Here is a 144179-nt window from a genome sequence, read left to right on the forward strand (position 1 = left end):
GGCGGCAGCCGCAGCCTATGACTGGGCAAAAGCACTGGGGCATATATTGTAAAAGATTGTGTTGGCCTATGCTACGTCAAATTTTTGTTGTAAGTTAAGATTATTTGCTGGGGAAGAGGAGTTTGAACCCTGGTTGGAGTATACCACTGAAATGCTGCAGGAGTGGGCCGTACCCGATGTAGAAAAGCGAAGATGTCTAATAGAGAGCCTTAGTGGCCCAGCATTAGATGTAATTTGCACCCTGACACTCATTGACCCTGGGGTCAGTGTGAAGGACTGCCTAGAGGCCCTTGATAATACCTTTGGGAGCGTAGAGGGCCCTGAAGACAGTTACTGTAAATTCCTTAATTCCCGACAGCAAAGGGGTGAGAAAATTTCAACCTATATACAGAGGCTGGAGAAACTGCTTCAGAGAGCTGTTATGAAGGGAGCAGTGACTACTGAGCAGATGGATCAGACCAGACTGGCTCAAGTTGTAAGAGGGACTCAGTATCAGAACCCGATCCTACTTCATCTCCGACTAAGAGAATGGCAGGAACATCCCCCAAGTTACTCCCAGCTGATAAAGGAGGTCAGGGAAGAGGAAGAAAGGCAGGCTGCCAGCAAGTGTTGGGACGCCCAAACATTGGAACCAGCCAGCACAACGCCACTGCAAATGGCCAGTGTACTGATGGTGAGCACCACAGAGGAACTTGCCCAACAAATGCAGGTCCTGACGGAATGGATAGCTGAGCTGCAAAGCACCATTGACCGAGCTAAGATTTCCAGGAATAAGGAGCCTCAGATTGTGACGATAGAGAAGTCAGTATCTAGAGCCACCGTCCCACGCTGGCGAAGGGGGAAAGGACAATTATTTTGCTACCGGTGTGGTTCAGGATGGGCACAGTGCTGCTAACTGTCATAAGGAAGAGAACCCCTCCTTAGTGTATGAAAAGCTGAGGATCAGTTGGGAGAGATCCAGTAGCTGCCAGAAGGTCCAGGGACGGAGACCACCTAGGCCTACAGGATTTGAAGATTCCCCCAGAAGAGACCGTCCAGCTGGGATCCCTGCAGAACTGATAGGGCCTTGAGCGGAGGTCATGGTGAGGATTGAAGGGGTGGAGTGTAAAGCCGTGCTTGACACTGGATATCAAGTGACTATTATATTTCAGTCATTCTACCAACAGATGCTTCAGCACCTGCCTATACAGCCACTGACTGGCATTGGTCTGTGTGGCCTTGGCATGGATGAATATCCCTTTCAAGGGTATGTCATAGTGCACCTGGAATTCCCAGAGGAGGTTGCTGGGATAAGGGAAGAGGTAGACACAGCTGCCTTAATATGCCCTGACCCTAAAGGGACCTCTGATGTGTCTGTGCTGATAGGGACCAACTCCAGTCTCTTCAAGGTGCTCGCGGATTACTGCAGATGGGCTGGGGACCAGTACCTGAGTACCCTGATGATCCATACACTTTGTGCTGAAGCCTATAGGAAGATTGAGAGCGCTAAAAAGGAGACATCTGAGCTACCGATTAGGGCACTGAAGTACATGGGCACAACCCCCTTAGTAGTGCCTGCAAGGACGGAGCAAGAAGTACTTGTCATGAGTACCAGGCTGAAAGGCAGTAAAGGGGCATTAGCAATGATAGAGCAGCCGACTGAAGGAGAGCTCCCGGAAGGAGTGCTGGTCCCCAGTGGAGTCATAACCCTACCTGCTGAAGCCCAGGAAAAGGTGACTATACTGATTGCTAATGAAACATGTAGAGATATTGTTGTGAAGCAAGGACAAAAGATAGCAGACCTCTTCGAGCCTGAATCAATTGTAAAACCCCAGTGTGAGACTCAAGTTCTGACAATAGACCCAGCAAAGTTTGACTTTGGAGATTCACCATTGTCCGAGGACTGGAAAGATCGCCTGAGGAGGAAACTTTGTGAAAGATACAAGGTGTTCTCATTGTATGAGTGGGATGTGGGATGTGCAAAAGGAGTAGAGCACATCAGACTACATGACTCTCAACCTTTCAGAGAGAGATCTAGGAGGCTTGCTCTCTCCGAGATGGAAGATGTGCGACAACTTCTTCAAGAGCTGGCTGCAAGTGGCATCATTACAGAGTCCCGCAGCTCATACGCCTCGCCCATTGTGGTGGTCCGTAAAAAGCATGGGAAAATCCGGATGTGTATTGACTACCGCACCTGACCAGTACACAATGCCTCGAGTCCAAGATGCCTTAGACTGTTCGCTGGGAAACCAGTGGTTCTCTGTGTTGGATCTTCAGAGCGGATACTACCAGATCCCTCTGGGTGAAGAAGATAAGGAGAAGAGAGCCTTCACCTGCCCATTAGGGTTTTATCAGTTCGAATGCATGCCCCAAGGGATTTCTGGAGCACCTGCCACATTTCAACATCTTATGGAGAAAGTTGTGGGAGACATAAATTTACTGCAAGTGTTAGTTTATTTGGATGACCTGATTGTATTTGGAAGAACTTTGGAGGAGCATGAAGAAAGACTTCTTAAAGTGCTTGATAGGTTGGAGGATTATGGTTTGAAGCTTTCAATTGACAAATGCCAGTTCTGTAGGACCTCGGTGAAGTATGTGGGTCACATCATGTCCCAAGAGGGTGTGAGTACTGATCCTGATAAAATAGAAGCACTCACTACATGGCCAAGTCCAAGCAACTACAGAGAACTCAAGACCCTCCTTGGGTTTAGTGGCTACTACCACAGATTTGTGAAAAACTATGTTACAATTGTAAAACCCCTCAATGATCTTACCAGGGGATATCAGTCCAGCAAGAACAAATCTAAGACCAAGAATAAGGGGTCTTCCGTGCAGAGACACTATGGCCTCTTCGAACCCTTTGGGCCATGGTGGGATGAGAAATGTGAAAGGGCTTTTCGAGAAATCGTAACTTGCCTAACTCATGCCCCAGTCCTAGTCTTTGCTAACCCAAGCAAGCCATTTATCCTGCATACTGATGTCAGTTTGGAGTGTCTGGGAGCAGTACTGTACCAGGAGGTAGAAGGCAAGCGTAAACCTGTAGACTTTGCCAGCCGAGGACTGTCTGATAGTGAAACCCGCTATCCCACCCACAAGCTGGAGTTCTTGGCCTTGAAATGGGCCATCACTGAGAAATTTCGAGACTACTTGTATGGGTCTCAGTTCCAGGTGTGGACAGACAACAACCCACTGACTTATGTGTTAACATGTGCTAAACTGGATGCTACAGGACAAAGATGGGTGGCTGCTTTGGCTAGCTATGACTTCAGCATTCAATACCGATCAGGGAGAAGCAATGTAGATGCAGATGCATTGTCCAGGTGTCCACAGGCACCAGGAGTTGCTGTGATACCCACAGATGGAGTGAGAGCGATTTGCAGTGTGAGTCGCCGAGAGGCGGAGGCCCATGAGAGCCTTCATGGATGTGTTGTTGAAGCTTTGGGCCTGCCCCCTGAATGCATGCCTTCTGCTTCAGTGAACTATATTGCTTTGGACCAATCTCCCTTGCCCATGCTTAATGCGGCTGACTGGCAGGAAGCCCAGCTGCAAGATATTGACATTCGTGATACACTACTTGCCAAAAGGGAGGGGCGAGGCCCAGTTGCAGTTGTCCCACCTACCCCAGAGGGCAACTACTATTGAGAGAATGGACCAAACTAAAACTGATTCAGGGAGTGCTACACCGCATGACCACAGATCCTCTACAAAAGCAACAGAATCAACTAGTGCTGCCAAAAGAGTACAGAGCCCTGGCCATGAGGGCCCTGCATGATGACTTTGGACATTTAGGGATGGAGAGGACCCTGGAACTTATCCCTAGTAGGTTCTATTGGCCCCGGATGGTTGAAGATGTTCGCAGGAAATGTGAGACCTGCGCTCGATGTGTTCAAAGGAAAACTCTGCCCACGAGGGCTGCATATCTGAAGAACACCAGCAGCAACAAACCTCTGGAGCTGGTTTGCATTGATTTCTTGTCTTTAGAAGTGGACAAGAGGAATACTGAGAACATTCTGGTAGTGACCGACCATTATACGCGATATGCGCAGGCATATCCCACACGTGATCAGAGGGCCACCACTGTCGCTCGAGTACTGTGGGAAAAATATTTCTCCGTTTATGGATTCCCAGCCCGGATACACTCAGATCAGGGACGAGACTTTGAGAGTCACCTTCTGAAGGAGGTGCTGAGGATAGCAGGAATTAAAAAGTCAAGGACAACGCCTTATCACCCGCAAGGCGACCCTCAGCCAGAGAGGTTCAACCGAACCCTATTAGATATGTTAAGGACTTTGCAGCCAGAGCAGAAGGCAATCTGGAGCCAACATGTTGCATTTCTAGTGCATGCCTACAACGCCACAAAGAACGATGCTACGGGAGTCACCCCATATCTCTTGATGTTTGGGCGAGAACCAAGATTACCCATAGACCTGTGCTTTGGTGTATCTGAGGATGGCGATAGCTATGCAACCCATCAGCAATATGTATCCCGACTACGAGAAAAGCTGTGGGATGCTTATCACTTAGCTACATCTGCAGCTCGGAGTAACGCAGACCGCAACAAACATTGATATGAGACTAGGGTAGGTCTGCAAGAGCTCCAGCCAGGGAACAGAGTCCTGCTGTGAAATTTGGGTATCGCTGGCAAACATAAGATAGCTGACAGATGGAAGGCAATACCTTACTTGGTGATGGAAAAGCTAGGAGACCTGCCGGTCTACAAGATCAAACCAGAAGAGGGTCCAGGGCAGACAAAGACTGTGCATAGAAACCTTTTGCTTCCTGTGGGGGAATTGGTAGGCACCCCTTATAAGATGGGCCGCAACTGGGCAGAACGAAGGTGCTGTACCAAAGCCGCCTTCCAACATGGACAGCCGGCCTCCTGCAGCTAACTTACCCCGATTCAGCACATCTGAGAGTGAGTCTGAGGAGGAAGACGCAACCATGGTATATCCTGGGATGAAGACAGGATTTCAGTCTTGATCAGCTGAATCAAAAGAGAGCACCTCCTCTTCTGCCCTAAACCCTATGGCAGAAGTATTTAGGCCCATTCCTGACACTCCTGAGCCACTGGTGGAACCCTCGTGTGATGACATACACAGGTTATTGGACAGCGGCAACATACAGATGGAGGATGTCCTGAGCACCTTCGACCTTCCACTGTCAGAACTAGAAATGCAGGGGCCTATGCCAGTATCCGAGGGGAACTCACAGGAAACCTCCCCATCCGTTACTCAAGAGGATGTCCCCCCTACCACAGCAACAGAGATTCTCAATAGGCAAGACAGGGTAATAAGACCAGTGAAACGTTAACTTACGATGCACCTGGGGTGACTATTGAGGAGTCAGTACATTTAGCACACAGGTTTGTGGAAGCTAAAGTGGGCTATCTGAGGCCCTTTGGAGGGGCCAGTGAGTTGGTGTAGTAGGGAATGTGATTTTTCGGGACGACAAATTCTCGGCTGGGGGGAGGATGTAAGCAGAGTCAGGATGAGCTCTACCCTGACATCTGGTGGTGAATTATGGGAAGTGTGGAAAGAATTTCAGGGTGTGGAAAGGAATCTCAGGTATTTGCACTGGCACACCCACCTGACCTAGCATAGCCCACGGCAGCCTGGGATGGTTATTTTGACAGCTCTGGGATCCCCAGTTTCTTTGTTATTGGAGCAGGAGGAATAAAGTGTTGTCACCCTGATTATGTGAATGAGGAACTATGCGACTGCTTTATGACAGAAATGACTTGACCTCAATTAAGTAGTACTTGCTAGACAAGGGACATGGGTTCCAAAACCCAGTGAATTGAGAGAGGATGGGGACTGCTGTGTGTACCTGATGGTATGGGGCCCTTCTGAGGGCCTGGAACACCAATTGCACATCCTCCCCTCTCCACTGTTAAAGAGTAGAGCTAATTTTGATTCCATTAGGAGTCCATCTAAAGGCTGCTGAGCTGAATTCATGTTGGGCCAATGGTATACCAGCACCAGGGCTTCCCTACTACAAGCTGAAATTGCTAAGAGCTGAAATCACTAAAAGAGCTGAGCTGAGATCACTGAGTGCTGTGTTAACTAGTGGGGGAGCCTGAAGACCTATCGCTAAGCGGCTGGCAGAGCGGAGCAGTTTGCAGCATGTTGGAGCAGCCCATGGAACAGTGAGCGGAGTGGAGCGGTGTGCGGGGACGGCTGGAGGAGCGGCACAACTGGTGTAGTGGAGCTGGTCGTGGTGAAGGCTGCAGCAGAACTCCACGGAGAGGTGGAGCAGTTGGCCTTGGACCACGTAAGGTGCCCCTTACCACCCTGTGTGGCCACCCCCCATTTCCACCCAGGCCGAGGGGGGTAAAACTCTGCAGATAAACTTTTGAACTCTGGGGTGGCACTGACCAGAAACTTTTGGGTTGTTGGACTTCGGGGTGATTGGACTTAAGACCCTAAGGGGGAAAGGACAGTGCCAAACGTACTTGGAGGTGGGTTTTTTTTCCTTATGGTTTGTGTTATAATCCTGTTTGTAGTGATTCTCCAGTGTGATGCAGCATTGTTTCCCTCTTTTATTAAAAGGATTTTGCTACACTCAGACTCCGTGCTTGCGAGAGGGGAAGTATTGCCTCCTAGAGGTGCCCGGGGGTGTGTGGTATATAAGTTTCCCAGGTCACTGGGTGGGGGCTCGAGCCGGTTATGCATTGTGTTATTGAAACGGAACCCCTGGATACTGAACCCGGCCCTTGTTGCTGCCAACTCAGAGGGGCAGAAGGGTTACAGATGTAATTAAAGCAGCTTTCAACATAAGTCGACTTAACGGTGTAGCATAGATATGGCCTTAGTCTTCACAGTTCCTCATTTCCCCTCAGCCTCCTCCACAATCCCTCAGCTTCTCTACCCAGGTTTCTTATACCTCCTTCTCTTCCCTCAGTTCTCCTCCTAATACTTCATTCCTAGATCTGGCTAACCTCCAGCTTCTAGTTAGGGAGTCTAGCTTTCTAGCCTGGGAGTCTAGCTTTCTAGCCTTACCTCTGATTACATTTTTTGGGAACTGGTCAAGATGGGCAGGGCATCTTGCTGAAACTCCCTCACTGCTGCTTCCTCCTTGACTTCGACTCTTCCTCCTTCTTCAGTGAGAGTGCCGAAGGGAGCACTGATCAGCAGGGGAAGAGGAAGCAGGTTAAGAAGCAGCAGCAATAACAGAAGCAAAGGATGAGATCCATGAGAGGACTCAGGCATTGCAATGCTGAGCATCATGATGCCTAACTTTCAGGGACCTAGCAAATCACAGGAACAACATTCCAATCCACAAAGCCTAGGCTCCTATACAATGAATAGGGAGAGAGAGAGAGGCATTAGATTAGGATCCACAAAACCAGCACATTAAGCAGGGAGCTGCCTAAACTAGTCAATGGGTGCTGCTGACAATAAAGGTGTGTCCTAAGCCTTGTCTCTCTCTGTTCTGGAAATTGGTGCCTAAATCCAGGCTGCAAGAAGATGCCTATCTCTGCTTGCAATCCATAAGTGGGGGGAAACATAGACACCCCTCAGCCTAACTCGCATGTGGGGCCCAATACAAAACAACAGAGGAAGTCACAAGTTGACACAGCCTCAAGCTGGGGGACTCTAGAATTGGAGGATATATTAATAACTGGAATCTCTAGAAACATGTTGTGATTAGGCAATGTTCATGGGATATGGTTGTTGCCTATTTAAGGACATTACTTTTTGGAGGATCACTCGCAACTTGCTTACATGAGTGAAGTGCAGGCAGGTGGATTGAACATCAAAGCTTCTGAACTGATCACCACAGGTCAGTGAGCTACAACTATCATGGCTCACACACACATACGCACACACTGCTTCCTTGAACCCCAAATGTATTGCAAATTTTATATTTGGTGTTTTTTCTTAAATCCCAGTTCCTGGAGTCATGTGATTATGTGGGAATCCAAGCTTTCATTTAAAAAAACCTGGAGTTTATAATTGTTATTGTTGCAGAGGACAGCTTGTGACCTGAGTGCACCCTAAAGAATCAAAAACCAAAAGGCAGAGAAAAAGGAACTGAAAATGTATTATTTTCAAAAATTTCAAGCCAATATCATTATTTTAGGTGGCCTGTTTGATTTCTGAATGCTTGAGATTGCCAATATTGTATCAAATGGCTGCATCACAGCCTTTGCTGTTCTGAGCATGAAAGATATCCTGAGCAGACTGAACCAGAGGGAGGAAACCAGATGACATTACCTTTATTGGATTGTGCTGAAACTTGAACACACTTCAGATGTGCACCTGCCTGCTATTACCCACTTCACAGTGTGCCACTTCTCATTTCTTACCTTTTCTTCTGTCCTCTCTTCCTCTTTTTTGCCTTCTGTCAAATACAAGTTTGTCTGAGCGAGCCACCTTCTGTAACACTTACCTGACAAACTGTGAAAAGAAAGCTGAAAGTAATCCCTTAGCTCAACATTAATAAAAGGTTGTCAGGTTTCAGGGAGAATATTCACTAGGAAAAAGGATGTCTTCTTAACTAAAGTTAGCTAACACCTGGTAAAATCTAGTGAAGCCAAGACAGTTCCTAGTTTTAACACGTGTTAGCAGGTTGAGTTAAATAATAGAGGCCAGGGGCACCTAGGGTTTACTTAGATGATCTGCTAACTCACGTAAAAACTAACAAACAATCTAATTTGTCTTCACTAGGATTTTACTATACATTGAGTTAAGTCCTCTAATGAATGTTGAATGGCTGTTCAGGTTTATGTGCTGCGTCTGTAATTTCCTAGCAGCTACTTCGCAAGACAAAAGCTGCGATCTTTTTGCCTTAAAGAGAACAGGATCAGCCTTTCACCACAACAGCATCAGTGAAAACAACCACCTAAGGAAACATGTTTCCCAGCCCATACGGACAGATCATCTCTGCTAGCCTCACCTACAAGTCAGAGAGAAGGGAATTTTTTTGCTTTACTTTGTATGTTGCAAGCGCGGCCACTGTTTTCCAACTCTGCTAGACTGGAAACCAGCCACTCTTTAATGTTGCAGCAATTAACCAGGCTTCTGAACGCACCACGCTGGGTGCTGAGACACACTCTGAGCGCCATGCAAATGCCCTCGTGTCTTACTGCCCCTGCCACGGCTCCTTTTCTTCCAGCGTCCCCCTTGTACCTCCCCGTCACCACCTCGCCCTGGTTGGCGCCACCGCGGGGCGCTCCCGCTTTCCCCCATTTGCCCCCTCCCCCGGCACCTGGCTCCTCCCAGCCCCGCCCCCACCCCACAGAGGACGCTGCTGCCTCAGCGCTGCGGTGGCCCCAACGCGGGGCTCGCGCTGCCGGCTGGGTCCCGGCCGCCCGGGCAGGATGCGGCGCTACGTGCGGATGGCGCTGCTGTGCCTGGGCTGTGGCTTGTGCTCGCTGCTCTACGGCTCCAGCCAGCTGGCCCTGGAGCAGGAGCCTGGCTGGGGGAAGCCGCAGGCCCGAGACCCCGCCGCTCCCGTCCGGAGACAGCGCGCTGGCGGCGGGAGGGCGGCGGCGGGAAGCGCAGGCCGCGGGGAGCCGGAGCTGCCAGACAGGTAGGGACTGGCCCCTTCCTCTCCGCCGGGGAGGGGCCGGGCTCAAGGGCTGGTGCTGTCGGGGCTCGTGTGGAAGAGCCCCCGGGTGTGTGGGGCTCCGTGCGGCCGGGCTCGGGCCGTCCCCTCTTCCCTTACACCGTAGCGGGGTGAAAGGACCCGCGCTGGGACTCCAGGGTCTCTCCAAAGCTGTGCGGCTCCAGCCCGGCATGGGCGGCGCTCTCCTGCCCGGCGGGGCCCGCTGGGAGCCCGAGCGCGGTGCTCAGGGGACGCCGCCAGCTGAGATCGAGCCGCTTTTCCGGCCCCCGCCAGCCTGGAGATGAAACAATCCCGCCGTGCTGCGGCTTGGCTCGTCTCCTCGTGGCAGGGCGGGAAAGCCCCCCACAGTGAGGGGAGCTATTAGCCAAGGTCTCTGCCCCGCACGGAGCTGCCCCCCTGTGGAGCAGCTTGCGGGACTGGTACCCAGCTGGACACCCAGGAGAAACGGCGACAGTATCTCTGTACAGACTGCTGTCAAAGGAACAGGGGGAGGGTGTCAGTAGCTTCTCTCCCCTCACAGTTATAGCAGCAGTTCCCAAACTGTGGGTTGGGACCCCAGGGCTGGTGTTAGACTTGCTGGGGCTGAAGCCCAATCCCTGCCCCGGAGACCTGGATGACAGGGTTCAGGTTACAGGCCCCCCCCCCGCCCCTGGGGCTGAAAGCCTTGGGCTTCAGCTTCCCCACCCAGGGGGGTGCGGTTCACACTTTGGCTTGTGTCCCCTCAACCTAGTGTGGCAGGGCTCAGGCTCCGGTCCCTTGTCCTGAGGTTGTGTAGTAATTTTTATTGTCAGAAGGGGTTTATGGCGCAATGAAGTTTGAGAACCGCTGAGCTATAGTAATTTTATAGGGTGTAGGATGGAAGGGATAAAGTTAGTTTAGCTTGGATAGAAAAATAGGTGTGCTTTGTAGCTTGTGTAGGTGGTTAAGCAAATTAGTAAGGCCTTGAAAAGTAGCAGGCTCATGAGGTAAGAGGAAGGTGGCATCTAGTAAGACAAGTTTTCGGAGATGCTGAGCTTGTTATATGGCTAATAAAACAAAAAGAAGGCTTCTGGGTAAAGGGATTGTAAATTATAGAAGACTGTTTATAAACTTATTCTAACAGACAAAGAGAAGTGTTTTTTAAATGTGATAACACAGACCTATGTTATCTTACAATATGGGCCTTTGTGGGAAGATAAAATGCGAGGTGCAGCTAGTTTTAAGATCCATACATTTAAGATAATTTAAGAGAGTCCCAGCTACCATATGTTGTTTTAGCCAAGGCGAAGAAAGGGGTCATACCCAAACAGGCCAAAACATGTGTTTTTTAAGCTAAGCTAATAATGGTCAGTATGGCATCACTTGTTTTAGCACTGTATAAAGGAGCAAGGCTTGTTGGGGTATTTATCCAATCCTATCTGAACATGTTGGAGCAAGCCAGGATGAGAGGGTTATCCCCTGGGACTGATCGTTTCATGAGTATTCTGATCAAATGCTTATGAATGTTTGTTACTTTATGAATGTACTAATTGCTTATTATTTAGACATTTAGAGCAATTGTATAAATACTATTTGTCCTTTTTATTTAATAAAGGAATTCATGGTTAAATTACTGTCTGGTGGTACCTGTATTAATAAAATTAATAATAATTTCAACATCTTGGTGACCACAAAAGAATACCACTGACATTAATTTCAGTTGCTCTAAACGCTGCCCCACTTCTCCCCCCAACAGAGTAGTGACCTATCTTCTGGGGCAACTATACAGTTTTCTCCTAGAGCAATTTAGTAACATTAAGGGAAATAAGGGTGTACTTTAGGTTCCTCTGTAGAAGAATTCTTGGCAAAGCACTCTGCAGGTGCATTGAATACCCTAAGTAAATTCCTGGCACAGAGGTGAAGGTCTGTTGAATGCCATTGATGATTTAAATGAATTTATGATTGAAATGGTTTAGGTGGTGTACATCCATGGTGTGATGAATCACTGTCACAGACTTAAAGTCAACTGGAAAGTGAGGAAGAAGTGCAGTGATGACCTGAGTGATGCCTGGCATTAATCTCCACTGAAGGTATCCAGGCTTGTGGGTGGCTTGAATAAGTAAGGCAAGAAGCATTCTTCTTGCAGGGTTTGGGTAATCAGTTGGCAGTTAGTCTTGATTTCAGCAAGGATGGGAGCATTGGTTTTCTTCAAGGTCAGTTGAGGCACAATAGTGTAAGACTCAGGAAATCATATAGTCTTCTTCACAGGTCCTGCAGTTTCACAGTCTAGGGTGGGAATTCCATGGACAACTCCCTCCACTTGAGTACTGCAATGCTGAAAAAGTAATATCCCAATTCTGTGGAAGGAGTTTGTTGCTGGGTGGAGCTGGAATTATGGACTATGTTGTGTATGCCACAGTAGCGAACAGACCACCACAAAGCTTTAGAGAACAGACTACATTTTTATCTTCAGTGTTGGCATGCACTGTTTGCCGTGCTAGTAGAAATGGTTAACACTTTGTCATAGGAGATGGACAATCAAAGTTTAAAAAATGTATCTACTAGCTCGCTTTTTCGTGTCTCTGCATGAAGCATCAAACGAATGCAGATTGTAAAGTGGTGGTCCCCACATTTTTGAGGGTCATCCCTCCATCTCCCTGGGGCCAGGAGTGGGGCCACGGCTTCAAGGGAGAGGGGGCGATGTGGACAAGGGTAAGGCCCCTGGCTGCAGCCCCAGACCCACCACCAGCTGTGGCCCCAGCCTCGGCTGGGAGCCGGCCTGGGCCTGTGGCCAGGTGCGGCTCCACTGCCAGCCTTGGCCCCAGACTAGGAATGGAGCAGCAGCTGAGGGTTGGCGTGGGATCAGGAGCAGAGCTGTGTCGAGGCTGGCGATGGGGCCAGACGCGGGGCTGGGATACAGGACGTGGCTGGGGGCAGGACCGGAGCAGAGCTGGTTGGTACTCCCTGCCCCAGTGGGGGCTGGCCCGGGCCCCACCATGGCCCCCGCATGTTCCTCCATGCCCCCTTAGGGGGTACTCCCCATACTTTGGGGACCTCTGTTGTAAAGGCATTTCTTGAGCATTGTTGTGGTACAAACTTTTTGTTCCTTCACAGTGATGGATGTTGCTATTGTACTGTAACTGTTGTGCCAAAGTAAGGGTAGCTGGATGAATGGAAACTTGTTCTGAATTCTAATGTTTTTGGACCATCCAATACCTTGGACATTGGCACCTGCAGTGACTTGGGCGTAGCTTTTGCTTAGCATCCTGTGTCAGATGATCCAGTAAACTGTCTTGCTTTGAATCATGTCTCTCTGAATAATTTTAGCTGTTTAGGACAGGTGAAGTGCTTCTTTATCACAGTCCTTCTCATATGCTTTTTGTAGGGCATGTCCAATATCCTGTTTGAAGGCAAGGAACACATCATGTCTTCCTTTGTGTGCTTGAAAATCTGGAATGTGTGAAAGACTATGGGATTTTAGTTCAGTGCTGTGAATGTGCCCAGCCAGTATCATCCCCAGTTGTTCTAATCTAGCTATGTAGAGCCTTATGAGATCTGCTGATTTAAATACTAAAGCCATGCCTTTATTCAGTCTTGTCTCTTCAGTGTACGTGGTCAGTTAAGTATCAGAGGGGTAGCCGTGTTAGTCTGGATCTGTAAAAGCAGCAAAGAATCCTGTGGCACCTTATAGACTAACAGACGTTTTGGAGCATGAGCTTTCGTGGGTGAATACCCACTTCGTCAGATACACGCATCTGACGAAGTGGGTATTCACCCACGAAAGCTCATGCTCCAAAACGTCTGTTAGTCTATAAGGTGCCACAGGATTCTTTGCTGCGTGGTCAGTTAGTTCACCAAAGGGAATTCCATGTAATATCATCTTTGTTTCTCTGTCAGTGTTCTTCTTCATGACTTTGTTTGTAGAGAGATATCAAACATCTTACACGATTGTCATAAACAGATAGCTAAGGGTTAATGTCTCTTTCACCTGAAACACCTGACCAGAGAACCAATCAGGAAACCGGATGTTTTCAACTTTGGGTGGAGGGAATTGTGTGTCTGAGGTCTTTGTTTTCTGGCTGTCTGCTTTCTCTGAGCTTTGGAGAAGTAGTTCTGTTTTCTAATCTTTTGTTTCTAAGTGTAAGGACCAAGAGATCAGATAGTAAGTTATATGGTTTCTTTTCTTTGGTATTTGCATGAATATAAGTGCTGGAGTGCTTTGATTCGTATTCTTTTTGAATAAGGCTGTTTATTCAATATTCTTTTAAGCAATTAGCCCTGTATTGTATCATCTTAATACAGAGAGACGATTTGTATTTTTTCTTTCTTTTTATATAAAGCTTTCTTTTAAGACCTGTTGGAGTTTTTCTTTACTTCAGGGAAATTGAGTCTGTACTCACCAGGGAATTGGTGGGAGGAAGAGATCGGGGAGATCTGTGTGTGGGTTGGATTTGCTAGCCTGATTTTGCATTTCCTCTGGGTGAAGAGGAAAGTGCTTTTGTTTCCAGGATTGGGAACAGAGAGGGGGAGTCCCTCTGTTTGGATTCACAGAGCTTGTGTCTGTGTATCTCTCCAGGAGCACCTGGAGGGGGGAAGGGAAAAAGGATTATTTCCCTTTGTTGTGAGACTCAAGGGATTTGAGTCTTGGGGTCCCCAGGGAAGGTTTTTCAGGGGGACCAGAGTGCCCCAAAACACTCTAATTTTTTGGGTGGTGGCAGCAAGTACCAGGTCCAAGCTAAGCTTGGAGGTTTTCATGCTAACCCCCATATTTTGGACGCTAAGGTCCAGATCTGGGAATAAGGTTATAACATGAGTGGCAGCCGGTGGGATATAGATAGAATCCAGAAGCCAGTAGGAATATTATATTTTTCTTTTCTCTGCTAAGGGCTTTTTAGCAGAGAGAAACAGTTTGGTTTTAAAAGGAAACCAGAGAGAAATTTTTTTTTTCTGCTCTCTCTGGCAGTTTGTGGCTTGCATGTTAAGCAGAAGTCGTTAAGGACTATTAACAGTCTTTTGTCACACAATAGCACTCCCATTGAGAGTCATACCAGCACTATATGAATGCAAATAAAGTGGTTTTTCGGGTTTACTTGACATTGAAGGTTAGCTAAAGGCACTGTTGCTAGGCAGACTTCAGGAGGCAACAGAGAACCTGCAGTTCAGAGGATAAACACCGGAGGGCACCCCAACACAAGAAAACAGGAATCATGACTTCTAAGGCAAAAATTAAGGCCGAAGAGCAATTCAAAGAAGCTGAACACAGGCGACAAATGGAGATGAAAGAAAGAGAAGAACAAATCAAAGAGGCAGCACACAAAAGAAAACTAGAAGAAGAAGAGGTGGCCCACCGAAGGAAACAAGCAGAAGAAGAGGCGGCCCACAGAAGACAGATAGAACTCCAGAGGGAAGCCCACCAACAGGCCATGGAATTAGAAAAGGCTAAGCAACAGACTCCAGCCAATCCTAACAACCCATCGCCCATTGTTGCTCCACAGCACAGGAAATTTCCCACCTACAAGGCAGGTGATGACACCGAGGACTTCTTGGAAAATTTTGAAAGAGCCTGTCTTGGGTACAGCATCCCCGAAGACCAGTACATGGTAGAATTAAGGCCACACCTCAGTGGACCTTTAGCAGAGGTGGCAGCTGAAATGCCTGAGCAGCAAATGAATGACTATAAACTTTTTCAAACCAAGGCCAGATACAGGATGGGGATAACCCCAGATCATGCCCGTCGGCGCTTCAGAACCCAAAAGTGGAAACCAGAGGTGTCATTTCCCAAACACGCCTACTACATTGCAAAAAACTATGAGGCCTGGCTAACAGGAAACAACATTCAAACCTTGGAAGAACTGAACCTCCTCATACAAATGGAGCAGTTCTTGGATGGTGTTCCTGAAGACATCACACGGTACATACAAGATGGAAAACCCAAAGATCTCGCTGAGGCGGGGGAGATTGGAGCCAAATGGATGGAACTGGCAGAAAGCAAGAAAGCTACTGTCAAGGGGAACGATTACCACAGGGGGCACACAGACCATAAACCCTACAACCGAGGACAGCCAAAGACCCTCCATACCACCCAAGTAAAGCCACAGATACCCTACCCTTCAACCTCACCAGTCTCCTGTAACTCACCTCGGCCCAGTGACCCATCAGATGGAAGATGCTTTAAGTGTAATGAACTGGGACATATCAAGGCCAGCTGTCCAAAGAACACCATGCGTGTGCAATTCATTACACCACCATCACCCCAAAGATCCCCAGGCCCGGATGCCTCTCAAATACCCTTGGAGCGAAGGGAAAATTTGAGAGTGGGCGGAAAGAAGGTTACCGCGTGGAGAGACACGGGGGCACAAGTGTCAGCTATCCACCAATCCTTCGTAGACCCCAAATTCATCAACCCAAAGGCCAAAGTTACAATTTACCCCTTCATGTCACAAGCTGTAGACTTGCCTACAGCTGAACTGCCTGTCCAGTACAAAGGCTGGTCAGGAATGTGGACTTTTGCAGTCTATGACAATTATCCTATCCCCATGCTACTGGGGGAAGACTTGGCCAACCAGGTGAGGCGGGCCAAGAGAGTGGGAATGGTTACCCGTAGCCAAACCAGGCAAGCTTCCAGACCCATTCCTGTTCCTGAGCCGTCCACAGAGGCCCCGTCTGTGTTACCAGAGACCCAGACAGAGGTAGTGGACCCGGATTCCATGCCTACCACTGAAACAGCCACAGCATCTCCAGTCCCAAGCCCGGAACTGGAACAGCAACCAGCACCAGCAAGTGCAACCACATCTTCAAACTCAACGCCAGAGGGCGCCAGCGAGCCAGAACTGGCTGAAGCAAAAGACAGCCATACCCAAAAGGCTCAGCCAGAGCCTGAAATACCCTCAGGTGCACCAGCGGAGAGCGGTTCACCAGCAACGGAAACAACCCCATCACCTACATCGCTTCCAGAGGGACCAAGCCCAAGTCCACAGTCTGAGGAAGAACTGGTGACCCCAGCCTCAAGGGAACAGTTCCAGGCTGAGCAGGAAGCAGATGACAGCCTTCAGAAAGCTTGGGCGGCGGCACGGAGCACCCCATCACCTCTCAGCTCTTCTAATCGATCCCGGTTTGTTATAGACCAAGGACTTTTATACAAGGAGATTCTTTCTGGTGGACACCGGGAAGAATGGCAGCCGCAAAAACAGTTGGTGGTTCCAACTAAGTACCGGGGGAAGTTCTTAAGCTTAGCCCATGATCATCCCAGTGGCCATGCTGGGGTGAACAGAACCAAGGACCGGTTGGGGAAGTCCTTCCACTGGGAGGGGATGGGCAAGGATGTTGCCAAGTATGTCCGGTCTTGTGAGGTATGCCAAAGGGTGGGTAAGCCTCAAGACCAGGTCAAGGCCCCTCTCCAGCCACTCCCCATAATTGAGGTCCCATTTCAGCAAGTAGCTGTGGATATTCTGGGCCCTTTCCCAAAAAAGACGCCCAGAGGAAAGCAGTACGTACTGACTTTAGTGGACTTTGCTACCCGATGGCCAGAAGCAGTAGCTCTAGGCAACACCAGGGCTAACACTGTGTGCCTGGCCCTAACAGACATCTTTGCCAGGGTAGGTTGGCCCTCCGACATCCTTACAGATTCAGGGTCTAATTTCCTGGCAGGGACCATGGAAAAACTGTGGGAAACTCATGGGGTGAATCACTTGGTTGCCACCCCGTACCACCCTCAAACCAATGGCCTGGTGGAAAGGTTCAATGGAACTTTGGGGGCCATGATACGAAAATTCATCAACGAATTCTCCAATAATTGGGACCTAGTGTTGCAGCAGTTGCTGTTTGCCTACAGGGCTGTACCACATCCCAGTTTAGGGTTTTCACCATTTGAACTTGTGTATGGTCACGAGGTTAAGGGGCCATTACAGTTGGTGAAGCAGCAATGGGAGGGGTTTACGCCTTCTCCAGGAACTAACATTCTGGACTTTGTAAGCAATCTACAAAGCACCCTCCAACACTCTTTAGCCCTTGCTAGAGAGAACCTAAAGGATGCTCAAGAAGAGCAAAAGGCCTGGTATGACAGACATGCCAGAGAACGTTCCTTCAAGGTAGGAGACCAGGTTATGGTCTTGAAGGCGCAACAGGCCCATAAGATGGAAGCATCATGGGAAGGGCCATTCACGGTCCAAGAGCGCCTGGGAGCTGTAAACTACCTCATAGCATTTCCCAATTCCTCACTAAAGCCTAAAGTGTACCATGTTAATTCTCTCAAGCCTTTCTATTCCAGAGACTTACAGATTTGTCAGTTTACAGTCCAGGGAGATGATGCTGAGTGGCCTGACGGTGTCTACTACGACGGAAAAAAAGACGGTGGCATGGAAGAGGTGAACCTCTCAACCACCCTGGAACGTCTGCAGCGGCAACAAATTAAGGAGCTGTGCACTAGCTTCGCCCCATTGTTCTCAGCCACCCCAGGACGGACTGAACGGGCATACCACTCCATTGATACAGGTAATGCTCACCCAATCAGAACCCCACCCTACCAGGTGTCTCCTCATGCCCAAGCTGTTATAGAACGGGAGATCCAGAACATGCTACAGATGGGTATAATCCGCTCATCTACCAGTGCATGGGCATCTCCAGTGGTTCTGGTACCCAAACCAGATGGGGAAATACGCTTTTGCGTGGACTACCGTAAGCTAAGTGCTGTAACTCGTCCGGACAACTATCCAATGCCACGCACCGATGAGCTATTGGAGAAGTTGGGACGTGCCCAGTTCATCTCTACAATAGACTTAACCAAGGGGTACTGGCAAGTACCGCTAGATGAACCTGCCAAGGAGAGGTCAGCATTCGTCACCCATGCGGGGGTGTATGAATTCAATGTCCTTCCTTTCGGCCTTCGAAATGCACCCGCCACCTTCCAGAGGCTGGTAGATGGTCTACTAGCTGGACTGGGAGAATTTGCAGTTGCCTACCTCGATGATGTGGCCATTTTTTCAGACTCCTGGCCCGAACACCTACTCCACCTGGAAAAGGTCTTTGAGCGCATCAGGCAGGCAGGACTAACTGTTAAGGCCAAAAAGTGTCAAATAGGCCAAAACAGAGTGACTTACCTGGGGCACCAGGTGGGTCGAGGAACCATAAACCCCCTACAGGCCAAGGTGGATGCTATCCAAAAGTGGCCTGTCCCACGGTCCAAGAAGCAGGTCCAATCCTTCTTAGGCTTGGCCGGATACTACAGGCGATTTGTACCACACTACAGCCAAATCGCTGCCCCACTGACCGACCTGACCAAAAAGACCCAGCCAAATGCAGTTAAGTGGACTGATGAGTGTCAAAAGGCCTTTACCCAACTTAAGGCAATGCTCATGTCTGACCCTGTGCTCAGGGCCCCGGATTTTGACAAACCATTCCTAGTAACCACAGATGTATCTGAGCGTGGTATAGGAGCAGTGCTCATGCAGGAAGCAACAGTTCACAACTTCCATCCTGTCGTGTTTCTCAGCAAGAAACTGTCTGAGAGGGAAAGTCACTGGTCAGTCAGTGAAAAGGAATGCTAGCCATTGTGTACGCCCTGGAAAAGCTACGCCCATATGTTTGGGGACGGCGGTTCCAACTACAAACTGACCATGCTGCACTAAAGTGGCTTCATACTGCCAAGGGGAACAGCAAGAAACTTCTTCATTGGAGTTTAGCTCTCCAAGATTTTGATTTTGAAATTCAACACATCACAGGAGCTTCTAACAAAGTTGCTGATGCACTCTCCCGTGAGAGTTTCCCAGAATCCAGTAGTTAAAAAGTGTTCTTAAAATGTAAAAGTCTGTTAGTTATATACTTAGTAGTATATGTAAAGGTGCATGTGTTGTAGTAATCTGTTTATTTTAAAGTTCTAGAAGGAAATTGCCGCCAGTGAGCTTCCCCACTGTCTGCAATTTGGGGGGCGTGTCATAAACAGATAGCTAAGGGTTAATGTCTCTTTCACCTGAAGCACCTGACCAGAGGACCAATCAGGAAACCGGATTTTTTCAACTTTGGGTGGAGGGAAGTTTGTGTCTGAGTCTTTGTTTTCTGCCTGCCTGCTTTCTCTGAGCTTTGGAGAAGTAGTTCTGTTTTCTAATCTTCTGTTTCTAAGTGTAAGGACAAAGAGATCAGATAGTAAGTTATATGGTTTCTTTTCTTTGGTATTTGCATGAATATAAGTGCTGGAGTGCTTTGATTTGTATTCTTTTTGAATAAGGCTGTTTATTCAATATTCTTTTAAGCAATTGACCCTGTATTGTGTCACCTTAATACAGAGAGACCATTTGTATGTATTTTTCTTTCTTTTTATATAAAGCTTTCTTTTAAGACCTGTTGAAGTTTTCTTTACTGGGAAATTTCAGGGAAATTGAGTCTGTACTCACCAGGGAATTGGTGGGAGGAAGAAATCAGGGGGGGAGATCTGTGTGTGTTGGATTTGCTAGCCTGATTTTGCATTCCCTCTGGGTGAAGGGAAAGTACTTTGTTTCCAGGACTGGGAACAGAGAGGGGGAGTCACTCTGTGTAGTTTCACAGAGCTTGTGTCTGTGTATCTCTCCAGGAGCACCTGGAGGGGGGAAGGGAAAAAGGATTATTTCCCTTTGTTGTGAGACTCAAGGGATTTGGGTCTCGGGGTCCCCAGGGAAGGTTTTTCAGGGGGACCAGAGTGCCCCAAAACACTATAATTTTTTGGGTGGTGGCAGCAAGTACCAGGTCCAAGCTGGTAACTAAGCTTGGAGGTTTTCATGCTAACCCCCATATTTTGGACGCTAAGGTCCAAATCTGGGACTAAGGTTATGACTGGATGGTTAAAGGAATAGGTTTCTAGTGTGCCTTGGAGTTCCTTAGAAATATCATAGAAGAAGATTCTTGACGTTATGCTGTACATTCCTCCCTCCCACCTCCCCCGAAATGTACAAGTATACTACCAATCAAAATGTGATCAAGTTAATGCTACAGTCCCTAGAATTGGTTGTAAAATGAAAGAGACACAGATAATGAGTGACAGGAAGATTTTCATGACAACGCTGTACCCAAATCTATGTATTCCACAGATTGGTTCAGGAGAATGGTGGTTGTCTAATTTTTATTTCCAGTAGGTTTATGCTGCTGTTTGTCCCCTTGAAATTTCAGAATATAAGAATGAGGTCAGACCAATGGTCCATCTAGCCCAGTATCTTGTCTTCTGACAGTGGCCTCTGACAGATGCTTCACAGGAAATGAACAGAACAGGGCAATTTTGAATGATCCATGCCCTGTTATACAGTCCCAGATTCTGAAAGTTGAAAGTTTAATGACACCCAGAGCACGGGTTCTGTCCATGACCATCTTGGCTAGTTGCAACTGATGGACCTATCCTCCATTAACTGCTCATTCTTTTTTGAACCCAGTTATAATTTTGGCCATCACAGTATCCCATGGTGATGAGTTCCAAAGGTTGACTGTGTTGCATGAAGAAATATTTCCTTATGTTTGTTTTAAACCTGATGTCTGTTAATTTCATTGGGTAACCCCTGGTTTTTGTGTTTATGTGAGGTGGGTAAATAACACTTTCTTATTCAGCTTCTCCACACCATTCTTGGTTTTTTTAATCTCCCCACTTATTCACCTCTTTTCTAAGATGAGAAGTCCCAGTCTCTTTAATCTCTGCTCATATGGAAGCTGTTCTATACCTGTATTAATTTTTGTGGCCTTTTTCTGTACTTTTTCCAGTTCTAATATCTTTTTTGAGATGGGGTGATCAGACTTGCATGCAGTATTCAAAGTGTTGGTGTACCATGAATTTAGATAGTGACACGATATTTTTTAACTAGCCCTTCCCCAATATTCTGTTAGCTTTTTTGGCTGCTGCTGCACATTGAACAGATATTTTCAGAGAACTATCCATGATGCCTCCAAGATCTCATTCTTGAGTAGCAACAGCTAATTTAGATGCCATCATTTTTTACATATAGTTGGGATTATGTTTTTCAATGTGCACTACTTTGCGTTTATCAACAGTGAATTTCATCTGCCATTTTGTTGGCCAGTCACTTAATTTAGTGAGATTCCATTGTAACTCTTCACAGTCAGCTTTGACTTAACTATCTTAAGTCATTTTGTATCGTCTACAGACTTTGCCACCTCATTGTTTACCCCTTTTTCCAGTTCATTTATGAATATGATGAATAGCACAGGTCCTTGGCAGATCCCGCTATTTACCTCTCTCCACTGTGAAAACTAACTGTTTATTTCTACCCTTTGTTTCCTATCTTTCAGTCAGTTACTGATCCAGCAGAGGACCGTCCCTCTTATCTGGTGATTGCTTAGTTTGTTTAAGAGCCTGGGGTGAGGGACCTTTTCAAAGTCAAATTACACTGTATTCACTGAGTCACCTTTGTCACATGTTTGTTGACCTCCTCAGAGAATTCTAATAGATTGTCGAGGCGTGATTTCCCTTTACAAAAGCTGTGCTGACTCTTCCCCAATATATCATATTCTATCATGTGTCTGGTAATTCTGTTCTTTACTAGGGTTTCAACCAGTTTGCTTGTTACTGAAGTTAGGCTTATTGGCCTGTAATTGCCAAAATAATCTCTGGAGCCTTTTAAAAAAAAACAGCATAACATTACGTATCTGATTGTCATCTGGTATGCAAGCTGCTTTAAGTGATAGGTTACATACCACAGTTAGTAGAGCTGCAGTTTCATCTCTCGAGTTCCTTCAGAACTCATGGGTGAATACCCTCTGGTCCTGGTGACTTATTACTGTTTAATTTATCAATTTGTTTTGAAACTTCCTCTATTGACTTCTAAATCTGGGGCAATTCCTTTGATTTGTCACCTAAAAAGAATGACTCAGATGTGGGAATCTCCCTCACATCCTCTGCAGTGAAGACCAATGGAAAGAATTCATTTAACTTCTTGTCTTCCTTGAGTGCTCCTCTAACCTTGATCATGTCCAGTGGCCTCACTGATGTTTGGAAGAATTCCTGCTTCTGATATACTAAAAATGTTTTGTGCTGTTAGTTTTTGTGTCCTTTTCTAGGACTTTATAGTCTTTTCTAGTCTTTTACATTTGGCTTGTCAGTCTGTCTTTTCTCTTTTCCTTAGTACCTGATGACTTCCAATTTTTAAAAGATGTCTTTGTCTCTAACCACCTCTTTTACTCTGTTACTTTAGCCATGGTGGCATTTTTTGGATCTCTTACAGTTTTTAATTTGAGGTATACCTATAGTTTGAGCCTCTATTATGGCTTTTAAAGAACATTTCAGGGTACCAGCTTGTGGTGTTCTGCCAACATGTGAGTAGTAGTATGCCTGAAAAAGTAAGGAGGTAGGAGAGGCAATTCTCTAAATTACACAACCATCCAGTTGGGCAGCCTATTTAGCTTCAAAATTAGAGCTCGTGTAAGAGAAACTCAGGCCTTGTCGACAAAAAGTAAGGTTTCTTTGACAAAACAGTGGAGGTGTACATATTGCAATGCTGCTTCTACCACAAAACTTTCCTGCTTTGGTGACAAAATGTGGCAAAGTTATATTGACAAAGTATTAGTGTAGACACCACGCTTCGTTATGTCGCTGTAAATGGCTTCCAGGAGGTATCTCACAATGCCCATCCTGACCACTCCAGTCAGCAATTTGAACTTCGCTGCCCTGCATCCAGATACACAGGCATCCGGCCTTCCCCCTTTCAAGGCCCGGGAATTTTTGAAATTCCACTTCCTGTGTGCTCGGTGCAGAGAGCTCACATTGCATCTTCCCGGCTGACCATAGCAGCTCCGCACAGGAAATGCTTTTCTGCTTGAGTCATTAGATCTGTTGGCATTGTGGGAAGAGGAGGCTGAATTGTTGGATCTGTTGACATGGTGGGGAAAGGGGGCTCTGCTTCAGCTGTAGAAATTTTGATGCCTACAGTCTGATTTCTCGTGGCATATTGGATAAGAGCTATGAATGGGGCATGCTCCCTTACACACCGAGTGCTGTGCAAAGATAAAGGAGCTGAGGTGGGAAAACCAGAAGATAAGGGAGGCAAACTGTCGCTCTGGTGCTGGGCCAAAGACCTGCCACTTCTCTAAGGAGCTGGACATCATCCTTGTTGGTGACCCCACCTCCACCGCCAGAGCCTGGTGGATACTTTGGCATGACTGGAGATAGTGGACAGTGGACGAGAAGCTCAAGTTGGAGGATGAGGTGGAGCACATGGCAGAGTCGTCCGGTGGTATGGCAAGTCAGGATCTCTTTTCCACTCCGGAGGGATCTAGCTAGTCCCAGCAGTCTGTCTCTGGCAAACGTGATGCAGGAGAGGAGAGCTCTGGTAAGTGATCTGTTTGAGTTGATTCTGCTTGGTTATATGAGGTAGAGCAGTCCCTAGCTCTGTATATTCTAGAAGTGGGTGAAGTGATAGAAATGTAGAAGAATAGCTGTGTTTGCATGTGTTCCACATTCCCCTTTGCAGCTAAGCAGTGTGGCGTAACAGTATTTTAATGCACACCAAGATTTCATGGGAAGCCTCCAGCGGGATCTCTAGGAAACTTTCCTGGAGGTACTTGCCAATCCTCTGCTGAAGGTTCCTTGGCAGAGCTGCTTTTGTTACTTTCCCATTCCAATCAGGAATCATTTGTGCAGGGACCAAAGCGGCACACAGGTGCACAGCATAGGGACCAGGTGTGAAGCTGCATGCATGCAGAAGATGCACCCTTGCATTCTTACCCTCAGGAATGAGATATTGGCTTCAGTGACACCCCTCGCATGTGGAAGATGGTGGCAGAATTTACAATATTATCTCTAGTTTCCCACAGCGATCCCCTTAAAAAGCCACCTAGAACCTTTGCCCCATCTTGTGCCCCCACCCTGGGCCAAACTCACCATGTTTAGGGTGTTTGCCGAGATGTGTGCTTGCCAAGGGACACTGAGAAACTGATTCATATGTAAAAAGAGGGGTATTTTACAATAATGATTTGATAATGTGCATGAACTAACAATCATGCTTCTGTTTATTGTTGCTTGTGCTTTTGCAGATGTGGCCTTCTGTGGACCCCCTTACACACTGGCGGAATGCCTCTGCCAGATAAGGAAGAGCCCAAAGAGGCCATGTTGCAAGAGGTGCTCCAATCCTCAGATGCCAAAAAACAGGAACACAAGAAGTGGAGAGAGATTTTGAAGGAAAAAATTAATATAGACAGGCAGTACAGAAAGGGGAGCGAGAAGTGAATTTTAATGGGCCAGGAGCGGATGATAAGTGTTGGAGGAGCAAACAGAGATGCTGAAGTCCCTAAATCATGCTCCAGGCAGAACACGTGCTTGTTTCCTCCACCTCCCTCTGCAGAATTACTTTCTGTGCCCTCCCCAAACTCCTCCCACACATTCCTTGCAACTTCCTGGAACATCTCGGTACCCTGTTCAATCCACTGCTTCGAACAGCTTTCAAAATGATAGTTAGACCTACACACAGCCAGGAGAGCCTACATTGCCCTGCACTGTTATCTCCCTTCCCACCAAGCCTTTTATGTGATCTAACTGGTATTTAATAAAAACAAACTCTCTGAAAGATAAGCAATTTCTATTTGTCTTCTATATGTGGTTGTTGCTGCTGGAATTAATACTCAATGGCAATATGATCATTTGCTGACTACAAATCACAGTCAGGAATCATCAAAATTTTCATGCAAGGTGGCAAATTAAAACATGGCAGAGTGCTATATAGAAAGACACATTACTGGTGCTCATTGTCAAAATGTTGCCTCAAAGCCTGATAGCTCCCTGTTGTGCCCCTCCAATAGCCCTGGCATCTGGCTGCTCAAAATCAACTGCTCGGCAATTGGTGTCTGCGCTTCACCCCGGAGGAAACTTTTCACTCTTAGCCTCACAAATATTATGGAGCGTGCAGGAGGCTGCTGTGACCATGTGAATATTTTCCTCATATAGGCCTAAACTGCAGTAAAGGAAGTACCAGTGTGCTTTTAATCTGCCAAAGGCATATTCTATGGTCATTCTGCACCTGCTCAGTCTACTGTTGAAATGCTCCTTGCTGCTGTCCAGGGTTCCTGTGTAAGGCTTCATGTGGTATGGGAGTAAGGGGTACACTGGGTCTCCCAGGATCCTATAAGCATTTCAGCATCCTCCACTGGAATCTTCTGGTCTGGAAAGAGAGTCCATGCTTCGAGCTTTCTGTACAGGCCAGTGTTCCTGAAGAGGCGTGCCTCATGCACCTTCCTGGGCCACCTACATTGATGTCAGTAATCCACAAGTGCCTGCAATACCATAGAGAAATAGCCCTTTCTGGTGATGTTGCAGGATGGTCGGGGACAAAATTGGGATATGTGTGCCATCTATCGCCCCACCGCAGTTAGGAAATCCCATTGCTGTAAAGCCATCCACTATTTCACACACATTGTCAAGAGTCAGTCCTTCATAACAGGATGTGATTAATGGCTCTGCACACTTGTTTTAATGCAGCCCCAACGGTGGACTTCTCAATTCCAAACTGATTCGCAACTGACTGGTAGAAGTCTGGAGTTGACAGCATCCACGTACCAATTGCCATGCGCTTCTTCACTGAGAGGGCAGCTCTCATTCTGGTGTACTTGAGCCGCAGTGCTGGGTCAAGCTCCGTGCACGGTTCCAGAAAGGTGGCTTTCTGCATCCAAAAGTTCTGCAGTCACTGTTTGTCATCCCAGACCTGCGTAACAATGCAATCCCTCCACTCAGTGCTTGTTTCTCGAGCCCCAAACAATGGTCCACTGTTTGCAGCTGCTGCGTGAATTCCAAAAGTAATCTGGTGGTTTTTTTCCCATGGGACGCAGGAAGTCAGGCAACTCTGATTGCTGTTCAGATTGGGAGTTCGTGATATACTGCATGACCATCTGCAATGTGTCATAACAGTGACCACAACATTAGAGAGCAGGGCGGAATCCATTCTTTCAGACAGGTGACCTGCAGACAGTAAACAGGAGTCATTGAAAAATGTCATGAAATGCAGTTGGAAGCCAATGGGAATGATAGGACGGAAAAAATTGCATCATGGGACGTTGAGCCTGCACCCATGATGCATTGAGATCCACTCTTCCTTCCCACAACTTGTAGCTGCAGAAAGTAGTGAGTAGCACAGTGGGATAGCTACCCACAGTGCACTGTTCTCACTGTCGGTGCTAGAGCACCAACTTTGTATGCACTCTGCCGACAGAAGGAGCGTTGTGTGAATGTGCACAAGCGATATAATTATACTGGTTTTTGATTGTTGGTGTAACTTGCATCTACAAAACTATGTGGTGTAGATAAGGCCTCGGTGTAACAATGGCCTGATTTTTGCAGCAGGATTGCTCATCAGAGGAGTGAAATCTGACAGCCCTGTTAAATACATCTCAGCTCAAATGATTAAAACAATTGTGATTAATCACAAGATTTAAAAAAGTTGCAATTAAACACCATTTTAAGTCCACTGTTAAACAATAGAATACCATTTATTTAAACATTGGATGTTATCTACATTTTCAAATATATTGATTTAAATTATAAGACAGAATAGAAAGTGTACAGTGCTCACTTTATATTTTGACTAAATATTTGCACTGTAAAAAATACTATTTTTCTTTTCACCTCATACAAGTACTGTAGTGCTATCTCTTTATTGTGAACGTACAACTTAAAAATGTAGAATTTTTTTTGCATAACTGCATTCAAAAAATAAAACCATGTAAAACTTTAGCGCCTACAAGTCCACTTGGTCCAACTGTTCAGCCAATCACTAAGATAAACAAGTATGTTTACATTTATGGGAGATAACATTGCCTGCTTTTTATTTACAATGGCACCTGAAAATGAGACTGGGCATTTGAGTGACACTGTTGTAGCTGGCATTGCAAAGTATTTACATACCAGGTATGCTAAACATTCGTATGTCCCTTCATGATTCGATCACCATTCCAGAGAACATGCTTCCAAGATGATGATGGGTTCTGCTTGATAATGATGCAAAGCAGTGTGGACCAGCAAACACTCATTTTCATCCTTTAAGTATGATATCCCCCACAGAAGGTGTGTGTATTTTTGTCTTTTGGGATGGGTCACATACTCTACTTTCCACATTGGGGTGTTGCTCTTTTAAGATTTTGGAAGGCAGATTCTGATTCTTAAACCTTGGGTTGAGTGCTGTATCTATCTTTACAAATCTCATTTTAGTACCGCCTTTGTGTTTGGTCAAATGTGCAGTGAAAGTGTTCTTAAGTCGAACAACACATGCTGGGTCATCATCCGAGACTGCCATAACACGAAATATATGGCAGAATGCAAGTAAAACTACGGAGCAGGAGACAATCTTCTCCCCCAAGGAGTTCAGTTACAGATCTGCAGGGCTCAAGTAGTGTTTCTAGCTTTTGACAGTTTTTTCAAAATTCTTGTTACTGATCGATTGTGCTTTTGAGGAGCTAAGGTGGCCTTGGTAGTGACTTTATTGCAAAGCAAGTGCTGAACCATACTCAATGCAGAGTTCCATCTGGTTGAAATATCTTGTAGAGGAGGTTCTTGTTTCTATCCATTTGCAGCTTGTTGTATTCCTAGCTCTGTGTTTGAAATGGCCCACAAGTATTCTATATTTTGTCAACACATTTTTAAAACCACCATCACCGAGCACCACTGTAATGCATCACTGCAGACTGTGAGCGATGCATGCCATGTGTTCAAAAGGCAAATGACTGTCTGCTGCTATCAATTACATGCCCTGTCTTTCAGTACGAAGTGTTACCTTTACCTGAATATTCCATTCTTTTGCAATATCTAAGAAACACTTGGCACATGCTTCTGCATAATGTCTCTCTTCTTTATATATATTACTCATAAAGCAAATGACTGCAGTGTCCATGCAATAATCAATCAACTCCAAGATAGCTGTGATTGCTCAAGGATGTCCAGTGATCACCAGTCAAAGCAACAACTAGTTTATTTTTAAGAAACTCCAACTTTATAGTATTCTCGTTGTGATATAGGTCATGTATTCCTCTGCAGGGCAAAGTATATGACTGATTTGGAAGATGCAATTTGAATATCATCTCTTAGTCCTCTGTCGTTTACAGTGTTGAGTCGGCTGCAGTACATAGCTATCCACTTTGCAATAGCGTTGGTTAAGCTACTGTACTTTATTTGATCTATGGGCTTGTAGCATTGTAGCATTCTGAAACTCTGTAAGCATACTCTATTGTGGCTGTTGGGGTTCATTTGCTGTCGGTGAGTTTTCTGTAGCACAAAACCTTAAGACGAAAGCATGTTTAGCACATAGTTGGTACTGCAGACTTGAAGTACTTAGATGGTATTGGAACTCAGCATTGCAATAGCTACAGATAAGTCCTTTTTTTTTTTTTAATCCAGATAACCATCCAGAAGTTTTTAAAAAATTAAACTTCCCCTTCAAAAGACCTGAACTCTTACTACATTGCTCCATTAACTTTTTCTGATGATCACTCTAGATCATGAGAACACAGTAGAACTGTGCTAGTGTCCACCAAGCGATTAAATACAGTAAGTGAAGTGGGTCAAAAGACAGGTGTGCCATTTAATGCTTGTTGAAAAAAGTGTTAATTTGTTTTGTGTTAATTGCTTGTGTTAACTACGATTAATTGATAGCCCTAGTATTTAACCGTCTGATAAGTCAGGAATCAGCAATCTCTGGTGGGCCGGGCCAGTTTGTTTACCTGCCACATCCACAAGTTTGGCTGATCGCGGCTCCCACTGGCCGCGATTTGCTGTCCCAGGCCAATGGGGGCTGCAGGAAGCGGCGCAGGCCAAAGGATGTGCTTGTTGCCACTTCCTGCCACCCCAATTGGCCTGGAGCAGCGAATCACGGCCATTGGGAGCCGCGATCGGCCGAATCTGTGGATGTGGCAGGTAAACAAACTGGCCCAGCTGGCCAGGGTGCTTACCCTTTTGGGTCGCGGGCCAGAGGTTGCTGATCCCTGTGATAAGTAAATGGAGACATCACCTAGTAGACTCACTTCTTTTGGCAAATGAGAGGGCATCCATATAATCTTCTCATGTTGTTTTCAGCAGCCTATCCACAAATGCCTCTTGTTGAGAAGATGAAGATAATATATGTGTAATACTAATCACTCCATGTTGAGTGAAGAAGCAAAGCTATTCCAATAACATAGTTGGCTCTCCTGATTAAGGAAGAACCTATTATACTGGGACCCAGTTCTACCTCAAGAGCTATCTGTCAAACTGGTTGAAATAAATTATATAGATTCTGTGTTGGTGCTTTAATCTTCAGGAAGGACTCAAAATCAAAGATACAGTACTGCAGACAATATAGAATTGCTGGTGCATCAAGGGGAGAATCTTAGCTTTTGAAGCATACCCTTACAAAGCGCCTTTTTATAACAATGTATCTGTCTGCACAAGCATTTTAGGCAGTGAAGCAGTATCCTGGAAGAAACTGAATATTGGACTTACATGAGTATTGAACCATACTGGAAATATTCTGTCCTCTTTGTGTTTCACCCAAGGTTCGGAGACAACAAGATTGCTGGAATCAGATGTGTAAAGAAATGTTCTTGTCTTTCAAGAAAAATGATTCATCACTTCCTCAGGGAACTAAAGCCAATTCCATGAAGGCTTTGATGATCACGGCACAGAGCATCAGTGGAAGAAATGTGTAAAATAAGTACTTCATTGCAGTATAGAAAAAGCTTTTAAAATGCCTATTCAAAAGTCATAGTGCAAGTACAGGTTGAATATACTGATCTGGTCTCCTCTGGCTTTCTGAAGACCATATCTGCAAGCTCTAGGCAATGGTCGACAATAAAAAGCAAAAATATAGGACTATTTAATCTTGTCTAAATGCTGTCTGCCTCCAATTTATTTTACTTTCAGAAACTTCCTTATGGTGATGATTGGACATCCTTTTGATATGACATGAGATTATTTGTGTTTCCTTTTTCTAGTTAATGCATGTCTGCCAATTTGGTACACTCATTATAGTAGGTAGATGTGTGTTTAAAAAAAGATTTTGCTATCCTTCAGACCTGAGAGCTCATGCTTACGTTAGCCTAATTTTGGTTGTCATGGTTACATTCATTTTATGTGGTATGTCAATTGAATAAACTTTGAAATAATTCTGTCAGGAACACTGGATGAACAGGCCTTCCTCTGTCTCTTCTGAGATTTACAGTTTTGTTGCAATTTCTGTTGGTATATATGAGAAGGGGAGGTGGAATTATTGGTCTGACTGGCAAACAATTTCTTCTCAGATAAAAAGTAACAGGTAAGACATGTTCTCCTGCATATTGTATGTAGCTTCTTTACATTTGAATATGTGCAGTAATTGACTAAGATACAAAGATGATTTTGTAGTGTTTAACTTTGCACTAACAATTTTAAGGCATTTAAAGCACAGTTTATAGTCAGAAAAATAGAATAGAATCATCATAGAATATCAGGGTTGGAAGGGACTTCAGGAGGTCATCTAGTCCAACCTCCTGCTCAAAGCAGGACCAGTCCCCAATTTTTGCCCCAGATCCCTAAATGGCCCCCTCAAGGATTGAACTCAACCCTGGGGTTAGCAGGGCAATGCTCTAACCATTGAGCTATCCCTCTCTGGTCTTCATATGTATTAGGAGTCGTCTGCTTTGACAAAAGCTTCTGCTACAAATACTAAAAGAAGCTTAATGGTGATAAAATGATTTTTGTCCTCTGCCTTCGGTATCAACAGAATTTGTTTAAGTCCTATTGAAAAAGCTGTAGTGCTTACGAAGTACAAGCAGGAAAGAACACAACTTCAGATTCAAGCTGGAAAATGAAAATTTAGTCTTATAGCCTAGAAGTCCTTGAGTCTGTAAGCAAGAAAACAAACCCCAAATCACTGTAGTAATCAAAATAATGCAAGTATTAGTAGTACTATAACACTATGCGATTTTCTTCTTTTTCACTTACTCAAAAACATACTTTCTCTCCCCCTGCTCCTTCTCCCAAAGTGTTCTTCATCCATAGAGCTCAAAGGAGGGTAGGTATTGTTATCATCACATTCCAGTTAGGAAAGCTCAGAGCTGAAGCTAAGCATTTTAGTGCCCAGGGTGAGCAGTCATATTTGCGCTCTCTAGAGGCAACGTGTGTGTTTGTGGGTGTGGGGTAGGGGGGATGAAATGATATCATGTGCCCCCTCCCCAGATTTCTGCCTCCTATTTAGCACAGAGGTTTTTAAACTGCAAGGTGTACCTCCCTAGGGAAATGCACCCCTCAGTTAGAAAACCGTCGTCTCCTGCCAGGAACCAGAAGATGGGAAGCTGGTGGGAGCCACTTGGGCCCGTGGCTCTCTGTGCTCTTCTGCACAGCTGGGCACTCCCCAGGCAGTGTGGGCAGCACAGCTCCAAGCTGTGCCCCGACATGCTCTTGCGTCCGCCATGAAGGAGCTTGGTGCTGACTTGTGACATCTCCTGGAGCCAGCCCCTGCCCGTGGAGTCTGGCTGCCATGAGATGCTCCCCTTGGACACCTGCCTCTCAGCAGCCTAGTCACACTCCGGTTGCCATCTGGGGACCTGCCACTGCAGCCGGGTCACTCTGCCCTGCTCCCTGTGCATACAGCAGATCAGCCTCTTGCTCTCCTTTGTTGCCCCGCCCCAGCCCCATGGCTGCTGTGCTCGCAGTCACACAGCCTGAGCTCTGAACTCAGCCATCTGAGCCCAGTGCTGAGCCCAGGAACTCATTCATGGACTCATTCCTGCCAGCTCTGGAAAGCAAGGCTGTGAGCATATTGCAACCCCTGTGGTTACACCCTGTCTCCCTTGCCCTGCTTCCTCCCTCTGTGGGCACTTATGGTTGTACAGAAAACAGGATGGAGGCCAAATAGGGAGCCCAGCACATGTAGAAGGCACTAGGATTTAGGAGATGGCATCCAGCTGCAGCGGTACCATTGCCAGGAGAAGCAGCTTCATGCCGGCCGCTCCTGGCCCATGCCTCTATTTATGGGGAGGAGCAATGCCACACCCCAACCCAAACTATGTCTTGGACTCCGGCCAATGTTGTTGAGCCCAATCCTGCACTGCTCCATTTTTGTGCCCCTGCCAGCTCTGTGTCCTAGAAATCTGCTCATCTTGTGCCATCCTAATTATGGCCCTGGGAAAATGGGGCATAGGAGGTCACTTCAGAGTATATCTGCACTTTAGATTCCTCAAATTTATCCTTTTAAAATGTGTCTTTAAGTGAAATTTGGAGGTTGGTTTGCTCACATAGGCCTTTGAACATGCATTTTAAAAGTTTTCCCTAATCATTACTTGCCTACTACTGTGTAAAAGTGGGTAGGGCAGCAGTAGAACCTGCTATTTCAGTTCTTAATCTAGTAGAGGTCATTATTGCACGTCAATATGAATGAGGAAAACTTGCCAAGGATGGTTATTATGACACTGCACAGCACTGTAAATGTGACTACAAAGAAATATGGTTCTGCCACATCATATCTTACCATTGTCTATGAAAATAACTTTGTGTAGACCTGTTAGATTCTAATATTAAATGAAGATTTTTGGGTGGACGGGAATGACATTTAAACAGACAAAATGTTATTTAAAAAAGATTACATTTAAAAAGCTGTTATAATTTAGGACTGATTTAGGCTGTCTAGAGGAAAAAACACTTATTTTTTAAAAAGTTGAAGAGCTAGCATATGTTATGGTGAAATACTCGTGGCCCCATCTACACTAGGGCTTTGAAGCCTGTTGGTTTAGTGAACAGGTTTTTTGTATAGAAAGCATTTATTTTTCTAGACTAGACAAGGCCTTGGAAAAAGAAAATTTGTGAGAATACTTAAATGGAAGTTCACCTTGCTCCTTGGGTCACAAGAGAACCGTATTTACAAGGTACCCTCTGATTCTAATAAAAATATCCCTGTAATGTAGATAGTGGTTTGCCACTTGCCCATGGCAAATTAAAAGCTTGCTCTGGACCATGAGGAAACCTATACCATAAATTTCTGCAACATTTAAGTTTTCATTTAAAAAAATCTAGTTCTTGGGGTGGCAAAAACTACTACTAAACCTATGTATTGTATTCCTCACTTATCCATAGCAAACAATTCTGCTGCTCACAGCTTTGGTAAGCAGTATGAAATTAGACTGGTCAGTTTCACTGCTGTTACTGAAAACTCTGTGGGCAGCAATGAAAATGTCATGCTTCTGTTGCTTTATAAAGAACTGAGGAACAGTAAAAGCAAGCACTGGAAATAATACCAGGGAAAAAAATCCAGTAAATAGTATGTGCATGTAGAGAGGACATATGCAGTCACAGAAATCCTCCCTCCTTACAAGAGTAGAAAGTATTTAAAGGTGGGGTGAAATAACAGAAAGCTCCTCCTTGCCAGCCTTTACAGGTGAAGCATTTCAGAAGTATGATGCCTATAAACTAAAGGCTAATATCCAAAGAGAGTCCCAAGAAGAGGCTAAGGCAGAAGCGTGGTAAAAAGCCCAGCCTCCTTTACCTTCCTGGCATCTGGAGGTAATGGTGGGGTGGGGGAAAGGGCGAGCAAGAGTGGGGACTGGACTTCTCATAATAGAATTGTTCTTGGGCATTGCTGATGGTGCCCAATACTTACTTTCTTATAGATGTACCTCTATGGGGTCCCCAATGTGTGGGATGTGCCCCCTTAGGAAGGCACAAAGGAATATTTGGGGTGGGGCATGGCTGGGCGTGGGATAGACCCCACGGGGGGCAGGGAGGGAGTGCCACCATGCTCCGCTCCTGCTCCTGGCCCTAGTTGCCAGTCCCCCCCACCAAGGGTCCCAGCTGCAGCCCTGCACCTGAGGCTTTGCTCCCGGCTGCTGGCCCGTGCACAGGGCTCCACTCCTGGTCCCGCGCTCAAGGTTCCAGCTGCTGGCCCAGTGTCTGGAGCTTTGCATCTGCCCCCAGCTGAATCCCCAGCATTGACCTCCTTACCTCTGTCTGTGTCCCCTGCTCTGGGGGGCAGTGGAGAGGCACAGACAGGGATAAGAGGGGTGCAAGGTGAAAAGCTTGGGGACCGCTACTCTAGCTAATATGTTTAGTGTTTGGGCTAGTAGGTATCTGGTTTATTATCTAAGCCTTGATACAATATAACAGGTAAGCAACCTATGGCACGGCACGCGAGTTGATTTTCAGTGGCACTCACATTGCCCAGGTCCTGGCCACCAGTCCGGAGGGCTCTGCATTTTAATTTAATTTTAAATGAACCTTCTTAAACATTTAAAAAACCTTATTTAATTTACATACAACAATAGTTTAGTTATATATTATAGACTTATGAAAAGAGACCTTCTAAAAACAATAAAATGTATAACTGACACGCGAGACCTTAAATTAGAGTGAATAAATGAAGACTCGGCACACTACTTCTGAAAGGTTTATGACCCCTGCAATATAAGCTAGTGGTCTTTATGGAACTGCATAGAATAACAGTTCTGATGTTGAGCTGAAAATAATACATTTCATTTTGATGTAACACCAATAACTTTCTTATAGGATTGTTATTTCTGTCTTATCCTGTTAGGTGTAAGAATTTGTCTATATCTTACTGGAATTCCTATTGGATGCTGCCCTCTGATGTTTGTGGAATGAACTGCTTTTGGGAAGCTGCTTTTAGGTAGGCTCTATATTAAATAGAAACTTATTACTGGCAGCTAGTATCGGTTATATAACAAACTGGCAAATTAAGCACACTTTAAGAATTACTTCAAATGTGTTTTCTTTTGCTTATAGTGCAATTGTCTTCTTAAACTGGACTTTTATGCCCCTTTAATGACACTTTGTGCATTATCATTTATCCTGAGAAGTTTAATATCAAGAAGAAATCCAGAGAATATTTACCAGTTTTCTTAATTGCATTATTTCTTTTCTTTTTATTACTACTTATTTAGGAATTATTAACAGGCTTACAAATCCTTGTCATGTAAATATAAAAAACAAAAGAATAATTGTTAAAACAGTGATCTTTTGTTTCAAGAGACGTGGGAATATAGTCATTAGCTCTCTCTGTTTAACCGGGTGCTATGATATTACAGAATGAGCCTCATTAGAACGCTGACATCATTTCTAGTGATTTTATGAAATTGAATGAAATCTCTATTTACTCATATTTAACAGATGAGCATGTCTATTAAATCTAATATTCAACACTATTTTTTTCTAACTGAGACACTTACCATTCTTCTAGCGTAACGTAACGAAAAACTATTTGTGGGTCACAGTTGTTAACGAACTGATAAGATTTGTTGCAGTGAACTGGAAACCTGCAGATTAATTCAGTATAGATAGAACAAGTACACATTTTGCAATTGCTCCTTTCCAGTGCTTAGATTTATTATTTGAAGCCAGGAGTTCCTAATTAACTTTTTTCCTAGGATCTCATGACTAGCTGAGAGCACTAGCCAAACGATTCTGAGCTTATTACTTTACAGCATGCTGTAAGTAGCCTGAAACAATAGTTGTACAGTACATTGAAGCGATACCATGACCTCAAAGTTTCATCTTTAATTAGTAGTTTACACATAATACAGCTGTAATGCAAATTTGTTTTCAAATGATGCAAATAGTTTGTCGGAAAAGTAACATTGCACATCTGGCATGCTTCAGAACTACTTGACAAAGACACGGTCCCCAAGCAACATAGTGCTTTTCAGTGTACATCTAATATGGCAAGTTTACTTATCTTCTGTTAAAATCTGATTAGGTCATCTTATAGATACACTGCACAAAGATATCTGACTATCTCTGAGGAAATAAAACAAAAGTATATGAATGGTCTTCATTTTTAGTAATTTTACATTTTTTGGTAGGCTTCATATTTGTAAAAAGAAAGTATATTATTTTATATAAGCATAGCAAGATAATGGGTTATGAAACCATGAAGAGGAACTGATAAATAAGCACACCATTTCTGGGCAAACCATGTCGCTTCAAGGAGTGTCCCTAGATGCTCTACTTCAGGTGTTGGTGTGTCCTAGCACCTTTTATTGGAGAATTTCAGCAGCAGTGTTTGAGTGCGCATGCGTCTCCCCATCTTGCACCCTTGTCAGCGCCTATCTAGTGCTGCGCGACCAGATCCCCCCTCAGTTCTTTCTCAACCATGCTTGACCTGAGACAGAGCCCCCAGCAGTATTAGGACTGATAGCTATACTTAGTGCTTTCTCCCTGTGTATTTTCTTTTTTCTCCATTTGAGTACCCCTTAGCTTAGTTAGGGTTTACCATTAGGATTGAACTGCTATATCTCGAGCCAGGCCTGGTTCACCGGGCTTTAAGCACCGCCTTTTCTGCTGAGAGGCGATCCCCGTCTGACAAGCACTCTGTGTGTCCCATGCCTCTTGGAGAAGAGTTCATTGCACCCACCTAAAGGCTTGCACCAGAAAGGACAGAGACCTATGTCTCAAACTTCTATTAATGGAAAAGTCTGCACCCAGCATCCTGTCAGGATCTGAAGACCTGCCCTGGTCAACGGCTTCCGGTGTCTTCACCAGAAGGGTAGTGAGGAAAAGGGCTTTGACTTCTCTCAAGGAGCCACCAAAAAAGAAGCAGTCTCTGGCCCAATCCTCATTCTCAGTATCAACAGCACCATGGCTGAGTACTTCTGAGGCAGTGGGATCCTCTGGTACCACGTGTGCTGTTAAAGCCATTTGGAGTTGGCAGGTTTGGAGTTGAGGAGCAAACAGAAACCTATTTCCTCCACTACGGCACCGACAGAGCCTCCTAAAGGTTACAGCACTAGGAGGTTATGACGCCACCTTCTGTCCTAGTAGTGCAGAATGCTCCGAGGCAAGCACCAATAGCCATGACTACAACAGCGCCATCTGCACCGATTACCTCGGTACTGAAACCATCGGCACTGCACCTTTTCCTACATTATGCGGACCTGCGTGTCTCAAATCTGGAATCACCTCTCTTTGGCAACAGTGTTTCTCTGGCACACACAGCACCGTGTCATCCTACTTCCCCTCTGGCCCCTCCATTCTCTAGCAAGGAATAAGATACTGAGGGGAAGGGTGCATTCTCATCTCACCATTCCTCTCCCATTCAATCTACTGAAGTGTTGGGTCCCCCTGTGCAGCCTAAAGTTCATCACAGGGCTGACACCCAGACCTGGTATAGCCCCCCCATGGATGCCACCGCCTATGCCATTCTCCACACAGTGGCCCTACTGGGACCCCTGGGGAGCATACAGGAAACAGTACCTCAGAGCCCATATGGGGATAGACTTAGATCTCCCCCACCATCCTCAGTTACTGCACCTTCAGAGCCCCCTGAGGAAAGCATTGAAGAACAGGAGGAGGCCTGGGACCAGGCCACAACACCACCAGCAAACGTTCTTCCTTGTCCCCAGATGAGGCCATAATGCCACTGCCACCCACAGCGGCAGACTATTTTAAACATTTTCAAGAACTCTTTAAAAGAATGGCTGATACCTTAGAGATCTCTTGAGAGGAGGTCCCAGTGTTCCAGCACATATTGCTAGACATTCTCCATACATTCTCATCAAAAATTGTGCTTCCTATAAATGATGTACTCATGGAGCCGGTCAAAAAACATATCTCAGATCCTTGCTGTGATACTGCCCACCCTCAAGAGATTAGTACTACATTCCCTGTGAGGACTGGACTCCTTATTTTTTCACCCACACCAAACTCCCTAATGGTCGATGCTGTCAACCAATGAGGCAGATAACTCAGATCCACCTCGTACGACAGAGTCGAAACAGTTAGATCTCTTTGGCTGTAAGGCCTATTAATCCACCACTCTTCAATTCTGGATTGTCAGTTACGCTGCTCTAATGGAGAAATACGACCACGCAAAGTATTCCAAGCATGCAGAATTTATTGACATCCTACTGGAAGACAAAAGAGACAAATTCAAGTCCATCATTTTGGAGGGCCAGCTGCTATGTGGAACCGCCTTACAGGCATCGTTAGATGTGGCTGATACAGCGGCATGCTCCAAGGCCACTGCCATAGTTTTATGCTTGGCTTTGTGGCTCCACCAGTTCAACTTCCCAAAGGAGGTACAATCCACCACGGAGGATCACCCGTTTTATGGCCAGAAGCGGTTTGTGGCAAAAACCAGTGAGTCTTTTCATACCATGAAAGACTCAAGGCTGATGCTTCACTCCCTGGGTGTATACACATCTGCGTCAAAAAGAAAATGGTAAATTTTATCCTACTCAACATACAAGGTCTGTCCTGTACATCTCACAACAGAGGCACAATGACATACAAAGGCAAAGATAAAGGCCTCCAAAGCATCTCCAGTCTCCTAACTCAGTCATCAACATCCCACCAGCCCTGTGCAAAACAACAATTTTGAGGGTCTGGTTGAGGACCCGAAAGATCTCCCACATTATTCAGTGCTGACACCATCACTAACCATCCCCCATGTTGGATACTGGTTGACCCTTTTATAACCAGCGTGGCAATCCATCACCACAGACAACTGGGTTCTGGAAATAATCCATTCAGACTATATGATACCATTCATCTCTCCATCCCTCTTCAGGGGCCTCTCTCACAAACACCTTGTACAGAAAGAAGTAAACCACCTCCTACATTTGGGCACTGTGGAACAGGTCATATCACAGCACAGAGGGAAGGGTTTTTACTCCCACTCCTTCTTAGCCCAGAAGAAGAATAGAGGATGAATGCCTATTTTATACCTCCGAGAACTCAACAACTTCATAAGGATCCAAAGGTTCAGGATGGACACATTAGCAACAATAATACCAGCACTGAAATGGGGGGACTGGTTTTCAGCCCTTGGCCTCCAAGATACCTTCTTTCATAGAACCATACATTCCGTGCACAGGAGGTTCCTCACATTTATTCTGGGGACAGAACATTATTAATACAAGGTTCTGCTCTTTGGCCTTTCAGCAGCACTTCAGGTGTTTTCCAAAGTGCTCGCGCAGTGGTGGCACAGCTCTACAAATACAAAATGACAATTTTTCCCTATCTGGACGAATGCCTTTTAGAAGCACCCACCTGGGCAGATGCCATAGACACTACACACATGACAATCATCTTTTTGCAACTGGGACTACAGCTCAACATACAAAAATCAACACTGATACCCATGCAGAAACTGGACTTCATCAGGAAGCATCTCAATGCAAAAGAGGCCAAAGCGTCATTACCACTGACCAGATTCCTCACTATAGTCGATCGGATCTCCACCCTACTGAACAGCCCACAGATATCGGCAAAGATCTGCCTCCAACTGTTAGGCCAGATGGCAGCAACCACATTCATGGTACGACCAGTGTTCCCTCTAATTTTTTGTGGAATGAATTTTGTTATGTGCACCAATATGGAAGTGATGTGTGACACATCCCCTTGATATTGGTGCACATAACAAAATTCATGTGATGGGGATGGGGTCGAGGGGTTCGGAGTGTGGGAGGGAGCTTAGGGCTGGGGCAGCGAGTTGGTAGGCTGGGGAGCCCATATATAGCACCACACAATTCAGAGTAGGTGGTCTCCCACCAAGACACTGTTGCACATAAATCTCCTGGAATTGCGCACAGTTTTCAATGCATGCTTGCACTTCCTGCCATTGATCAGGAGTGAGACTATATGGGTAATGACGGACAACATTGCCTGCATGATTTATATAAACTGAAAGGGAGGAGAAAGGTCATGCTCCCTATGCACCAAAGTCATGAAACTATGGAATTGGTGAATCTGACTGTTAAAATGTCAGCCTCATATCTCCCAGGATGTCAAAACAGCACAGCGGATACGTTGGGCACGGAATTCTGGCAGGACCAGAAGTGAGAGCTAAACAAAGCAGTCGTGCAGAGCATATTGAAACACTGGTGTCACCCATCTATAGACCTCTTCGCGACCTCCCAGAATTGCAAATGTCTGCAATTCTGCTCAAGAGCAGGGTTCGGCTCCCTTTTTCTTCAAATGGGATACATTTCTGCTGTACGTTTTTCCACCAATCCCCCTGCTATTGAGGGTACTACACAAAATAAGAGACAAGACCAAAGTCATCCTGATAGCCCTCACATGGCCCAGACAAACTTGGAATGCATACCTATTGAGAATAGCGGTATGTGCACTGTACACTCTTGCTGAATCTTCTCTTGCAAGATGCTGGCAGGTTTACCATCAAAACCTCGAGAGATTTCACCTGAGAGCATGGCTTCTACATGGCTCCAGCACCACAAACTGACCTGTTCTGCACAGGTGAAAGACATATTAGGAAATAGTAGGAGGACAACCACACAGAATACTTACCTGCATAAATGGAAGATATTTGCCATCGGTGTCAAAACAAATGAACCCAACCTGTTACCGCCCCCTTACCAGTGATTTTAGAATACGTGCTAGAACTAAAGAGCTCCAGCCTGTTCCTTGTCTGTCTTAGAGTACACCTCACCACTATTACTGCTTTTTGCTACAAAGTGGACAGGATATCAGTGTTTGCTCATCCTACCACCAAACACTTTCTTAGGGGTATCAGAAACGTGTACCCTGAAATGCAAGTACCTAACCCACCTTGGGACTTGAACTTGGTGCTACTAAGGCCTTACCTGGGCCCCATTCAAACCATTAGCAACATGTTCTCTAACACATCTGTCAATGAAGGTGACATTCTTAGTGGCTATCACGTCCACCTGACGAGTGGTAGAGTTAGGAGCCCTCATGGCGCACCACCATATACCGTCTTTTTCAAAGATAAGGTCACCTTAAGATTTCACCCTGAATTTTTACCTAAAGTACCCTCCTCTTTCCACTTGAACTAACCAATCCATCTTCCTTCATTCTTCCCTAAACCTCATGGGAGCAAACAGGACTCAATATTACACACCCTGGACATCAGACACACACTAGTGTCCTACCTTGAGATAACCAAGACCTTCAGAAAGTCAGAGACTTTTTATTTCAACTTCAGAATGATCTAAAAGTTCCACCATTTACAAGCAGACACTGTCCAAGTGGATTTCTGGATGCCTCCAAACCCATTCTACCAGGTCATTATCAACCTCAGTAGCTTTTCTCAACAATATAGCTATGTAAAGTAGCCACCTGGGTGTCCACATACATGTTTACAAAACACTTTGCAGTAGATCAGAGCTCAAGATCAGATGCATTGGTAGAACTTACTGTACATCAGTTACCCATGCAACTCCGAAGTCCCTTCCATCGACTGAGGGGCACTGCTTGACGGTCACCTAAAATGGGGCACCTACAGAGATACTCCTTGAAGAGAAGGTTACTCACCCTGTGCAGTAACTGAAGTTCTTCAAAATGGTGTCCTGTGGGTGCTCTGTAACCCATTCTTTTCCCCTTCTATTTCAGAAATTAATCTATGGACTTGGTGGTGGAGAAGGAACTGAGGGGAGTCTGAGACAGGGAGAGTGCATGCATGACCTAGACAAGCACTGCTGCTGAAATTCTCTGATCAAAGGCACGCTGATGCACCAAAACCAGAAGTGGAGCACCCACAGAGAAACTGCTACCTCACAGGGTAAGTAACCTTTTTTTTTTTTTTGTATTAGTTCCAACACTTTTAAGCTTTGAATGCCCTTCTGCAGTTGTCAGTCAGCAACCTTAGAGTGTATATTACTGTCTGCCTCTTCCCTTCAACAGAGGACCTCCTCTGTCAAGACCCTATGTCACAGCAACCATTCTTGGCCACAGAGGGCTGGACAGACTTTGTTCAAATCCTGTTAACGTAATGTCTATATCATAGAGCTTATTCTAGAGCAACACAACACATTTCCCCCTAAAGCCTGCTGTGTTGAAGTGTGCAAGACTGGATACAGGTTTTTATTTATATTTGATTGAAAAATTTCCCCCCAAATCAGGGGAGAACAATAGACCCGTGATCAAAAGATACGGGAATGAGAAGGAGGAGGTGTCATAAACAGTTAGTTAAGGGTTAATGTCTCTTTTACCTGTAAAGGGTTAACAAACAGGGAACCAAACACCTGACCAGAGGGCCAGTCAGGAGACAAGATACTTTCAAATCTCGATGGAGGGAAGCTTTTGCTTGTGCTTTTTGTGTTTGGCTTTGTTCTCTCTGGGTCCTGGAAGGGACTAGACGTGCAACCAGGTTTCTTGCCAATCTCTGTGCTACAGTCTTTTATATATTCAGAATAGTGAGTATTTTAGTAAGAGAAGCGGTTATAGTCTTTTGATTGTTTTTCTGTATTTGCAAATGTGTATTTTGCTGGAAGTATTTTAAATTCTATTTCTGCTGGAGGAGGCTTTTTCTCCAGTTTCTATAAGCTGACAGACCCTGTAACTTTTACCATCTAAATTGCAGAGATAGCTTTTACTCTTTTTCTTTCTTTTTATTAAAAGTTTTGCTTTTTAAGACCTGTTTGATTTTTTCCCCCTTGTTGAGGCTCAAGGGAATTGAGTCTGCACTTAACAGGGAGGGAGGGGAAAAGGAGGAATCCCTTTGTTTTAGATTCACGGAGCTTGAATCTGTTTTGGCTCTGGGTGAGGGAGAAAGCGGAAGGGGGGAAGGGACATTCCTCCCTGTTTTAAGATTCAAGGAGTTTGAATAACGGTACTCTTCCAGGGTAATCCAGGGAGGGAAATCCTAGGAGAGGCATGGGTGAGGGAAAGAGTTTACTTTCCTTGTGTTAAGATCCAGGGGGTCTGGGTCTTGGGGGTCTCCAGGGAAGGTTTTGGGGGGACCAGAGTGTATCAGGCACTGGAATTTCTGATTGGTGGCAGCTTATCAGATCTAAGTAGGTAATTAAGCTTAGCGGAATTCATGCTGGTACCCCAACTTTTGGACTCTAAGGTTCAGATTGGGGAAAGATACTATGACAGGAGGGAAAGGAGACAAAGTGGGGATAGGAAGGGAAAAGGAGAGAACATCTCTTCTGTCTGGTAGGAATTAATGAAAGGGTTCTAAAAAATAGGATTAAATCTTTTCAAATTTGTCTGTGGTGTCGTCTCTGAAACATTATCTGTTGTTTAGCTGCTAGATTAGGTGAGTTGCTGTGACAAACGTCTGTCCCTGGGGGGCAATGTGCTCTTTCATCTAAGCAAGTCTTTTGGTTATAAGCAGTACTATAGAGAACCAAGCTCTCTGGGAACTGGAGAGTTTCCAGGATGATGGGATGTATCCCAAAATACAGGTCTGGGAAGTAACTTTTAATCCTGTAAAGCCTCCTATCTACTTTTAATCAAACGGATTATGTCTTGGAATAGTCCCAAGACATGTGACCCAGTGTGGCTGGATCCAAGTTTTGTAGCTGTGTCAAGTTCTTTTACAGGGGCACTCGGCCAATCCAGTTTTCTTTTATTAGAAAACATTTATAATAGGGAAACCTTGCTGTACCTGATTAATTGAACATTAAAACTTGTAACCATAGAGACACTCTCCATCTCTGAACCATAAATATTATGCAAACATGTAAAACTTCTATACTGATCAGGTTCCTGATTTGTTGCTGCTTAGATCTGTATAGTGCAAAGCCGTTATACGAGACTGTGTTCTCTTGTGAGAGAGGGTAGGAAGTCATAGAAAAGAATATGGACTTTGAGGAACATTACAATTTTAGATTTATAAAAAATGTTTTTAGCGCATATCTATTGATTAAAAGGGTAGCCAATTGCTTGGTAACCCATGTGTTTCATTACAGTAATTCCTCACTTAACGTCCTCCCGCTTAATGTTGTTTCGAAGTTACGTCACTGCTCCATTAGGGAACTTACACGTTTAAAGTTGCGCAATGCTCTCTTATAACGTTGTTTGGCTGACTGTACAAGGGAGCATTGCACAAGTTCTTCTCCGCCTCCTCCCTCTCCCTCTTTCCCTCCCAGCTCTTCCCCCACCGCCAAACAGCTGTTTGACGGCACTTAGGACTTTGAGAGGGAGGGAAGGAGCTAGCGAGGAAGCTGCCTTCCCTTCCCCCCACAGCAGGCAGGGCCACCTGGAACACAGGGGCTTTAGGGGCTCTAGGGCCCTGGCCTGCAGCTCTAAAGCCCTTTCGGAATGCGGCCCTGCCAGCACAGGCCGGAGGACTCAGGAGGAGCAGGGGCACCACACAGCCAGTGGCCGAAGAGAAGCGGTGCTTTCCCCTTCAGAGCGCCGCTTCTCTCCGACCAGCTTTGAAGGGGAGAGCGCCACTTCTTTCCAGCTGCTGGCTGTGCGGCTGCCCCTGCTCCTCCACGGGCATTCTGAAAGGGGCTTTAGAGCTGCAGGCCAGGACCCCCCTTAGCCCAGGGCCCTGCAGCCCCTAAAGCCCCTGCGTTTTGAGTGGTCCTGCCTGCTGTGGGGGGAGGGGGCAGCTCCCAGAATTGCGGCCATGGAGCAGTGCTGTGCTGCGCAGAGCCACCTGCACACCCCCTGCACCAAACAGGAGCTGCCACAGGTAAGTGCTCTGTACCTCCTGCCTGCCCCAGCCCTGAGCCTCCTCCCTCACCCCTACCCTGAGCGCCCTCCTGCACCCTAACTCCCTCCCAGACCCCACACCCAACCCTGAGCGCCATCCCGCACTCTAACTCCTAGACCCTGCACCCCAAGCCCTGAGCCCCAGGGGTAAGCCAGTGGCACCTCTCCACCACAGTACAGTACTGTACAGTATATAATGCCTTTTGTCTGCCCCCCAGAAATTTCCTTGGAACCTAACCCCCCGCATTTACATTAAATCTTATGGGAAAATTGGATTTGTTGAACATTGTTTCACTTAAAGTTGCATTTTTCAGGAACATAACTACAACATTAAGTGAGGTGTTACTGTATTAAGAATGTTTGAGGCCAGTTAACTAAGTTCAGGCAAATTTTTTACCTAAAGACAAAACAGTACAATACAAAAAAGAGACATACATACGTACCCTCCTTCTGGGAAACAATTCTTCTCGCTGTGTATTCACCTTACTCAGAAGGTTTGCTTCAGAGATACATCCTCAAACCCATATTGTGGATTGTTCCTGTTGTGGTTGTTTACTAGCTAAAAGCCCTATATGTTACTCAGAGTTTTAAGTTTAACCCACTAGTTTGTGCCCGCTTTGACCTTTGTATTTTCCTATATTTTCTCTGTCTTGTTTTAAAACTACATTCCAGTGTTGATGAACCATGAAAGTACTCGCTAATTGTTGCAGGTACTAGTCCAGGAAGGTGGTACTCCAACTTGTATCCGGGCAGAACATTAATATATTTTTGGTTTGATAAGTTTCTTATTTCTAATGCCAAAGCTGACTTAGCATAAGTGACCAGAATTATAGAAAGACATAGGCCAATTCAGGCCATGTAACTTCTAGAAAGATATATACAATATAATATTATATTAATATTGTGTCTAATGCATATTAGTATATGTGGTGTGAATAATACATATTGATGTATACAATAGCCAAGCATAATTTAGTCAACATTGTACTTGTTACAAAGTATTCATGCATCTTGGCTTAGACAGATTTCCTATTTTCAAATGCCAAAGCTGACTTCAGCTTTGCAAAGTGTTGTGGGATACTTGACATGGATAGAAAGACTTGTGGAAAGAGCATATGTGTTCAATTAACATAACATCCCTATATATGATGTCCATCTGTCTTTGCTCTGTCCATGCAGGTCATTGTGGTTCTCTGGCAGACAACTAGAGTGTCTATGGTACAGAACTTGCTAAATGACAACCCAAGCTATCTATATGGACCCTTATCCATCATGGGAATAGTGTCATTCTTACTCTCTCTGAACCAGTGACCGACCATTCAAGTATTTGATACAAAGTGGTACAGTTTCAACAGGAGAGAATAAAAGAGATCCACAGCAGAATATACCTGGTGATTAGGTAGGTCACTCACCTGGGGGAGGAGAGACCTGGATTCAAGTCCCTGAACTAGAGCAGGGATTCAAATCTGAGTCTCTCACATTCCAGGTGAGTGCCCTGGATATTGAGTATAAAAGAGTGGGTAAAGAGAATAGTGCCTAAATCCCCTTTTGAATGTAGCTTGAAAACAAAGTTTTGATGATGTCAATATGGTTCAGTGTGATATTTTGGAAATGCTTTCTTTTTGCATTTCAACTGAAACAATTTGCAAAATTGACAGATGTTCATGGAAATGTTTCTCTCTCCAGATCTGCAGATTTTAGGGAAAAGTTTCATCCGAAATATTTCGTCCAGCTCTAGTCCAGTTATCATCCCTTGAATCTTATCATAAGAACTCTCTCTTGTTGAGAGAAAAGCATGTTCCACACCCAGTTATTAAGCTTAATTAACTTTAAGCTTTATTGGTGAAAATTTTAGGATTTAGAAGATTTTATCACCATTTTTATTAAGCAAAAAGCATGATTTAAAGCGGAGTAGGACAGAGTAGTGTTCAGTTGTTTCAAAGGCTAGAAGTTCACCAGTTTCTTTTAGTATGAATTCTTTTTATTGTGAGTAATGTATTTCATTTTATAGGACTTGGAACTGTACATATTAATGTGTTTTGGCCTGATTGTAAAAAGTTAACATATTTACAAAGCAGCTTTTGATAACTTGAAGGCACCTTTGTGCGTAACTCTTTAATTAAATACATGTCTTAATGGCATAGACTGGATTAAAGATTAAGCACTAAAGATCATGTTGTTTTTCATTTTGAAATGTAGCACTCTTTTTGGGAGGATTGGTGAGAATGGATAATACGGTAGACAGATTCTTTGTGTTTTCCTCTGTATTTATTGCTGACAAAATTAAAACAATTGAATTTATGCATCTAAAATATATTTCTAATGCTATTTTCCCATGTATGTAATTTCTGTAGCAGCTGCGGCTAGTTATGTGCTGGGGCAGGGGGATGGAAAGGAAGAGGAGCTAGGGGAGCAACTGACACTTATGGAGGTAGGGCTCCAAGCTGGGAAGGGGCATTCTGGCAGTTCCTATTTCTGTTCCTCATTGGCTGGTGCTTGGTGCACCGTGTTCCCCAGAGGCTGGTGCACATCTCCTCACCCTCGGATGGGCTGGGTGACTCTGTCAGAACCCACAATTACTGGAAGCTAGGGAGAGATCTGTTCATGTCTTCTTTCCAGGGGGCTGGCCTAATCTCGTGCACTGTGATGATTGCTTAAGCCCCTTCTCCAGGTCTTGTTCTGGCCTTTGCAAGATATTGTGGTGGAAGAAACATACATCAGGTGCCCCAGTAAGCATTTGTCCTGTCCCTCCAGTTCTGCTGTCCCTAGTTATGATATCACAAATGGGAAGGGACCAGGTCTGTATGGTGGAATGAGGCTAGCAGGAGGTGCTCAGTTGTGAATGGGAGATGCTTTACAAATGTCTAATGAAATCTGGCTTTTAGATAAAGTTTGAGAACACCTGAGAGATCCTTTAATCAGATGTTATGTATGGTCTCAAACACTATGGTGAGAGAGAGACAGTGAATTTTGATTTGCTCTAGTGGAATCAGTAATTTAGTTGCCTTCACAGGGCCTCTAGATACTTTTCACCTCAGTCCACATTTAATATTGCATACTGTCCTCTGTTGGTTAGCTAGTTAGAATAAGTTTGGAAGCATTCTAAGTCAAAAGTTAAAAAATTAAAAAAAAAATTCCTTTTGTCAAATAATTATTTGTGAATGGTTAAAATTTATCCCTGAGCAGTGTTTTGGTTTTTTCTTTTGTTACCCTGTGGGGGGAAGGAAACTTGGGAGTGGGAATAAAAACTGTAATAGACCCAGGCCAGTGGGGTACAGCAGAGTAGTAGAAGGCAGATATACTGGCCACTGGATAAGCAGTTTCCTGGTTCCTGACTGACCAGAGCAGGGGCTGCTCCAGACTAGGGTGGATACATGACTCCAATTAGCCTGCAAAGAGTCAGTTGAAGCCCTTAAGCTAATATGAACACCTGACTCTAAGGCTTCTCTGATACTATAAAAGGGCTCACTCCAATGAGACTGAGGGAAGCCAGGAAGCCAGAAGAGAGGAAGTGCGGCTGAAATGCTGGGTAATGAAGACACCCTCAAGCCACTGGAAAGAGAGTCCTGAGGTAAAGGTGGAGAAGGCTTTGAGAGAGAGAAGCGGGAGAGCTGTGGGGAAGTGGCCCAGGGAAATGTCGCAACTCTGGCAGTGAAAGGTTGGCTGACAACGGCTGCTACCATTAGGGTCCGTGGGCCGGAATCCAGAGTAGGGGGCGGGCCTGGGTCCCCCCAACTCTCCACTACAGAAACACCTCCTGGGAGAGGAAGACAGGCCCCTATCAGGACAGGAGGCTAAACTGTTCGGGAATAAGCCTGTAGGGACAACAGAGACTGTGGGAGTTCGCTCACCAATCTCCTTGCTGGCTTATGATGAAAAGGGCTCAGTAGGCTGTGACCCTCTCCTCTAAGGGGAGAAGGGCTACGTAGAGAGTCACAGTGAGCCTCTGAGGCTAGTATAATCGTCCAGGAAGCACGGGACCCACTGAGACAAGGTCAGAGCTCTGCCACAGAACTTAAATTTGAGTTAAGGTTTCAGGGCTACATATCCCACTAATGCAAACCATAAAGAGCATTCAGTTAAGCAGCTAAGTCTTTCAACACCCCGTCTACATTCTACTCAGCAGTTTTTTCACAATATCAACTACCTCCCTTCCACCACCCATAATTCATATACTTCCGCTCTCTTCTTAAACAGCATGCAGCCTTAACTGTGGCCAGAAATGTAATATATTAATGTGCTTGCTTATAATTATGTAATTTGTATGAAAAAAAATTACTACAAAATTCAGAAAAATCTCTTAAAACAGATGATCCATTCACAAAACTTTAGTAAGCATTGCAGAAAAAATCTCTGACACCATTTGCAATATAACATATCTAATTTACTTAGATCAGTACAAAACCAGATGAAGAACTATGCTGAACATTATTTATGAAAGTCTTCCACCAGCCCTCTATTATGGGGACACCTGTGGCTCCATAGTTAAGGTTGAATTGAGGGTTTTTTTGCACTTAGGTAGGATCCTGTGAGAAAGGAATATAATGAGCATATAACTAAGAAATATTTTGTAAAATATGTACATAAGATATAAGGTTGCGCTCTCAACCTTAATCGTGGCATTTTTGACTTCATGACACTTGTAACTCTGTAATCCATATTCTGTTAATATAATGTAAAGTTTCCAATAATGTGGATATTTCCTTTTGTGAGTGTTGCTAACATTTTGTATTGTAATTTTGTGGCTATAAAGCTGGGTCAGACTAAACTTTAATCTAGACAAAATGTAACTCAGTACTATTTTTTCTTTCCTGTTCCAAGTTATCTTTTGTTAAAGAAATACCATTCTTACTTCCTAACTTCAGTTTAGATCAAGAATATTTTGTTAATCAGATTATGCACTTAAGAAGATATAACTTTTTATATCTGTTCTTGGAAAATGCAATTTAATTTGTACTATTTTTCATTAGATATGATTTTATGAAAACTCAGCCTGCTGAGAAGATGCACCTAGCAGTGGTTGCCTGTGGTGAAAGGCTGGAGGAGACTGTTACTATGTTGAAATCAGCCATTATTTTCAGCATCCAACCTCTACAGTTTCATATTTTTGCAGAGGGCCAACTGCACAACAGCTTCAAAGGCATAGTAAGTATCCAAGTCACGCACTGAATCAGTTCGTAGCTTAGTGGAGGTATGTGTGACTTTCTCTTAGACATCTACCACTGGGTATTGTTCAATTAAATGTAGTTGCAATGATTCAGGTGTGTTAGGAAGTCCTTATGTTCTCTGTTGCTGAAACCATTGCACGACACTTCAAGCCCATTTCACTTGGTCATTTTTTCTTTTTTTTTTTTTTCTCAGCTGCAGTGTGTCTCTCTTGCCCACTTAATCCCCGGGGGTGGAGTGGGAAAGGCAGCACAGGTAGTGTTCCAGAGCCCAGTCTAGGATGTGGGACTTGGGGATCCTTCCTTGCTTAGTACTAATCCAAATAAACCTTGAGCACTGGGGAAAGAAGCTATGTAAAAACTGTCCTGCAGCATACTGCATGAGTGTGATCTGACAGACTTCCTTTTTAGTGTTTCTCAACAAGCTTTGCACAGAAATGGTAGTGCTGTTCAAACTTTTATTACTGGTTCTGTTCCCTGTTTCCATTGTAGGGCTACTGAAGGATGGCTATCAGAGCTTATGTAAAAGTTAGTAGAATGAGTAAAAAGTGCCCTTCGAGTAGGAGGGGATCCACAACAGGTACTGTGGCAGATTTTCTTTGCAGTGGTGCTTTCTCTTCAACCTCAGGCCAAGGGTTACCCTCTGTTTCATTGGGGTTGCTTATGGCTCCTCTCTAAACCTAATCATCATTGTGGCTCCAAGCTCAAGTTTCATTCATCTGACCTATTAGTCTCTGGTTCAATCTCTGGTTCCCTCCTTCAGTGATACATTTTCAACTGTCTTGGACTCAAAGTCCAATTCTCCTCTGGGACCCACACTTTTCAACCAGTCAGGTGTTTGTTCTTCTAAACTTATTCTGTTTTCATAGCAACACACAACCCCATTTAAGATGTCTATGATACAGAATTACTGTTCTTTCTAAGACACTTTTCCCCATTCCCCAATTTCTTCCGAGTTTATTTCCCTTAACCCCTCTACATCTTCATCTGCCAGGTCTTTTTTTGGCAGTGTAGACATCTCTTTAGTGCCCTGTCAATCTCTGAATCCTGGTCACAGAGATCATCATGGGAGAAGAGCATGGAAGGCTCCAAAGAGGAGGTGATCTAGATCGCCTAACAGAGCCTCTGTCATAAACAGATAGTTAAGGGTTAATAGAACAGGAGTACTTCATGTCTCTTTTGCCTGTAAAGGGTCAACAAGTTCAGTGAGCCTGGCTGTCACCTGACCAGAGGACCAATCGGGACAGAATACTTTCAAATCTTGAGGGGGGGGGGGAGTTTTTGTGTGTGCTATTAGTGTTTGGTGGTTGTTCTCTCTGGGTTCTGAGAGCGACCAGACGTGCAACCAGGTTTCTCTCCAATCTCTCTGATACAGGCTCTTTTGTGCTCAGAATAGTGAGTACTAGGTAGATAAGGCGAGTTAGGCTTATGTTTGTTTTCTTTATTTGCAAATGTGTATTTTGCTGGAAGGATTTTAATTTGTACTTGTATACTGTACAAAGTACAAGTACAGGCTGGGAGGGTATTCCCAGTGTCTGTAGCTGAAAGACCCTGTAACATATTCCATCTTAAATTTACAAAGATAATTTTTACTGTTTTTTCTTTCTTTAATTAAAAGTTTTTCTTGTTTAAGAACCTGATTGGTTTTTTTAATTCTGGTTTATTTATTTTTATTTATTTATTATTGGTGGGGAGAAAGGAGGGAAAGGGGAGAGAGAGGTTAATTTTCTCTCTGTGTTAGGATTACTTTCTCTCTCAGGGAGAGTCTGGGGGGGGGGGGAAGGTGAATTTTCCTCTCTGTTTTAAGATTCAAGGAGTTTGAATCACAGTAATCTTCCAGAGTAACCCAGGGAGGGGAAGCCTGGGAGAGACAACGGTGAGGGAAAGGGTTTACTTTCCTTGTGTTAAGATCGAGAGGGACTGGGTCTTGGGGGTCCCTGGGCAAGGATTTGGGGGGACCAGAGTGTACCAGGCACTGGAATTCCTGGTTGGTGGCAGCGCTACAAGTACTAAGCTGGTAATTGAGCTTAGAGCAATTCATGCTAGTACCCCATCTTTTCAACGCTAAGGTTCAGAGTGGGGAATTATACCATGACAGCCTCCTTCAAAGAGAAATTGATCACTTCAGAGACAGTTCTGGAGAGCTCAGTTCCCAAGGGGAGTCACCTTTGAGGCTCCAAGCTTCTCTAGTACCAAGAGTTCAAGACTTTAATTCTTTAAAAAAAACAAAAAAAAACCAGTGCCAGCCACACAGAAATTTGAAGTTATGTATGTTTCTGGTGATTCCATTTCCCTCTACCACTGTTCTCCCAAGAACAGTTCCTGTCCTAGCATTATCCTCCATAATGGCAACTATGGCATCATCTGTCTTACCAATTTGGTGTTTGATAGGCTTTATCGCCTCCACTCGACTTTCCCATCATGTGGCGCTTAGTGGTTTCATGGTCAGAGAGGATGTTCCCAGATGTTGCTTCAAAATTTGCCATCCATGAGTTGACGGAGAGAAAAATACATAGATGCTTTGAATTACATTAAAAAAATCCAGCAGCCTCACTAGAAGCTGATGTTGTATCACTGACCACCAAATGTAATGAATGAGAACTGCATGGGACAAAAAAAGCTCGAGAGTTTAGCTCTCGGATCCATATCTGCACTCTTCTGTTCTTTCCTCTCATGTTGGCACCATTATTGAGGCCCTGACCTCTCATGTCAGCTATTGCAATTCCCGTATCTTCCAGCCTCTTAAGAAGCACGTTTGTCATACCAGCTTCTGTAGTATCATCATTGTCAATAAATTCTAGAAAATGCTCTGTGACAGTCACCATTGCAGGGACATTTTCACTAGGTTCTGTTGTTAAAAACACACCATTAAAATCATTTGTTCCGTATGGCTGATATCAGGTGTGCAGTCCAGAATAACAATGTAATATCTTGCTGACTTCAGATCTGCCACAATCTTCTGTTTGACTTTTGTTGCCAGTAACTATATGATCTCATTTTGAATTGTTTTTCCAAGGTAGTGGGGTGTATGCATTTCTTGGGTGATGACTCTTCTTAGATGCTCCTGGAGCACAGCATCAAACTCAGCCATCAGCTCAACATTTTTAAGGAAGTTTCCATTGTTTGGCACCTACAGCTGATCTGAAGTGCCACGCGGTGCTAGATTTTGGGTAGCAAGCATTCTCACAATGGCAATGAGCCTTTTCAGAAGATTTTGCCAGTAAAGAGACTCTCTGATGCAATCTTCTCTTGATGCTGATCATCTATGGTGGCCTTTAACCTTAGGCCTTGTCTACAGTGGGGGGGGGATCGATCTAAGATACGCAACTTCAGCTATGAGAATAGCGTAGCTGAAGTCGACATATCTTAGATTGAATTAAAATTACTTACTTTGCGTCCTCACAGCGCTGGATCGACGGCTGCAGCTCCCCCGTCAACTTTGCTTTCGCCTCTCGCTCTGCTGGAGTTCAGCAGTCAAAGGGAGAGTGATTGGGAATCGATCTATCGCATCTACACTAGACGCAATAAATCACTCCCTGATAGATCAATTGTTACCCGCCGATCCAGTGGGCAGTGTAGACGTACCCTTAGTCTCATCTCAAGCTCTTTCCACCTATGAAATGCTCTCTGGTGATTTGCTGCCTTCTCATGTCATGCCAGTTTTCAAGCCAGTTTTTTCCAGTCCTTTGTTCTTGTAGAACCCATTGTTGCTGGAACTTTAGCCTGGAAGAGTTTGTGCGCGCTCTCTGTGTGTGTGTGTGTGTGTGTGTGTGTGTGTCTCTCTCTCTCTCTCTCTCTCTCTGCAGCTCCTGCTGCTTTGTTTTTCCCTGTCACCTTTTCTCCTGCCTGCTTGTTATGTCTCTTGTGCCCTCCTTCCTCCCGCACAGCACTCCACCATCTCTGTGCATCTGGAGCAGAGAGAATACGTGTGCACCAGCAATAGACAGAATTTTCTACACTCTGGGTCCTAGTGGTGCCCCTGCACAGTCTGGCACCTGAGACGGCCTCCTCAGTTCCCCTCATAGTAAGGCCAGCCCTGCTTGGTACCGAAACTGACCAAGTACTGCCTAAGCAGGATTGTGCTTCAGGAAGATCAGTGCTACCTACTGATTCCACAATGTTGGTACCCAAACCAGCATCCCAGAAGTCAGACTTCAGTACCAGTGTCATCCAAGAGATGCTTACCACTGAAACAGTCAGTGTTGGTGCCAGGGATACTGTCTTCTAAAATGGGACCATTGAAGCAGTCAGCTCTCTCTCTCATTACTGATGCCGACCACAGCAGAGCCTTGACTTTCTTCAGTTCATGTACACCTGATACCACAGGAATTTAGCTACTCCAGAAACTTTCTAATTTCAGACAGTACAGAGTCTCCTTTGTTAATGGGTACCAAGTGACTATCAACACCAAAATCTATTGGATCACTGAAGCTTTCTTTCCCTTGTATTGCCTGAGTTTCTAGAACCAATCAGACCAGACAGACAGCTATCTTCACCTTCACTGTCCACCTTGCCATTGGACTAGGTTGAAGATAATTCCTCAGTTCTCTCATCTCAGTACAGGGATTTGCTGTCTGTCATGAAAGGAATATTTCCCAAACCACCTTCCTTGAGAGAGAAATTCCAAGGAAAAACAATTTTTGTGCCCCTTTTTACTGGCATAACCAATGCTGGATGTGCCCCTGCCCCACCTTGTAGCCCACATCAGTCTCTGAACTGGGTCTCATGGGCTGCCTGTCTCCAGCAGTTATGTCTAGCTCTTCCTAAGGAGATCATGGATGGGACATTCTCCTGCTCCATCACTCCCTTCTCAACAGCCCCAAACTCAGGAGGAGTCTGTTGAGAAGGAAGAGGATACAGCAGATAAGGGGGTGACACCACAAACTAATATTTCATTGTCATCATATGAGGCTGTAATGTCTCCCCCACCTTCTGTTGCTGATGGTTTCAAGCAGTTTCTGGAACTGATTAAGTGGATTGCTGACTCATTATGCATTCCATTAGAGGCAGTCCAGAAGACACAACATAAACTTGTGGATATTCTACATAGCACAGCCTCTAAGTGGCTCTACCACTGAATAAAGCCTTACTGGATTCTCCCACCACGGCACCTACTTGCAAATTGGCTGATAAGAAGTACTACATCCTGTTGAAAAATTCTGAATTTTTTTTCTGCTACCCTCCACCAAATTCTTTAGTTGTGAGGCCAACAATGACTGTTGAAGACAACCTCATATGAAGTCTACACCCTACGTTAAAGACCAAGCTACTCTTCCACAACCCTGCAATTTTGGATTGCAAATTACCATGTCCTAATGGCAAAGTACAACTACACCAGCTATGATAAATGCAACAATTTTATTCAACACCTTCCTGTGGAATATCGTGAGTATTTCAAGGTTGTCATAGCTAATGGTCAGCTGTTAGCAGGAGCCTTGCTGCAAGCCTCCCTAGATGCATTTGACACTATGGCCCATTCCATCTCTACTGCTGTTGTCATGCATAGAGTATGGCCACAGCTGTCTGTTTTTTTCTAGGGAGACCTAAAATACTGTTGAAGGCCTCCTTTTTAATGGACTTAAGCTATTCATCATGTTCATGGATGAATCTCTCTTGTAGTTTGAAAGATTCCATGGCCACACTCAGGTCCCTTGGCATGTATATGCCTGAAAACAAAAGAAAATTTAGCAGGTTGCAAACAGCAGAGAGATCTAACTTGGTTCAGTTCCCCAGTTACCACAGGCTTTCTGAACCACCTAAAAAGTGACAAAGATATGAGAAGAAGAGAGTGCTTACCATGATTGCTACCACCACCTGGCCGACCTCTATATGAAATATCAATTTTGATGGTTTGCTTGAGGGTCTGGAGTAGCCCCACCTCAGGAATCTTGAACTGCACCATACCACCCACCTCCCTCCCTTTAGGGACCATCTCTCCCACTTTTGACCTGCATGGGAACAAATGTCAAATGGGTTTTGTAGGTTATAATATTTGGTTGTTCCATTCAATTTACCTCCATCCCTTTAACTCCTACCCCACACCACTCCTTTCCGATATCTTTACAGGGACCGCTCTCATGAACACTTACTAAGACAGGAAGTCATTTCTCTTCTATCCAAGGGGGCTATAGAAACAGTTCCAGTCCAGCGCAGAGGGGAAGGGATTCTATTCTAAGTATTTTCTGGTCCCCAATAGAGCAGGAGATGGAGACCAATATAAGAGCTCAGATCCTAAACACCTTTGTGAAATCACAGAAATTCAGAATAGTGACGCTTAATTCCATCGTTGTGTTCCAAGGATTTGTTTCACTGCCCTCAACCTTCAGGGCACATATTTTCACATCGCCGTTCATCCCCCTCACAAGAAATTGCTGTGTTTTATAGTTGACCAGGATTGCTTCCCGAATAGAGTGCTTCCCTTCAGGCTGTCCTCTGACCCAAATGTGTTCTCAAAGAGCATGGCAGTGGTAACCTCTCACCTATGTTGACTTCGAATAATCATCTTCCCTTGCCTCAACCCCTGGTCATGTGACACAGTTCTCTCTGCAGTGCTGGCAGCAACGTCCCCATTCCACAGGTTAGGACTTCAACTCAATATCGAAAAGTACACTTTGGACACTCTGAATGCAATGACAGTCAGAGCCTATCTTCCCGTGGACAGGTATGCTTCTCCTAACAAACCTAATTTCCAATGTTCAAATAAGCAGTTAGATGTCAGCAAGAAGTTGTCTTCAACTGCTAGGATGTATGGCATACGTTCTATGGCATAGGACATATGACAGCTTGTATTTTCGTTGTCCTTTACTTTTGTTTCCCATCTTTGATTTTCTCTCATTTTAAAGACCTTTGCTGAATCACGTTTGGCTTGACATTAAGCATACTTGAACAGTATTCTGTCTGATTTTTGTCGTTAAAAAAATCTTTCAAGTTTTGGGGAGGGAGGAGAAGAGTAATAAAAACCAATTAGATCAATACGTACTTCTGCGCATCTTGAATGAAGTTATCAGTCTAATTGATCAGTTCTTCCTATGATACATTATTCTCTGATAAAATTAAACTTAAAAAGTTCTCTCTTTTCTTTACCTAGCTCAATGGTTTGCAATATCAAGGAAAATTTAATTATACCGTGTACCCAATAACATTTCCAACTGAGAGCGCAGCAGAATGGAAGAAACTGTTTAAACCCTGTGCTTCACAAAGGCTGTTCTTGCCAGTAAGTTTGCTTATTTCATAATAGTACAATGTTTACAGGTTTTTTATGAATTCATCAAGAATTGTTTTTGAATTTAACTGTTGGCTGAAATTGTGCAGGGAACTGTTTGTTTCCACTAAAAATCATTTTTGTCACATTTTACAAGAGCACTTACTCCCATTTTTTCTCCTTAGTAGCAATGTACTAAAGAAAAAAGTTGCCTTTTCAATTGCATGGTACACCAATGTCTTGAACTGTTCTATATCAGGTTTCAGTTTCTTTCTATTCTTATTATGTGTAATAAAATAATTTGTACATTTGTAAACTATCTGTCTGAAGTGAATTCATTGGCTCATGAAAATATGTAAACTATACTACTCTGTAAGGGCAAGGGGTGCATGGGAGTGAATTGTTTCCAAATAACTTTTTTTGTCAAAGTAAGCTATAAAAAAGCAAAACAGTTACTTCATGCATGGATCACCTACAGTTTGATTTTAACTTCTTTTCTTCATAGTTAATCCTCAAAGATCTGGATTCGTTACTGTATGTTGATACTGACATCCTGTTTTTGAGACCTGTTGATGATATTTGGTCTTTTCTGAAAAAATTTAATTCTACACAAATTGCTGCAATGGCACCAGAACATGAGGAACCTCGTATTGGATGGTATAATCGCTTTGCTAGACACCCATATTATGGAATAACTGGAATAAATTCTGGGGTAATGCTAATGAATATGACCCGTATAAGAAGAAAGTATTTCAAGGTACGTATGCTGCTTTGGTTGATTTGTCAGCATTCACCTTTTTTCATTCAAATTGTGAGGAAAAATAGTTTCAAATAATGAACATCAATTTTGAAAAATAATGCTCTTTTCCAGTACATTTTTCTCTTGTTCTGGGATCAGAATATTGCATAAAAATAAGTTTTGTTTAAGAAGTGCACAAGTTCACTTTCAGTTGCAGGAATGTTTTTAAAAAAACTGAATTTGTGACTTTTACTAAAAACTGGTTTGCTCAGCTTCCTGAATTCTGGCAAAATGTTTGCTTGTTAATAATTCCCAGTCTTTTGCTGCAAGTTATATTTGTCAGCAGATATTTTAATTTACCTTTATTTCTCAGTATACCTATCTCTTTGAGAAAATGATTTATGCAATTTTTGTATGTGGCAAAATTAATAGCAAGTAGAATGTTTTCAACCTTCGAGTATGTGTGCATGGTAATATGACCAGGAGGTGGTGCTACTAGATTACTTATTAGGGCATTGTGACTCCTTTAGTGCCATATGCTACATTATTTCTTAATTTTAATCTTTACTTTCAAAAGATCCTTCAGTTAAATTAAGTAATAGTGATTGAGTTGTTTCATCAACATCTAAATCATTAAGATGACTTATTTCTCTTCTCAACTTCGCTTTTGTATTCTAACCAGTTGTATCACTACAGAATTTGAATTTTTTGTTAAAGAAAAGTATACAACAGCTGAAAGTATATATGGGAAAACTTTCAAATAGAGAGAGATGCTTGAAAAACAGTATTACAGAAGTGGTGCCATATGCAGTTACAGCTGAAGAGAGGGCACTTGTCCTGAAAACAATTTTTTTACAATAAATGAAAACTTCAGCCCTATTGTTAATTTCTGGTGGACATTCTTTGTTCCAGAATTTTGTTTCACTTTATTTTAAGGGGGAAGGTGGGGCAAGGGGGAATCCATTCTGCTAGCCCTAAGTTATCAAAGAGTAAAAAATACTAGTGAGGTACAATTTTTTTTAATGTTTTTCAAGTTATTTTGTTGCTTACGGACTAGAATGTGGGGCTGGAGATGAAGTTTTTAATTTTGCCATTAAACATTTGTGTTACCTTGGGCAAGCTGCTTGGTCTTTCGGTACCTAAACTACCCATTCTGTCCGAAAATAATCACATGTAGAGAGAATTCTTACCCACCTTATATAAAGTGCTCTGAAGCTTTCAGATTAAAAGCTCTATATCAAGTGCTACAAATGAAAGTATATTCTGATTTTAATATTCTCCTTACTAAGTAGGAACAGAAAGCCAAACCTTCAAGTCCTTATTCAGGCAAAACTCTCATTGACTTGAGCATCTAATTTAATATAGATGCCCAATACAGATGATTTATTTATGTGCACATTTCTTGAGCATTGAAACTTTGTATCCTTGTCCATGAAGGACAGCTAAGTGCATGAAAAATCCCAAATTGGAACTCTGACGTTTTTCTTCAGTAGTTACCAAAAAGTTAATCAATCGGTTTTATTAGATTTTTAACCATTCAAATAGCCTTTTAAACTGCAATCTAAAATTTGGTTTGCATATTCATTGTTGGCAATTGTCACATCTCCCTTTAAAATGCCTAACTGCTTAATCAGCAAGGAAGAGAGTGAGGATATGTCTTCTGTTAAATGAAGAGTGCATTTCTGAGTTTGCCAGATGCAATCTGGGTGGCCAGGGAATTGACATGTAGCAGTTGGATCGTTAATGGCAATGAGGAGGGAAGACTCCTGAGATGGAAGAAGATGGAGGAGAGTTTGAGGAGGTCAGTTCTGTTTTGCTGGTATTAGCCAAGTAAATGGCCAAAACAAATTTTTCAAAATCATCATTGGGATTTCTGATACTGTGAGGCTTCAGGGCCCAGAAGTAAAGCTATCCATATGCAATATAATATTACACATTTTAAATGTCATGGGCTGTAATGGTCCTCACTCAGGGTTTGGTTGGGAAGCATGGCCTAGTGGTCAAGGCTTCAATCTGTGACTCACAGTGGGACTGTGGGGAGGGGAGCCTGGGCCCTCCCACTCCACTGGGCTCTGACCCAGGGCCCTTTGGGTCTGGCAGCTGAGGCTGCTTAAGGCTGTCCTCCCTGGGTCACTTCCTCTTGTCTCCTCTCTTCCCCCTCAGTCAGTTTAGTCCAAGGCTTTCCCCCTATTGGGGAAGTTCAAATCAAATAAGTAAGAGGGGTTGTGATGGGTTCCCCCTGGGGTGCCAAATGAAACTGGGGTACCATCGAGCCCCTCACCCACCAGCCTGGGCTCCCTTTGCACTGTACTGCTGTGACCAGCCTGCCAAGCCCTCCCAGGGTCCAGCCTGCACTTCTGCCAGCACACATACAAGTAGGGACATACCCAGCTGCAGTTACATGCACACAAGTTCTTTAACCAGCCCCTGCATAGGAAGGCACAGCTAGGGCTCCTCCCAGTTCCAAAGACACGTACTCTCCTCGGAAGTGTAAACCCAGAGTTATACTGTCTTGCACTGCACAGAAAACTGTACAGCTAAGATCATCAAATTCACCCACCGTCACTCCAGCTTTCTGCCTGGAGTTATGATTTCCCCACACACAGGTTTTAGACCAGGGTTAGGCAACCATGGCACATGTGCCGAAGGCAGCACACGAGCTGATTTTCAGTGGCACTCACACTGCCTGGACCCTGGCCACCAGTCCGGGGAGATCTGCATTTTAATTTAATTTTAAATGAAGCCTCTTAAACATTTTTAAAACTTTATTTACTTTACATACAACAATAGTTTAGTTATATATTATAGACTTCAAGAAAGAGACCTTCTAGAAACATTAAAAGGTATTACTGGCACGCGAAACCTTAAATTAGAGTGAATAAATGAAGACTCAGCACACCACTTCTGAAAGGTTGCCAATCCCTGTTTTAGACAAACAAAAACAAGTTTATTAACTACAAAAGATAGATTTAAAGTGATTACAAGGAATAGCAAACAAATCAAAGCAGACTGCCTAGCAAATAAACAAAACACACAAACTAAGCTTAATATACTAAAGAGATTGGATATGAATAGCAGATTCTCACTCTATATGATGATCTAAGCAGGCAGCAGATTCTAAGCAGGCAACCTGCACTAACTTACAGCTTGGAATCCCCAGGTGTTTCATTCACAGGCTAAAAATTCTTTTAGCCCTGAGATCCAGCACTTCTCCCAGTTCAGTCTCCCTCTGTTCCTTAGATGTTGTCCAAGAGTCTCTTTGGGTGGGGAGTCAGTGAAGAACCAGGATGATGCCTCCTGCCTTAAATAGCTTTTGAATATGGTGGGAACCCTTTGTTTGGCATGGGAACCAAGCTTTGAGTCAGAGGAAAAACACTGTTATCTCAAGATGGAGTACAGCACCAGGTGACCTGTTCACATGTGCCTGTAGTGTCCTAGCAGCCATGAGTCAGAGGCTGTTTGTAGAATCCTCAGGAAGCCTCCCCAGTGGGAGATGAACTTCAGAGGCATATTGTTTTCTCCTAATGGCCCTTTAACCTGAATGGATCCTTCCCAGCCAGCCATCTAGTGCATTCTGCTTAGTGAGCATTCCCCAGGTGTAAACCCATTTGTAATACAGATATATAGTCAACATTCCTAACTTCAGATACAAAAATGTGAGACAGACCCAGATCAGTGGGGTACAGGAGTCTGGTAGAGGGCAAATATACTGGTCATTGGATGAGTAGTTTTCTGTTCCCTGAGTGACCAGAGCAGGGGCTGCACTAGAGTAATAAGGAACCTGATAGAAGCAATTAAGGCAGACAGGCTGATCAGATCACCTGCAGCCAATCAAGGCAGGCTAATCAGGGCACCTGGGTTTAAAAAGGCGCTCACTCCAGTCAGGTGATGAGGAGCCAGAGGAGAGGAAGTGCGTGTGAGGAGCTGGGAGCAAGAGGCACAAGGAGCTAAGAGTGAGAGGCTGTGCTGCTGGAGGACTAAGGAGTACAAGCGTTATCAAACACCAGGAAGAAGGTCCTGTAGTGAAGATAAAGAAGGTGTTTGGAGGAGGCCATGGGGAAGTAGCCCAGGGAGTTGTAACTGTCATGCAGCTGTTACAAGAGGCACTATAGACAGCTGCAATTCACAGGACCCTGGGCTGGAACCCGGAGTAGAGGGCGGGCCTGGGTTCCCCCCAAACCTCCCAACTCCTGATCAGACACAAGAGGAGTTGATCCAGACTGTGGGGAAGGTCACTGTGGTGAGCAAATCTGCCAATAAGCGCAGGACCCACCAAGGTAGAGGAGGAACTTTGTCACAAATGATACATGCATACAAATAAGATAACCATATTCAGTAAGTCATAACCTTTTCAATGATACCTCATGTGACTTATCATGTATAAGATACATTATGATTATGTCATAATCATATAATATCTCTATGAAGAATATGGAGTGCAGTGTCCACAGATAGAGGAGAAGGAGTTACTTCCCTGTCTTATTGTTTCTGGGATAGGTCCTGCATTGCCTCAGGGAGGGCCCCTTTGGGCCAGCTGTGTCAGAGACTTTAGGCTTCCCTCTGGTCTGCACTTCTGGAGCTGTGGGCTGCAGGTCTGCTCACTTCCATCTCTGCCACCCAGATGAGCTGTTTCCCTGTCCTTTAGTTTCTCCACTAGGTGGAGCATTTACCGCAGGTGTGGTGGGGCAGGTCTGGCTTTGCCCAAAATCTCTTAGTCTCTTGTTCCCCAGCATGGAGCTTGTTTACCCCATCACACGGTGGAATAAGTTACAGTAACTGGGGGTGGGGGTGGGAGAATAGTAATGATTTGACCTTGGAGAACACAATAACATTTTGAGGTTCATCTAAGTTTTACGCTCTCCATATAATCACTACAATAAATTGTATTAAAAGAAAGTTACAGTTATGTAGAGAAGCATTAACCAGGTGATGACAAAGTTAAGGTTACCCTCCCAACTTTGCCTCTTGTCCTTTGCACATGCATTACCATAGTTTTCAATTGCAATGTTTTGTTTTGTTTTTCTGCAAGATTCCAACTAATTTGGTGCAAACAATGTCTAGAGCTAGTGAAGGAGATAACAATGAAGTATTTACTTTTTATCTTCATCATTCATTGTGTGGTCCCATGCCCTATAAACTGCATGCCAGCCAAACCTGCACTGAATAAGAAAGGGGATCTGTAGAAAAAAATTGCATGTGACCATGTAATTGGAAACTGAATGGTAGGGCATATGCATAAGAGGGACAGAGTAAAGATTGAATGAACAACATGAAATCTTTCCTTTTCTGATTTATAAGTACCTGATTGTGCAATGTTAATATTCTTTTAATGTATTTTTATTTAAGACTTTTTAATGAAGAAATTTAAAAGAAAAATAGAAAACAAGTACATTCTATCATGTAATTTGCTAGACAGAGTAGAAAACGTTTCTTATTCAATGTATGCAGTCGGGCAAGATCTCTTGCCCCATCTGCATGCACTTTTTCATAGGTTAACTGTGATACCTGGAGAGGGAGGGGATGCTAAAGGGTTTGGTGGTATGTGAGGGAGGGAAAATGCGGGGGGGGGGGGGTGTACTTTATTTTTGACAAAATGCTGATGTATTTTTTGCCATAAGCAAAAAATGTGTCTTGTCAGGTTTTTTTATATTGTAAGTTCTTTGGGGCAGGATCATCTTTTGTTCATACAATGCCTAGCACAACGGGGCCTAATCCTGGTTGGAGCTTTAAGTGCTAGCAAAATGTAAGTAATGAATCACCATCAGTCACCACACCGTCTGAAATAAGGTAGTACTCCTTTGCAGCCCTGCCTCCTTCGGTGTGTGGAGTTGCAGATCATATCACATCCACACCTGCTAAAAATGAAATTCCACTCAACTTTCTTAAGCATCAGTGGTGTCCCTAGTGTCTGTTTGCCAGAAGCTGGGAATGAGTGACAGGGAATGGATCACTTGATGATTACCTATTTTGTTCATTCTTCTTCGAGTGATTGCTCATATGCATTCCAGTTAGGTGTGTACGCGCCGCATGCACGTTCGTCGGAGAAACTTTTACCCTAGCAACCCAGACGGGTCGGCTGGGCGCTCCCTGGAGTGGCGCCGCCATGGCGCCTCATATATATCCCAGCCGACCCGGCCACCATTCAGTTCCTTCTTACCGCCCGTGTCGGTCGTTGGAACTGTGGAGCGCGGCTTCGCTGACCTCCACACTCCCTAGCAGCTCGTTTTGCTACCGTTGTATATAGTAGTTATAGTCATTATTGTACATATATAGATATATAGTTCTTAGTTAGTAAGTTATATAGTGTGTTAGTTTAGTTAGTAGTGGTAGCGAGGGGATCGGGGTACCCAACCCTCCCCTGCACCGGGAGCCGGAGCCCATGCCCGGCTCATCGGGCTTCAAGCAGTGCTCGGCTTGTCACAAGCCCATGCCCGTGGGAGACCCCCACGACTCATGCTTGAAGTGCCTAGGGGAGTCGCACTTATCAGCCAAGTGCGCGATCTGTAAGTCCTTCAAGCCGAGGACCAAGAAGGAGCGGGACATTAGACTGCGACAGCTCCTCATGGAAGCGGCCCTGACACCCTTGCCCTCGGCACCGAGCGCAAGTCAGCCGGTGAGCAAGAGCACCGCCACAACGAGTGCCACCACCAAGAAGCCGGCACCGAAACTGGCCCAGAGCCGCTCCCTCTCCCCGAGGCCAAAGGCTGCAAAGGCACAGATTATCTCGCCTTCAGCCATCCCGCAGTCAGACCCTGCGCAGAAGGTGGATCGCCCGGCACCGATACATGCCGCGACACCGTCGAAGCCGGTACCGTTGACTCCGACCCCGTGCGGGCCGTCGAGTCCGGCACCTGGCAGCTCCCCGGTACACACCGTGGTGGAGCTCGCCTCTCCCTCTACACCGGAAACATTCGCAGCGGCAAGGGAGTTAATTGCAATCACCGAGGCACCGATGCCCTTACCCCTGGCACCGCCGGTGCGGGTTCTCTGCTCTGTGGGCAAACCGACCCTGACCAGACCAGCTTCGGTCAGTGTAACAGACCGGCACCGCTCCAGATCACGGTCCCATGGACGCTCCACATCAAGGTGCCACTCAGGCTCAAGGCATCGATCACGATCCCGGCACCGATCACCCCGGTACCGCTCAGACTCCCGGCACCGGTCGAGCTCCCGGCACTGATCACCCCGGTACCGATCACGCTCTCGGCACCAGTCGGGTTCCCAGCGCCGGTCTGCTTCCCAAGGGTCAACTCGGTACTCCCGACACCGCTCCAGCTCTCGGCACCGAGGTGGGCGCCGCACATCCAGGAGCAGATCTAGGCAACGGCGCTCGCGATCCCGGTCGACCTCCCGGCACCGAGCCAGTCGCAGGTCCCGGTCTCGATCCCAGCACCGGTCACCGTTGTCCAGAGGTGTGAGGTCGGTTGGTACCGCGGCACCGACTTTTGCAGCACCACCGTGGCCATCAAGGGGCACGTCGGCATCCTCCCAGGCGGGCAGTTACTATGGGGACCAGGACCCTGAGGCACCGCTGGGGGTTTTCCAAGACCCCCAACCACAGGACTCGGGTGCCCAACAGTGGGGTTTTTGGACACCCTGGGCTTACCATCAGGCCCAGGGCACCCTCATGCCTCAGATACGTCCCACCGCCTCAGAGCATCGGGTACCAGAGGCCACTGTTTCCCGCCCCCCGGTGGTTGAGTCGGACAGACAGTCGCCCACGCACTCCCCGGGACAACAGGAGCAGGAACCGGGTCAAGAGCAAGAGGCCGTACAGGAGACCCTTATCCCCAGGGTATCCTCCTCCTCTTCCTCACCAGATGAGGCAGTGGCCGGGTCGTCAGCATCGGGGCCTCCACCGTTAGACCTCAAGGCCCACCAGGACCTCCTCCGTCGAGTGGCTCTTAATATCAACCTCCTGGTCGAGGAGGTCGCAGAGGTGGAGGACCCGGTAGTGAGCATCCTCTCGGCCGATGCTCCTACCCGGATAGCCCTCCCATTCATAAGGACCATTCAGTCCACTGCCGAGAACCTATGGCAATCGCCAGCCTCCATCCCGCCGACAGCTAAAGGGGTGGAGAGGAAGTACATGGTACCCTCTCGGGGGTACGAGTACCTATATGTTCACCCTCCTCCCTCCTCCCTAGTGGCCCAGTCGGTTAATGACAGGGAACGGCATGGCCAGCAGGCACCGGCCCCCAAGTCCAAGGAGGCAAAACGGATGGACCTCATGGGTCGCAAGGTATACTCGGCGGGGGCTTTGCAACTCCGAGTGGCCAACCAGCAGGCCCTACTGGGACGCTATAACCACAACATCTGGACGGAGGTGGGAAAGTTCGCCGAACTGCTTCCCCAGGACTCACGCCCAGAATTTAACACGTTCCTGGAGGAGGGTAAAAAGGTGGCCAGGACCTCCCTCCAGGCCTCCCTCGACGCAGCTGACTTGGCCACCAGAACCCTGGCGTCCGGGATAACCATGAGGCGCATCTCATGGCTTCAAGCCTCCACACTACCCCCGGAACTGCAGTATACAATCCAGGACCTACCCTTTGACGGGAAAGGGTTGTTCTCGGAGAAGACGGACTCCAAATTACAAAATTTAAAGGACAACCGAGTCATCATTCGCTCGCTGGGGATGCATACCCCTTCCACCCAGCGTAGACCCTTCAGGCGCCAAGCACGGCGCCCATACTTCCCACCCCGTCAGAGGCAGGACCTCAATAGACGGCGTGGCCGGGGGGGACGCAAACGCCAACCCAACTCCCAGGGAGCCAGAACCAAGGGCCTTCCAAACCGCAGCCGGGCCCCAAGTCCGGCTTTTGAAGGTGCGCCCGGGGACGACTTACCAATCTCAACACAGGATCCTTCCCCTACCTTCTCCAACCGCCTCTCCCACTTCCTCCTGGCGTGGTCCCGATTAACGTCAGACCGTTGGGTGCTACGCACAGTGAAGCAGGGTTACCATCTGCAATTTGCTTTCTCTCCCCCTTCCCGCCCCCCTTCCCGGTCCCTCTTCAGGGACCCCTCTCACGAGCAAACCCTCCTGCAGGAGGTTCATTCCCTCCTGGCGGCGGGGGCTATAGAGGAAGTACCTCTAGCCGAGAGAGGCAAGGGATTCTGCTCCCGATATTTTCTGATTCCCAAATCCAAGGGAGGTCTCAGGCCCATCCTAGACCTAAGGGGCCTCAACAAGTGGATGCTCAAGTTGAAGTTCCGCATATCTCCCTGGGAACCATTATCCCATCCCTGGATCCTGGAGACTGGTACGCCGCCCTCAACATGAAGGACGCGTACTTCCATATCGCCATCTTTCCGCCACACAGGAAGTACCTCTGCTTCACGGTCAGACACCAGCACTTCCAGTTCACAGTTCTGCCCTTCGGCCTCTCGACAGCCCCGAGGATGTTCACCAACTGCATGGCTGTCGTGGCTGCCCACCTCCATCGGCGAAAAATCCACGTCTTCCCGTACCTCGACGACTGGCTCCTGAAAGGGTCCTCCCAGTCTCAGGTGCAACGGGATGTCGAGGCCGTTACGGACCTCTTTTCACAGCTGAGCCTGCTTATCAATGCCGAGAAGTCCAGCCTGATACCCACACAGAGGTTGGACTTCATAGGCGCGACCCTGGACTCAGTTCAAGCCAGGGCCTTCTTACCTGAACCTCGCTTCCAGGCGATCGGGGTGATCATCCGGAGCTTGCAAGCCTCCCCACTCACCTCGGCTCGAACCTGCCTCACACTGCTCGGCCATATGGCCGCTTGCACTTACGTGACAAAGCATGCCAAACTCAGAATGAGGCCCCTCCAAACGTGGCTTCACTCAGTATTCCGACTGAGCAGGGACCAACCAGATATATTAGTGACGATCCCCCCCCGACCCTCTCCGCTCCCTCGACTGGTGGCTGACCCCATCTCTAGTATGTGCGGGCATGCTGTTCCATTCAAAGCAACCATCGGTAACTCTAGCAACCGATGCGTCATCCCTGGGGTGGGGAGCCCACTTACGTGACAAAGCATGCCAAACTCAGAATGAGGCCCCTCCAAACGTGGCTTCACTCAGTATTCCGACTGAGCAGGGACCAACCAGATATATTAGTGACGATCCCCCTCCGACCCTCTCCGCTCCCTCGACTGGTGGCTGACCCCATCTCTAGTATGTGCGGGCATGCTGTTCCATTCAAAGCAACCATCGGTAACTCTAGCAACCGATGCGTCATCCCTGGGGTGGGGAGCCCACTTAGGGGACCTGCACACCCAGGGCCTCTGGTCGCCCCAGGAGCTGTCACTCCACATAAATGTCAGGGAGCAAAGGGCAGTCCGCCTCGCCTGCCAGGCGTTTCAAAGACACCTACAAGGCCGCTGTGTTTCCGTACTCACGGACAACGCAACGGCCATGTATTATATCAACAAGCAGGGGGGGACCCGTTCGTCTCCCCTATGTCAGGAGGCCATTCGACTCTGGGACTTCTGTATAGCCCGGTCGATAGACCTGGTGGCATCCTTCCTCCCCAGGGGTCGAGAACACACTGGCGGACAGCCTCAGCAGATCCTTCCTCTGCCACGAATGGTCGATCAGACCAGATATCCTCCGTTCCATCTTCCAGAGGTGGGGATTTCCCCGCATAGACCTCTTCGCAACCAGGTCCAACAGGAAGTGCCAGGAGTTTTGCTCCTTCCAAGGTCTCTCTCCGGGGTCGATCTCAGATGCATTTCTCCTGCCGTGGACCCACCACCTCCTGTATGCCTTCCCTCCGTTCCCTCTGGTGCACAAGGTCCTGTTGAAGCTGCGCAGGGACAAAGCGCATCTGATCTTGATCGCACCTGCGTGGCCCAGACAGCACTGGTTCACCACCTTGCTGAACCTATCTGTGGACCACCCAATTCCCCTTCCTCTCCACCCAGACCTGATTACCCAGGATCATGGTGCGCTTCGTCACCCGGACCTACGAGCGCTACACCTCACGGCGTGGCTCCTGCATGGCTGAGCACAGTGGAGCTCAGTTGCTCCGCACCGGTCCAGCATATACTCCTTAACAGCAGGAAGCCCTCCACTCACTCAACGTACAGGGCCAAGTGGAAGCGTTTCTCTTGCTGGTGCGCTTCTCAAGGGGTGACCCCTACACAGACTCCGATGTCCACGGTCCTGGACTGCCTCTGGTACCTTAAGCAGCAGGGCCTGGCAACTGCCTTTTTAAAGGTACACTTAGCGGCCATATCCACCTTCCGGCCAGGGGAAGGAGGTCGCTCCATATTCTCCTATCCCTTAGTCTCCAGATTTCTTAAAGGCCTGGAACGTCTATACCCCACAGTACGCCGCCCTGCCCCTACCTGGGACCTTAACTTGGTCCTGAACAGACTCACGCTCCCACCATTTGAGCCACTGGCAACTTGCTCGCTCACGTACCTGTCATGGAAGACGGCATTCCTGGTGGCCATTACATCGGCCAGGCGGGTCTCCGAGCTGAGAGCTCTCACAGTGGACCCGCCCTACACCGTTTTCCATAAAGACAAGGTACACCCTGCGGCCCCACCCGGCGTTCCTCCCTAAGGTGGTTTCCACCTTCCACACCAACCAGGACATCTTCCTCCCCGTCTTCTTCCCGAGACCACACACTTCTCAGCGGGAGCAACAGCTACACTCCTTAGATGTACGGAGAGCACTGGCTTTCTACATCGAGAGAACAAAGCCATTTCGGAAGTCCCCTCAGCTGTTTGTGGTGATCGCGGAACGAATGAGAGGGCAGCCTATATCCTCGCAGAGGATTTCCTCCTGGGTAACTGCATGCATTCGCGCATGCTACGACTTAGCTCGTGTCGCCTCTGGCCACCTCACGGCACATTCCACGAGGGCTCAGGCGACATCGGCGGCCTTCCTTGCGCACGTGCCTATACAGGAGATATGCCGTGCAGCGACCTGGTCGTCAGTCCACACATTCGCCGCGCACTATGCGCTGGTCAGACAATCAAGAGAGGATGCGGCCTTCGGCGTAGCAGTCTTAAATACCGCCACATCGCGCTCCGACCCCACCGCCTAGGTAAGGCTTGGGAATCACCTAACTGGAATGCATATGAGCAATCACTCAAAGAAGAAAAGACGGTTACTTACCTTTGTAACTGTTGTTCTTCGAGATGTGTTGCTCATATCCATTCCAAACCCACCATCCTTCCCCACTGTCGGAGTAGCCGGCAAGAAGGAACTGCAGGGTGGCAGGGTTGGCTGGGATATATATGGGGCGCCATGGCGGCGCCACTCCAGGGGGCGCCCAGCCGACCCGTCTGGGTTGCTAGGGTAAAAGTTTCTCCGACGAACGTGCACACGGCGCGTACACACCTAACTGGAATGGATATGAGCAACACATCTCGAAGAACAACAGTTACAAAGGTAAGTAACCGTCTTTTCCCTCTGAAACACCTGACATTGGCCGCTGTTGGAAGACAGGATACTGGGCTGGATGGACCTTTGGTCTGATCCAGTATGGCCGTTCCTCTGTTCTTAATAAGTTGAGAGTATCTGTTCATTATAAACTTTCTCTGCAGTTTTACTTACATATGTACTGTAACGGTGCCACTCATAAGGCTTTATGGAAATATGCCTGTGTGTGTGCATGTGTGTATATATATATATATAAATAACTAGAATGTGTTTTATGTTACATATGCCATGTAACATGTCTCTGTAAAGGTCATGATCTACTGAATCTATTAATCCTATTTGTATGCATGTATCATTTTTATATTTAAAGTTATGAATATTGGCTGCATACTTGTTTCATTCTAAGTAGGCTGTAGTGAAGCAGTTGGTCAGCTTCCTGAGAAAAGAATATTCTCAGTAAGTGCCCCAGCAAGAAACACTTAAGCCAACAATGAACTTGGAGACACCAATCCACATTTGGACTTTCCCAGGAATGTGGCTTAGCTGGTAAGGAACTCAGTCGTGCATGGACATGTGACTTGCCCAGGTGACTCCAATACTCCATTTTGTAGCTGGACTTTGCATAGGAGGGAGGAGGGGGTCTCCACCCACAAGAAAAAGTCTGTTTAAGCCCAGGGGAGACCCTCCATTTGTCTTCAGCTGGCTAAAGAGAGAGCCTCTCCACCCCCAAAGATACCTGAAAGAAACTGGAACAAAGGACAGTGACTGCAAGGTAGCAAGTCTGGCTCAAACCAGGCAGAGCACTAAGTCCTAAGCTGACAGGGCAGGAAAGCAGGGCAGAAGTAGTCTTGGCACATCAGGTGGCAGCTCCCAAGGGGGGTTCTGTGATCCAACCCGTCACGTGTACATACTGTATTAATAGTACACTGGCATATTTGTTTCCCATAAAAATGGAAAGCAATGCACATGCTTGAAGTTAATATTTAAGTCAGAATTCAGCCAAATCCCAACTATCTTTTACCAAACCGCTAAAAAGCACATCTGTTCCTTAGAAGTTAGAGTTAAAATGTTCAACAGAACTAAAGTCACAAAACACTTAAGTTCTGTTTTCAAAACTGACTTCAGCACTTTAGGAGCTTTTGGAAGTTTTAACCTACATGTTTGCCTAGGAAGTGTATTCCTGCTAAATTTCCAGTTTCCGCCAACTGGAACTTTGTTCATAGGTAATTCTTATATAATTGCAAGTACGTATGTTTCATTTAGTCAAAAAAGGCTTAACTCGTGTATATGGCTTGATCAGCAACAATGCAAATTCTGAGTTCCTTGTTTACTCTGAAAGGCAGGATAATAACCATTCATCATCGAGGTATTGCCTACTATGAGCAGTTCCCTCAGCTTTCTCCACTTTTATTCCTGCCTTATTCAGCATAGTGTGAAGGAAGGTGATCTTTGCAGCTGAGCATTATGGTTTGGTAGTTGGGCTGTATCTTCTAAGCTCCATATTACCGCATGTCACTTTAGACAGGGCTATCTCATTTGTGAGGTAATATTTCTGAACCAATTTACCAGCAAAGAAGCTTCTAAACTCTCTTCCTCATGAAAATATTATTTCACAGTCAGTAGATTCCCTCCAAAGTATAAACCATTTTCCAGTTTTTAGGAGCTGGTGTGACTTCTGTCTCCCTGGGAGTAAATCCAAGTCTTCTTTTTCAGCCTGAAGCCTCTGGTGTTTAGGGACTATCAGCTTTCTTCATCTGTGCCTTTGGGTAGGAGGACAGTCTCTCATTTTCTTTTCTGCCTGGGAAAAGCCACCTCCTCAGTATTGCAAGAATCTCTCTGTTCCCTTCATCTTTTCCTTTCACAGATTAGAACTGGCTTTTTGCTATGCACAGCTTCCCAGTTCTGGGGGTTGAAGACCTTCTCTTGATGAACAGTGATGTCGAGGGGAGGGGTATTCTATATTTTTTGTGGCCTCAAAGAAGGAGGCAGCAGACCATTTTTAGAAAAGGTATATATTTTTGGATGTTAAGTGGATGAACTGGTTCCTAAAATGTCAGATTAAAAATGAAATATTGCAGATCAATGCTGCTAGCAGTGGATCAGGGAATTTTCTAGATATAGGTGGACTTTAAGGTGTTTGCATGTGCAACCCATATTCTTTTCCTGAAAAAGTATTTGAGATTCCCATTGGACAGTTGGCATTTCCAATTCTGCTTTCTTCCATTTGAAGATCTCCAGCCCCTGAGTGTTTTTAAGAATGTCATGTCATTTGTAACAGCAACCTTCCATCAGTAGAGGGATTTGTATTTTCTTTTTGGACAACTGAATTTAATGGCATACTCTTGAGACCGAGCAACAAAATAGTATATGAAACAGTAGTTTTGTTTACTTCAATTAATTAGTTATCATGGTGAACCAAAAAGTGTCCTAATTTTATCCAGCATGTCTTCAAAGTGAATCTTTTGAGGTGAGGTTACATGGATGCTCACTCACTGCTTGGAATTAACTTAATGGAAAAGAGTTGCACAAAAATATCCTTAAGCCATGGCTGACCCAATTTTAGTCACATTAGTGTTTGGAAGATTAAGATAGGAAAACACATCCTCAACGTCTGACATGTCTGTGTACTGAAACCACCAACGCAGCATGAGAAACCAGAGTTTGCTAAGGAAAGTGTCTACCCCGTTTTGCTTTCCTGGGTGGAGGTAAACCAATTTCTAGTAAGACCCAGTTTGTTCCTGAAGTCTTAATAGTGCAGCAACCTAATTAAATCAATCAAAAATGTACAGTCATTGCTCACCTTCCAGAACCAAATGTTCTATCTTGGCAAAACAACTTGGTTTATTTATTGATAAGGGGAAGACAAAATATATGGCTATTAGTGTCCCCAAAGTAACTATTAGTGTGGATGAAGAAAAACTAGAAATAGTAAGTCATTTTACCTGTCTAGGGAATGAGATGTGCAATGATGGTGATACCATGTTAGATGTCAAGCAATTAATATCAAAAGCAGCAACAACTTTCGTAAAGATTTGGAAAAGGATCCCAAGTACTGACACACAAGTACTTTTTTTTTTTTTTTTAAAGCACTGGTATCATGTCTATCTTCTTTTATGGATCAGAGTCATAGAAATGTACAACTGAAATTGATCAGATCAATTAATTCCAAAGTAAATGCTTTTGGTAGATGTTCAGAGACTATCAGAAGGAGTCCTTTTGCAACATCAGAAATTCTAAGTAGAGCAAGCCAATTTAAAGTATCAAAGAGACACAAGTAAAAAGACAACGATGGACATATTTAGGACACACTTGAAGTATGCCACCAACTTGATTTCCATGGCAAGTGATAACATGGACCTTCAACTGGAAAGAAAAAGAAGGTTGCCTAGAAAGACATTATGCAGAACAATAGAGAGAGAAGCCAGATCCATCAGCTTGAAACTCGGAACAAACCAGCACAAGACTAACATAAATAGTGGAAATTGGTGGATGCCCAGTACACCTGGGGGTGCAGGAAGATAAGGAGGAAGAGCCCACTTTCCTTCTGTTTCATAGGTTGCTATACAACTTGCAGTTCAGGCCAAGGAATGGATATGAATGGGGGCTGCACTTACACAGTAACTTGGGCATCAAATATTCTGCATTATGAGGGGGCATGAAGATCCCAACAATTGACCATCTAGTCCAAGAACCCTTCTGTAGGGTTTGATTTATTTAAATAACAAAAAATGCAGACCAAGGTCAGATAAACTCAGAGTACCAATATGAGGCTTTCCTTGATTCTGCCAGTTGGGAAGGGAGAGAACCCCTCCCATCACCTTTAGTAGCCTTTCCTGACAACTGTTCAGCCCTTCTTCCACAGCTTCACAATCCTTCCAAGCTGAGGCTCTCCCACTACCTCCAAGTTGGCACCGGCTCTGTGTAGGTGTCCCCACTCTCAGACTTTGACTGACAGGTACAGAGAGCCCTTTATTTTATCTTGGTCTCTCCTGTTTGTTGCCTTGCCTAAGAGGCAGGAAGCTTTTGAGTATTTTCCTGTAGGTCCCATGACTAGGAGCAAGTATGTACCCTGCAACTAACAGCTTCCAGTTTTAAAGGGCCCCAGGGCCATAAGTTGCACTCTGGTGTCTGTGTATGCGCCGCAAGACCCAACATCCTGTTAGATTACACTTATGCATACCTATAGACTTGGCTTTCCAGAAACCTAAGCTGCTATGGGATCCATCCCATGAGTGTGATTGTGCACCGACAGCTCTCCAGCCTGGTCTATACTCAGGGTTAGGTCGATGTAAGCTACCTTGTGTTGACCTAGCTGTGCAATTGTCAACAGCTGTTTACAATCCTGTTTACTCAAGTGGCCAAATATCCAAAACTTCACTTCCCCCTCTGCCAATGTAAGTGCCTCTTTATGCCGATTTAGTAGCACCACCTTCCTCGGTCACAGTCAATGTAATTAGGTCAATGCAGTGTGAGTGTATACACTGTGTTCTTTATGTTGACTGTTAATTGCTTTCAGGAACTCCCACAGTGCCCCATGCTGACAAGACAATCGATACAAGTGCTCCTGATGAGGATGCGCACCACCGACTAAAGGAACCAAGTGTGCAAAAACAAGCAGTTTAATAACTCTGGTGGCTGTATGCTGATGTAAATTTGGTTGACATAATTTTGTAGTGTAGACAGGGCGTTCAAGAACTACAGTTACGAGTAAATAACTTCTTTCCTTTTCTCTGCATCCTCACCACCCTTTTTCATGTGTTGGTTGGGCAGTACTACTTAAATCCCATCTGTTAAGATCAGAGAGACTGTTGGGGGAGAAAAAAAGAAGGCTTTCTGTTCTTTTTGCAGTGAACTGGAACACTCCCAGGTTGTTAGTCTATCCTTTCATATAGACCCTAAATTCCTTAACAGCCTGTATATAGTATAATTCCAGTAATCTGAATTCCCTTTACAAGAAAATCATAGTTAATGAAATCTACAGTTTCCCCCAGGTAGTCCTGTATTAGTTAATCATCTGCTAATAACTCCTGAACTAGCCTCTTAGTGCTATCAACAACTTTGTACTTTTAATACTTAATATTTTGTACTTTAATACAGAATAAAAAAAACTAATTTACTAAAACACCAAAATTGTATTAAAACCACAGTGTTGGTGTGTTAATACATTTGTTAAAAGTACACAGTATTAATTAAACATCAGCATTACTCCTCCCTTTGTTCCCCATATTTCTTTGTCAGTGAAACTGCTGCTCAGATTAACACTTCCATTTATCTGAATGCCTGTTACCCAGAAGTTTTGGATATTAGGCCACTTGAGTAAACAGGATTGTACTATAAATGCTGAATATTACTGTTTCAATACAAACAAAGATATAAATGTATTAGTTTAAACAGGTTTTTCAAAGCTTTTTGTACTGCATTGTTTGTGCCAGTGTGATGTAATCTGTGAAACATGTATGTTAATTTATTTTGACTTTGTATCACACATGCAGAATTCAACATTAAATAGTATCTCACTTTTCAAATTAGAAGTGATCTTAAAGAAGATACAGTAACTCCTCACTTATAGTCGTCCCTGTTAACGTTGTTTCATTGTTACATTGCTGATCAATTAGAGAACATGCTTGTTTAAAGTTGCACAACGCTCCCTTATAACATTGTTTGGCAGCTGCCTACTTTGTCCACTGCTTGCAGAAAGAGCAGCCCATTGGAGCTAGCAGGTGGGGGCTTCGAACCAGGGTGGACCGGCAGCCCCCCATCAGCTCCCCTCTCCCCTAGATTCCCTGTGCAGCAGCCGCCCAGCAGGCTATCAGTTCCCGGCAGTTCAGCTGTCCCTCCCCCCACTGCCATGTGCTACTCCTGCCCTCTGCCTTGGAGCTGTTCCTGGGAGCCTCCTGCTTGCTGCGCCAGAGGGGTGGGGGGAAGGGGTGCTAATGTCAGGGTATCTCCCTCCCCTCTGCTCCTGCCCCCAGCTTACCCCATCTCCATAGAGCAGGGAGGAGGGGAGGAGGACATGGGAGGAAGTGTCCTGGCAACAGCAGCTGTCTCAACTTGCTGATCTACTTAGAAAAGGCAATGTACTTAAGAGTGGGGTCAGCGTACATAAAGGGGCAATGCTCATCTCTCTCTCTCTTTCACACAGGGTGTGTGTCTCTGTCTCTGTCTGCCATGCTGTCTCCCCTCCCTCCGTTTGTGCTGCCTTGTAGAGTGTGAGGCTACATTGACAACAATGTGTTAACTCTTGAGGGCTCAGATGAGTGCTAGTTCATCATTTAGCCAGTAAGGCTTCCCTGGAAAATATCCAACCCTGTGTTTTCCAACCCTGTGTGTGTGTGTGTGTGTGTGTACAGAGAGAGAGAGAGAGGTGTCTAGTGACTGCCATTAATTCTGTTTTTTAGACCGTGATCAGAAAATGTGGGGTAAACCTAGAATATTAAAGAAACTTGTGGGGAGATACTAAATTGGGGGTGCAGCAAACACCACTGAAGATGGAAAATAAAACAAAATTACCTAAATAGATTAGAAACATAGACAGAAAATAGTTACTTGGTTTGGAAAAACGCAAGCAGATATAATTGAGGAAAAAAACCTGAATGTGACAGTAGATGGAACATTAGATGAATTTGCAAAGTAGTATTCCAAAAGTTTAATTTTTTTTGGATACGCAGAGTTATCCTGGCAAAAAGAATGGAGATAAATCTGAGGCCGTACTTTGAAGATTCTGTTCATTTCTATAAAGCTCTGTACTAGAAAAATTAAATTAATTGGAAGGATTTAGAGAACTAACAAATGATTAGAGAATTGGATCATTTAATATGCTATTAGCCTATTCTTCCAATCAGTTTTTTCCATCCAAGGTTTTTTCTTGTTTCTCACACCTTTGCCCTTCAACTCCAATTCTTGTCGAAGGAGAGAATGGATGGCAGGTTTCTCCACTTTGTCCCTAATAATTTTCTCCCCCAAGCATTTCTAGCATTTAGACACCATCAATAATTCTAATAACCAGGGCTGTCAAGTGACTTTAAAAAAAATTAATCACTATTAATTGCGCTGTTAAACAATAATAGAATAACATTTATTTAAATATTTGTGGATGTTTTCTACATTTTCAAATGTATTGATTTCAAGTACAACACAGAATACAAAGTTTACAGTGTTCACTGTATATTATTTATTACAAATATTTGCACTGTAAAAACAAAAGAAATAGTATTTTTCAATTCACCTAATACAAATGCAATCTCTTTTTCATGAAAGTTGAACTTACAAATGTAGAATTATGCATTAAAAAACCTGCATTCAAAAATAAAATAATGTAAAACTTTAGAACCTACAAGTCCAATCAGTCCTACTTCTTGTTCAGACAATTGCTCAGACAAATAAGTTTGTTTACATTTGCAGAAGATAATGCTGCCTGCTTCTGATTTACAGTGTCACCTAAAAGTGAGCACAGGTATTTGCATCACACTGTTGTAGCCAGCATTGCAAGATATTTACATGCTAGATGCGCTAAAGATTCATATGTCCCTTGATGCTTCAACCATTCCGGGGGACATTCGTCCATGCTGATGATGGGTTCTGCTCGATAACGAGCCAAAGCAGTGCAGCCCAGCACATGATCATTTTCATCATCTGATTCAGATGCCACCAGCAGAAGGTTGATTTTCTTTTTTGGTGGGTTGGGTTCTGTAGGTTCTGCATCTGAGTGTTGCTCTTTTAAGACTTCTGAAAGCATGCTCCACACTTCATCCCTCTTTGATTTTGGAAGGCACTTCTGATTCTTAAATCTTGAGTTGAGTGCTATAGCTATCTTTTGAAATTTCACATTAGTATCTTTGCATTTTGTCAGATTTACAGTAAAAGTGTTCTTTAAATGACCAGCATGTGCTGGGTCGTCATCCAAGACTGCTATAACATGAAATATATGGTGGGGCCAGCAGGCTTCCTACCTGGCTCACTCCTTTCCCCCCTCTCCACCCACAGCAGAGTTTGGGTGTGGGAGGGGGCAAGGGATTGGGGCACAGGACAGGATGAGGCGGGCTTTGAATGGTGCTTACTTGAGGGGCTCCCTGGAAGCGGCATCATCCCCCTTGCTCAGTTGCTAAGTGGAGGCATGGTCAGGCAACTCTGCATGCTGCCTCTGCCTGTAGGCACTGCCTCCGCAGCTCCCGTTGGCCGTTTCCCAGCCAATAGGAGCTGTGGGGGCAGTGCCCTGGGCAGATGCAATGCGCAGAATTGCCTGGCCACACCTCCACCTAGCAGCTGAGCGAGGGGGATATCGCCGCTTCGGAGGAACTCCCTATGTAAGCACCTCCCAGAACCCACCTCACTCCATCCCGTGCCCCCACCCCCTTGCTTCCTCCCACACCCAGTCTCTTCTGCTGGGGGGAGGGAGGGTGTGGTGGCCGAAGACTGCCCCAGCAGCAGCCGGTGTGCCTGGCACAGGGGCTGCCTGAGCCTCCCCTGAGCCAGGGCACTGGCTACTGCAGAAGTCAGAGAGGTCATGGAAAGTCACGCAATCTGTGACCTCTGTGACAATCTCACAGACTTAACTATCATCCATAGATATTTTTTCAATGTAGTCCTTTCTGTGTGTGTCCCTTCTATTGAGCATGTTTCAAATTACTTTTCTGTGTTTAATCTTATCTTTTTACTGCTCATATGTGTCTAGGTAACTTTCCATATCTCTGTCCTTGTGGATGTTGGCAAGACCTCTCAATTAGTATAATTTGTGTAAACATGCTGTTTGCCTGCCTTCATGGACAGATAATGATAATGTTAGGTCCCTACAGATCCCACTCCCCACCCTTTTTCTCTGTCCAAATTGGAATATTATTGTTCTTTATTTAGGATTCCATCTATTTTTTTTATAGTGCTTATATTCAAAGTAGCTTGATTTTCTTACAGATAGTCCTCCCCTTTATTTTGTTAAATTTCTCTTCCTTTATTAATCCTCACAGTTCCTCTTGACCTCTTACTATTTACTTATTCCTTATCTGCCTTTTCAACACTTACCCTAAAACAACTGAACTTTACACTAAAAATATACCCTTGGGAAGAATTTTGCATTGGCAGGAAGGTGAATGGGTGAGTCAACAAGTCTCTTCTCATTCTTACCATATTATGTTTTTTCCTACCACTTCTGTATGCATTCTTTTTTGTTTTTTTGAGACCTGTTCTTGTAAGTTGCCCACAGTTAAATCTGCTCTCTGTTCAGAAGTAACCTGTTTCACCTATTTTCATCATAACTATTTGAGAAAAGGACTTGTTGCTATACAAGCACCATCTTCTCACGTACCAGCCTTTTCCACCATACCTTTAGGTACCCTCTCTGCAACTGTGTTTGTGGACTTAAGAATGCAGTAGTCTTTGAGGTTCTGTTCTTTAGTTTGCGTCATGGTTTCTTAAACATAGTCCCCAGAACCTCATTTGCTGAACTGGGATCCTTATTTAGCAGTGTGATGAAAGATACAAGATCTTGAAGTTTTGCAGGAATGATCAATGTCATATTTAGAGAACAGGAACTCACTAGTATAGGCAAAAAGGCTGTAGGTCAATATTTCTCAAGTTGGAGGTTGGGCCAAAGTGTGCCTGAAGAAAGTCACCACCTCTGTTCTTGCTCTGATTCAGGACTGTGGGAGCATCTTAGAAGTATAGGTCTGCGGATACAGTTGGCAAGCAGCCTGTAATCCAAGCTTCTCTTCTCTGTTCCCATGTCCTTCAGCTCATCTGGGGGGTGGCCTCAACAAGTGCCCTTACCCTCAGTGTCATATAATCTGATGAGTAGGACCACAGGATTGAGTAATAGAGCTGCTGGGAGTGAGTGAGGAAGGAAAAAATCAGCAAAATAAATGAAAGCATGCTAGGAAAAATGGGGAAAAAGGAAAAAAAAAATACATGGGGGAAAAAATGAACAGACCTGAAAGGGAGAATTAGAGTAAATGAACAGGGGAAAAAAGGAAAGACTGCGGCAACTATATGAGTGGAACAGAAGGCAACACATTCATTCACTAATCCATCCCCAATGGGTGGCTGAAACAGAAAAATTTGGAAACTACTGCTGTAGCTAATTATTGAGTATATTTGAGTATTCATATGCATGGTATCAGATTAGGTATTCATATTCTTGTTCTGAAGTTTAACTGACAGGAATTCAACTATACCTCTTTCTCCATCTAGATTCAGTTCTAGGCCTGTAATCAAAGATTACTTTAACCTTGAAATCAACATACCAGTAGAAAGGCTATTGTCGCTCGATTGTATAATGTAAGGGTGCTCATCACTCTCGCTGATTTATTTCCCCATCTCTCTCCAGCCTCTCTGTTCACTTGCTTGCAGTCCCTGCCTTAACCCTAGCCCACCTCATCTAGAGTCTATCTGAGCAGCATTATTCAACTAAACCCCTTTGAGCTAGGAGAATTCTCCTCTAGCTTACACTGGAAATTTGAGGCTTAAGAGTGTGATTTTTGATTAACTTACACCTTCAGAGAAGATGAATTACAGCAAAGTAATTTTCCAGTTTGTAGGCACAAATGACACTATGGAACACTAAATAAGATGTTTAAATTTTATCATTTGTAGGTATTACAATTAGGTACAAAATTGTGACCCAGTTTGAGCTCTGACAATTGGGATTTACACTAGTGTCATAAAATCTGACATATGGGGCCATCACCCCATGTTCCATATTGATTTATGTTGTAATTAGCCTTCCATTATTTGTTATGTAATTAGCATTTAGTAATTTTGGGAAGGCTATTTGTTCTTTTATATAACAAATTGTCAAAACCGTCCCTGGTTTAAATCCAAAATTCATCTCAACTTTAACTGTAGAACCACGACTGTTTCTTCTGTGATCCCTGTGTTTACATTCTTCTCACACTCTCCAACGTCATCAGCATAATTCTTTGAAGTATTCATTTGAATTTACAGGTGAAGAGTTTGTGTAGTTACTTTTCTAGATCAAGTTATGGTGCCATAATTAAGAGTTAGTTATAAGTTAAAATTTAATAAGTTTCATTCAGTGAGAAACTTTAATTTTACACGTTTGTGCAATTGTTTTATAAATCTTTCATGGCAGTTTTTATGTGGGAAATCTAGCCAATTTAAAGTTAATCAAGACTTTTGTTTTGAAATCAATTTAAAAAAAAACTTTTCATCCTGTAACTCAGCCCCAGTTCCATATTCTCTCTCTTACTAATGTTAGAAAAACTGCTTGAGGTATGGGTTTTGAGGAGAGACTGGGAAGTCTGAAGTTCACTTTAAAATATCTTGCATAGCCTTTTGCAGAATTTTCTATCAGAACAAATTTTGTACTTGATTGCATTAATCCATAGCAAAGGGTACTTTTTGTTTCTTAGTATTGTTTGTATACCAAGGCGCTTTGTATGAGAAATAATTCATGATCACAAATAAAAAATTTATTACTTTATTTTATATGGTAATTAAGAGGAGGAGATGAACAAAAAGTTACAAATGACTAATCTAATATTTTCAAGAGAAACAAGGCATAATTTAAGACTTGGATATAATTTATTTTTCATGAAGTAAGAAAAACGTTTAAAAAAAAAATCCTATGCAATTTCAGAGATTCCAGATTTGAAAAGCAAATTCTTCTTCGAGTGCTTGCTCATTTCCATTCCAGTTTGGTGTGCGCGTGCCACGTGCACTTTCGTCAGAAGATTTTTACCCTAGCAACCCCCCGGTGGGTCGGCTGGGTCACCCCCTGGAGTGGCACCACCATGGCACTGGATATATACCTCTGCCAACCCGACCGGTCCTCAGTTCCTTCTTACTGCCTGTGTCGGTCGTTGGAACAGTGGAGCACGGCTTAGCTGTCCTCCACTTCCCTAGCTACGACTTGTTTCTTCGCTATCTTGTTGTATATAGTTGGTTTTATCTATAGTTATAGTTAGTTTGATAGTTCTTAGATAGTTAGTGTATATAGTTCAGCGGGGTTTGGGCATTAGCCCTTTCCCCGCACTCTACTAACAGTGCTCCTCCGGCACTGGATCATCCTGGCACCACTAAGACACCGCGGCACCGGCCATCTCCGGCGCAGGGACCTGATCAGCACTGATCTCTCTCCCCGAAGCAGGAGAGGTCGAAGACCTCCACTGCCTCTGTGCCCTCGGCACCACAGATGCAGCCTCGGTCGGACCGCTCGGCACCTGCACCTGCCGTGGTACCAACTGCTGCGTTACCGTCGGCTCTGGTCCCTGAGAGGTCCCCGCCGAGGCCTGTGGTTGAGCTTACGGTCCCCTCTACACCAGAGACGTTCTCTGCAGCCAGGGACCTTATCGCCATGACGGAGTCTGTCCTGCCTCAACCCCCGGCACCGCCGGTGCAAGTACTACACTCTAGAGGCAAGCCTACTATAATGAGACCTCCTTCAGTCGGCCCGGCTGACCGGCACCGATCATGATCCAGGTCCCGGTGCCGTTCGCAATCTCATAGATGATCATGGTCCTGACGCCGCTTGCCTGTCCAGTACTGGTCGTACTCATAGCACAGATCGATGTCTCGGCCTCCACTGCTCCAGCTCCCAGCACCACGACTCTCACAGCTGTTCACGTCGTAGACCTTCGAGATCCAGGTCAACCTCCTGGCACGGTGCCGGTCGCAGGTCCCGGTCTCGTTCTTGGCATTGGTATGACTCCAGGTACCGATCCCCAGCACCGAGGAGATCACCAACGGCGAGACAGAGGGACTCTTACCAAGGTGTCTCAGCTCCTCCCTGGCTGTCCCGGCACCCATCCGTGTCTTCTCAGGCTGACAGTGCATATGCCAAAGACAGAGACACTGATGTGCCCACTGTGATATTCCACGAGCCCTAAGCTCAGGATCAAGGACCTCAACAGTGGGCATTCTGGACACCCTGGGCATATCATCAGGCCCAAGGTACACATCCAGGCCCATCACGCTCTGCCACATTAGAATACCGGGTGCCGGAAACCACTATTAGCTGCCCTCCTCCTCCTGTTTCGGAGGAAGTGTCAGTCCAGCCACAGGACTCCCAGATCCCAAGGGAGACAGAGGCTGTCCACCAAGAGGAGCCCTCAACTGACCCACTTGTCCCAAATCTCTCCTCATCCTCCTCCCCTGATGAGGCGGTAGCTGGCACATCGTCGGTAGGCCCCCCACCAATCGACCCGAGGGCCCACCAGGATCTTCTCAGGCATATTGCACAGAACATGAACTTGCAAGTCGAGGAGGTCCCGGAGGTAGAGGACCCAGGGTTGGACATCTTAACATCGGATGCCCCCACGAGAGTGGCCCTCCCCTTTATACGGACGATCCAGGCCAATGTCAACACAATCTGGCAGTCTCTGGCCTCTGTCCCACCTGTTGCCCGGGGAGTGGAACGTAAATATACGGTGCCCTCCAAGGGCTACGAATATTTATATAACCATCCCCCTCCTTGCTCCCTAGTTGTCCAGTCACTCAACGAGAGGGAACACCATGGCCAGCAGGCCCCAGCCCAAAATCAAAAGATGCGAGGCGCATGAACTTACTGGGGTGTAAAGTCTATTCTGCAGGGGCGCTCCAACTCTGCATGGCTAATCAACAAGCCCTCCTTAGCTACTATAATTAAAATACCTGGGTGGCGGCAGACAAATTCAAGGAGTTGCTCCCGCAGGACTTGTCATAACTTTAGTCCCAGATTTGGACCTTAGCGTCCAAAATATGGGGGTTAGCATGAAAACCTCCAAGCTTAGTTGCCAGCTTGGACCTGGTACTTGCTGCCACCACCCAAAAAATTAGAGTGTTTTGAGGCACTCTGGTCCCCCTGAAAAACCTTCCCTGGGGACCCCAAGACCCAAATCCCTTGAGTCTCACAACAAAGGGAAATAATCCTTTTTCCCTTCCCCCCTCCAGGTGCTCCTGGAGAGATACACAGACACAAGCTCTGTGAATCCAAACAGAGTGACTCCCCCTCTCCGTTCCCAGTCCTGGAAACAAAAGCACTTTCCTCTTCACCCAGAGGGAATGCAAAATCAGACTAGCAAATCCAACACACACAGATCTCCCCCTGATTTCTTCCTCCCACCAATTCCCTGGTGAGTACAGACTCAATTTCCCTGAAATTTCCCAGAAAAGAAAACTCCAACAGGTCTTAAAAGAAAGCTTTATATAAAAAGAAAGAAAATACATACAAATGGTCTCTCTGTATTAAGGTGACAAAATACAGGGTCAATTGCTTAGAAGAAATATGAATAAACAGCCTTATTCAAAAAGAATACAAATCAAAGCACTCCAGCACTTATATTCATGCAAATAACAAAGAAAAGAAACCATATAACTTACTATCTGATCTCTTTGTCCTTACACTTTGAAACAGAAGATTAGAAAGCAGAAACTACTTCTCCAAAGCTCAGAGAAAGCAGGCAGACAGACAAAGACTCAGACACAAACTTCCCTCCACCCAGAGTTGAAAAAAATTCGGTTTCCTGATTGGTCCTCTGGTCAGGTGCTTCAGGTGAAAGAGACATTAACCCTTAGCTATCTGTTTATGACACGCCCCCCAAATTGCAGACAGTGGGGAAGCTCACTGGCGGCGATTTCCTTCTAGAACTTTAAAATAAACAGATTACTACAACACATGCACCTTTACATACACTACTAAGTATATAACTAACAGACTTCTACATTTTAAGAACACTTTTTAACTACTGAATTCTGGGAAACTCTCACGGGAGAGAGCATCAGCAACTTTGTTAGAAGCTCCTGTGATGTGTTGAATTTCAAAATCAAAATCTTGGAGAGCTAAACTCCAACGAATAAGTTTCTTGTTGTTCCCCTTGGCAGTATGAAGCCACTTTAGTGCAGCATGGTCAGTTTGTAGTTGGAACCGCCGTCCCCAAACATATGGGTGTAGCTTTTCCAGGGCGTACACAATGGCATAACATTCCTTTTCACTGACTGACCAGTGATTTTTCCTCTCAGACAGTTTCTTGCTGAGAAACACGACAGGATGGAAGTTGTGGTCTGTTGCTTCTTGCATGAGCACTGCTCCTATACCACGCTCAGATGCATCCGTGGTTACTAGGAATGGTTTATCAAAATCCAGGGCCCTGAGCACAGGGTCAGACATGAGCGTTGCCTTAAGTTGGGTAAAGGCCTTTTGACACTCATCAGTCCACTTAACTGCATTTGGCTGGGTCTTTTTGGTCGGAATAGAAAGGCTTGAGAGAATTAACATGGTACACTTTAGGCTTTAGTGAGGAATTGGGAAATGCTATGAGGTAGTTTACAGTTGCCAGGCGCTCTTGGACCGTGAATGGCCCTTCCCATGATGCTTCCATCTTATGGGCCTGTTGTGCCTTCAAGACCATAACCTGGTCTCCTACCTTGAAGGAACGTTCTCTGGCATGTCTGTCATACCAGGCCTTTTGCTCTTCTTGACAAATTCAAGGAGTTGCTCCCGCAGGACTCCCGATAGTAATTTGCTGCCATCCTGGACGAGGGAAAAAAGATGGCTAGAACTTCTCTCCAGGCTTCCCTGGACGCAGCGGACTCCGGGGTGACTATGAGGTGTATCTCATGGCTGCAAGTCTCAGGCCTTCCCCTGGAGCTCCAACATACAATCCAGGACCTCCCCTTTGAAGGGCAAGGCCTATTCTCAGATAAGACAGACCCTAGGCTGCAAAGCCTAAAAGACAACAGGGTCATTATGCGCTCGCAGGGCATGCATACGCCAGTGACTCAGCGCAGGCCGTTCCGCCCCAACCCACACTGCTCTTACCCTCAGCCCAGACAGAGACAGGTCTTTGCTAGAAGGCGTGGTAGAACCAGTCACCGGAAGCAGTCAGGCAACCAAGGGGGCCAGAACCAAGGCCCCTCCAAACCTTCCACAGGGCCGAAACCCTCCTTTTGAAGGTGCGCCGGAGGGTGTCATACCAGTATTGTCAAACGATCCGTTCCCTCCTTTCTCCAACCGCTTCTCCCTTTTCCTCCCTGCGTGGTCCTGGCTAACGTCAGATTGCTGGGTCTTACGCACGCTGGAATTTGGTTACCACCTCCAATTTATTTCACGCCCCTTCTTCCAGCCCCCTTCCTTGTCCCTCTTCAGGGACTCCTCTCACGAGCAACTCCTCCTCCAAGAGGTGCAGACGCTCCTCGCCAAAGGAAGCATAGAGGAGGTACTGGAACACGAATAGGGCGCGGGGTTTTACTCCCGCTACTTCCTAATCCCCAAGGCAAAAGGGGGTCTCAGACCTATCCTGGACCTGCGGGAACTCAACAGATACATGATAAAGTTGAAGTTCCATATGGTATCCCTGGGGACCATCATCCCATCCCTGGATCCTGGAGACTGATATACCTCCCTCGACATGAAAGATGCGTATTTTCACATAGCCATCTACCCACCTCACAGGAGGTTCCTCCGGTTCGTAGTCAACTGCCAACATTTTCAGTTCACGGTCCTACTGTTCGGCCTCTCTACAGCCCCAAGAGTATTTATAAAATGCATGGCTGTAGTCGCCGCCCACCTCCGCCGTCGTCGGGTACATGTTTTTCCGTATCTAGACGACTGGCTCATCCGAGGGACCTCCGAGGCACAAGTAATCCATCACATTGGCATTGTCAAGGACCTTTTCCTACATCTAGGCCTAATGATCAATGCAGAAAAATCCACTCTGATTCCCACTCAGAGGATAGACTTCATTGGTGCCACCCTGGACTCCAACCTCGCCAGGGCCTGCTTACCGCTGCCCCGGTTCCAGGCAATGGTGGCCATCATCCAGAGTCTGCAAGCTGCTCCGTTGACTTCGGTTCGCACTTGCCTCGGTCTCCTGGGTCACATGGCGGCCTGCACGTTTGTGACGAAATACGCCAGACTGCGCCTCTGTCCCCTACAATTGTGGCTCAACTCAGTGTACCAACCAGGCAGGGATGCCATAGACATGATCGTCACCATTCCCCCGAGCGTCCTAGGCTCCTTTGAATGGTGGCTGACCCCCTCCCTGGTGTGTGCAGGGCTGCCGTTCCATCCACCTCAGCCCTCTGCGTCCCTGATGATGGACGCATCATCTCTCGGCTGGGGTGTTCACCTTGGGCATCTACGCACTCAAGGCCTTTGGTCATCTCAGGAACTGGCCTTGCACATCAATGTCCGGGAGCTGAGAGCAGTCCGCCTTGCTTGCCAGGCGTTCCAACAGCACTTGCAAGGCCGTTGTGTGTCGATATTCACCGACAACACGACAACCGTGTACTATATAAACAAACAGGGCGGGACAAGGTCCTCAACCCTTTGCCAGGAGGCCTTACGACTCTGGGACTGTTGTATAGTCCACTGTATAGACCTCATAGCATCCTTTCTCCCGGGGGTTCGGAACACTCTGGTGGATCGCCTCAGCAGATCCTTCCTTTCTCACGAGTGGTCGCTTCGCCCGGACGTTATTCTTTCGGTCTTCCGGAAGTGGGGATTTCCCCATGTAGACCTCTTCATGTCCCGCGAGAACAGGAAATGTCAGATGTTTTGTTCCTTTCACGGCCTCTCACAGGGTTCGATGGCGGACGCTTTCCTCATACCGTGGACGACTCACCTGCTATACGCCTTTCCACCATTCCCACTCATCCACAAGGTCCTGCTGAAAGTACGCAAAGACAGAGCCCGCTTGATCATGATCACTCCAGCGTGGCCCAGGCAGCACTGGTACACCATGTTGCTAGACCTGTCAATAGCCGACCCTATCCCACTACCTCTGCACCTGGACCTGATAACTCAGGACCACAGCAAACTGCATCACCCAGACCTACAGTCCCTCCATCTCACAGCATGGCTCCTGAGTGGTTGACCCAGTCTGAGTTGTGTTGCTCTACCCCAGTGCAACAAGTACTCCTGGGTAGCAGAAAACCTTCTATTAGAGCAACGTATCTGGCCAAGTGGAAGCATTTCACGTGCTGGTGTGCAGAGCACAACGTTCTTCCCACCGAGGTTCCCATCCCCACCATCCTGGACTACCTCTGGTCCCTTAAACAACAGGGCCTAGCGGTATCATCTTTGAGGGTGCCCTTGGCAGCCATCTCTACCTTCCACCCAGGGGAGAATGGCCGCTCCATGTTTTCACATCCTATGGTAGCTCGATTCCTCAAGCTCGATTCCTCCTATACCCCCAGGTACACCGCTCCTCCCCATCCTGGAACCTCAATCTATTACTTACCAGACTTATGTCGGCCCCATTCGAGCCATTAGCAACTTGCTCCCTTCTCTACCTGACCTGGAAAACCGCTTTCCTTGTAGCCATCACATCGGCAAGACGAGTTTCTGAACTCCGGGCTCTCATGGCAGACCCTCCATATACTGTCTTCCACAAGGACAAGATGCAGTTGCGACCACACCTGGCCTTTCTCTCCAAAGTGGTATCGGCTTTTCATGTTAACCAGGAGATCTTCCTTCCGGTCTTCTTCCCGAAGCCACATTCATCTCGCAGGGAGCAACAGCTGCACTCCCTAGACGTCCATAGAGTGCTCGCTTTTTATATCGAGCGGACAAAGCCCTTCTGCAGAACCCCCCAACTCTTTGTCTCGGTGGCAGAGTGTATGAAGGGCCTTCCCGTTTCCTCACAGAGGATTTCATCCTTGGTAACATCGTGCATCCGCACCTGTTACGACTTGGCTCACGTTCCGTCGAGCCACCTCACTGCACACTGCCAGGGCTCAAGCCTCATCTGCTGCTTTCCTGGCTCACGTGCCCATCCACGAGATGTCATGCACCTGCCTGGTCCTCAGTGCATACCTTCACCTCTCACTATGCCCTGGTTCAACAGTCCAGAGATGACGCAGCCTTTGGCTCCGCAGTATTACACTCTGCGACATCTCACTCTGACCCCACCGCCTAGGTAAGGCTTGGGAATCACCTAACTGGAATGGATATGAGCAAGCACTCAAAGAGGAAAAGACGGTTACTCACCTTTGTAACTGTTGTTCTTCGAGATGTGTTGCTCATATCCATTCCAAACCTGCCCTCCTTCCCCACTGTCGGAGTAACCGGCAAGAAGGAACTGAGGAGCGGTCGGGTCAGCAGGAGTATATATCCGGCGCCACTCCAGGGGGCCACCCAGCCGACCCACCGGGGATTGCTAGGGTAAAAATCTTCCGACGACCGTGCACATGGCGCGCACACACCTAACTGGAATGGATATGAGCAACACATCTCGAAGAACAACAGTTACAAAGGTGAGTAATGTCTTTTACTGGGATTCTTTGATTTCTCTTGTGACTTGATTCTAATGTTTTCTTTGTTTGTTTTTATTTTTTTTTAAATAGAATGATATGACAACTGCTCGGCTACAGTGGGGAGAAATTCTTATGCCATTGCTTAAAAAATATAAGCTAAACATAACATGGGGTGATCAAGATCTGTTGAATATTATGTTTTTTCATAATCCAGGTATGTCCTTTTCTCTGTTTAATATTGATATTGTTTCACACTACAGCTCTAAGATATATTAATCTTGTATTTAGTTTCTAAATGCAGAAAATGTTGCCCTTTTCCAGAATTTTCAGTGGATTTATTCCAGATAGCATTTTGCTTATTCCTTTTAAAAAATGTTCTTTATGTTGATTTAGAGATCATTTAATCCAAAATAGATTTAAATTGTATTGATGCCACCTAATTATTTTAAATATAATTGTATACAAATATTTTAACACAATCTCTGCAAGATGTTATCTTACCAAGAAAAACTATTGATTACATTTTTGTTCTCTCCCGAAGAGTTTTGTTGTGAACTGTGTACTGTGTATTTTTCTGAACAGAGAGCCTATTTGTCTTTCCCTGTCAATGGAATTATCGTCCTGACCACTGCATTTATGGAAGCAATTGTAAGGAAGCTGAAGAAAAAGGAATATTTATTCTTCATGGAAACAGAGGTGTTTACCATGATGATAAACAACCAACGTTTAGGTTTATATATGAAGCAATAAGAAAAGTAAGTAACTGTATAAACTACAATCATCCATACCTTTGTGTAGAATTATTTATAAAATGTATCATCTGTTAAAGTTTAACATGTTTAGGACATTTGCACTTTTTCTTGTATTATAATAATACCTCACCTTTATCAATTCTAGATAATTAACACAGTAACACTTTTTAAATGATTTGCAGTTCAGCTGGACTTCAAGTTTGGTTTTATGACAAAATAGAAACAGAATTGTTCATTAAAAGACCTTATGCTAAGTCTTATAACAGTTAAACACAAATATGTAAAGAACCATATAATATTTATTTGTATTAGGATAGTTCCCTCAAACCAACAGAGATTGGGGTTCCATTGTGCTAAGCATTATACAAACAGAGTAGGAGACATTCCCTGTCCCAAAGACCTGACAATGTTCATAGTATCGTACAATTGTTAAAATTTTATTGTAGGCATACTTTGCCCACTGGAAAACAAGTATTTGTGTATCATATCGTGATCTGTTTTGTATGCTAAGCACATTAATATGTGGTTATCACTTTAAATGCATGCAAGTTTCCCTTCTGAGCACAATGGGTTCTTTTTTATTCTGCAAATAAGGCTTCCAATAAAGTATTTATCACTACATCAGTGTATTCACTGAAGAGCTGTAAAAAGTAGCATTGATACACATTTTAATGTAACACACTATCTTGTATATGACCTTCGAAAATCAGTAATATATTTTAATGGCGCTTTATTGGTGGTTGTCATATGGATATAAAAATGAAGAAAAGTACTTTCGGGGGTCTGAAAATACACTGCATAGAAAGAAAATTTGTTCCCATAAAATAAGATGCTTTGTTTCCTTTTAGCATTGTCAAAAAGAAAAAAAGTATCTCCTTTTTAGTTATGACACCGTTTGGTTTATGAATATTCCACAAAAAGTATATAAAACAATGCTGATCTGATGGTTTTAAGATTAGCACAATTATTATACTATGAAATGTTGGGTTTGCAAATAATTTGTTTCACATCTCTTAAGAAAAAATATTATAACACTGAATTAATGATTGTATTTGTACTTTATGTTCATGTTAAACACAATATATGCTTACATTCATTCAATTTAATGAAATTGTTCTGTCTTTATTGGTACTGTAGATTATCCAATGTGCTGTTGATTCACTGTAACTCAATAAGAATTTAAATTTTTTAAAGAAGTGCATTTAGACTGGGATAATTGTACATTTTTTAAGCCAAAGCTGAGATGCAGTAGGCATTGTGATCGTGTGAACAACCCATGAATTATGTTAGATCTTTAAAGCTTATTTTGAATTTGCTTGTATAGCTTAGTATGTTGATTTTGTATTTTGTTTAAGCAATATTTGAATGATGAGCAAAGTTTTTACTAGCTTTAGAGCATCAAGGAACTATATTTATGGAGTTACTTTTGTGTTTCACAATAATGATGAAAGGCATTTTCATAACACTCTTGCTTCTTTGAAAAAAAAGGAATATTGTGCTTACACATGACCTTAATGTCACTTCTCATTTTTTTCCCCTCTAGTATTCCTTTGGTGATGACCTGGTTAATTTCCTGTTACAGCCCCTAGAACTGGAACTGCAGAAGACAATGCATACATACTGTGGAAGAATATACAAAGTGTTCATAAAGCAGCTAACAAAAAGCATAAGAGATATTTATGATAGAGGATCAAAGGGAAGTTGATTCTTACTACAAACTCACAAAATTATTGAATTCAAACAGACGGAATATATAAAATGTATGAAGGATGTTCATACAAAAAATATAATATTGCTTGAATCACCTATTCCTAGCGTGCCTAGGTAAATGTTTACCAGTGTAGATAAAATGAAGAAACTGTTCATATTATGAAGAATACAAACACTTTCCTGCAAAGAAGATATTTTTGATCTTTTAATCACTGCTAATTTTCATTCCAGTTCTAGTGAATATGGGAGTTACTGGCTCTTCTAGTCGGTTTTTTAATTCTGCATAATTCAGTTGTCTGTCATACTCAAATGGATAAAACAGAAATTAAGATAGATCTATTGGTAGAATGTACCTCATACGTTATCTATGATTCTGCTAAACTGTGAATGTAGCAATAATTGAGTCAGCACTAACCTCACTTTAAAAGTGTGAGAACTAAGTTGTTTACAAGGACAGAAGTTATTCTGTTTTCAAAGAAATGTGATATAACCATTGACAATCTGTATGTGCCTTTAGACTTGTTCATCTCCTACGTGTTAAAATATTGTTTTGACAATCATGTTTCATATTTTAAATGTAAACTGCACATTATAAACAAGATTTTCAAAGCAATTAATCACTAGTGTAAGAGGAACTAGTTTCCCGTCTGTAGTTACTGATATCTTGTGATACAACCTCCTAACAGATGCTGTGTTCAGCCATCTTGCCAAAATACTCCAGCTGAATTTTTTACAAAGATATAATACAAGATTTTTTTAAAAAATAGTTTTTATCACTTTTAATGATACCTTTTTGCAACTTTACTGAGCTTTCTGGAAGCAGAAATATATAATGGAATGTTGCCTCTATTATATTTAATTACTAAAAATGATTACATGATATGGTAGAGCTGTGAATGGGGGTCTTAATTGTTCACCAGAATGCATATAGGACATGTTTCCTATGAGAACTATTAATGATGAGGAAGTATTACACACATTACCGGTTCACCTCATAACTCCTTCTCCCCCAATAGATTTGCATATGTGCTTAATAACAAAGCTTAAAAATCTTGGACAGATCCTCAGATGAATGGTTCCATTGACACCAATAGAGCTATGCTGATTTACAAGAGTATTAGGCCCCTGTGTTTTTGTTTATAGGAAACCTGTTCCATTGTTTTCAGGATATAAATTTATTTCCTTTTGAAAAATGAAACAAAATAAGAAAAAATCTATTGGTTCTAATAGTAATAAAATATTTTTCTTCGAGTGATTGTTCATGTCCATTCCAATTAAGTGTGCACATGCCGCATGCACGGACATCAGAGACCTTTTTTCCCTTAGCAGCTCCCGTCAGGACGGTAGGGGAGCCCCCTAGAATGGTGCCCTTATGGCAGTATATATATTACCCTCCCTTCAGTTCTGTCTTACCGTCCATGGAGGGGTTGGAATGTGCTCGCTCGCTCGCTTGCAAGTGATCCCTTAGCCTTTCAATCTTCTAGTTAGAGTTGTCCTTAGGTAGTTAGCAATTAGTTAAATACCATTGTATTCAGGTGTCTGGAAGCTAGTTCCAGCACCAGCCTTGGACTGCGGGAAATGCCACAAGCCCAGGGTTTCAAAGCTTGCGACATGTGTCACAAGTTTATGCCTAACAGCGACCCCCACGACTCCTGTCTCCAGTGTCTGGGAGTGTCTCATCAGGCAGAGTGCTGCAAAATCTGCAAGGCCTTCAAGCCGCGCACTAAGAAAGAAAGAAAGACTTTCGCCTTAAGCAGTTGCTCATGGAGGCCACTTTACAACCATCAGCCCCTGACTGACCAGCACTGACCCCAGCTTCCTCGTTGAAAAGTGCCCCGGCATCCATGCATGACCTGGCACTGCCCAGGCACCGTAAATTGCCAGCACCGAGACGAGCCGACGAAGCTCGGCGCCGGTCAACTAAGTGTCACAAGAAAGGAGAAAGAGGGCGCTCTCCCCAAAGAGCTACTAAGCTGCTCAGAGAAGCTCCTTGCATGCAAAGACAGATTGCAGGCCCAAACCAGGAACTGGCACCGTCGACTCTGGTGCCACAGGCACCATTGAGTCCAGTACCCAGCAGATTCAGTGCCGATGAATGTCTGGACGTCATCAAACACCCCTCCACACCTGATTCTTTTGAGGCAGCGAAAGACCTCATTGAGTTGTCAGCGCCAAACCCCCTCCTGTGCAGGGAGAAGCCTTCTGGCATCACCCAAGAAGGTGCTGTCCAGAGGAAAACCGGCAGTGGTGCTCCGCTCAAGGTCACCCTCTCAGCACTGCTCTTGGCACCGCTCCCGTTCAATCGTGGCATCCTGCTATTCCCCAGCACCTGGGACCGAGTGTGAAGTTATGGCACCGGAGGCGAATCCACTAGCAGTGCCCATGGCAACCGCACGCCAGTTCACAACGCCATCGGTCACCCGGCACCAGAGTACGACACCGACATCCTCACCGGCACCGAGTGAGAGGCACCAGTCCCAGTCCTGAGACTCCTGGTACCATTCGCGGTCCTGGTCAGCCAGGCACTGCTCCCCAGCTGCTCAGCATTCGGTACCATCCTGGTCCTCTAAGTCGGCTCCAAGGCCGACTCCAGTCTGACTAGCTGTAGCAGACATCGAACTGTAGCCAGCAGAGAATCCCAATCAGCACAGCAGCCACAGTGACTTCCTCTGGGTCAGTGGCCTTTCTGGACCCCATGGGCCTACCACCAGCAGCAGGGCATCACCTCCAGAGTCTCTAGGTCTGGGCAATCTATGCAACGCCATTCCAAGTTGCCCCACAGGCACGCATCAAGGACAAGGGCGACCACTCTCTCCATACCGCCCCTGGACCCCAAGAGCAACCAGCGTTTCCATGCCCAATGCCCGAGGCAGTGCCAAGTACTGCGACACCTCAAGACGTGTCAGTCCCACCGGGCCCTGAAATGTCCCAGGCATATGGGGACACACAGGAGGGTCTAGATGAAGGCAACTGGCAGCACCTCACTTCCTCCTCTTCTCCAGACGAGGCGGTGACGGGCACATCGGTCTCAGGACTGCCACCGATCGACAGGGCTCACCAGGAGCTACTCCGCAGGATCGCCCTCAATATGGGCCTCCAGGCGGAAGAAACGGTCAAGCAGGAAGATCCAGTGATGGACATCCTGATGCCCGAGGTTCCCTCCAGAGTCGCGCTCCCTCTCATAAAGACCATACAAACAAATTACAGCACTATACGGCAGATCCAGGCCTCCATCACACCGACAGCCGGGGGGGTAGAGAGGAAATACTTTGCTGCTTCCAGGGGCTATGAGTTCCTGTTCTGCCATCTAACTCCCTGTTCCCTAGTCGTTTCAGCAGTCAGTGAGAAGGAACGACAGGACCGACAAGCCTTAGCCCCAAAGGCCAAGGAGGCCAATTATTTGAACCTCTTAGGTAGGAAGGTCTGCTCCTCTGGGGACCTCTAGCTATGCATAGCCAACCAGCAGGCGATCCTTAATAGACATAAACTTGAACACGGCCATCCAACAGTTGAAGTTAAGAATCGCCTGCCCCAGGACTCTCACTCTGAGTTTATGGCATTAATCAAGGAAGGAAAGGCAGTGGCTAAGACTTCGCTACAGACCTCCCTCAATTCAGCTGACTCTGCGGCCAGAACCATTGCCTCGGGTAGTCATGCGACACTCAGTGTGGCTCCAGATATCGGGTCTCCCTCCAAAAGTCCAGAATACCTTCAAAGACCTTCCCTTTGAGGGCTCGGGGCTTTTCTTGGAGCAAACAAACTCCAGGCTGCACAGCCTTAAGGATTCTAGGACCACCCTGAAATCAGTAGGGACACATAGGCCGGCAACCCAGAGAAAGCCCTTCAGGCCTCAGCCTCCACAGCAGAGGCAGTATCAACCCTGCCCCAGGTAGGAGCTGTATCGCAGGCAGGGCAGAAATAGCAGGCATAGACAGCAGAATAATGTGCTTAACCAAGGCCAGAATAAACCCCAGCCCGGAAACAAGCCAGCGGTTGAAGGCATTCCCGGGACAGTGTACCAATCCAGTTCCTGGATCCATCCCCACGGTTTTCAAACCAGTTATCCCACTTCTATCGTGCTTGGTCCCCTATAATGTCGGACCGCTGGGTGCTGCACACTGTAGAGTTACTCCCTCCAATTCTCCTCCTTCCCTCCCTCCCACCCACCTTCCCCATCCCTCTTCAAGGACCCCTCTCACAAGCAGCTCCTTATGCAGGAGGTTCGTTCAGTCGTCAAGATAGGTGCGGTGGAGGAGATTCCACAAGAATTAAGGGGAAAAGGGTTTTACTCCTATTACTTTCTAATCCCTAAGGCAAAGGGGGGTCTTTGACCCATTTTAGACCTTTGCGGACTCAACACATTTATGGTCAAACTCCAGTTCCACATGATCCCCTAAAGCACATTCCATCATTGGATCCAGGGGATTGTGACGCTGCCCTCGACATGACAGATGCATACCTCCATATTGCCATTCATCCAGTGCACTGACTCTTCCTCCGGTTTATCGTAAACCAATATCACTACCAGTTCACAAGTCTCCCGTTCAGCCTGTCAACAGCCCCCCGAGTGTTCACGAAATGCATGTTCCAAGGACGAGGTCCAGTACCACATGACAATGGTCATGGACATGTTTCATAGACTGGGGCTCCTCATTTTACCCAAATCGTCACTCATACCTACCCAAAGGATAAAATTTATGGGGCAGTCCTGGACTCGATATGGGCGAATGTGAGACTTCCAGAGCCCAGGTTCCAAGCGATAGAGCAGACTTTCAAATCAGTGCTTCAGTATCCCACCATGACAGTCAGGTGTTGCCTGCAGCTAACAGGGCATATGGCAGCATGCACCTATGTGGTCAAGCATGCCCAATTGAGACTCAGGCCCATGCAAGCGTGCCTCGCACTTACTGTCTGTACTGAGACCCCCTGGACCTTGTGGTGACAATCCCGGGACAGGTTCTAGAATCCTTGTATTGATGGCTGGTCTGTGCAGGGGTTCCCTTCACCAAGCCCCAACCTTCCCTGATGTTAGTAACAGATGTGTCAGATCTGGGCTAGGGTGCACACTAAGGGGATCTGAGGACCCAAGGCTTGTGGTCCAGGGATGAGATACCTCATATCAACCTGAAGGAGCTCAGGGCAGTTTGTCTGACTTCCAAACCTTTCACACCACTTTGCAAAGTCACAGCATGACCGTCTTGACATAACACCACCACCATGTTCTATAAACAAGCAAGGTGGAACCTGCTCCTCATCTCTCCACTATGAGGCTTTTCTTCTCTGGGACTTCTGTATAGCCCAATCCATTCAGCTCGAAGCATCCTCCCTTCCAGGGGTACGGAACAAGCTGGCAGATCGCCTCAGCAGGTCATACCACATGCACGAGTGGTCAATCAGATCAGACATCATAAAATCAGCCTTTCAAAAGTGGGGTTATCCCCAAGTAGACCTCTTTGCCACCAAGAGCACCAGACAGTGCCCTCAGCTCTGCTCATTCTAAAACCACAGTCCAGGCTCAGTTGCTGATGCGTCCTTAATACTATGGGATGAGGGTCTGAAGCAGGGGTCGGCAACCGTTCAGAAGTGGTGTGCCAAGTCTTCATTTATTCACTCTAATGTAAGGTTTCGCGTGCCAGTAATACATTTTAACGTTTTTAGGTCTCTTTCTATAAGTCTATAATATATAACTAGACTATTGTTATATGTAAAGTAAATAAGGTTTTTAAAAATGTTTAAGAAGCTTTATTTAAAACTAAACTAAAATGCAGAGCACTCTGAACCGGTGGCCAGGACCTGGGCAGTTTGCGTGCCACTGAAAATCAGCTTGCGTGCCGCCTGCAGCACGCATGCCATAGGTTGCCTACCCCTGGTCTGAAGTATGCCTTTCCTTGTAACCCGCTTGTCCACTGGGTCCTCCTCAAAATTCGCAGGGAAAGGGTGACGGTAATCATGATCGCCCCAGCAGCATTGGTACAGAACCCTCCTAGAGTGGTCCATAGACGCCCCGATAGCCCTGCCCCTCCACCCAGATCTGATCACCCAGTACCACAGGTGCCTCCTTCACCCGAACCTGCAATCTCTACATCTCATGGCTAAATCCCATAGAGAGCCAATGCTTTCAGTCGGTGAGACAAATTCTCCTGGGCAGTAGAAAACCTTCCACTGGGGCTACCTACCTGGCAACATGGAAAAGGTTTTCCTGTTGGTGTGAAGCCAAGCACCTTCAATCACTCCAGGCTCCTATCCCAGTTATTTTAGACTATCTCCTACACCTTAAGCAACAGGGTCTATCCCTTTCCTCCATCAGAGTACACCTGGTGGTGAATCAACGGCAAGAAGGAACTGAAGGGGAGTCAGGATGGCAGGGTAATATATACATCTCCATAGAGGTGCCACTTTAGGGGGCTCCCCTGCCATACTGACGGGAGCTGCTAAGGAAAAAAGTTTCCAAAGTCCATGCATGCAATGTGCGCACACCTAATTGTAATGGACGTGAACAACATATCTTGAACAACAACAGTTATGAGAGGTAAGTAACTCTTTTATATCTTAATGGCATGAATGCTGTTTTAGGTAATACTTGAGCAGAATTTAGATAATAGTTCTAATTGGAATGAAGTAATTATATGGTGGCTTTTTCTTGGAGTTCCTTAGTAATCTGAGCTTGAAAGATCCCGCCATTGTCTAGTCATCCCCACCTTCCATGAGGCCCCATATAATGGCCATCTTTCTGTCTGAGGATGACTGGCTCTTATGTTTGTCAGCTCCAACTGGATCTAAGAAGTCGCTGAGCAATACAGAAACACACCCTCTATTGTGAGCAGTGCTTCTGTTGTACTCACAGCCCCTGCTGGCCCAGGGAGCAAGAGACTGGATGGGAAATAGAAGCCAGAATCTCTTGCATGTTGTGTAGTGCACAACCACTAGTCTTATTAGACAAATATGGAGCTATTTTTAATAGGGATAATACATTGGAAACTATTTGTGGGTTTTGTTTATAGTTCCAGCACATAAATTCAGATGCCAGAAGCTAATCCGCCCCAACTTCACTCACAGTGCATTTTTTGTGCATACACGTGTTGCATATCAAATAAAAAGTATTAGTGAGCCAGATAAATAATGTTAATTCTACTTAACCATCTATTGGAAGTCACCAAATGGTCACCACACTGTATATTCTTATTTTTAGAATAATGTGGAAATCAAATAATTCTCTTAATGTTTGTGTATTTACTTATATTTCGCACACTAAAACACCATAGAAAATTTACTTTACTATTGAAACTAGTTCATACGTACAGTTTCCATATTTATGAAGTGAAAGATGTTTATCTCCTTTAAAACTCTTTCTAGATTTAAAATCTGTATGACCATGAATGCAATTGTAAAGTTAAATGATTTTCAGCATGAAATGCATTATTTTTTTACATAAACTTTGTTTTGCATCTGTTTTTGTCTTCAATTTTTTATTTCTATTAATAATACTGTGTGATTGTTTACAAACACTTTCCTTTGTAACACCCTGCTCTTGCACATTTATAATTTGTTGAAATATTCACTCTTGGGACTGATGTTTCATAATTGATCTTTATACAGATGTTGGGTGTTTGGGGTTTTTTTGTGAAAGTTTTGTTCAATCCTTTGAGCCATTTTTTAAACAGAATGATAGAGTGCAAAAAGCAGCAGTAACTTTTTCATTTAAAAAATTCACTTGTACTCTTTTTGAACAGAACTGAAACAAAAATGTCTGAATTTGAAAGTTAAAGCTTGTCATAGAATAGACAGCCTACAGTGAGTTGTGCTTTATTTAAATAGATTTTGCTTTAACATTTTTGAAAATTGCATTCTGTGCAATAGACTTTAACACTGTATAAACTTAAGACAACCTCAGTGAACCTCTGGGCTTCTTGGAAAGTGTAAACTTTTCAGAAGTGGTTAAAAGGGAGCATGTGCTTCTGTGAACCTTCCCAGTGTCTGATTAGCCTTCCAGCATAATTGTCTGTCTCCTAAATTGTTTGGGATTTTTTCAGTTTCAAGTTCTTTAGGGTTTACGAATCATAATTTTCTACTTGCAAAAAACAAACCTAACTTACAAAACAGACGTCCTGGGGACAATAAGGAGAATGAAAGGGTGGTCATGTGATGTGAGAATCTTGCACTTCCTTAAGAATTTCTAAAACTACATGTTGATAAGGTTATATGCATAGAGGTATAGAAATATGTATTTAGCCTGAAACTTGGCTGACTTCTGCTTTCTAATTTTAGAAGTGTGCTGGTTACTACCGCCATTGAGAGGTGTTATTTGTTTGATTTCCTATAAGTATAAAACTAGAGACTTCCTCTTTTCCCTATTTAAAAAAAAAAAATCTAAGAAATTAAATGAAACCCGCACTTAGGACAGAAGAATCCCATGCCCTGCTAAAGACTAGGGACTGAGTGGCTAGGCAGCAGTTCTGCATAAAAGGACCTAGGGGTTACAGTAGACGACAAGCTGGATATGAGTCAACAGTGTGCCCTTGTTGCCAAGGAGGCTAACGGCATTTTGGGTTGTATAAGTAAGGAGCATTGCCAGCAGATCGAGGGATGTGATCATTCCCCTCTGTTCAGCATTGGTGAGGCCTCATCTGGAGTACTGTGTCCAGTTTTGGGCCCCACACTACAAGAAGGATGTGAAAAAATTGTGAAGAGTCCAGCAGAGAGCAGCAAAAATGATTAGGGGGCTGGAGCACATGACTTAAGAGGAGAGGCTGAGGGAACTGGGATTGTTTAGTCTGCAGAAGAGAAGAGTGAGGGAGGATTTGATAGTTCCTTTCAACTACCTGAAAGGGGGTTCCAGACAGGATGGATCTAGACTGTTCTCAGCGGTGCCAGATGACAGAACAAGAGTAACAATCTCACGTTGCAGTGGGGGAGATTTAGGTTGGATGTTAAGAAAAACTTTTTCACTAGGAGAGTGGTGAAGCACTGGAATGGGTTACCTAGGGAGGTGGTGGAATCTCCTTCCTTTAGAGGTTTTTAAGATCTGGCTTGATGAAGCCCTGACTGGGATGATTTATGTGGGGATTGGTCCTGCTTTGAGAAGGGGGTTGGACTAGATGACCTCCTGAGGTCCCTTCCAACCCTGGTATTCTATGATTCTATGATCTTTTGGATGAGTAACCACTTGTGAAAAGGGACCTGAAAGGAGATGGGTAGCCAGAGTGTGGAACTCTATTGTATGAGAGACATTATAATGCTATGACCACTTGTCTGATGGTATGAGTGACAATAAATGAAGAGGCGGTTTCCAAATGATACATGGGTATAAGATGAAGGAGTAATAATAGCCAGAAGAATGATCACTCTGCAGTTCTTGACAACTTGTCAAAAAAGTTGCTTACTTGAAGATGCTAACTGCAAGGACACTGTATGACAGTCAGAGGGTCTCCCCCTCACAGCTGCTACCTCTTTTTAGGAGACTCTTATGGTCTCTGATATAACCCCATCTGAAGTAGTCTCTGACCTGAGTGAGACTAGGGTTTGGCATACTTTGTCTTTAAAATAAGTATATATACTCCCAAGAAGAGCACTGCAGCCCAGAAAATCTTCAAGTGCATTGAGAGCTTCATCTATTTTTTCACTAAACAGGTTGGAGCCCTGAAATGGCAAGTCTTCCATGACAGATAGAACTTCTCCTGGTATGATTGATGTTTGTAACCAGGAAGAGTGTCTCATGAGTAGCCATGGATCATGATGCCATATTTCCAGCATCAAGCACCACTTGGAGAGAAGTTCTGGCTGCCAACTGCCCCTTTTATTATAAGCGACAAACTGTTCTGAGTTCCTGTGGAATTTTACCAATAAATTCCGTAAACTTGTTATAGTTCATGTAATCATGTGTCAGAAGTGCTCAATAATTGGGTACCTCCAGCATTAGTGAAATCCTAGCATTATTCTCCCTTACCCAAGGAAGTGGGACAAGGCTTCTAGATAGACACCTGCCAGGGAAAGATTTCCAGCCTCTTAAGTTTAGTAAGAGGATTGAGGAGTCGTCAAGTAGAGTATGCCTCAAACCAAAGCACTCCTCGTCCAAATTGGTGCCGAAGTTGACACAGTCAGATGGTCTCAGCTACAGAGGACTCCTCTCCCAAGGAACTCAAGACAACAAGCCAGGAGCAACACCATGTCCAGGATGGCTTGCTCTGTGTGAAGGGCCACCTGTATATTCCTCTGGGACCTCCCCAGTTAGAGGTACTGTAGCTCTGTTATGACACAGCATTAGCTGGCCATCTGGGGTGCCTCAAGACCCTCATTTGGCCACCTGCTCCTTCTGGTGGCCCTGAATGTGCCTGATGATCCACTTGTATGTTGATTCCTGTGAGGCATTCACCTGCAACAAAACTCTGCACTCAACCTCCCCCCAGCAATCTAATGACGTCCAAGACCCCATCTAGACCCTTAGTGGCTATTACTTTTGACTTCGTAGTCAAGCGCCCCCTGTCTCACTGGCACATTGTAGTCTTCACTATGGTCGACCAGTTGACAAAAATAACCCACTTTGTCCTCATTGTGCACCTGCCTTCTGCAGAAGATATGGCCCTGCTCCTGCTGACTCATGTTATCTCCATGGACTCCCAGGATGAGTCAGAACTGTTCAGGATCTGCAGTTTGTGTTAAGGTTTTGGCATGAAACCCTATGATAGGTGTGGATTTGCAAACGATCACCCACAAACTGATGGTGAGTCCAAATAAGCATATCAAGTGTTAAAACAATACTTATACGCTGCTTCACAAATTTCCACTTGGACAGCTGGTCAAGCCTCCTATGCCCAAGCAGAGTTTGCTTACAATAATGCTATGTCTCCAGCAAGCAGTCTGTTCTATGCAAATTGTGTCATCCACTCCTGTCTCCCTCTGGCTATACCTGTCAACTCCATCAACCCTGCGGCCGCTGATTGGATGTGGCAGATCCATGAGGTCCAGGAAGTACTCAAGGCCAATCTGGACATGGACAAGGCCAAGGAAGGCTACAAGTGGGACAATGACTGCCGGTGCCAAGAAAGCATGGCATTCGTCAGGCAAAAAGTGTGGCTTTCAGCCCCAAACTTTTGCACTCATGTCATAAACTGGACCACAATATCGTGGTCCATATTCTATTAGCCAGGTAATGAGCCCAGTGATCATGAAGCTTCAGTTACCCAGATCTCTCAAAGTACACCCAGTGTTTCATGTATCCTTGCTAAACCCCTGTATTGACAACCTTTTCACTCATGGGTTCAACCACCATCAAGGACACAATGAGTAGGAGGTCCACGAGATACTGGACTCAAAAATCAGATGCAGCTCCTTCTGGTATGTCAGACTGGGAGGGCTATGTCCCAGAAAAGCAATCCTGGAAGTCTGAGTCCTCAATTTCATGCCTCTAACCTTGTGGTGGCCTTCCCTGCAGCCCATCCAGACAAACCCGGGTGGGGGCAGTAATTCAAGGCCCCGTGGGTCTAGAACCCTGGGTGTGCAGGGCTGCCTGGCAACTGCCATCTCTGTGCTGTCACCCAGCAGCAGGTGTAGCTACCTTGTACTCCACTCCCCATGACCCGCTGTTGACACAGACCTCAAAATTCCACCTCAAAGGGTCTAACAGGCAGCAGCCTCATGGCTACTGATTGGCTCTCCACTCTATATAAACCCCAGGGGTGTTCCAGGGAATAACACAGATCTCCTGTAGCTGCCATAACCATTTCTGCTTGCTGCTTCTGAACTCTTGGCTTTGACCTTGACTTGATTTGGATGTTGCCTCCTAACTTGGACTCTGACCCTTGGTATCAGTCCTGGTGTGGAGTTTGACTATGAAGTCCTCTGGTACTCCCAGCCTCAGGTTGACCCAGATCTGACCTTTGGTCCTTCCTGGCCTTGTTAAGATACTGACAGTACGCTGGTGCCAGCCAGCCCTGCAAAGTTCTGAGTTGCCGTCTGCCATGTTGAACCATGTAAATGCAAGAGGCCATGTGACCCAGAAGCTTCAAACAGTTTCATGCTCTTTTGATCAGATAAGTCTTCAGACCTATGACAGTTGATTCAATTGCCTACAACCTGGAGTCCAAAAGAAAGACTCTGGCTTGAGATGAGTCCAGTACAGGCCCTATAAAATCTATCCTCTGGACAGGGGAGAGGAGAGGTTTTCCTGTGTTGATTAACAGTCATCAGGATAACATTGTTCTTCACTTGCTGTTCTGGACTGGCCTTTAACAAGCGAGTCATCTAGGTAGGAATAAACCTACACGACTGATCTTCAAAGGAATGCAGCTGCTACTTCCATGACCTTTGTAAAAACCCTGGGATTTGATGATGTCCAAAGAATTTCACCTCCACATAAATATCCTAGAGCTCTGGGAAATTCAGAATGCCTGCAAGGAGTTCCTACCATTCTTAGACAGTCGTTCCACCTAGATCAGGGACAATACAGCTGCTATGTTCTAGTTAAAAGGGCACGGGGTGTAGTGAGGCAGAGTGGCCTCCCTCCAGACTGGAGAGTGAGGGATCACTACGCTCCCCCTCATGTGCATAGCCGAACCTGCCCTGACCCTCTCGTTGAAGTACTGGGGTGGGACAGGAAGTATAAAGGAAGGGCTCTGCAGCTCAGTTGAGCGGGAGCCAGGGAAGGAGACACCCGAGAGCTGAATCTGCACTCTGCAATACCTTGCCCTTAGAAGAGATGGACCTAGAAGGGGAGTTGCCATGACTACCATCCACTGTGTACCCAGAGGAGCCAGAGGACCTGTGAATTCCAGAGGTGTCAAATCCTGGGGAGGTAGGAAGTAGGCCAGGAGCAGCCGACTACTGTCTGGCTATGTGGCTGACTGCTTCTAGGTCAGCATGTTGTGGCTGGATCCTCGTTGACCCAGAGGTGGACCACTCCACCACTGTTAGGGCCCTGGGCTGGGACACAATGGAGTCGGGCAGGCCTACATCCTCCTACCCCACCACTGGGGTGGCCGACTCCCCACCGTAGGCCAGGAGGCCTATGTGACTCTATCATCTGTCAAACTATGACACTAGACTCAGTTGGTGCCGACTTCCAGAGCCCCTAGACTGTGAGTGCTCATCCCTACCCAAACCCTGAACTGAGTGTTTTTTGGCTGCCTTAACCAGACGGCTTAGGCTAATGCCCGCTCCCTGGTCTGCCCTGCCCAGCTCAAAGGGTTAGAGCTCCAATCTGTGTGTTTGCTGGCTGCCTTAGCCCACAGGCTGAGGCTAAAGCTTGCTCCCTGCTCTGCCCCGCCCAAAGGGCTAGAGCCCCAGACTATATGTGTGTTAGCAGGCTGTCTTAGCCCAGAGGCTTCAACTACCACCTGCTCTGCTCAATGATTCTTCTACCAACTCCTTAAAATTATGCGTTGTAATGGAAGGAGGTTCAGTTGGAGGAACAGAAAGTTGTACTGGAATATCCCCAGACTCCATTCCTTTTTCAGGCTGCAACTGGTCCATATGTAGCGTCCATAAAGTACCGTTGGATAGTTTTTAACCATGAACGAAATAGATCCTGTGCATTGTATAGTTTCTCCAGGTACCCATTTTAGTCCACAGCCATAGCTGTGAGTCCACAATAGCTCTCCTACTTGAACAGAACAATAACGAAGTCTCACATTGTCAATCAACTTGCATAGGTTTGGATTTGGCTACAAGTCGGGCAATATCCGGTCCCAACAAATACACAAAACTCGTGCCAAGAAAAGAGTTGTAGGTGACTCTTGGGTAGTAGCATGTGATGTTTTCCTGTAGACCAGCAAGAAATAGTCCAATTTCTGCTGATGGCTCAAAAATACACTTGTTAGTCCTGAAAGCATGACTAACTGTATAAAGTGTTCTGCTAATCCTTTTGTAGTGGAATGGTATGGAGATGAACATATGTGCTGAATTTCATTTGAAGCTAGGAACCTCTGAAATTTTTCTGAAAGGAATTGAGGTCCATTGTCACTCACCAACTGTAGGGCTAAACAAGGTATGAAGATGTATAATGGTCTTGATAGCTGTAGTGGATGTCATTCTGAAAACATCTGGTTATTTTGAATATGAGTCATCTACGACCAAAACCACACAGCTTTCTAATGTTCCAGCAAATTCCACATGCAAATGGGTCCAAGGAGTCTGAGGCAATGATTAAGCATGTAATGAGCTAGGCCAGGATCATTCTGAATTTGCTTACACATTGCTGCAGTAATTGCAGTGTACATTGTAATGCTGGGCACAAGTTGGAGAAAATAGGTCACATAGCAGTCTGTATGCCTCTGGACTCATGACTGTCAGTAAGGCTGAAGCTCTTTTTCCACCTGGAATGGTGTTGCAAGCTACAAATTGCTCAAAACATCTGCTTTGTCTCTGCAACAGTTAGGCAGTAATGGTAGAAAACTGCTGTGTTCTGACTCTATTTGCCAACCTCCCCTTCTCTAGCTGCCTTGGTCCAGCTGTACCTGAAGCAAAATGTAGCAACAGTCTGCCAGCCCTGTTTCTAGATTAACTTTTTTTTTTTTTTTTAAATAGTATCTGTTTTCTTTTTCTTGTTCAGGCAGTGGGAGCACTGGACACTCATGGGATAGAAGATCTTCATTGCTGATATCTTACATATGAACCCCGCAGTGAAGGATAGATACATGGGTAGCTAGCAACACAGCTGTCTGCTGTAGAGACTTTGTTTTTGTGGTAGCAAAACTGAAGCCATCACAACAATGAGGCTTTACACTGGGAAATAGGGCATGCTCAAACATTGAAAGGGATAGGACATCACACGATAAGTGTCTGTATTTGTGTGATTCACCAGCCGGCTGGCCACATACAGCAGGCTCTTTTCCTTTTGCATCCCCTGCTGACAGCTGCTGCAGCCCTGCAGTGGTCTGCTGCTTCTTGTAATTTTGCCCTCTGGCTGGGTCACACATACTTTCCTCATCGGGCTTGTAGTGGAACCCAGGCCATTGGGTTCTGGTCCAGAAATTCTTTAATAACAACCAGTCAAGACCTGGCTACACAACCATCACTGACTCCCTGGACCACTTCTGCCTTGCCCTGTCTTGGTCCTTTTCTGCAGTTTCTTCCTGGGTTCACCATGTATCGGCTCTTCCCTTTCTAAGCCTCTTCCACTGGCTTATTTCAGGGTTCTTAGCACTTTCTACCACCTAGATGATTCTGCTGAAGGAGAATTCTATATTCCCCTAGCAGGTCAGGCCCTGACTCAGCAGGAGTCTTCCTGCTACCTGCAGGCACTTCCATGAGCACAGAGAATCTGGGTGGCCTCACTTCTTCCCAATTATCAATCTCCTAGTTGCAGCAGGCCTACCTTCTTCAGGGAGGCTCTGTCTGCCAGCAGCCCAGTTCAGCTCCCTGTGTGCGCTGTAGGTAAAGTCTCCAGGAAGTGTACAGATGCCACACTTCCTGAACACACCCTTCAGTCTTCGGTTTTCAACGTGACACTTCCTGCTTGGGCAGATACAAAAAAGTCTAGGAGTGGGCAGTTGCAGACTGTAGCTACACAGCAGTAGGAAGGTTTTTTTTTACCACATTTCCATAGTTCTGTTTATAGCAAAGGTTTATCTTGACACTACTCTTCTTATCAATAAGATACAATCTGGTACCAGCAGTGGAAGGCACAGCATGCTGGAAAACACAGTGAGAGGTCACATTGTAATGGCTGCTACAGAGCCTGTTTAACTGCACATGACTCCTCCTCCAGCCCTGAGAATCAGGGGAAATACTGAATATGCCTAGAAATGGTTCATACAGCAATGTGAGCTGTATATGAAAGTCAGAAGGTCAAATAAACTCAAAGATGAGCAAAAGATTGCTCTGCTCTTAACATTGGTGGGCACAGGGATCAGGGATTCTCAAACTGGGTCGGGACCCCTCAGGGTCGGGAGGTTATTACATGGGGGGTTGCGAGCTGTCAACCTCCACCCTAAATCCTGCTTTGCCTCCAACATTTATAATGGTGTTCAATATATAAAAAAGTGTTTTTTATTTATAAGGGGAGGTCGCACTCAGAGGCTTGCTATGTGAAAGGGGTCACCAGTACGAAAGTTTGAGAGCCACTGCCCTAGATAGACAGATTGCATTTTGTACAGATGGTGGTGAGGAAAGTGAATAATAGTAATGTAAAAATAATAAAAAGGTTTGAGGATTATGTATCCAGGAAAAAAAAGTTATGAAATATGCTCAGGATGAGAACACAGAATGAAGGGGGGAAAATAGAAGTGTTTGTCACATACTTAAAACTAAAAAGTCAGTCCTGTCATTATGGAATATTAAAAGACTCATTAAGGACCAGATTGTTCTGGGATGTAACAATAAGAAAATATGTGAATGGGTTACTAAGGGAGATGGATCTGACACTAGAGGGCAATACGTGTACACTAAGCAGCAGAGCGCTTGCACGCACAGCCAAGAGAAAGGCACAGAGCATATGACTGTAGGTACCATAGCTTAAATCAGCAAGAGAAAAGTTCATCAACATTAAATTAGCCAGGGATAGGAAATGGAAAGCAGGAAACAATACCAGTAATGTAACAACTAGCATGAGTTACAATATGCCCAGCATTCATAAAAATATGAAGAAACTTTAATAGGACCAACTATTATGCTAAAATGTGCAAAGAGCAGGACAATGCATTTATTGAGTGAAAAATCAATTCCTCAATGACTAGGAAAATCTGTTCTTAAGCACAATAATGGAGGAAGCTGAAAACTCAAAAGATTGGCTAATTAAAATACGCACAAATTACATAGATATTGAGGCACCAGTAAATGTCATAACCAAGTGAAGAGAGAAATGTAAGGAGTATGTAAAAGTGTCTGTGAAAGGCTATAATGAAGGAACAATTCTAGTGTTGGGAGAGTGCACACTGACATTTAAATAGAAAGGGAGAATGACAAAACAAGAGTTTGTGGTAGTACATGCAGTCAAGCAATCGGTTTCAGGCTTACACATGAGAAGTGCTTGGTCTCATTAAGAGGATGTATGCCACAGAAAGACGGACAACATAGAACCAAATATGAAAGTATTAATAGCATTATATGAAGAGATATTCATAGGAGATGGGTGCCTCCCAATAATACAGAAAATGCAGAACCTATGGTACCTGCTACCTGAAAAGCTCCATAAATCTAAAGAAAAGAGGGTATAAGAAGATCTGCAAAACATAACAGCAAATGGTGTCATTTGGTGAATGGAAGAACTGACAGGTTGGGTTCACTTCCTAGTAATTGCAGAGAAAAAAGGAGCAGGAACTTCAGCTGAGCATGGACCCTAAAGAGTAGAACAAACACTCAGAAAAAGAACATTTGTCCACGAGAAATGAACTATTTCAGAAGGCAGGATCCAAATTCTTCAGCAAATTACAACCGCATTTTGGCAGATCCTCTTGGACACAGAGCCCCCTAAATTGTACTTTCAATACACCAGTTGGCAGATACTGTTTCCTAAACATATTCTGTTTAGGAAACAGACTGCTGTTTAGAATATGATCAGTTTCAGAAGTATTTCATCATACCATGAGCCAGATGATAGAGGTCTAGCAGTAGTGAAAGTGTACATTGATGTAATTTGGGACAGCAAATGGAAATTGAGGATAGCTAATCTTAAAAATTTCAAACAATGGAAACAACATACTTGAAAAAGAGACTGACCTCCCAGGGAATCTTGCCTGATGAATCAAAGATTCAGGCAATACTGAAAATGTTGAGGCCTGAAGACAAAAAAGGAATTCAGAGGCTGCTAGATAGGTTGAATTATGTCAGCAAGTTTTTAACAAACTGTAGCTCAGTTAAGACATCTCCACAAGGTCACTGAATGGGCATGGATACTACAGCATGAAAGAGTTCAATATTTTAAAGTATGTTCTGACATCAGCTACAGTACTGCAATTTTTTGACCCACTGAATGGCAAACTCTCCAAGATGCCTCAAAAGGAGGACTTGGAGCAGTATTATTACAGTGTCATGGAACTGATTGGTTGCTAATCTCATATGCATCTAGCATGATGACAGCCATAAAGATGATATACACACAAATTGAAAAAGAGACACTGGATGTACAAGATTTCACAACTGTATGGTGGTAATCAAAGCAGAAACTGATCACAAACCACTGACTACAATACACAGAAAGGGACTTGGAGAAGAACCACCCAGGATACTAGTGAATATTTTGGAAAATATGGAAGTCTGATATGACTCTGGAGTTCCAACCTGGATGCCACTTGGTAATGACAGACCTTTTCAAGAGCATATGCTCTGATAGTACAAAGCCTGATGATCTGGAACAAGCAGTAAATATACATATGACTGTAATAAATGTCACATGCTGTATCTCCAGGCATATGGAATGAAATTCAGACAAACAGTAAAGGTGCAACATTGTAAGCAGTGATACAAGAAATAAAGGCGAGGGGTCACGTCTCACTTCCATATTCTCACTATAAAAATGACCTTTCAGTGATCTCAGAAGTGCTCTTGAAGTGGACGCAGATCATGGTTTCCATAGTGATAAGAAGAGAAATATTGCAACAAATACATAAAGGCACTGGGAATGACCAACTCAGAAAGGAGAGCCAGAGAAGTTTTAACCTGGTCACAGATAAATAGTGACATTCAAGAAAGGTGAGCAGGTGTGGAACATATCAGAAGTATGGTGATTCGCAGCAGAAAAAAACAATGATGCCACACAAACAACTCACAGTTCCACGGGACAAAGTCAGAATTGACATTTTCTATTTGGGAAGACATGATCACCTAATTATAATGGAGTACTTTACCAATTTCCCTGAAAGTCATACTTGAAGATATCACACTAGCAACAGTATTTTGGCCCATTAAATCTGTATTTGCACATCATGGGATTCCAAGAACAGTAATAACATACAGTGGCTCTCAGTTCCTGGACTTTGCTAAAATGTACAACTGTCATCATGGGACAGCAAGTCCCAGATATCCTCAAATCAATGGATTAGCTGAATGTGGAGTACATACAGTGAAGAATTTTGCTCAAAGAAATCGATGCAAGAAAAGATCCATGTTTAGCACTACTCAATTATAGACTTTACACTGCTGCAATGTGGAAAGTCAGCTGCTGAACTCCTCTACAACAGATGTGTAAATACTTAATTATTAGATATGGGACAAAAACAAAAGATGACTAAGGTGTTCAATAGAAAAGGAAAGTTTAGTCAGACAAAATAATAGAATAAAAGAGCAAGACCTCTTCTGTTAGAAAACAAAGATTTGGTGAGAATTTGGAAAGACGGGCACTGCCCCGTCAAGGCTACAGTGAACAAAAGTCACCTCACTCATACTCACTGATTGCAGACAAAGGCAAAATCTTAAGAAGGAATTGTAAGCATCTGCCAAGATACGTGACAAGCTGGCCAAGAGAAATGAGGTGAGAACAGACATAAGTTGAAAAAGATTCACAATCTAACCTAATTTTGATCATGACACTGAATAGTCTGTTACAGACAAGGACTTGTCTAAAGAGGGTTTGCAATACAGTGGATTGGGAAGATTGCTGAAACGCTGTAAAAGACTGATCGAAACATATTATTGTGTTAGAGGAATCTGAAGGGCTGTTAAATCAGTTATGGTCTTTATAAATAATTTTTCATTTAATTGTGTTTTCGTTCAGTAAAGAAATGTAGAAAGCCTTTCTAAAAATGGACGATGCCACACTTCCTGTACAATCTAAATATCTTTGGTTTCACATGACACTTTTTGCTGGGGCAGAAATTAATAAGTCCATAACAGAGCTTGTCATAGGCTGTGCAGCTACTCCAAGTAGTAGAGGTAACAAACTTCCATTTCTGTACGTAGTTCTTGTTAGTTATAAAATTATAGTTCCTGATCTTGATGGCAGTCTGCTTATCATAAAGATAATCCAGCCAGGCTTCGCTCACTGAGTGAAAGCTAATATCTGCTCTTTCCAGGTCAGCCCCTACTGGATTCAGTCCTTTTGACTGCCTCCTCCAGGCTTGATACATCCTACAGGTGTAGCTGAGGGAGGCAGTTTGAGCCCACAGGCACTTATTAATGCCTTCTTGCCCAATATGAGGTTAGTGTCAAACAAAATTTCAGTATAAAACAAAACAAAAAAATCAACCATAAGATGGCTGCTAGGTAGGAAGCAACCTGGGGAAAAGACTTCCTTTTCTGGAAGTCTTTCTTCATGACTCTACTAGCTTTATTCCTGGTGTGGGAGAGGGAGCATGGGCTCCTCCTACAGGGCAAAAAGACTGTGGATATGATTTCTTCCCAGCCAAGAAAGATCTTATCCTCATGGCTTCTCTTATACTTCTCTCTTATACTTCAGTAGAAGTCTGTGACTTCGAGTCATAGACACTGGAGATGTAGCTTCCTCGTGTTGGGTCTGAAAATGAATGTAATCTCAGTCCTCCCAATCTTGATGCTGATGTAGCTCTTGAATCTGGTTCATGCTTTGACTGCTGCGCTTGGTTCTGATTATTTTAATCTGCTCTTATCTTCTCTTAGACACTGGAACATACAGATGTATTGTTTTAATGTGCACTTTTCCAAAATGAATCTTATGGTATTTTCTGCCACGTTTCTAATCTCCCTGATGCACCTTGTACTATTCCCTCTTCTTGTTGGCATTTGTAGTATTTTTTCAATTTAGCTTTATCTACAGCTTCCCCTATCTGCTGTTAACTCCCTCTTCTAGAAGATATTTAATAAGTCCTTGATGGTAGGAGAAATTCATTGCCACACATCTTTATTCCAGTGCCAGCTGAATGGGAAAAGTATGAGCCCAATAAGTCAGAGCTTCATAAGTGAAGCAACTGAGGCACCTACACACACATCTGGGAAAAAAACACTAGGCTGGGTCCCGGGTTTAGTGCTACTAGAGAAATGTTTTATAATTTGTTTTCCATATTTAAGTTCAATGCTGAATCCTAAATAATGCATTGGCAATCTTCTGTAAAATATTGACTGCCTCACAATTGTTTTGTAATGTTGGTAGATTGATATACAATATTTGCTCATCTTTAAAAGCTGAATAAATTTGCAGAATTAATAATGGTTGAGTTGTTTACTTCACAAAGTAAAGAGAAATTTCATTTTAAAAGCAGTTTGAAAATCTTTCTTGAAAATGCTTAATGGAGCTACATAAAAACAACTTGTCCTCTAAGACTATAATAAAATTTAAGATTTGCAATACTCTGATGCGTATGATGTCTTAAGCCTATAATATTTTCAAGGTTTTCGAAGGGATATTTAATATCAGAAGGTTTGGGTTTTTCTGAGGAATTTGCAAAGTCATGTATCTTCAGTTTTACTGACAGTTTATACACCACTGCATTAGCTTAATTGGAGAATTACCATCAAAAGTATTTGGAAATGCATCCTCCAGAATAAAACTTGGAGAACTCATACATGTCTTTTTTCCCTTGTTTTTTAAGCTGATTGTATACTTATTAGCAGAGATCATCTTTAAAGGAGAGTCGGAAAGAAGATATTTCTGTCAGGATCTGCTTGCAGAGACACCTTCTTCTGCCCCCAAATGTTGTCCATTCAGTGTATGGTCAAGGTTTGCCCTTCTGTGGGAAAGGCATAAGAACATGTCACCACCTCTGGCAGATACTCTGGGATGGACAGGAAGCTCCCCCACCTGGAGAATCTCTAGGGGCATGCCCCCAGCAGTGTCCCCTGTTTCCCTTGAAAATTGACTTCAGCCAGCTGAAATACCAGTATCTACATCTAGATACATGGGCCATACAGAATATACAAAATTAGTTCTCTCATGAGTAGAGCTGTAATGATGGGTCATCTCCTCAAGCCCCTCAGCCATCACAGATCCTAGATCATGTGCATAAACCTCCATGGGGAACACAGGGATGGGTGGATAGATGCTGAACTGGTGCCTGAGCCCTCATTCTATGCAGAAAGGACAAAATCCCAGCGCAGAGGGCCTTCTCTATTTACTGAGCTAAGCACCATCATCTGGCCTATTGTGTTTAGCTAAATTCACTTACATTATTACGTTAACCGGAAGAAAAATACTTTATTTGGGGGAGGGAAGTTTTCACAATGTTTTGGTTTTTGTTTCATATCCATACTAAGGAGCATCAAGTCTTCAGAAATGTTTGATATTAGAGCAGCTCCATTTTGTTTTTAGTTCAGCACGGAGCATATTTAATTCTTAACAAAACTTCACAGTTAGTCATTCCAAAAATATTTTTGAACAGCATTGGTTTTCTTATGTAGCCCTATTCTGGGACACCCCTGATCACCAGGATTGGTTCAGACCCTTATTTCTTCCTCCTCAGGCTCAGTGGCTCATGTTAGGAACAGTGATGGGCTCTGGTTTCTTTACACTAGGTTCTTCCTTCTGGCAGCGAGGTGCATAAACTAATAACCCCTGTGACCTCTACAGCTTTACAGTTTATAAGTACAGGAAATCAAGGACCAGCCTGTAAGGCTAAACTATGTTTTTATTCGTTGAAAAGTTTTGGATCAATCTAAAAGCCAGAAAAAGAAACAGGGAAGGGAATTGGATACCAAATAAGTGAGTAATCAAGCAATCACACAGCAGTAAACACTAAATGCCCACAAACTAAGTACAATTAACCCTAAAGTTTCCCCACTGTCCTTATCTGGGACTAGAGATTTATGGGAGGGACTGGTGTCTTCACCAGGAAGCCCACAACCCATGCTTTTGGCTGCAGTGGGTCTTTGGAGGCCCCAAGCCCTGGTAGTTCCCTGGGTCCTGGTGGAGGGTAGTCGCATGCACCCATCTGGTAATCAGTCCTCACAGGTGCAGTGGAGGTTCAGCCTCTCCATTGTGGAGCTAGGAGTTTCAGGTCAGTCTCAAGGCTGCTACCTAAGAGAAACAAAGTGATGCCTTCCCTTTGGCCATAGGGAGCAACTCTAGTGTCTGTTCTTCTCTAGCTACTGTAACTAAACTGCAGTCAGATCTCTGCCACAAAACTTGGTCCCAGGCATGTGGAGACTCACTGGTGACTCAGTTGGTCACCTGTAACTCTTCATCCCAATAAGGGGTTTGTCTGGGCTCTTTTCACATGTCAAAGCGATCCCAGTAGATTGATTGGCTTTTCAGTTGGTCGTCTGGTCTAGCTCCTACCAGTTCTTTGCATCTCTCAAGCACAGGTCAGGCAGGCAGTCTCCTTCAGTTCATGTCTCTGTTCAGTTGTGCTTCTGAAGAGCCACATTGGCAAAGAGGCTACATTTACAGGAACCTAGGCAGCTGCTGTGAGTGATTGTCCACATGGATTCCCCTCTTAGTGCACATGTGCCAGAGACTGTGTTCATTAGGACCAGGCCTGAGCCCATGCTGAGAGACAAGAGTCAGTAAGTGTCTGGCTTGTCTCAGATTCTGCAGTTGAAGGGTATCCAACAGTCTGGCATAGAACCTTTTGGCACGTTGGTACTGACAACTAAACTTGTGCCTACAATACCAACTAAATCTGTGACCCACCCTTCCTCTGGCACTAATGTCCTCGGTAGCTGTCACCTTGGTAACTTGATCATTGATACACAGTGCATCAGTAGTCCCTATCGGCACCTAGCGCATATATCATACCAAGTGGGCCCAGTATTGGAGTCACCTTTGCTGCATAGGTTGAAAGCGGTGCTGACTTGACCACTGGGCACTGATACCTTGATATTGCAGACAAGATGTATCAACAGCACTGATTCCTTCCCCTATTCAAGTAGAGGGGGTGTTAGATCATCCTAATACACCTGGAAGGGTTGCTCCACCCTTTGGAGCAGCTTTACTCCTTTTCAAACCTCCCATCCCCATTTGGTGCACAGTAGGGACTCAGCCCCTGACCTCCCCCTCGCTCCCCACCCCAGCTCTCCCTCATCTCATGGGGACTCCAGGGACAACTCTCCATGTAAGAAAACGTAGAGAACAGGTTCCCAGGTATCCTCCTTTGTGTCCACCAGTCCAGTACTCATGCCTATCAGTCATGGCCGTTCTGGACACTCTGGGGTAAGCACCCCCATACCTGCAAGCCAGTAGCTATTGCCCCCCCTTCCATGGCTTGCTCCCCATCACAAGATGTGGTACAGATATTTCCAGCCAGATCAATTATTCAGACTCAGGCACTAGCAGAGGTGGCTTTGTTTTTTGCCACCCCAAGCATGACAGTCAGGGATCCTGTGGCAGTGGTTCTGCAGGAGGTCCACCCATCCCGTGCCTTCAGCATACCTGCCGCCAAAGTACCACTGAAACCATGGGACCGGCAAACCTCCTGCAGAAACGCTGAGGAAGGCAGTCTGACTGCTGCCCTCCCAGTCACTGGCAGGCCACCACCCCCTCTCCCCCCTCCCAGCTTGCCGCCCTAGGCATGCGCTTGCTGCGCTGGTGCCTGGAGCTGCTCCTGGGCACTAGCAAGACAGGAGGAGGAGAAAGGGACCAAAAATCAAGCAGATGAGGGAGAACAAGTCCCAGCTGCAATTTTCTCATCCTCCACATGGAGGCAGAATGAACCATTCAACATCTTCTCCAGTCAGTGATTTTAAGGTGATCCAAAATTTTATTAAACATGCAGCAGATGTTCCCAACATACCATTTGAAGTGGTGGTAGAGAAATCCCAAATTACTGGTCACTCTGCACCCTTCCATGCCAGGAAGGCTAGTTCTACTTACGCTACATAAGCACTTTTGTCAGCAAAACTTTCGTTGGTCAGGGAGTGTGAAAAAAACACACCCCTGACCCTATTAAGTTTCACAGACAAAAGTGCTGAGGTGGACAGCGCTATGTCAGAGGGAGGAATTCTCTTGCTGACATAGCTACTGCTGCCCTTTGGAGGTGGTTTAATTATACCAGCGAGAGAGCTCTCTCCCACTGGCATAGTGCGGCTACGCAGGAGATCTTACAGCAGTGTAGCTGTGCTACTGTAAGATCCGTAGTGTAGACATAACCTTAGAAACAAATAGATGGTGGAGCCTGCAAAAGACCCGTGGCAGACTCCAATTCTAGCCACCTCCAGGCATAGAGATAGAAGGTAGCAAGTCCCTTGCAAGGGATATGTGTAAATGTATTCTCACCAAATCCTGGGATATCTTGTGGCAGCAGCTGTCCGAGGGAAGTCAAAACAGCAGTGACCTCCAAATCAGCATGTAGTGGAAAGAATCAAAAGGCTAGACCTATTTGAACATAAAATCTACTTGTCAGCCAACATCCACATGCAAGTAGCTAATTACCAATGACTTCTTGCAAAATATAGTTATTTACACAGGGACAAGCTCTCTATTTATGGATAGGCTTGCTCCTGAAGATAGGGAAGAGTTCAAAATGTATAATAAATGAGGAGCATCTGCACTTCTTTACAAGCAGCATAGATGTTGCCCACTTCAGAGAATTGGGCAGAATTGCTGTTAAACTGTTCCCATCGCCCCATGTTTTATGTGAGAAGAAAGTTAATGATGCCCCCTGCCCCCCCCGACACACACTTCTGCTATTCTTAAAGGACCTTTTTTAGTTAGTTTTGTATTAATAAAATTACTAAACCAGCTGAGATGAACAATTTATTAGGATGGCCTAATGCATTTTTCATTATCCTCATATTCTATTAGGTCAATTTGTCTTACGCTCTTCCTTTGGCTCATTTAACATCATATCCTCATTCACATAATTATAGTCTGGGTACAATAGATTCATTTTTTTTTCTTTTATGTTCCTTTCTTATGAATCTTAATGTTCTGCCAGTCATTCGTGTACACATTTTACCAGAACAATTAACATTAAATCAGTTCATAATATTCGTATGAATTGTTTTAAAATATAAAATGTGGATGTAGACATTTTTCCTAAATTACAAAGCAATGTGGTTGAATTCACAAGTATTTAAGGCATATTTTAAGCTTTCGAGAAAATGGAAGATATATCAGTTTTTACTCCTAATTTGGGAGAGTGGGAAATTAATTTTTAATTAAGGTGGATATTTTAGCTTTGTAACGCTAACCTGCTGTGTCTCACTAAACAGCTCATAGACTCATAGACTTTAGGGTCAGAAGGGACCAATATGATCATCTAGTCTGACCTCCTGCACAAAGCAGGCCAAAGAACCCTACACATCCACTTCTATAACAAACCCCTAACCTATGTCCGAGTTATTGAAGTCTTCAAATTGTGGTTTGAAGACCTCAAGCTGCAGAGAATCCACCAGCAAGTGACCCATGCCCCATGCTGCAGAGGAAGGCGCAAAACCTCCAGGGCCTCTGCCAATCTGCCCCGGAGGAAAATTCCTTCCCCAACCTCAAATATGGCGATCAGCTAAATCCTGAGCATGTGGGCAAGACTCACCAGCCAGCACTCAGGAAAGAATTCTCTGCAGTAACTCAGATCCCATCCCATCTAACATCCCATCACAGACCACTGGGCATACTTACCTGCTGATAATGAAAGATCAATTGCCAAAATTAAGCTATCCCATCATACCATCCCTTCCATAAACTTATCAAGCTTAGTCTTAAAGCCAGGTATGTCTTTTGCCCCCACTACTCCCGTTGGAAGGCTGTTCCACAACTTCACTCCTCTAATGGTTAGAAACCTTCATCTAATTTCAAGTCTAAACTTCCTAGTGTCCAGTTTATACCCATTTGTTCTTGTTTCTACATTGGTACTAAGCTTAAATAATTCCTCTTCCTCCCTAATATTAATCCCTCTGATATATTTATAAAGAGCAAGCATATCCCCCCTCAACCTTCTTTTGGTTAGGCTAAACAAGCCAAGCTCTTTGAGTCTCCTTTCATAAGACAGGTTTTCCATTCCTCGGATCATCCTAGTAGCCCGTCTCTGAACCTGTTCCAGTTTGAATTCATCCTTCTTAAACATGGGAGACCAGAACTGCACACAGTATTCCAGATGAGGTCTCACCAGTGCCTTATATAACGGTACTAACACCTCCTTATCTTTGCTGGAAATACCTCTCCTGATGCATCCTAAAACTGCATTAGCTTTTTTAACGGCCATATCACATTGGCGGCTCATAGTCATCCTGTGATCAACCAATACTCCAAGGTCCTCCTCCTCCTCTGTTGCTTCCAACTGATGTGTCCCCAATTTATAACCAAAATTCTTATTATTAATCCTTAAATGCATGACCTTGCACTTTTCACTATTAAATTTCATCCTATTACTATTACTCCAGTTTACAAGGTCATCCAGATCTTTCTATATGATATCCCGGTCCTTCTCTGTATTAGCAATACCTTCCAGCTTTGTGTCATCTGCAAACTTTATTAGCACAGTCCTGCTTTTTGTGCCAAGGTCAGTAATAAAAAGGTTAAATAAGATTGGTCCCAAAACTGATCCTTGAGGAACTCCACTAATAATCTCCTTCCAGCCTGACAGTTCACCCTTCGGTATGACCCATTGGAGTCTCCCCTTTAACCAGTTCCTTATCCACCTTTCAATTTTCATATTAATCCCCATCTTTTCTAATTTAACTAATTATTCCCCATGTGGAACCGTGTCAAATGCCTTACTGAAATCCAGGTAAATTAGATCTACTGTATTTCCTTTGTCTAAATAATCTGTCACCTTCTCAAAGAAGGAGATCAGGTTGGTTTGGCACAATCTACCTTTAGTAAAACCATGTTGTAATTTGTCCCAATTACCATTGACCTCCATGTCCTTAACTACTTTCTCCTTCAAATTTTTTTCCAAGACCTTACATACTACAGATGTCAAACTAACAGGCCTATAGTTACTTGGATCACATTTTTTCCCTTTCTTAAAAATAGGAACTATGTTAGCAATTCTCCAGTCGTACGGTACAACCTCTGAGTTTACCGATTCATTAAAAATTCTTGCTAATGGGCTTGCAATTTCATGTGCCAGTTCCTTTAATATTCTTGGATGAAGATTTTCTGGGCCCTCTGCTTTTGTCCCATTAAGCTGTTCAAGTTTGGCTTTTACCTCAGATGTGGTAATATCCACCTCCATATCCTCATTCCCATTTGTCATCCTTCCATTATCCCTAAGCTCCTCATTAGCCTTATTAAAGACTGAGGCAAAGTATTTATTTAGATATTGGGCCATGCCTAGGTTATCCTTAACCTCCATTCCATCCTCAGTGTTTAGCGGTCCCTCTTCCTCTCTCTTTGTTTTCTTCTTCTGATGTCTAGAGACTCTGCTTGCCTGTGGTAGATACTGAGATACTTCAGAACTACTGTGTAGAGTAGATACTCATCCTCTACCTGCATATTTCTTTTGCATTTCTTAAATATGCTCCCTCTGCATTTTTTGACTTTTCATTTCAAGGTTAACATTATAGTGAGAGAGCTATGATTACAGATCTGAAAATCAAGAAGTAGAAATAGCTGTATTCCTATTGCTTACAAAGTTTGATATATCTTTTATGTACATTTCTAGACATTTTAATGTAAAAAGTGATCTTTTTACTAGACTAAAAAAATTAACAAGGCCATAAAGTTGTGATAATTTGCAACATATTCTGATGGTATGATAATTTGGCCTATGCAGTAGTGTCTTATTGAGAGTCTATTTTCTCGCTTACAATAACTATCATTGGCCACTTTCCTTGCCTGTTTCCTTTCTTCCTTCCACCCACTTCCCTCATGTGTGCTCTTCCTGGCCTATTCATGACTACTTTCTTTCTCCACTACCCCTCATTTTATCCCTGTCACCCATCCCTTCCATTAAGCATTGTGTAACCCTATCTATTCTTCTCCATTAGTTATGCAACTACTCCCACATGCTCTCTTCTCCACCTGATCCTGCTAGTTGGTAGACACACCAGATAACTCCCCTTGCCACCTCCTGCTACCAGATAGCCACTTTCAGGACCAGATCTGTGGTGGCATTAGGGCAACTTTGTGCCACTTCTATCCACAGCAACCCTAAAGCTGGGGCAACCAGTCACAAGAGGATCCACCCTGCATAGACGTATCCTCAGGTAGCACTAAGCTGCCATAGAGGCTTCTATGCCACCTCCTACCTGCTGTTAGTGCAAGGAGCATGGCCTTTCCTACACCCAGGTGATCCCTATCTCGAAGTTTCAGCTGGCCCAGAGTTGCCCCAAAGTTGTGCTGGGTGCTCCTTGGCTGAAGCTCTGGCAATAAGACCCATTGTTTTCTCCACAGGCAGGAGCCTGAGCTTTATTTTCTTTTTAAATTAGCTAATGCAAGTTTGAAATAAAAACAATCACAATATTTAATTCTTTATGCTTCCCGTAGTTACTGTATGGAGAACAGAATCTCGCACTGGTGGGTAAATCTGGTTTTAGTTGCTAAAGGAATGCATCAGAGAGGTTGCTGGGCTAGTGGAACAGTAACAGTTTAACAATGATCTCCTGAACCATTCTGTTTGGGCTCAGAGCTTATTGTCTCAGCAGAGATCCTTACAACTGCTTCAAAAAGCATCATGAACTAAGGGTAACTCTATTAACCAAGCTACTTAGCGTGCAATGGAGTGCTTGGTTGCCATTCTAGCTGGCTTCACAGGAGTGCGGGGGCTTATGGGAGAAAGCAACCTGCACCCTCTTCCTCTTCCCCCTATCTCTCTGCACCTATATAAGAGAAGTCAAAATTTTAAGCCTGTCTATAAACACTATATTTTTAATGGATTGTAGAACACAAAGGAAGTACTGGGTGTATAAAAATAGCTCACTGAAAGCATCACAAGAGACCTGCTGTGCTGCATACAGCTCTCAGGAGCAGGTACACTGTGGAGAATTACTTTCTTCCCCATTCAATGAAAACAATGAAGTTGAGCAAGATACATAATGGCAGGATATTACTAAAATGTGGATCAATATCCTGCTTCTGTGGTAATGTATTGCTCTTCTTTGCTTTTTCTGTAGCCAGATGAACAGGGTGTACATATGGAAAATTTCTTGAAGTTTCACTGTGGATCACAAAGTTTTTTTTGCAGCTTTACTGATCTAAAAATAGAGCAAATGTCTAATATGTACCATTTTTGTTATTTTAACACTTGATGGCTGTCTAAATATGTTGGATGTTCCATTGTTAGTATTAGTGTATCCTGGGATGTACTGAGAAGAGACTTCATTGAAATGCTTTTATAGTCTATTATTGTTAAAATGAGAAACTGCTGAACTGTAGTAGTTTGCAAACCACATTTAATATAATTCCTTATACTGATAGTAGCAAATTCTAAAGCCTATCAACACATAGTCAAAACTACTAGTAAATAGTATAAAACCAAAATATCCTGGAAAATACTTGAGAGTATATAGATTGGGGTTGCAATCAGGTTTCAGTTTCTGACTAGATTGCAGATATCTGAAATTATTTTTCTTTGAACTATGATCTTATATTAGATGATGGTACAATGTCCCATTGGACCCAATTCTATGTTCTTTTGATACCCAAATCTTCCATAGGCGAGGAATAGAGGTTTGGCTTGTTACATCAACAAATCACTAAGCAATATTGAAAACCACAGCACAGAAAATAATTGTCTAAACTTATTCATGAATATGTTTGCAATGGTATAAGAAATGCAAGGAACCATTATTGTCTCCAGTTATATTAAACAGAACCATTCTTCCAGTACTCAAGCATGCACAGTCCAAGATTACTAGGTGACTGCTTTCAAACACTACCCAAGCATGAAGAAAAGTTCAGAGACAATGCAATTCACAACAGGTGAGATAGACAAATTCCTATCCCAAGCAGAGCTTTTGCCCCCCAAAGAGAGAAATGCTGAGGACCACTTTATATCCACAAGGTACTTCACTATTGCTATTGATTTTATATGGAAAGTGCTGTACTATGATGGGTGGCAATATAAAGAACTGATAGATTCATAGAGGTTAAAGCAAGATGGGACCATTATATCATCTAGTCTGACCACTGGTATATATTGATATTCCAAGATTTATTAAAAATGAACTCCAGCAGGCCAGAGATCTTCTCAGCCAACTCTTTAAGTAAAGTTCCTAGTTTCCATTGGATATGAAGTCCTGGCAAAACTCCCATTGACTTCAGTGGGGCCAGGATTTCACTCATTCTCTTAAAATAGTGTGGAAATGACCTGTAGTTGTGTTTTTATTTCTAAATCTGTATTGAGTAAATATTATAAAAAGAACTAGATGAGCTATTTTCAGTTACTGAAAGAATTGCAGCTAAACTAATTACAATTATTTTAATTTTACTTATGGATTTGGTGGAATTTATTAATAGAATTTCTGGTCTCTAAGGGCTTTAACAAATAACACCCCAAACCTTGTTACTATAGCAGAACAACTGAGGAAACAGATGGGTCGTCAAGTGTGTATTGAAGGTCCAACGACTCAGATTATCTTGGACTAGGGAGCAGGATAAAGAAGGCATGAGTTCTTATTCCTGAAAACCTCCCCTGGAATAAAGTTAGGCCTACATCCTGCAGTCATATCCACTGATGTGCAACCTTGCACTCATTCAGACACATTGCCATCATCACATGTGCACAGAAGTCTACCCCCACTGATCTGTTTTCTTACTTGCTTTTCTCCAAATACTTATAAATGTGTATTTTTTTTTGGTTTGATATACATTTAATTTTATTTAGAAAGCCTGATTGGAAATTTTAGATTACTAATGACAATGTAAACAACATGTAGTTGTGGCTAATACGAGGTTTCTTTAAAAAAAATAATCCTTTAGCTTTATTTTAAATGTAGGATTGCATATTGCATTTGATGTGTTCTGAGCTTTGCAGGATTTTTGCTGGGCACCGTCTAGTGCAGACGTGGGCAAACTACGGCCCGTGGGACTGTCCTGCCTGGCCCCTGAGCTTCTGGCCCCTCCCCCACTGTGTGGGTGGCATGGCTGGCTGCAGCGGCGCTGTGAGCTTCTGCTGCTCTGAGCAGCATGGTAAAGGGGGGAGAGGGATTGGATAAGAGGCAGGGAGTCCCCAGAGGCAATCAGGGGACAGGGAGGAGGGGGTGGTTGGATGGGGCAGAGGTTCTAGGGGGGCAGTCGGGACAGGGAGCAGGGGGTATTATGTAGGGGGTGGGGTCCTGGGGGGAGGTTGGGGCCTGGGTCCCAGGATGGGGCAGTAAGGGGACAAGAAGCGGGCGGGGGTTGGATGGTTCAGGGGTTCTGAGGGGGGGAGTTGCAGGGGGGAAGTGGGATGGGGCAGATAGGGGGCAGAGGCCAGGCTGTTTGGGGAGGCACAACCTTCCCCATCCAGCCCTCCATACAGTTTCGCAATGCCGATGTGGCCCTAGGGCCAAAAAGTTTGCCCACCCCTGGTCTAGTGGTAAAAAGGTGCCAATGGAGATGGTAGTCTCTAGTAGTCAGATATTTCTAGTGATATCATCTGCATGGAAAAAAAAATAAATCCTCCTAGATATCTGTGATGTATGAAGTATGAATGAATTGAATATTCATTGCTATTTGTAATTACCATTCTGGGTTATTCTGCATCAAATCTGACAATTTTATTTTTAACCTTAAAATGTGTCCTTGTGTGTTGAGATTTGTGCCTCCACCTGCTTTGAAACAAAGTAAATTGTATCAATAGACCTGTGCTTAGCTCTCTATATATGTTCCCTTTGTATCATAAAGGAGACACAAAACTGACCTAACAGGGTGACTGGTGTAGAGACAGTTTCGGGGGGCCCCCAGAATGGGAAAGATGTGAGTTGAATGTGCTGTGCTTTGAATATCTCAAGACAGTGGAACATCTTCAAGGGGAATATTACAAGCCAGTATAAGTTCTCAAAAAGAACAGGAGTACTTGTGGCACCTTAGAGACTAACACATTTATTTGATTGTAAGCTTTCATAGGCTACAGCCCACTTCATCGGTCGCATAGAATGGAACATATAGTGAGGAGATATATATATATATATATATACACACATACAGAGTACATGAAGTGGTGGGCGTTGCCTAACCAACTCTAAGAGGCTAATTAATTAAGATGAACTGTTGTCAGCAGGAGAAAAAAAACTTTTGTAGTGATAATCAAGATAGCCCATTTAAGACAGTTTGACAAGATACTTAACATGAGAGAAATAGATTCAATGTGTGTAATGGCTCAGCCATTCCCAGTCTTTGCTTAAGTCTAAGTTGATAGTATCTAGTTTGCATATCAATTCAAGTTCAGCAGTTTCTTCTTGGAGTCTGTTTCTGAAGCTTTTCTGTTGCAAAATTTCCACCTTTTAAATCTGTTACTGAATGGCCAGAGAGGTTGAAGTGTTCTCCTACTGGTTATGATTCCCGATGTCAGATTTATGTCCATTTAGTTCTCAGAAACCCACAGAAACCAGCCCTTTTGAGGCCACAAGTCTCAGGGAGTAAAAAGATAGCTTTATGCTTCCACCTCTTTTAGTCTCTTCCCTAGGTGTCCTATGTAAAATACAACTCAGTGGGACCCAAAGATGTTGGCCAAAGATTCTCAGGCTGATTCTCCACTGTCTTGAACTTTGTGTAGCCAGAAGTATTAAATGTAATTCAATAACATTTATATTAATTCCATAAGGTTTGTCCAAGGTATTATAGGATACTGTCAGTCTGTTACAATGTCAGCCAGCCTATGTCCAAGCCATCAGGTCCTACAACCATGGGTCTGGGTCTGGCTCAGAGATATTATGTCTGGGAACATCAGAAGGTGAATGGGGTGGCGGAGGAGCGCTGCCTGAACATCTGCAATAGGTTCGACTGCCAAAACTGCATCTGCCAGTAAGAGGTTAGGATGATCATAGCCTTGTCCCATCTGATCTTGGATATTATCCTGGGAACTAGGGCAATCATTGGAAAAATTACAGAGTCATCCTCAAGACTACCACAGGAGAAAGGTGCCTCGCAATAAGCCAGGGCTCAGGACCCCTCTGGAGCAGAATTCAAGCATTTGGCATGGTCCTCTGTGGTGAGAGAGTCTTTCTGGGGAATCTCCCATATATGAAATATCGCCTGTACAGTATGATGACCTTCTGCAGTGACCCCCTATGGCTGGTTATCCCGTGTCTACTCACGGAGTCTGTCAGGTCACTGCTGACTGATGGGAGGTGTAGAGCTAGTGAGGCTATTCAGTGTTGATGGTACACAGCCTGATGCCTTGCTAGCAAAAAGGGAATGATTGAGTTCCTCCCGGCTTATTCATACAGTGCATTGCAGATATATTGTCTGGCAGGACTTGCATTGAGGATTTCCACAGAGCAGGACGGAATGATGTCCCTCAGATCCAAGATATTTGTACGTAGCTTCAGGTTGTTCTGAGACCATGTTCCTCGTATCTGCAGATGATTCAGATGGGCACCCCAGCCTGTCCCTGAAATGCTGGTGGTAAGAATCTCATCATCTAGGAGGGGATGCAGAAGGGAACCCCTTTCCATATGTTGTGTGGATCTAGTCATCAAACAAGCTCTTATAGAATCTGAGGGAGGACTATGACTCACTTGCTCATGTGATGCCTTGAGCACACTGACCTCAGTCTCATTTATAACAGCTGCAGGTGAAATCTGGCCAGTGGCATCATGTTTGTACACACCTACATGTGGTGTAACCATCTCAGACATGTTTGCACTGTTGCCTGGGGATATGATCTTTGATCCTTTCGCAATGACTGAAGAGATGGGAACCTGACCTCTGGGAGGAAGGCTCTTGCAGATTGCGAGTAGCTGCTGTGAACTATATAGACACTGGTGGTGTGAGTGATGATTTTCCATAGTTCACAAGGAGTTTTAATTGAGAGAGCAGGGAAAGGACATAGGAGATTGCAACAGCATGAGGCTATTGGTACCTTTCTCTGAACAGCCAGTCATACAGATACAGGAAGATGCGGATTCCCTTCCACCGAAATGGCCATCGTTTCAGAGGCATCCATTCCCCTTTGGGGAAGTCCCGGCCACTAGTTGGCCTTTCTTAATGATGTCTTTAAGTTCCTCTCTGTTGCCATGCAGGAGATTTGCAAGTTAGAGTGTTAGTCTGTCCCAGGTTAGAAACTCATACTTGGCTAGTAAGGCCTGTAGGGAAGTAGAGGAGTCTGACTTTCTCATAACAGGTCTTGGCAATTCTCTCAAGGAGCACCTGGAATGATTTAAAGTCATCCAATGCTGGGTACTATTTTTCAGGTGATGAAGACAGAAGTTCCTTTGCTGGGGATCAGGGTGCTGCCCTGTCCCTGAATCTAGCTCTTTCTGGCATTCTGGTGTAGATGGTCTGGCCAGGGATGCGGACGCCTGAGGTGGCGGGATACAGTGGCGTGTTATAGGAAATGACTGGCTTTTTGGGTACTGGCCAGTCCAATGTCATTCTTGACAAGCCAATGGTGGCTGAGCCCTATAGGGTAATCTTGTAGGTCTGTCTGCATCATTGCCTTCTAACTTCAGAGGAGAGAGATCTCTACTGGAAGACGGGGGAACTGTATATGGTGAGGAGGGGATATACTTTGTCCAGGAGTGGCTCTGAAGCATATGGCACTCTTGGTACAATGGCCTATGCTTGTATTGGTAGTTGTCTGAGTCCCGATGACTGTCTTGTTTCTCTTCTGGGCTCATCCTCTGAGGTGGGGGTTGACAATGATGGATGATGGAGGAGTTTGCTGCATCAGTGGTCAATGCTGAAGGAATCTGCTATATTGTAGGCTCTGCCTTCTTCACAACCTTTGATGTTGGGTAGGATTTGATGGATTTATCTCCAGAAGCTTTACAGAGTCCTTATGGGAGAACACTGAGCTACATCTGGAGTCTCTGCTAAATCTTTACTCAGTGCTGTCTTCTCTGGACTGCTCTTTAGAGTGGTGTGTCTGCTAGACAGGGTGCTGGATGAAGCTGGTTTGCCGGCCAGCAGCACTCTGGAGATTGTCTCCTCAAGTCTGATGAGACCTTCAGATTGTTCCAGAAGACGGAGCTCTAGCCTTGTCTCTTGTGACAGCAAGCAGACTGAGCTTCTGCTTTATATATGAAATTTATCCAATCAGAAGAGAGCCCCTACATGTCCATCTTTTAGGGGCATTAGTCCATTGCAGGATGGACAGGGATTAAAGCTTGCAGATTTCAACTCTGCTATGGTACATAACCCTGTACAAAGGGGAGGTGTACAGGGGGTGTCTGACCAGTAGAATTCAGTTGACAGCTGTGAACTGTTGCATCAGAAGTAGTTCTGAAGGTGTTCTTGAAGATTTGTAGAAATTAAGGCAGAGCCAAGAACTAGCAAGTCTGACACTCACCAGCTTCTGTCTCTCTGACATGGGTGGTAAGAGGAAACTGAGGGATGGTTGCAGCTACCTCACCTCTTACGCCCTCATATGGGAGCATAACATATAGGACAATTGCATGCCCTGATGGACATTGCTATTTTAAAAGAAAACCTTCTGGTCTTGCTTGCATGTGTAACATGTTCACCTTCAGTGGGATCCACACTGACACACAATCATAGAAATGGAGAGCTGGACAGGAACTTAAGAGCCCAGCCCAGCCCAGCCCAGCCCCCCTCAGTGAGGTAGGACCAAGTATACCTAGATTATCTCTGACTGGTATATGTTCAAAGCTCCAGTGACAAATTCCACAGCCTCCCTTGGAAGCCTAGTCCAGTGCTCAGCTATCCTTATAGTCAGAAAGTTTTTCCTAATAGCTAACTTAAATCTCCCTTGCTACAGATTAATCCCATTACTTCTTGTCTTACTTTCAGTGGACATGGAGAACAATTGATCACTGTCTTCTTAATAATAGACCTTTAACATATTTGAAGATTGGTATCAGGTCCTTCTTCAGTCTTTTCTCAAGAATAAACACCTTTCCTCATATAAAAGGTTTATAAAACCTGATCTCATATTTGTTGCTCTCCTCTGGACTCTGTCCAGTTTGTTCACATCTTTCTTAAAGTGTAGTGCCCAAAACTGGGCTCAGTATTCCAGCTAAGACTTCCCCAATGCTGACTAGAGGGGAGAATGACCTCCCATGTGGCACATAAGACACTGTTAATACACCTCAGAAGACTACCTTATTTTTTTTTTAAACTAAACCATATTGTTGGCTCATATTCAATTTGTGATCCACTGTAACCCCCAGATCCTTTTCAGCAATACTAATGCCTAACTAATTATTCCCCATTTGCAGTTGTGCATGTGCTTTTTCCTTCCTAAGTGCAGTACTTTGCACTTGTCTGTATTGATTTAATCTTATTGATTTCAGACTAATTCGTCAGTTAATCAAGCTCTTGAACAGAACCTCCAATTCATCATTTAAAAACTTTCATGAAGTGAGGGGAGGGATAGTTCAGTGGTTTGAGCACTGGCCTGCTAAACCCAAGGTTGTGAGTTCAATCCTTGAGAGGGCCATTTAGGGACCTGAGGCAAAAATCTGTCACATATGTCTTTGAGCAGGGGGTTGGACTAGATGACCTCCTGAGGTCCCTTCCAACCTTGATATTCTACAATTCTGTGAATGCTTATAGTTGGTAATACTGTATCCACTTTACACAGATGTAAATAGCTACATGAGATAGAAGAGGGGTGGCTGCTGGACAATGGTGCATCTTTGAGATTTCCAGCTGGTGAATTTGGGCTGGTCTTGGCTGTGGTTAGATCTCATGGTGTTTTGTATTTTGTCCCTGTACAGAAACAGTGTATGTAACACAAATATGGAGTGTGTGTGGTGAAGGGGAATAACCAGTAGAGAAATAAATATCCTTTCTTGCCTTTTCACACAAGACACAGACAGAAGAAACCAAATGCAAGAGAGAGAATACAACATAAAGCAGCTTTGACAAACTCTACAGTAAAAACAAATTCCTCAGAGTCCAAATAAGTACAAGCACTTCAAACTGTAGTGGAAACTACATTATCCTTCTGCTCCTTTCAAGTATCTGCTTAGTTCAGTGGTTTTCAGCCTGTGGTCTGCAAACCCTTCAGAGTCTGCAGATTATGTCTAAGATTTACAAAGGGGTCTGCACCTCCATTTGAAATTTTTAGGGGTACATAAATGAAAAAAGGTTGAAAACCACTGGCTTAATTTAAGTAGCTGTACTAGTATTGCCACAAGGGAGCACTTTCACTACTCCTTCCTATACTACCTGCTTTGGAGGAGAATTTGCCTCTTGCTACTTATTTTCCACTTAAAGTTAACAGCCTAGTTGTGATATCACAGATGGTTTTTATGGAATAACTGATATAAAAACATGACTTCATGGGGGATAGACAGAAGATGAACTCTGAAAAAACAAAGATTGTGTTTTCATGAAAATATTCCTAGTGCAGTAACTTTTTAAAAAATGGAGAACAACCAATCTAAAAAAATACAGGCACAATTATTTCTAAATCGGTAATTGTCAAGTGATTTACAGAGAGTTGGCTGGTCACATGGTATTTGCTTCTCCTTCCTTCTCGCTGGTAGAGGGCAAATATACTAGTCACTAGATGAGTAGTTTTCTGTTCCCTGAGTGACCAGAGCAGGGGCTGCACTGGAGTAATCAGGAACCTGCTAGAACCAATTAAGGCAGACAGGCTGATTAGAACACCTGCAGCCAATCAAGGCAGGCTAATCAGGGCACCTGGGTTTAAAAATGAGCTCACTCCAGTCAGGTGAGGAGGAGCCAGAGGAGAGGAAGTGTGTGTGAGGAGCTGGGAGCAAGAGGCACTAGGAGCTGAGAGTGAGAGGGTGTGCTGCTGGAGGACTAAGGAGTACAAGCATTATCAGACCCAGGAGGAAGGTCCTGTGGTGAGGATAAAGAAGGTGTTTGGAGGAGGCCATGGGGAAGTAGCCAGGGAGTTGTAGCTGTCATGCAGCTGTTACAGGAGGCACTATAGACAGCTGCAATCCACAGGGCCCTGGGCTGGAACCCAGAGTAGAGGGTGGGCCCGGGTTCCCCCCAAACCTCCCAAGTCCTGATCAGACACAGGAAGAGTTGATCCAGACTGTGGGGAAGATCACTGAGGTAAACAAATCTGCCAATAAGCGCAGAACCCACCAATGTAGAGGAGGAACTTTGTCACAATATATATGCAACACAACCATATGGCAACTAAATCTTACGTGGAAAGGTAACATATCATTATATTATATCATTATATTCCTAATGTTACCTTTCCACATAAGATTTAGTTGCCATATGGTTGTGTTGTTAGGGTGAATGGGTAGGGAGATGACCCACGCAAATATGAATGGAAGGCAAGTTGTCCATTTTTATTATATATTTGTGGTAACACCTACTTATGCTAGGTATTCTCCAATCCCTTAAGGATAGTACCTGTCCTGAAGAGAGATAATCAAATTGTCCATAAAATGAATTTCCCTATTATGAAGATGCCCAAACGATGAGAACATTTGAGGAACTCTGTAAGATAGCAGTGGCATATGATTTGTCAGATGTGGCTATTCCATTTATTTGTGAATATTTCCAAACATAAATCACTGTTTTCTCAAACACATTTATTAAAAATAATCTTCTGAATAATTCAGCCTATAAATCTTGGTCTGTTGCTAGTTTGAGCAATTCATTGGGAGTACTCAGGCTTCAAACTGTTTTGACAGGACATATAGTATGTTAATGTTCCTTGATTGGATAAGAGTAAGGGCTTGTCTACATGGGGATATCCAGGAAAATTAATCTGAATTAACTAAGAGTGTGAATTTGAAGTAGATTACTTAAACCTCCTTAAATCCCTGTGTGAATACCCTTAATCAGAATTAAAGTGGCCTTAATTCAGTTTAGTTGAATTCACTTCCAAAGTGAATTTAGCTAAACCAAATGAAGGATATTTTAATTCAGAATAACACTGTCTGTGGAGATTTAGTGAGGTTTAATTGATCCTGTTCAAATTCACACCTTTAGCTAATTTGGATTAATTTTCTTGGATGTCCCTCTTAGACGAGCCCTAAATCTTGTATTGGGATTTTGAAATTGTATTTGCAGCAAAATCCAATTTTTTCCTGCTAATTTTTTTTTAAATTTACTATGTTTTGAAAAACTTTCCTGCTGATAATCTTGTTTCCTAGACTCTATGCACAAGGGAACTCTAAAGAGGTGAGAACTCCGTCAAAGCAAGTTCACTTAAAAATTCAGCTGAATAATTGGAGATAATGTTAGCAGTAGTATCTTATATATTACATTGGGATACTGGCAAGCTAAGAGTTGTGGCACTGACAGAATAAAGGTAGCATAATCAACCATTCCTCTCAAACACTTTGATTATTTTTGGTTTACCTCCTTCAGTTTGTCAATATATTTCTGATAAGATGATGACCAAAACTGAAAGGCCTGTGTAGGTAATATTTGACCAGAATTGGAGTTCGATACACTTGTTACTTTAAGACTTTGAATAGGGCCTTTTGTTTGTAACTTCAGTAAGGAATGGTTTCAGTCTGACACATTTGATTAAGGCTATTCCGTTGAATAGTTATTAGACTAGTTGCTTTTAGACTCTTTGTGCTCGTTAAGAGACTTTCTGCCAGGTTCTTCATACGGAAAGGACGCACATTTTCAGAATGCTGGAAACTAGCTGTATTCACCACCTGCCTGTCTATCGATCTAAAGCACCTGTCACTTTGACATCTAAGCACAGAATAGAAACCCATATCAAAAGAGTCGAGGGAGATACATTTTTGTCTTTTTTTCCTTTTATCTTTTTCAACTAGTGGTAAGAGACAGCCAACATCAAGGTGACATAATAGGTTTACTGAGTGAGTCATAGGCACAAATTAAAAAAACAACAACCCACAGTTAGCAACTTCAAGACATCCCTGTCCTGAAAAATCCCTGCTGATACAAAGATCAATAAAAATAGCCCCAGCTCACTCACTCATCACCCGCTTCTGTTTAACAAGAATAATTCAAAGTTAAAGAATGGCCTCTGCTGACAGGAACAGAGACATCAAAAGGATTATCAAAATTGAGTTGAAATCCCACATAAATTACACATCCTGGGGTGTAGAAATTAAAGAAGACATACCCTAGATAGCAGGGTAGCAAACGGGTTCTGTGGAGATGGGATATTTTGAATAGAACATATGCCAACAATTTCTGACTGGAGACAATCTTGCAATGGGATGTTACTATAGTTCTTTCAGAACGAAGTATAGAGATGATGTATCCCTTTGAGAACAAGAATAGGCATTTCACTCAGTGCACTTTCCTTGCTCTGCCTGGGCATGTGGGAGGAAAGGCCCATGCCACCAAGATCAGCAGAACAGTTTCCCACCAGGCTCCATGTATTCCATGGCTGGAGGCAAATTCTGTGGATGTGAAACAGCAGCCTGATCAGGTAGAGATGTCTGAAGAATACACAGACAATGTTTTCTTCTTGAGATGTTGAATTCTGATACATGTAGAGAGAAGTGCTGGCTAGTAAATCAATATTTTCAGAATACCAAACAAAGCTGACACAAAGTAAACAAATAGTAGATAATTAATTAATGGAAGGCATATGTGAAAACTCACTATTATGACAAAAATAGCTTTCGGAACAGAATAATTTTTTTTGGCAAAGCAATTTAATTATTGTCTTAGAATAATTTACATATACAAGAATAAATGCTGCTTGTTCATTTTGATTCTTTTGTTTTTTAGAAGGTTACTAATTAAATGCACAGGGCACTGAAGCTTTAAAATCTCAGTTCTCCAGGGATTGTTATCATCAGGAGAGTAGCCCTATTCAGATAATGAATCTGACCGAAATATCGAAAAAATTTGTGTGTGATAGATTCCACCTAGATGATATGATAAGAAAAGGACAGGATAAGTTCAGTCCATCCCTCCTTAGAAAAAAAAAAAAGGTGACACTCCCTCCCCGCAATGTGGGCAAGAATTATAGATGGATCAGAATCAAATATCTGGATCTGAGCACCCATGAACATTGGGGCTGTCGGAATTCTGAACCCAGATCAGGAACTGAATTTTGCAATTGGTTCTATTTATACCTGACAAATCTATAACTCTGATCTGGGTAAACCCAGACTCAGGAATGCTCAAAATCCAGGTGTGAGGTTTTCCAGCTTTGAGCCTTCTCTCCCACAAATACTGTGAAGTCACCCTGTTGCCTTTTGCTCATGCAGCATCTCTTGCATCAGCACTATCTGGGAAAATGAAGAAAAGGTGATGTTTTTGTCTGTCTCTGATATGTCTGGGCTGCCACCCACATCGTGGGGGTACTTTAGCCAATTCAGAAGAGAAGTTAATAGGTACTTTAGAATTTCTTAGAATGGACTGAAATAATAGTTCCCATTAAGGTGTCTATGAATTACATTATTTCAGTGGTTGTGTTAAGATGTCTTGTGTAATAATAATTTGATCTGCTTACTGAACTTATTTTATAATGAGCTGATATGATCCTTGTAAGTTTAAACAGGGGAATCTCAAGTAGGAATAAGGTGGTTTTGTTATCTCTGTGTTTGGCACTGATGTGACTGCTCCTGAAATAGTGTGTGCAGTTCAGGAAGGATATTGATAAATTGGAGAAGGTTTAGAGAAGAGCCCCCAGAAAGGCCAAAGGACTGAAAAAAAAATGCCTTGTGGTGGATGTGGCCCATTCCCAAGAGTTGACAGAAGGTGTGAGCATCAACTGAAGGAAAAAATATTTTTTGTAGCGACCCAGCCACTCCCAGTCTTTATTCAGGCCTAATTTGATGGTGTCAAGTTTGCAAATTAATTCCAGTTCTGCAGCTTCAGTTGAAGTCTTTTTGTTGAAGAATAGCCCCTTTTAAGTCTGTTATTGCGTGTCCAGGAAGATTGAAGTGCTCTCCTACTGGTTTTTGAATGTTACAATTCTTGATGTCTGATTTGTGTCCATTTATTCTTTTGCATAGAGACTGTCCGGTTTGGCCAATGTACATGGCAGAGGGGCATTGCTGGCACATGATGGCATATATCACATTGGTAGATGTGCAGGTGAATGAGCCTCTGATGGTGTGGCTGATGTGGTTAGTCCTATGATGGTGTACCTTGAATAGATATGCAGGACAAAGTTGGCAATGGGGTTTGTTGCAGGAATTGGTTCCTGGGTTAGTGTTTCTGTTTGTGGGGTGTAGTTGCTGGTGAGTGTTTGCTTCATGTTGGGGGGGGGCTGTCTGTAAGCGAGGACTGGTCTGTCTCTTTAGATCTGTGAGTGAGGGATTGTCCTTCAGGATAGGTTGTAGATCCTTGATGATGCGCTGGAGTGGTTTTAGTTGGGGGCTGTAGGTGATGGCTAGTGGTGTTCTGTTACTTTCTTTGTTGGGCCTGTACTGTAGGTGACTTCTGGGTACCCTTCTGGCACTGTCAATCTGTTTCTTCACTTCCCTAGGTGGGTATTCTAGTTTTAAGAATACTTGATAGAGATCCTGTAGGTTTTTGTCTCTGTCTGAGGGATTGGAGCAAATGCATTTGTATCTTAGGGCTTGGCTGTAGACAATGGATTGTGTGATGTGGTCTGCATGAAAGCTGGAGACATGCAGGTAAGTATAGCAGTCAGTAGGTTTCTGGTATAGGGTGATGGTTATGTTACCATCGCTTATTTGCACTGTAGTGTCTAGGAAGTGGATCTCTTGTGTGGACTGGTCCAGGTTGAGGTTGATGGTGGGGTGGAAATTGTTGAAATCCTGGCGGATTATCCTGCAAATAAGCGATAAAAGTGTTTAGGGTGCTGTATGATAAGCGATCTAAGGTGACTCTTTAGCTGAATGAATCTTGACACTTGCTCCCTTGGTTTATCTAGAGGGAAGCTCCCCTTAAGTTCACATGGTATCCCCATGATCTCCAGGGCTCTAGTTTGAGATTCAACTGTGATAATGGTAAATCTACACATGGAGCAACGCTCATGCCAAAAATATGTGACTTTTAGACCTTTATTTTCTAGATGTATCCATTCTTTGTGGTGTTTTTCAGCATCACCTACCTGACTGCTTATCCCACCTGCATGATCCAATTTGCTCTTTTCATGAGTGTCTCTTGGCCCACATCATTATCAGTGTTTGTTCTCTCTTACACTGCAGTTCCTTGCAAACATCTTGCAATCTTTCCTAACTAAACCCTGGCTGGTCTGGAATACCTCCACTCCTGTTGTGTCACAAAGTGACACCAGTCTTTACTTACCTCCGCTGACTGTCCCTCAAAGAACAGTGTTGTAATCTCTGGGCAATAGGTGTGTGTGTGTAATATAGCTTGTCCAACCTTGCAAACTTACACATATATCTGTAAAACGACGTAGACCCTATCGTATTTGACTGCACTGTTCTCTTATCTTTAGACTGCAGCACTTTTTGCTTTCCCTGTTCACCTCTTCACCTTTAGGGCAAAGTCTTTTGCCATTTTGTCTTCTGTTTTACAAAACAGCCTTTTCAACCAACCTGGGTCTCTCTCTAATACTCTTGACTTTTCCAAATTCCGCCTAAAAATCCACTGTCTTGCTTTATTCAGGAAAATGAGTGAATTTCTCCTCCATGCAGTGAGCCAGCAGTAGGTGTATTCATCACTTCAGTCCCACTGAAGCCCTCTGCTCAAGGGTGGAGTTTCTGAATCAGGTGTTCTTGTCAGTTCTGAACATTAAAACAGACTGAGAAATGTTTGCAACATTGCTATATTTGTATGAAAGAAGCTTTATTAAAAAAACCCAATCTGTTACCATAAAGGATGCTGTTTTTCCATGTTATCTTGCTCCAGACTGATATTCTCTTGAATGGCAGTTGAAATCTTAGTGTTTCCATGACATAATAGTATGCCTAAATAATAAGTGCAAATAAAAGCTAAATTAACTATAAATTGACAAATGGACCCTATAGGCAAGGATAACACAGGGACTTCGCCTATTGTAGCCCCTGCTTCAGCTTTTTTCCACTCTCAAATTCTGAGGTTACATGGTGTCATTAAGTCTCAGCCCTGAGATAGGGTGGAGTAATGCTGCAGCATCCCAGGGGTACAGATATTTCTAGAGCTCCCAGATGCACTGGAACAGCTGCCATCTAATACAGGGGTATAGTGTCTGTTTCCCTTTTGGTCAGCCCTGCTGCCTACAGTGGCATGGGAGGCACAGTCAAGCCTTGGAGTGGCTGGCACCTCTAGTGGCACTAGCTTGCTAGTCCTTGTGCTTGGGGAGGACAAGGATTGCAATCAGCGCTAGGGTTGTCAACTTTCTAATTGCACAAGACCGAACACCCTTGCCCCGTCTCTGCCCCACCCCTTCTTTGAGGCTCCACTCACTCCACTCCCTTCCCTCTGTCACTCGCTCTCCCTCACACTCACTCATTTGCACCGGGCTGGGGCTGGGAGTTTGGGTTCGTGCTCCAGCTGGGGGTGTGGGCTCTTGGGTGAGGCCAGAAATCAGGGGTTCAGGGTGCAGGAGGGGGCTCCAGGCTGAGGAAGGGGATTGGAATAAGAGAGAGGATGCAGGGTACAGGCTCCAGGAGGGAGTTTTGGTATGGGAGGGAGCTTAGGGCTGGGGCAGGGGGTTGGAGTGTGGAAGGGACTGTGGGGTGTGGGCTCCAGGCGGTGTTTACCTTGGGTAGCTCCCTGAAAGCGGTGACATATCCTTTGGCTCCTAGGTGCAGGGGCAGCCAGGCAGCTTTGTGCACTGTCCCCCTTTCCAGGCAACACCCCCACAGCTCCCACTGGCTGTAGTTCCTGGCCAATGGGAGCTGTGAAGCTGGTGTTTGGGGCAGGGGCAGCATGTAGAACCCCCCTGGCTATCACTCTGCCTAGGAGCCGGAGGGACGTGTTGCTGCTTCCAGGAAGCCAAATAGGGAGCCTGCCAGTCCTGTGCCAACCAGACTTTGAATGGCCCGGTCAGCAGTGCTGACCCAAGCCACCAAGATCCCTTTGCTACCAGGTGCTCTAGTCAGAATCCTGGCAATCCTAATTCATCACTAGCCCTTGAGCGCTGGTGTAAGATGGAGGCTCCTTGTGCTTTCTACCCTGCTGCACACCCACATAATGATTGCTCACAAAATGGTCCTTTTTGTCAGCTGGATCCAAACCTGCACAGACTCCCTCTCTGCCCTCATCCTTTTGGCTCCATACTTGCACTCAGTGACCTCTCTCTAATATCCAGCCCCTATTTTTTCCCCCCTCTATATATACACCACGTGAATAGACTCTCTTCACTGGCTATATCTTCTGCTTTTCAAGATCATTCCTGTACAGCTTCCTTGCCAAAATATAGCTGCTAGCCACGGACCTGATCCAGTGAGGTGGTGCATGCCTTCCACATCCATTGACTTCAGCAGGAGTCAAGGGTGCCTAGCAACTCCTGGGACTGGGCTGCTTATTTACCTTGTTCATCCTATGTTTAAAGATGTCCTGTGGGTTCCCGGTTACAGGTCACACAATAGCATAGCTGCCTTCTGTCCTTTCCTTTTCCATGTACAGATGTACAATAAAATGGCACAGCACTTACATTCTGATTGCCTTACTGGAAAACATTACCAGAAATGCTTACTTGGGTCTTTTTCTCTGGCTCTATTATGTATGAACAGAATGTCTTTTGTAATGGGTTCTGGTTCAATGTCTTGCAGCTTTGAATAGAAGGATTTATCTAGTTTGTGTTTGTCAATAAAGAAGTAGTTGAAAGTCACCTTTAGTACTTCCCTTAAAAGTAACTAATCTTTTGATATCCTGGGGCCTTGAATCAATGGTCCCAAATCAATATTTTCTATATACAGTTATTGTTTCTCTTCACCCTGCACACTGTGGACTGGAAATCAACACACTGTGGACTGAAAATCAATGGGGGTACATTTGTGAATTTTACAGAAGATTGGATAGGCCGAGAATTAGACAGTGTACTCTTTTGGGACATGCACAAAGGAAATTATGTGGCACTCTCCTGAGAGATAGCAGTGATATAGTTACTCAAGGCTATCAGACAGTATTGTGTAAAAACATCTTTATGGTTCTGTCTGAAAAGAAAGCAGCTCCTTTACTTTCTAGTAATGCAGGGCAATGCTGGAACATTAATTAAAATATGAAACATCAGGGCAACTTTTGCTAATGTAATTGGCTTTGAGTACAGAAAGAGTTTACCACCTGCTTTGCAGTTCTTTCACATTTGGACTTCATTTAAAGAGATCATTATTATGCAATGTTCTAAAGGAGTCTCAAATTCAGCAGGACCACAGGGGGAATAGACAGCATGAGTCCATTGTCTCTTTCAGCTTAGTAGAAACAGATGTATTTATCTTGCTGTTGTTGTTTTTAAATCCCAAATATTTGTTATAAGTATCTGTAAAAGCAGTGCTGTCTGGACTCCATCAATGGTCTTTAAGAGAAGGCTGTCTGGTTTGAAACTCAGATTTCCAGAAAGTGCTTGTCAGTTTTACAGGGGGTTAGCTATGCTGCATATTTCATGAAATAAACACATTGCTGTGATTTGAGGGAAAACTGAGGGTTGATCATACATTTTTTTTTGAAACCCAAAGCACGGTTTGACAGATGGAATTTGCAACCTTTGCCTTAGTGACCTGAAAACCAAGCCTCAGGGGTCCTCTGAGCTACCAGGACATCAGCAAAAACACCTTTAGCCAAAACAATAATTAAAATGTTGAGGTTGGTCACAATGATACCCTTATGCCATATAAGTAAGCCTGCTGGCTCCTAGCAATCAGTGTGCTGTTAACATGGACAAATCCTTTGCCATTTAATTTCAGACAATTTAGTGTCCTTAAAACTCTATTTTTTTCCATGACAGGCAGAAACACAAAAGTCACCTTTAGCAAAAAGTTTTTTTCCCCTGTAACACTTGGAGCAAAAGCTAAAATGGTCTTTGTTCTGGGTTTTTTAAATGGAAATTCTGCAAAATTCAGTTAATGAAGTATGCAAAGCAGGGTACCTGGACAAACTCCATCATCACACAGCACAGCTGGATCTAATGTCAGAGCAACAAATCCAAGGTGGAGAAAGAGAACCTAGGTGCATCTGTCACTTCCAGCAACCTTAGAACATAAGAACGGCCATACTGGGTCAGACCAAAGGTCCATCTAGCCCAGTATTCTGTCTTCCAACAATGGCCAATGCCAGGTACTCAGAGGGAATGAATGGAACAGGGCAATTATCAAGAGATCCATCCCCTTTTTTGTCCGTTCCTAGCATCTAGCAAACAGAGGTTAGGGACACTTCATTGCATGTTGCACTTTGTTGTTCCCTGCCCACCCTAGCTAATAGGTCTATCAATGGCTATCTACCATGAACTTAGCTAGTTCTTTTTTGAACCCTGTTATAGATATGGCCTTCATAAAATCCTCTGGCAATGAGTTTCACAGGTTGACACTGCATTGCATGAAGAACTACTTCCTTTTGTTTGTATTAAATCTGCTGCCTATTAATTTCACTTGGTGACCCCTATTTCCTGTGTTATTAGAAAAAGTAAATAACACTTCCTTATTTACTTTCTTCACACCAGTCATGATTTTATAGACCTCTATTGTATCCTCCTTTAGTCATCTCTTTTCCAAGCGGAAAAGTCCCACTCTCGCTAATCTTGCCTCATATGGAAGCTGCTCCATACCCGTAATAATTTTTGTTGCCCTTTTCTGTACCTTTTCTGTACCTGTTGAACAGATTACATGCGGTTCTGTTGAACTGAATCAGGAAAGAGTGTTCTGGGTTGGTTCCATACACTGAAATTAAATGTTTCAGCATTTCCAAACACAGTGTTTTGGAATTTTTCATTTGTTTTTATCCTGAATTGGGATAAAAAAATCAAAATGACATTTAAATTCCTGTGGGATGGGAATTCACATTTTCACTTAGGTCTAGACTGAATTCACAATACTCTATAAAAGCCCTGATTTGTAGCTGGCCATTGGGAAGGTCTTCGACAGCATGTGACCACTCACTCCACTGGTTGTTACAAGGCAGGGCTGTAGCCCAAGCTCTTTTTGTTTTTCTGTTTTCTTGTAATTGCCGCTGCACCCTCCGCCTCACAAACAACTCCACCCACAACCTCCTCTTGGCTGCTGTGTTGGGGTGTACTCCCTACACTGGCCTTGGAAGAGCTGAGTTGGGCCAAGTGGGCCTAATCAGCCAATTAGGCTGAAATCTGGGAGAGTTAAGCCTGGGATGAAAGCCCTAACTAGGGGAAACTCACCTGCATGGGAACAGCAGGGCTTATATAAAGACAGGATATTGGAAGCAGTGGGGGCAGCAAAAAGGTAGTCTGCAATCACTCCCTGGGAAGAGGGAGCTGGGGGAGGGGAATAATAGAGAAAAGCAGCTCACAGTTACTCCCTGGGAGAAAGGTACTGAGAGGCTGGCAAACCTAGGGGAGTAGGGAGAAGCAGGAAGTAAGGGAAAGACGGTGCAGAAGGAAACACCTTGGCTGCTGTTTAGAGGATCCTGGAGCTGGAACCCTGGGTGGAGGGTGGGCCTGCATTCCCCTGCTGGTCACTGAAGGAGAGGCACCTGTGGCTAGGGGTGCTGGAACAATTTTTATAGTAGTGGTGCTGCGAGCCATTGAACCAAACTGGAAACCCTGTATATGATGGAAACCACTTCCAGCACCTTTACCTGGGACAGTGAATGGGGGGATTGCCTGAGACCGCTGGTGAGCAGAGACTTGGATACACATCACCAGAAGGGGAACCACACAGAGACCTACCCAGAGGACCAAGTCATGAAGAAGAGGCTGTAATTCCTGGAGTAAGAGAGGGGTTGTAGAGGGAGAAAGAGGTGGAGTGCAACTGCAGGAGGGGGCATCTGTCTGTGCAGAGCTAATCCTGGGAAAGGCCAGGAGGAGGCACCATAACGTGGTGAGGGGAGCACCCCATGATAGTCTATCCCAATTATCATTCCTCCTTAATTTCCTTCTCTGGTCTTAATTACTGCAACCAGGGGTGGCTCTAGGTATTTTGCCACCCCAAGCAAGGCAGGCAGGCTGCCTTCAGCAGCTTGCCTGCGAGAGGTCCCCGGTCCCGCGGATTTGGCGGCACACCTGAGGGGGAGGTCTGCTGAAGCCGTGGGACCAGCAGACCCTCTGCAGGCATGCTGCCTAAGGTAATCTGCATGCTGCCCTCGTGGCGACTGGCAGAGCGCCCCCCATGGCTTACCGCCCCAGGCACGTGCTTGGCATGCTGGTGCCTGGAGCCACCCCTGACTGCAACCAAGTCCATTCAAAACATTGCTTCCAAATATGTACTGTGCATGTTACTTTAATTATATCACACGTGCCTTTTGAATCCTTCCATTGGCTCCCCATTATCCTCTGCATCAAATACAAGCTTGTTCTCACCTTTAAGGTATTTCATGATTTAGACCTTTCCTGGATATAAGATCTAACTACTATGTATAATTATTTGTATTGTGGTAGTCTCATGAATCTGGAGGATGAGACTAGCTCTATGGATATCAGGAGGTACTTTTGCCATGCATAAGCTGTGTCATAGGAGAAAATTGGTACTAGCAGGAGAGGTGGACTAATGGGTGATGAAGTTTGAGAATGTTGGTGAGGGTCAGTGATGTGATGCCCCCAATGGCTTAGGCAGCTGGCATACTATGACCAGTGCTTATTACACTTACCTCGCTGTTGCCCTGTACTCCTCCCCCATCTGGTTTTGTATCCATTTGTTGTCTGTGATATTTATACTATAAGCTCTTTGAGGCATAGACCATCTTTTCACGATATTTGTATAGCATCCAGCACAACTGGGCTGCAACTGGCTGTCATGCCAACAGTTCACATCAGCTGCTGGCTAGCTCGGCAGGTGGTGAATGGCATTGTGCACACAGCTAGTCCGCATGGAAACATACTTGCATTATTGTTGTCCTCCCTCTTCCCCAGTCCTTCCCATTTCTTGGTTTCATCTACCTGTTGCATCTTGTCGTCTAATATAGATTGTGAGATGCTCAGGGCAGGGACTCTCTCTTCGCTTATTTGTACAGTGCTTAGCACACTGGGGCCTTGCTCTTTCTTGAGAGCTCTTATAACAGTGTTTTTCATGGATTCAGTGGCAGCATGCTTATCTTATTCCATATGAAACAACAGATCAGAAGAATGCTTCAGTCCAAATTAGATGGTGATGGTGGCAGTAGCAGCATCCTCCTCTCTGTGAATGATCTCTGAGAGCCTCCGGACTGCTTGGTTCTTCCAGGGGACTTTGATAAGTTAGACCTGAATTGTGAGCTGCAACTCTCCTTGGAACTGTCTGATTTGGAAGTGGCCAGCACTAAGGAAGTTATGCTGTGACCTCTGTGTCTGCCTACAGCCTATTGATAAGGTGCCTTCCTTTTTTTATATATGGCAAGCCATTGCCTTTTATTATTATTATTATTATTATTATTATTATTACTATTTTATTTTATTTATTATTATTTTTTAAAATGCAGGATGTGTTGCAGTGTCTGACCTTCTTCCTGTAGTGAGGAATTCTTGCAATGCCAGAAGAGAAGACAACTTTCTCAAGGAGCTCAGTTTCCCTTTAAACTTCTGAACTAGTGAAAGGTATGAGGCTTATTTAGAATCTCAAACACTGGAAAAGAAATCAAATAGAGCAGTAGCTTAGAGGAGTGCTGGCTTCAGTGAACGAAGACACTGCTGTAGGGAAATGACCCATTTTTAACTGAACAGAATGGCTTTAATTACAAGCAGTTAAGGGCATCCCGGTTAGGCATGATGACTTGGATGCTAAACCATTTCAGGTTAATTATTGTATAAGTAGTATTTCCTTTTATCAGGTTTAAACTCACTGGTATTCAGCCAGCCTGACTTATAATATAAGACTCAGAATCTCAAATGTTAGAAAAATAATAGAACCACTAGTTATTTTCTGACTGGTTTACACACAGCAACAAAACTCAGCCTATCCATCTGAGAATGAGCCTGCAATGGCTGGTCAACACCATGGGCTATCCATAATCACTTGGGGCTTGACCTAGTACCCACTGAAATTGGTAAGTCTTCCCATTGACTTAGGGGGGGGATTGATCAGTCCCTCTGATAGGACGATTGAAGCCAATGGAACTACTTGCATGAATTTGGCCCTGTGTGTTTTCAATCAAGTTACTAAAGTCAGAGAAATGAAGCATGATGGGGCAGCCTATGAACTATTCCATGTTAACTGGTGTTCTGAGTCACAAGATTTGTGTGGGAGTTAGGTGCTAAGGTACAGACCACTTGGTGTAGACTGCAAGACTGTTCCGCACAATATTTGCAGCTTTGAGATGTAAATCAATGTAGTGGTTTCACCTATGATGTAGTGATGGTTGAGTGTAGAGCAGAGCTCTTGCCCTGAGAACAAGCAGCACTCCAGCAATGTTTTTCTTCAAGTGTTTTAAGTGCACTTCATATCTTGAAAGAGACATCAGTGACTATGTCTAAGTTAGAGGTTTGTGATTCTGTTTTTA

At 44.5% G+C, this 144179-nt stretch overlaps 1 protein-coding gene across 2 annotated transcripts; it reads left to right on the forward strand.

The window, feature by feature from the left end:
• The first annotated feature begins 9301 nt into the window (after positions 1 to 9301).
• On the forward strand, positions 9302 to 97583 carry GXYLT1 (glucoside xylosyltransferase 1). 2 transcript variants are annotated; one of them, XM_030548956.1, is made up of 8 exons: positions 9302 to 9513; positions 34986 to 35078; positions 49810 to 49984; positions 57092 to 57217; positions 57711 to 57962; positions 89589 to 89712; positions 90081 to 90253; positions 91794 to 97583. In XM_030548956.1, the coding sequence occupies exons 1-8, from the start codon at positions 9302 to 9304 to the stop codon at positions 91953 to 91955; spliced, it is 1317 nt and encodes a 438-aa protein (XP_030404816.1). In that variant the 3' UTR covers positions 91956 to 97583. The 2 variants fall into 2 exon arrangements, with proteins under 2 accessions (XP_030404816.1, XP_030404817.1); XM_030548957.1 differs by lacking the exon at positions 34986 to 35078.
• The last annotated feature ends 46596 nt before the right edge of the window (positions 97584 to 144179 follow it).

The sequence above is a fragment of the Gopherus evgoodei genome, chromosome 1 (genome assembly GCF_007399415.2).
Source record: "Gopherus evgoodei ecotype Sinaloan lineage chromosome 1, rGopEvg1_v1.p, whole genome shotgun sequence".
In the NCBI taxonomy this organism is placed as follows: domain Eukaryota; kingdom Metazoa; phylum Chordata; order Testudines; family Testudinidae; genus Gopherus; species Gopherus evgoodei.

Excerpts from the sequence above, each read along its gene's own strand:
- GXYLT1 (XM_030548956.1), top strand. The coding sequence starts at position 9,302 with ATGCGGCGCTACGTGCGGATGGCGCTGCTGTGCCTGGGCTGTGGCTTG. Across the intron at positions 9,514-34,985 it reads GAGCCGGAGCTGCCAGACAG|GTGTAAGAATTTGTCTATAT; the intron begins GTAGGGACTGGC and ends TTATCCTGTTAG. Across the intron at positions 57,963-89,588 it reads TAAGAAGAAAGTATTTCAAG|AATGATATGACAACTGCTCG; the intron begins GTACGTATGCTG and ends TTTTTTAAATAG.